Source organism: Pongo abelii, chromosome 1 (assembly GCF_028885655.2).
Source record: "Pongo abelii isolate AG06213 chromosome 1, NHGRI_mPonAbe1-v2.0_pri, whole genome shotgun sequence".
Classification (NCBI taxonomy): domain Eukaryota; kingdom Metazoa; phylum Chordata; class Mammalia; order Primates; family Hominidae; genus Pongo; species Pongo abelii.
Genome location: NC_071985.2, coordinates 115,526,611 through 115,648,506, shown reverse-complemented (window position 1 = coordinate 115,648,506; position 121,896 = coordinate 115,526,611). Strand labels below are relative to the sequence as shown.

General features: G+C 41.7%; 4 protein-coding genes and 2 long non-coding RNA genes across 12 annotated transcripts; 3 read left to right on the top strand and 3 right to left on the bottom strand.

Annotated features, from left to right (window-relative positions):
* Window positions 1-2,985: 2,985 nt before the first annotated feature.
* LOC103891728 (uncharacterized) lies at window positions 2,986-7,526 on the bottom strand. Its single transcript, XR_655967.3, has 3 exons — window positions 7,452-7,526; window positions 6,008-6,058; window positions 2,986-4,353 (listed from the first exon to the last, which is right to left on the bottom strand). It is a non-coding gene; the product is annotated as an uncharacterized LOC103891728 (long non-coding RNA).
* Window positions 7,527-7,726: 200 nt separating this feature from the next.
* TTF2 (transcription termination factor 2) lies at window positions 7,727-49,859 on the top strand. Of its 4 annotated transcripts, none has more exons than XM_063728056.1 (24): window positions 7,727-7,830; window positions 7,911-8,013; window positions 9,843-9,929; window positions 20,845-20,911; window positions 22,053-23,042; window positions 23,363-23,477; window positions 23,823-24,005; window positions 25,110-25,237; window positions 26,765-26,846; window positions 29,019-29,138; window positions 31,216-31,366; window positions 33,569-33,674; window positions 35,956-36,137; window positions 37,155-37,308; window positions 37,603-37,694; window positions 38,396-38,478; window positions 38,879-39,012; window positions 39,792-39,962; window positions 42,370-42,428; window positions 43,208-43,358; window positions 44,404-44,486; window positions 45,901-45,975; window positions 48,455-48,637; window positions 49,275-49,859. In XM_063728056.1, the coding sequence occupies exons 1-23, from the start codon at window positions 7,803-7,805 to the stop codon at window positions 48,597-48,599; spliced, it is 3,489 nt and encodes a 1,162-aa protein (XP_063584126.1). In that variant the 5' UTR covers window positions 7,727-7,802; the 3' UTR covers window positions 48,600-48,637; window positions 49,275-49,859. The 4 variants fall into 4 exon arrangements, with proteins under 4 accessions (XP_063584126.1, XP_024090234.2, XP_024090241.2 ...); XM_024234466.3 differs by having other exon boundaries at window positions 25,089-25,237; XM_024234473.3 differs by having other exon boundaries at window positions 48,455-49,859.
* An 8,140-nt stretch (window positions 49,860-57,999) lies between these two features.
* Window positions 58,000-70,011, bottom strand: TRIM45 (tripartite motif containing 45). 4 transcript variants are annotated; one of them, XR_010141679.1, is made up of 7 exons: window positions 67,643-68,662; window positions 64,959-65,692; window positions 63,536-63,665; window positions 62,500-62,614; window positions 60,289-60,415; window positions 59,025-59,383; window positions 58,000-58,161 (listed from the first exon to the last, which is right to left on the bottom strand). XR_010141679.1 is itself a non-coding variant. In XM_054528966.2 (7 exons), the coding sequence occupies exons 1-7, from the start codon at window positions 69,083-69,085 to the stop codon at window positions 59,235-59,237; spliced, it is 1,755 nt and encodes a 584-aa protein (XP_054384941.1). In that variant the 5' UTR covers window positions 69,086-70,011; the 3' UTR covers window positions 58,000-59,234. The 4 variants fall into 4 exon arrangements, 3 of the variants coding, with proteins under 3 accessions (XP_054384941.1, XP_054384951.1, XP_002810431.3); XM_054528966.2 differs by adding an exon at window positions 68,837-70,011 and having other exon boundaries at window positions 58,000-59,383; window positions 67,643-67,893; XM_054528976.2 differs by adding an exon at window positions 68,728-69,060 and having other exon boundaries at window positions 58,000-59,383; window positions 67,643-67,893.
* Window positions 68,658-87,466, top strand: LOC129049518 (uncharacterized). Its single transcript, XR_008512655.1, has 3 exons — window positions 68,658-68,806; window positions 79,529-79,858; window positions 87,078-87,466. It is a non-coding gene; the product is annotated as an uncharacterized LOC129049518 (long non-coding RNA).
* On the top strand, window positions 85,356-86,785 carry LOC129049514 (small ribosomal subunit protein uS8-like). Its single transcript, XM_054528984.2, has one exon. The coding sequence runs from the start codon at window positions 85,473-85,475 to the stop codon at window positions 85,788-85,790; it is 318 nt and encodes a 105-aa protein (XP_054384959.1). The 5' UTR covers window positions 85,356-85,472; the 3' UTR covers window positions 85,791-86,785.
* Window positions 87,467-94,924: 7,458 nt separating the features above from the next.
* Window positions 94,925-119,674, bottom strand: VTCN1 (V-set domain containing T cell activation inhibitor 1). The gene is made up of 5 exons (XM_054548844.1): window positions 119,502-119,674; window positions 117,731-117,795; window positions 104,150-104,497; window positions 100,722-101,000; window positions 94,925-95,049 (listed from the first exon to the last, which is right to left on the bottom strand). Exons 1-5 carry the CDS (start codon window positions 119,672-119,674, stop codon window positions 94,925-94,927), a joined length of 990 nt encoding a protein of 329 aa, XP_054404819.1.
* Window positions 119,675-121,896: the final 2,222 nt, after the last annotated feature.

Sequence of the window (121,896 nt, the reverse complement as noted above, 5' to 3'; positions counted from 1 at the left end):
CTGGTATAGGGTTAGGGGGAAGAGGGAAAAAACAGCTTGGTATAAAACTTGAATTAGATACCAAAAAAATGGGTAGGAGGACATGAATAAAATAAAAGAAAGAAAGGATTAATTAGAAGAAGGTTAGGATTGAACAGCTAGGATGAGAACTAGGCAAGTTTAAGAGGTGTTCTGATGAAGGTATAGAGACGTGGCGCCTATGACCGCTCTACTGCTGATGGTATAATAACATTATATGCCATAAAAAACAATGGGAGAAAAAGAAGAAAAAAACACCAATAATCCTACCATCTTAAATAAGCATTGTTATTATTATTTTGGTACATCCTCTTCGTTATTGTTTTCTATGTGTCTGCTTTTAATATCTTTATTGGATTTTAAAATCATAACAGAGCAATACATGCTAGTTGTAGAAAATAAAAACTGCACCAATCTCCCAACCCAACCTCCCAGAGGTATATAAATGGAATCATACAGTATATAGTCTTGAAAGTTAATAGTTTGTTGTGACTAAAAATATTTTTGATGCCAGGTGTGATGGTGTACACATGATCCCAGCCCTTTGGGAGGCCAACGCGGCAGATTGCTTGAGCTCAGGAGTTTGAGACCAGCCTGGGCAACATGGTGAAACCCTGTCTCTACAAAAAAATACAAAAATTAGCCAGCTGTGGTGGTGTGCTCTGGTAGTCCCAGTTACTCGGGAGGCTGGAGTGGGAAGATCATTGGAGCCCGGGAGATCAAGGCTGCAGTGAGCTGAGATGGCACCACTTCCAGCCTGAGGGGCTGAGTGAGGCCCTGTCTCAAAAAAAAAAAAAAAAAAAAAAAAACTGACATGACTATAGTCATAGTATATAGTACATTGTACAATATTTGTTACTTAACATTATACAAATGATTACTATGTCTTTTTATCTCTTTGTATTAATAACAATTAATGTCATTTTAACTTAGGTTTAAGTTCCATACAAACGTTAAAGGAAAAAGACTTTCAAGACCATTTAAAAAGAGGAAGATGACGGCTAAAAAGCACATGAAAAAGAGTGCCACATCAATAGAAAAATCAAAATTAAAACAAAAGTCAGATACCATTTCACACCCACTAAAAAAGTCACGCAATAACAAGCATTGTTGAGGATGTGAAGAACTGGGAACCCTCATACGCTGCTGGTGGAAATATAAAATGGTATAGCCACTTTGGAAAGTGGTTTGGCAATTTCTTAAAAAGTTAAACTAACCATATGACCTAGCAATTCCACTCATAGGTTATCTGCCCAAGAGAAATGAGAACAAATGTTCATATAAAGACTTTAACGTTAGGCCGGGTGCGGTGGCTCATGCCCGTAATCCCAGTACTTAAGGAGGCTGAGGCAGATAGATTACCTGAGGTCAGGAGTTTGAGACCAGCTTGGCCAACATGGTGAAACCCCGTCCCTACTAAAAATATAAAAATTAGCTGGACGTGGTGGCTCGAGCCTATAATCCCAGCTACTCGGGAGGCTGAGGCCAGAGAATCATTTGAACCCAGGAGGCAGAGGTTGCAATGAGCCAAGATCGTGCCACTGCACTCCAGCCTGGGCGACAGAGCAAGACTCCATCACAAAAACAACAACAACAAAAAACAACAAAAAAAAAAAACAAAAAAACAGACTTTAACATTAATGTTCATAGCAATATTATTCCTAATAACTCCAAAGGGAAAATGATCCAAATGTCCACCAACTGGTGAATGAACACAATGGAATACTATTCAGCAATAAAAAGGAGTGAAATACCGATACATGTGCAACATGGATAAACCTCACAAGTATTATGTAAGTGAAAGAAGACAGAGGCAAGAGACTACATTTTACATGACTCCATTATATGAAATGTCCAGAAAAGGCAAACTTATAAAGACAGAAAGCATATCAGTGGTTGCCTTGGGACTAGCTGGGGGTGTCAGTTGGGATTGACTACACACAGCTTTGAGGAAAGTTTTTGAGTGACAGAAATGTTTTAAAACTGGATTCTGGTGGTGATGGCACAACTTTATAAATTTACTTAAAAAATGAATTGTGGGCCAGGTGTGATGGCTCAGGCCTGTAATCTCAGCACTTTGGGAGGCCGAGGCGGGTGGATCACCTGAGTTCAGGAGTTCGAGACCAGCCTGGCCAACAGAGTGAAACCCCATCTCTACTAAAAATACAAAAATTAGCCAGGCGTGGTGGCGGGCACCTGTAATCCCAGCTACTCAGGAGGCTGAGGCAGGAGAATCACTTGAACCCAGGAGGCAGAGGTTACAGGGAGCCAAGATCATGCCACTGCACTCCAGCCTGGCAACAGAGCAAGACTCTGTCTCAAAAAAAAAAGAATTGTGGCCGGGCGCGGTGGCTCAAGCCTATAATCCCAGCACTTTGAGGGGCCAAGGTGAGTGGATCACCTGAGTTCAGGAGTTCAAGACCAGCCTGGCCAACATGGTGAAACCCCATCTCTACTAAAAATACAAAAATTAGCTGAGCGTGGTGGCACATGCCTATAATCCCAGCTACTCGGGGGGCTGAGGCAGGAGAATCACTTGGACCCAGGAGGCAGAGGTTGCACTGAGCCAAGATCCCACCATTGCACTCCACTCCAGCCTGGGGCAGAGCAAGACTCCATCTGAAAAAAAAAAAAAAATTGTACATTTACAAAAAAAAAAAAAAAAAGAAGAAGAAGATAAAGAGCCTGCTTTGAACCACTTTTGGAATAATATTTTAAGAACAGTGAAATTTGGAATCTAGTACTGAAAAAATATTGGTATAACAAAATAATTTGTAAAGTCTCTTGGCTTTACAAATTATAACCACATTTGTTCTCACTGCAGTATCATCCTGATTGAGCCTATGTCAAAGGACAAGTTGAAAACAGTCATATGTTTGAAAGGCACAAAATGAAATGAAATGAAATTGAATTACCATTACATATCTTCAAACAAAAAGAATGAAACAGAAGAGGGTGCGCCTCAGTTTGGTTTTTATGTTACTATGCTGCTACCTAGTGGTCATTTATAAAATGGCAGGACTTGGGTTTTTGGTTTTTGTCTTGGATTTGTTGAGCCATGTCTGTACACCACAGCAAATACCTAAACACTTACCGATGTGTGGGTTAAATATCTGAATGCATTGCTGAATAATTTATGCTTTATAAAAATACTATAGGCTGGGCACAGTGGCTCAGGCCTGTAATCCTAGCACTTTGGGAGGCTGAGGCAGGTAGATCACCTGAGGTCTCAGGAGTTCGAGACGAGCCTGGCCAACATGGCGAAACCCCATCTCTACTAAAAATACACAAAATTAGCTGGATGTGGTGGTTGGCGCCTGTAATCCCAGCTACTTGGAAGGCTGAGGCAGGATAATTGCTTGAACCTGGGAGGTGGAGGTTGCAGTGAGCCGAGATCACGCCACTGCACTCGAGCCTGGGTGACAGAGCGAGACTCCGTCACAGAAAAAAAAAAAAAAAAAGAAGAAAAAGAAAAAATACTATAGTGGCAAGAACTGGATTGAAAGTTCTGAAAAATGGCTTTTAGTCCCTGATTGGCTGGTGTCAGCTTTGTGACTTTGAGCCAGGTCAAAATTAATCCATGGGTACTATCCAGTTCCAAAGTTTTAGGAGCAGCTCTGTAAGGTAAGTTGGCCTTGGGGCCAGCTCCTTAACTGCTCTGAACTTTAGTATCTTCATCTTAAAAATGGGGATAAAAAATCCCATCCCTAGGCTAGCTGTGACAATTAAATGTGACAATGCTTATAAAAGTACTATCTCAGAACACACCTCAGGAAAAGTTAGAATATGACTTTCCCTCTCAGAATGTGCCTAATAGGGAACAATCTTTTATCTGACAATTAAAATTAGTTACTCCTTCCCTCCTATCCCAAAGCAACAAGCAAAAACACCAGAAGTTCAGAAAAGTAAATATGATTCTTAGAATGATCCGCTCATTTGAAAAATAAACTTGAACAATTTAATTTTAAAAATAATCAATAAAGCATAGCAGCTGGAATTTTACAAATCACTTGAAACTTGGAATTGCTGATTATTTTAAAACAATAAGGTAGTGACCGAGATGTCAAAAGGTGAATGTTCTAGCTCGTCCTCTCACCACCGGTATCTTACGGAGGTCTGACATGTTTAATGTATGCCAGCCAGCACAATGCTGACCACAGAAAGCATAATTCTTTCATTTTCTTAGGAATTAAGCCCCACTTTTGTGGGGTTGGCCTTGTTTCTGGGTGTGGTGGCTCACACCTGTAATCTCAGCACTTTGGGAGGCTGAGGCAGGAAGACTGCTTGGGCCTAGTAGTTCGACACCAGCCTGGGAAACACAGCAAGACCTCCTCTCTACAAAAAAAAAAAAAAATCAAAAAATTAGTTAGGTGTGGTGGCACATACCTGTGGTCCCAGCTACTCCAGAGGCTGAGGTGGGAGGATTGCTTGCGCTCAAAAGGTTGAGGCTACAGTGAGCTATGATTACACCACTGTACTCCAGTCTGGGTGACAGAGCACGACACTATCTCAAAAAAGAAAAGAAAAATAAATAAAAATGAAATGAGTGTCTGTGCTACCCTGGAATTATATTTTATTTTTGAGACAGGGGCTCACTCTGTCATCCAGGCGGGAGCACAGTGGTTCAATCATGGCTCACAGAAGCCTCGACCTCCCTGGGCTCAGGTGATCCTCCCAACTCAGCCTCCCAAGTAGCTGGGACCACAGGCATGCTCCACCAAGCCCGGATAATTTTTGTATTTTTTGTATAGATGGAGTTTCACCATGTTGCCCAGGCTGTCCCAAACTCCTGGATTCAAGCGATCCACCCACCTCAGCCTCCCAAACTGCTGGGATTACAGGCATGAGCCACCTTGCCTGGCCCACCCTGGATTTTATTCAATATTTCACAGGTCAGAGAACCAGTCTGCTTCTGTAACTGAAGGGTTTCTACTACCACTTTATTTCTTCACCCATTAGGATATTTCCTTAGGATGTCAAAATATCTAGATGACTAATTTTAGTTATTACTTTCCATGCAGCAGATAGATGTTTTGGCATTGCTTAGTTTTTAAAACAGCCTTATTAAGGTATAATTTAGATGTCATAGAATTCACCTATTTAAAATGTAAAATTCAATGAGTCTAGTAAATTTAATCAATTGTACACCCATCACCACAATCCAGTTTTAGAACAATTCCAACATATACTTTGCATTTGACCAGCTCCATACTGAAAAAATTTATTGGATAATTAACCTGTGCATTTTAAACCATCTAAATCTAGGACCCAGCCTAGACATTATTTTGAATAAATCAAGCTTTAAGGAAAAACAAACTCTAAACTTTACTCAAAATAGAGATTCATAAAGCACATTCTCCCAAAGTCTCTCCAGGGGTCTGTAGGCTAATTAAGAATATAAATTTAAAATATAAATTAAGAATAAAAAATAATACACATACACCAATACATGTATATATTTTGAAAAGTGTATGTTGCATAATTCATTATCGTTTATTTCAATAGGCATAAGTTTTTTTTAAGAGACAAAGTCTCACTCTGTCACCAAGGCTAGAGTGCAGTGGCACAATCACAGCTCACTGCAGCCTCGAACTTGTGGGCTCAAGCCATCCTCCCACTTCAGCCTCGTGAGTAGCTAGGACCCCAGGTGCTCACCACCATACTCAACGGGCAGAAAAATTAATTTTAAAAATGTTTCCAGTTATGACCATCTTTCATCCAATCTCAAACTTATTTTTTTCAGTCTTGTAAATATGATGAGGTGGAATAAGTTGTCCAGGGACTTAACATTTTGATCTAGTATATTTTAAATTTATGGAAGAAATATTCCTCCTGTCTGTGATTTGGCTGTGCACACTTTTGTGAGGTTGGACTGGAGATACTGACTTGGGTACTTGCAGAGGAGGAGCTTCTTCCTCAACTGGATATTTAAGAGACCCCGATTTTGCCTTGTTTTAAAAATTATTCAAGAAATAATTAATTACCATACCCCTCTTTCTGCAAATCCTGTATTCATGGTGTACTACCTCCAACACAGCATCTATTAAACACGTACAAATACATCAGTTGCAAGAATAACAATCTTATACCTATTTGTTGTTCCTGTCTTATCTCTAAGTTCATCTAAGTTTCAGAAGGGTAGTTATGTATAAATGAACTCCACTTTGGAAATTCCATTTTTCTCTAGTCCTAGAGTTACTGCTAACTCCATTCATTTTGATATTTAAATACTATTTTATATTGTTATTTAAGTGTTCAACATGTACTAGTTCAGTCTCCTCAAAATACTAAGTTCCTTGTCGTTAGAATAGTTGTTTCAAACTTGTGGGTGTAAATGAATGAATTTTACATTTCTCAAGCACCTAGCCCACATCGGGCACAAAAAAGCTATTTATTAAGTACGGTTTAATTAATAAATGATACCTCAGGTTTGTCTCCCTTCCTCCGGATCCCCATAACATGTACATTTATCACATCGCCCAGATTTCCTAGACATTACAGATTTTCTGTTCTACGGCCCCCATAAGAACAGTGCAGGTGCCACACCATATGTCTGGGACATATGGTCCTCAATAGCTTCAATACGAAACTATTTCTATTGCAATAAATCTAGTATCCATTCCTCTCTTTTTGTTTACTAATAGTTTTGATTACAACTTCAAATTTTAAAAATCGAGGATGAAGTTAAATAGAAGAGAACCGTCCCCTTTCTTCTATTTAACCTCATCTTCGATTTTTAAAATTACAAAAGCATATTAGTAAAAAAAAAAACTGACAATACAAAATGATAAAGCAAAATTCGCCTTCACCAAAGGTCATCTATTTCCCCTTCTGTGGTGTCCACGTTGCGGCTGGTAACTCGTGGCTTCCACGCTGGGAGAGCCTAGAGAACATCCAGTACACACAGGAAGCAGCAGCGCGGGCCAAATGGCGCTGAGACCTGCGCACCTGTCCACGGACAGCCCACTCGCCAATTCTTTGACCTCGGGTGAGTCTCTCAAACTTGAGTCTCGGGATCTTCCATAAAATGCTACCTATCTCACCAGGTTGAGTGAGGAGAGCCGTGTATGTGTAAGCACTTTGTGAAATCTAAAGCACGAGGCAAACTTAAAGCATTGTAGGGGCTCCTAAAGAAGTCTTTGTGCTTGCCTATGAGAGCCGTTTTAGTTCCCCGCAGCAGCTTCCAAGGACCTCCCACCATCCCCGCCGCTCCGTCTCCTGCACCGCAAATCTCGCGGCTCGGCCTGCAGCGGCGGCTTCCCTTGGCCTCCCACCCCAGCGACTGAGCGCGGAGCCCAGCGCGCACAAGCGCCAGCCTCGCTCAGAGACGCCCGCGAAGCCAGGGCCTTTCAGCGCCTGCTAACTGGCGCTACCCCTAGGGCCGCCTCTCGGTTTTAAACGTAAACAAGAGTTGCCCTTCCCTCTTCCAAGACCTGCAAATCGAAGCTTCTTTTCCTCCGGAAGCCCCGCCACCTTCTAAGCCTCTCCCCAGCCTCAGCCACGCCCCAGCCGGCAAATGCCGGGTCCTCTACGCCCCCTGGCTTCATATTTGATTTCGGCGCGCGCCATACCTGAGGGAGGCTGTGATTGGTTGGAGGTGAGCGAAGTTCCTATATGATTGGCTGATAGCGGCTAGGATGGGTACAGGCCAAGGGCGGAGAATTATGGGAGGGATTAAGGTTGCAAGAGCTGAGTGATGGTTGGTTCCTGAACAAAGAGGGCGGAGTAAAAAGCGGAAGCCGAGTTGGGGGCGGGGCTTTGTGGAAGTTGGGGGACCCAGCGAAATGGAAGTAGTTAGGTGTCCAGAGCACGGTAAGGGGCTAGGGTCTCAGCGTCCCGCGGCCTGTTGATTTAGCGTGGCGTAATCGTTGTTCACTTTCTTCTCTCTTCAGGGACTTTCTGCTTTCTTAAGACCGGCGTCCGCGATGGCCCTAATAAAGGAAAGAGCTTCTACGTGTGCCGGGCAGACACGTGCAGCTTCGTGCGGCCCACTGAGTAGGTCTTGAGCTGGGCCCCACTCCCTGTGGCTGCCCGGGGCCTCCCGAGAGGAGCTGCCGGCTCCCCGCTGTCGGGCGCCACAGGGCCGAGGAGTGGTGGGGCCCTAGTCTGCGGTGTCAGGACCCTTTAAGCAATTTGTGATCCCGGGGCAGCCTGGCGTGTTCGGAAGACGCCCAGCTAATTCTGGCTGTGTGACCCGAGGCTGGTTACTCTCCCTCTCTGGGCCGATGGTTCCCCTACCTGTAAAATTGAGGATCCGGTGTTTTCCAGCTCTGGGTTTCTATTCACTTGACAGGCCTTAACCACTCCCTTCTCCTGCCCAGACAGTCCCTCCCCCTTTAAAGGAGTAAGGACACACAACAGACATAGTGGAAAATAATTTGTCCCTGTTTTGCACTAGTTTTAGGCTCGACTGTTTTTTTAAATGTTTGAGCTTAAAACACTCTAGTGATTAGTTGTTAGCCTTCTTATTTTTAAATAGGATTCTCTGCATCTAAATGGTGAAATTGATAATTCAAAGAAATTAGCGCTGGAAGAAACAACGGAGGGCCTGGCGTGGTGTGTGATGCCTGTAATCCCAGCACTTTGGGAGGCCAAGGCGAGCGAATCGCTTGAGCCCAGGAGTTCGAAACCAGCCTGGGCAACATGTTGAAACCCCGTCTCTACGAAAAATTAAAAAAAATTGTTTGGGCATGGTATCACACGCCTGTAGTCCCAGCTACTCGTGAGGCTGAGGTGGGAGGAGAGAGTCAGAAATGTTATGCATCTTCTCTAAAGTGAAAAAGGTTAATAGTTTGTCAAGTGTTAATGTTTTCACAATACTAAATGTCTACATTTTCTATGTGAATTTTAAAACTATCATCACATCATTAAACATCTCCTGCTCTCTATTCAGCAGAACTTGGTAGAGAAAAGTTATTTTTCTCCGTGTCAGATGTAAAGTACATAATGGATATCAGTATTAGAAAAGTGCTCTTTCAACATGTATACTAACTTCCCATGTTTCTGTTTCATGAGTTAGATGATTTACACTGAGCCTCTCAGATATAGTACCCAGGTCAAGTTTTGTGAGATAGAAGCATTTTTACCTTTGCAGGAATTCAGCATTAATGGTGGCATAAGATTTGGTTTTATATTAAGAGAAACACTCTTATTTAGGATCCCATCTACACAAATGCTTTGCTATACAAACTAGTATAGTGGTATTTGAAGACAATTATTTGATAAACTTGATTTATTTGGAATATATCTGATCACCAAAATACAGGCCAAAAAAAGTGCCACAGATTTAGGAGAGTACTTTAAACCTTCACTCAAACCTGTTTACTCTCAAATGTTGTATATATTTAAATTTTTTCATAATAAGTTGGAAGAGAGTGATTTAAAAACTTACACAAAACGAGAAGCATACAGGGCATACTGTTAGAGGTAGGCGTGTCAATAACACTAAGTGACAGCTCTCAGCTTATTAGAGGGAAAGGATGAAGGAAGAGTGTGGGGAAAATTCATACAGGGCCTCACAGCCAGCCCTAATTATGTCATTCATAAGGGGATCCCAGTGTAGAGGTTACACAGTGCAGTGTGGTTTTAAACTTTTGAGTCAACAAGAAACAGTTATGCTTTATTTGAGGAAGTGGGTAAAGATGAAAGCTAAGGACTTCTTCCCCAAAGGAATGCCCATAGCTGTGATAATGTGTGGGAATTACAAACCCAGTAGAGGTTATACATAGATTCTTGGTGTAAAAACCCATAGTTTTGATTTGACTTTAGGATATTGAGCTCTGTCCCTGACCTAAAAATGTTTTCAACTTTTTTCTTTTTTCTAGCATTCCTGTTTCCCATTGCTTATTGCATGAGGACTTTGTGGTAGAGCTTCAGGGTTTGCTTCTGCCACAGGACAAGAAAGAATACAGGTAAGGGTCCAAAAGGAACATCTAAGTATATTTGCTTTTTTTTTTTTTCCCTGAAAGAGTTGTAGCCAGGTATGTATTAGGATTGTTCTTTAAAAGTCATTTTAAAAAACAAAATTTGTATATGTATTAAGTGTCTTTTGGGCTGTCACTACCTAACTGCCAAGCAACTAGTTAATCTGAGAAGTCTAGTAATTTTCACGTAAATGGCTCCACAATCATCCCTCTCCAACTGTCAGGTAGCCTATAATGACAGCTGACCGTTGGCCACTAACTTGCACTTAACTTGTCAACCTTCTAATTCTGGTAATAGAACAAGTTAATGGGTAAAAATGGCTAACATATATTTAGTCCTCAATAAATGTTAGTTTCCTTTCCTTTATATGGGAATTTGGGAAGGGCAGAGAAGTCTATAGAGATGGGAGATATTTGTCATGAGTATTCAAAGATAAAGTAGGAATTCCCTAAGTGTTAGAGAGAGGTCATATTTAATAGATTAATATATTGCATTAGAGTACTGAGGCATGAATTAACATGGCGTTTTCAGGGAAAATTTGATTAGTTAATAGTTTAACGTATCTTTAAACAGAGACTTTAGGCGATAAGGCTGGCCAGGAAGGTAGGGGTCAGGATGTGATAGATAGTCTTTGTGTGATATTCTATGCACTTCATAATTTATATATTCTAGATCCCCCCACCCATTTAAAGGCATTTGAGTACCACCTACAATTTTTATATACCTGAGTACTGTTCATACTTCTATTTTTCTTAATTTAGTTATATGTACAGTAAGATACACAAGTCTTAAGATGTCAACCAGTTGAGTTTTGAGAATGCATGTACCTGCTCATAAAACCAAGATCCGAGTCAAAATATTACCCCAATAAGTGCCATCAGTCCCCTTCAAGTTAATTTCACCCCTCCCATCTCCACCCCCATCAGCAATCACTGTTGTGATTTTTATCTCTTTAGATGTGTTTTGATTGTTCTTGAACGTTATATAAATGAAATCCTACTGCATGTACTCTTCTGTGTCTGACTTCTTTTACTTAACAATGTGTGAAATGTATATAATACGTATCAGTAATTCATTCATTTTTATTGTGGAGTTGAATTTCATTTATAAATGCACCACTTTGTTTGGTGTGCCTATTTGCCATCAGAAAATCTCGACGTTATCTGTTTAAATATTTTTATCTGTTTAAATATTTTGTCCTTTTTTTTGCATTGAAATTTTTATCAAATAGTTTTAGATTCACATACAGTTGTAAGGAATAATACAGAGTTATCCCCTGTAGACTTTATCCAGTTTCCCCCAATGGTGACATTTGCAAGGCTTAGAAATATATCACAAACAGGATATTAATATTGGTACAACCCACCAGTTTTATTGGTAAAGGTAGTTTTACTTGAACTAATTTATGTGTGTGTGTATATTCTATAAAATTTTATCCTGTCGAGCCATGTATCTACCACTACAGTCAAGGTACTGAAGAGTTCCATCACAGGATCTCTCTGTTGCCCTTTCCATAACCATACCCCCTTCCCTCCCTCCTGCCCTCTTCACCCCGGCAATCAGGAATTTGCTCTTCATTTCTAAAATTTTGTCATTGCACAATTGTTACATAAGTGGAATCACAAAGTATAACTTTGGAGATCTTTGCCTGTTTTAAAATTTTTGTCTTTTTTAAAAACTGTTGGAAGAGTTCTTCATAAAATCTCTATACAAGTTAGGCCAGGCATGGTGGCTCACGCCTGTAATCCCAGCACTTTGGGAGGCTGAAGTGGGCAGATCACTTGAGATTAGGAGCTTGAGACCAGCCTGGCCAGCCAACATGGTGAAACCCCATCTCTACTAAATAAAAAAAAGTGAAAAAGCAAAAAAAAATTAGCCGGGCATGGTGGCACACTCAAGTCTCAGCTACTCGGGAGGCTCATCATTTTTGTATGGTTTGTGCTTTTTGTCTGATCTCCAAGAAATCTTTGCCTACCCCAATATCACAAATATTTCCAAGAATTGTCTGGAAGCTTTATAGTTTTATTTTTGTTTGTTTATTTGGATTACAGGCGTGAGCTACTGCACCTGGCCTGTTTTTTGTTTTTGTTTTTGTTTTTTTTTTAGTAGCTTTTTCATATAGGTCTATTATCTATATCTTAAATTACTTTTGTATAGTATATAAGGTAGGGTAGAGGTTCATTTATTTTTGCATATGTTACCAATTGTTTTAGCATCATGTTTTGAAGATTTTCCTTTTCCCATTGAAATGCTTGGCGTCTTTGTAAAAAATCAATTGATCCAATATATGTAAGTCTATATCTGGGGTTGCTGATCTGTTCCGTTGATCCATTTGCCTATCTTTACATAATTAATCAGATAAAATAGTGTGAGTCTTCTGACTTTATTCTTTTTCAAGATTGTGTTGGCTGCTCTAGGATCTTTGTATTTCCATATAAAATGTAGAATCAGCTTTTAAAAATTTCCACAGAAAACCCGTTGGGATTGCATTGAATCTATATAGATCAATTTGGAGAGAATTGTTGTCAATATTGAGGCTTCCAATCCATGAATATAGTGCATTTATTTATGACTTTAAAAATGTCGGCCGGGCGCGGTAATCCCAGCACTTTGGGAGGCCAAGGCGGGCGGATCACGAGATCAGAAGATCGAGACCATCATGGCTAACACGGTGAAACCCCATCTCTACTAGAAATACTAAAAATTAGCCGGGCGTTGTGGAAGGCGCCTGTAGTCCCAGCTACTCGGGAGGCTGAGGCAGGAGAATGGCGTGAACCCGGAGGCAGAGCTTACAGTGAGCCGGGATCGCGCCACCGCACTCCAGCCTGAGCGACAGAGCGAGACTGTCTCAAAAAAAAAAAAAAGTCTCTGAGCAATGTTTAATACTTTTCATTACAGAGTTCCTATGCATCTTTTGTTAAATTTATTTCTCAGTGTTTATGTTTTTTGGTGCTGTTGTAAATGGAATTTTTTTTTTATTTTGTTTTTGGATTGTTTGCTGCTGGTACAGTAGGGCTGGTAAGCCTTTATTGCATGAAGTTATTATATTCTACTGATACTTAAAACCATTTACATACTACTGGAGGACCTTTACCATACAGACACACTGTGGTAGTTGTTAGGAAGCCACTGAAGGATTTTTGATCCAATTTGCATTAAAAGAAGAACTATGGAGGACAGATTAGAAAGTGAAAATAGGGCAAAGAGACCACTGAAATAATAGCTACCATTGAAAGCCCACTATATACTTTTTTTTTTTTTTTTTTTTTTTGTAGAGACAAGGTCTCACAATATTACCCAGCCTGGTCTCAATCTCCTGGGCTCAAGCAATCCTCCTACCTCAGCCTCCCAGAGTACTAGGATTACAGATGTGAGCCACTGCACCCAGCCTGTTCATTATCTTTTACCTTCATATAATTTGTTGTGATAGATTTCAATATCCCTGTTTACCAGACAGATGAAGAAGCTACCATTGAGACAGGTCAGAAAGGGAATCTGAGGACCCGTGGTTATGAAGTGGCATTGCTGGGATTTAAACCCAGGTCCAACTGATTCCAGACACACCAACTTTCTCTTAAGTGAGAGGTGATGGGCCTGAATTGAGGTAGCAGCAGTGGAATTGGGTGCAATTAGAATGAAGAAAACTTGCTGAAAGAGCACTGATGAGATGTATTTCCTGGTAGGGCATATAAGCGTGTACCTTCCTCAATTTTTTCATCTGGAATATTGCTCATGGTGGCCCTAACTTCCCTGGGTTGGAGGACTCGGAGAGAGAACGTGTGTGATGGCCTCGGTCTGGTGTTTGGCACATTGTCAGTGCTCAGTAGGGAAATGGTTGCTAAGGTGGGGCTTCTGAGTAATGTGTTTACATTAAGCAGGACAAGGAAGAAAGGTAATGTTGGTCGAGTATTGGGATGTGTGGCCAACACATACAGCTTTGGACTAATCATGTCTTTTTTTTTTTTTTTTTTAAAGACAGAGTCTTGCTCTGTCAACCAGGCTGGAGTACAGTGGCACAATCTCAGCTCACTGCAACCTCTGCCTCCCAGGTTCAGGTGATTCTCGTGTCTCAGCCTCCTGAGTAGCTGGGATTACAGGTGTGTGTCACGACGCCCAGCTAATTTTTGTATTTTTAGTAGAGACGGGCTTTTGCCATGTTGGCCAGGCTGGTCTCGAACTCCTAGCCTCAAGTGGTCCGCCTGCCTCAGCTATCAGAGTACCGGGATTACAGGCGTGAGCCACCTCACCTGGCCAAATCGTGTCTTATTTTCATGTGAAACCAGCTAGAAAAATGAGTGTGCAGTTCTGAAGAAAGGCCTGACTGAGGTCAGAATTTTGAGAACTTGCTGTTAACATTCTTTGTACTAGATGGATGAGACTGAGAGGGGTTTATTATTTTAAAATAGAATAAAAAAGTATGTTACATGTATTTCTCTTAGCCTAAATTCAGAGCACCATTACTAGGAGGTAATAGTACTTACTGGAGCTTTAAAAATGTTGTCTTAGGGCCAGGCGTGGTGGTTCACACCTGTAATCCCAGTATTTTGGGAGGCCAAGGCGGGCGGATCACTTGAGGTCAGGAGTTCAAGACCAGCCTGGCCAACATGGTGAAACTCTCTCTACTAAAAATACAAAAAATAGCCGGGCATGGTGGCGTGTGCCTGTAATCCCAGCTACTCAGGAGGCAGGAGAATCACTTTGAGCCTGGGAAGCGGAGGTTGCAGTGAGCCAAGATCACATCATTACACTCCAACCTGGATGACAGAGCAAGACTCAGTCTCAAAAAAAAAAAAAGTTGTCTTAGGACAAATGAAAGTAAAAGGCAGTTCTCAACACACAACAAATTAAAAAACAATAACAACAGAAAACCAGGTACTCTGACAGGTAGCATGGACTGGGAATTTAAACAGAAATAGATAAGTCTATATATGGATGATGGCTTCCTTAGTGAACATTAAGGATGTTCAGCCAGAACCCCGGGAGAGTGACCTATGGGAGTACAGCCTTTCCCTCACATAGTCTGGGTTTTCTTTTTAATAACTTAAATATTTTACATCCTCTAATTAATACTATTATGTTTGGCTTAATGTAGTCAGGAGACAGGTGCAACAGAGTAATAGAAGGGAGGTGTAAACTGAGGCGAAGATGCCCATTTTTCATCCCTTGCAGTGTAGCTGCATTTATGTGCAGCTCTCTAACTGAAACACCAGATGGCACCACTGACCAGCATTTGACTGGCCGTTCGGCCATGGCCCTCTGTGTACATGCAGTAAAGGAAACTGATAATCTCAGTAGAACCAGGGGGAAGAAATCTTGCCTTGACATGAACGATGTGGTACACCCTGGTATACAAATTTTGGGCATTGTCACTGAGCTCCTGAGTTCATATTTTCCTTTCTCTCTGTTTATCACAGAACTTTCCCTCTCAAGGATACAGGGTCAAAATAAATGGAAATATTTCTTTGCTTAGACGTGGGTATAACAAGTTTTAGTTCTTTAAATAATTGGTTGTGGTATCATTCTGAGCAAACTGTCGCAAGGACAGAAAACCAAACACCGCGTGTTTTCACTCACAGGTGGGAATTGAACTATGAGAACACTTGGACACAGGGCACAGAACATCACACACTGGGGCCTGTCGTGGGGTTGGGGGAGTGGGGAGGGATAGCATTAGGAGATATACCTAATGTAAATGACGAGTTAATGGGTGCAACACACCAACATGGCACATGTATACATATGTAACAAACCTTCACGTTGTGCACATGTACCCTAGAACTTAGAGTATAATAAAAAAAAGAAAAAGAAAAATATTCACCTCCAAAAAAAAATTAATTGGTTGTGGTGAGATGTTCAAAATATTTTACTTTTAATAACCTTTGAAACTTCACATGTCTAGAAAACTCCTCGTGTTGTTGCCTATTGCGTGAAATTGACCTGCGGATTATCTAGCCCTAGCATAGTGAGCAGGCTGATGATAGAGAGGCAACCAGGCATGCACCAGACCCAGCCAGAATCTCAGGCCCCACCAGCTGTGAAGGACCACTGAATAAAGCCATACTTATGAGGCGGTGTACAGTACCATGCACTGCACTGTGCAATGGGAGCAATCCCTGTATATAATGGATAGTAACCCTTTGTAATATGTGTGGCAGTTACGTTTTCCCAGTTTGCTTTTTGTCTTATAATTTTGCCTATAGTATTTTCATCATATGGAAGTGTAAACTTTTAAAAATTACTAAATTCTTTATTTCTCAGCTTCAGAGTTTTATCCCAGGCTTAGAAAAGCCTTCTTCACTTTAGGACTACAAGAATATTCATATCTGTTTTTTTTCTAGAACATTTACAATTTTGTTTTTTACTTTTACATTTTTTTTCCATCTTGAAAGTTCATGTAAAAGAATGAGGTAGAAATTCGGCTTTTTGTTTTTCCAGAGCTGGACCAGTAAAGATGTGAACTCATAATCCCTAAGGAGGCTTTGACACAACTGGAATAAGAGTTAGATGTACTGAGATTGGGGTGCAGTCTCCTCTGCACAATAGAGTGCTAAATTGAAGACGTTCAGATGCGAGATAGTTCTGTGACTCTAAGACATACAGTTCAGGGCTAGGAAGGTTACAGAGAAAGTGGAGGAGTTGAGACTTGAAGTTGTCCTTGAATGACCTTGACAATTTTGATGGAGGAAGGGACAAGGAAGTGTTGAGGCAGAACAGCTTCAGCAGAAGTGTGGATGTAGGAATAAGAAGAGTGATCAGCCAGTGTGAGCTTGGCATTGCTGTTGTCTATTAAGACCTTGGTATGTATCAGGCTTTGCTCTGATTGTATTTTGTCTTCATCATGACCGTATCAGGTATGGACTATGTCATTTTGCCATTTTACAGAATAGGAAACTGCCACAGGGGGCAGTCAGTTAAGGCGTCTGATGTTTCAGAACTAACTAGGTGGTAGGGCTGGGATTCGAACCAAGGGAGAATAGTTCTGGAGCCTGAGAGAACTGTAGCCTTGCTAACGTGAATGCACTTGGCAATGTGATGTTGAGTTGGACAGTTACCTTTAGGAAGATGGGAGGATTTGTGTTTTGGTGAAGAAGTCAGGATTGAAGAGGTCTGGCTTCCTCTAGCTGGTTCCTTCATCGTTATTGCCCCTGTCCTGGAAAACAATTAATAAACATACTGCAGAAATTAATGCTTTTCTTTATAGTGGAATTGATATTTGCTTTCTCTGCGAAAATATATTTCCGCTGCATTCTACGTTGATTTACAATATAATAAAACATAACAACAACATAAAAACAAACTTTTTATCCTAAAATCAGAAAAGCTCATCCAGATTGATTTTAATTAAAAATGTAAGGGAAAGCATTTTTAGCACTGTGCCTAGCACATAGCAGATGTTCAGTGTGTTTCCTTCCTTCTTTCTCCAAATCTTGCCCTTCTCCTGAAAGTCTACATGGCATGAGTTTTAAAGTAGACACTACAGTCATGAGTCACTTAACAATGGGGACATATTCTGAGAAATGCGTCATTAGGAGATTTCATTTTTGTGCGAACGTCACCGTGTGAACTTACACAAACCTACTTGGTATAGCCTAATACATACCTAGGTTACAGACCTGTACAGTGTATTACTATACTGAATACTGCAGACATTTGTAACACAGTGCTAAGTATTTGTATATCTAAACAAAGAAAATGTACAGTAAAAATACAGTATTATCTCATGGGACCACAGTTGTACGTGCCATCCACTGTTGACTGAAACATCATCATGTAGCACGTGACTGTACTTATGAAATATTCTTTCAGTAAAGATTTCAAGTACTTGATATGCTTTAAACAACAGCAGGGGTTTGTTCTTGATTTATTTCTGTAAGTAGTAGCACCCACTGATGGCAGCTGGTACTTTGAATTTTATGCATTCAAAGCATTTCAGAAATTGTATTACATATGTTTAATATAATATCCTATTGCAATGAGAAAAATTAAAGAAACCAGTAAGGTTTTAAAAATTGTGAACTTGGATGGGAAAATTGTGTTTGTACAAGAGGGAGGGGCTGGACTTATTTTCTTTTTAGCTTAACTTTTATGGACTACTTGTCCATTTGGGCTTGTTCATCTTTGTTTATGTGTCCTGGTGAAGTAGTAGCATCAAGGGACCAGGACCTGCTCAGGACCCCTGAATTAGGATGCAGACTGTTGTGATTCATGTTGTACATCATGGGACTAATTTAGGAAGTTAGAAAAAGAACAATAAATTAAACTGAAGGAAAGCAGAAGGAAGGAATTAACGTTGGTAAAAATTGCATTTAATGAGTTAGAAAGCAGCATATAGATAACTAATAAAGAAAATCAGAGGCTAACCTGGTCAAGAAGAACAGCACAAATACATAACGTGAGAAATAAGGAGCTGCACCACAGATGTATTGAAATGTACATGAAATGACATATGCACAGTTTCACTCCTTGTGCCGCTGCTTTTAATAGTAAAGAATAAGAGACAGCTGAACTGCCCACCAAGAGGGTTCTGTTAAAAATAATGCAACACCCCATACAGTGGAAAACCGCAACTGGAAAAAAAATAATAAAAACAAGGATCTTCCTTATATATATGTTATTATAGAAAAATTTTCAAGGTATTAGGTAAAAAAAGAAAGGCAAGGTATTTAGCAGTATGTATGTTATGCTACCCATTTGTGTAGAGGAGGAAGAAAGAATGTATATTGACTTGAATATGCATTTAAAAATCTCTGGAAAGGTAAACAAAAAACTAATGAGTAGTTACATGTTGGGGGAGAAGTGAACTGGGCAGATAGGGTATGAGGGGGCTTCTCACTGTGTTTTTAATACTTATTGATTGAATACTTTACCTGTTTCAACAAACAAAATATATATTTTTAAAGCTCTTATTTAATCAATTAAAAGTTTTTGAGGAGTTATTTTAGGTAATTACATAAATCAGTTCTATTTTATGCAGCAATACTTAATTATGTACAACAGGCAAGTCATAGTTGGGAATAAAGAGATCATATATGGTTTTTGCCCTCTAGTAGCTGAAAATATACCTGGACAGTCAGCTATATTTTATAGCTGGACAGTCAGCTTTATTAGGTTGGTGTAAATGTAATTGTGTTTTTTGCCATTAAAAGTAATGGCACAGAGGCAGTTCATGGATTAAACAGGGAAGGGAATGTGGGGAAACCTTGCCAAGCAGGTACGACTTAAGATGGGCCTTGAGGGAGCAGTAGGACTTCCGTAGCTGGAGATGGGGGAGATGGTAGACAGATCGGGATGATGAGGACATCCTTTGGATGGAGAGTAGTACCCATGCAAAGTCTAGTAGACTGGAGGGTGCATGGCTTAGTTCGGCAGTGGAACAGCTTAGACACCTCTGGATAGCTGGAGTATGGGCTGTGTTTGTGTGTGCAGGAACTTTCTTGCACTGGGATGTTAAATCTGTATTCAGCCTTCTTTTTTTGGTGGAAGAGTGTAAATATATACAGAAGTAAGATAGGGTACTGTAGCACGAGCTTCAATAATTGCCAGCTCATGGCTACTCTTGTTCTATATGTAGCCTATCCACTTCACCCCATAACTCCTGCCCTATTTTGAAAGAAATCCCAGATAACATTATTTCATCTGTCAATATTTTAGTATGTAGCTTTAAAAGATACGGACTTTTTTTTTTTTTTTGAGACAGAGTCTCACTCTGTTGCCAGGCTGGAGTGCCGTGGCGCAATCTCGGCTCACTGCAACCTACCCCTCCCGGGTTCAAGCGATTCTCCTGCCTCAGCCTCCTGAGTAGCTGGGGCTACAGGCATGTGCCACCACGCCGGGCTAATTTTTGTATTTTTAGTAGAGATGGGATTTCACCATGTTGACCAGGATGGTCTCGATCTCTTGATCTTGTGATCCGCCCACCTCGGCTTCCCAAAGTGCTGGGATTACAGGCGTGAGCCACCGCACCCGACCAAGATATGATCTATTTTTTAAAAAAATATTTTTATGTTTTAGAGAAGGGAGTCTTGCTGTGTTGCCCAGGTTTGAGTGCAGTGGCTATTCACAGGCACAATCTTAGCACATTGCAGCCTCTGGCCTCAAATGATCCTCCTGTCTCAGGCTCCTGAGTAGAGGGGACTACAGGTGTGTGCCACTGCATCCAGCTGGACTCTTTTAACGTACCAGTTGGTGTACATATTTTCAGTGGACTCATAAATATCATAGTTTTTTTTTTTTAGTAGTTTTAATTTGTTTAAATCAGGATCCAAATAAGGTTCACAAATTGGAATTGATTAATATGTCTTTTAAGTCTCTGAAGTTTTCCCTTCATCTTTTTTTCTCCCTTGTAACTTATTTGTTGAAGGGATCAGGTTGTTTGTCCTATAGCGTTTCCCACTGCCAAGATTTTGAAGGTTATATTCTCAACGGTCTAGTTTTACACATTCTTCTATTGTTTCTATTTCCTATAAATTGGTAATTGGATCTAGAGGTTAGTATTTTGTTTGTTTTGGCTTCGTTGTTTTGGGGTTTTTTTTGGGCAACATTGCTTTATAGCTAGTGTTGTGGCCCCCCTTCAGGGCACACAGCTGTCTCTCATTTCTCTGATTTTAGTAGCCATTGCTGATCAATGTTTCTATTTCAGTCATTCGTTACAGACTAAAAAGAATAAACCTGTGTGCGTTCTCTGGCTACCATGCCATATTTGTTCTTTGACTTCCTAGCCCTTATAAATGTTCTGTGCAGTAAATAATTTTTAAATGTGTATATAAAAGTAATTGGTTTCAAGTGACCTCCCAAAGCCAGGTTCAAATAGTTGCAAGATGTTTTCTTGGATTAAAAATAAGCTTATCTCTTGTTCTAATGGATTTTCATAGGCTTGATTATTTGTGTTTTATACTTCATTAGATTGTTCTTCCGATGCATTAGAAGTAAGGCAGAGGGGAAACGCTGGTGTGGAAGTATTCCATGGCAGGTAGGAATTATTCATCTGTTTTCAAACCTGCTGTGTTAAGACTTTTAATATGCAGCATCACCTGAAAATACCTTGAAGTTCACGTAAACGAGTTGGTCTTCATCATACTGTCTCCGAAAGATAGTTTTCTTTAAGCAAGGTAGGCCCTGTTGGGACTTTAATTCAAAGGATCATTTGGTTGTAATCAAGATTAATTATTTGCATCCTATTTCACTTAGTAAATATTTTTTGAGGTCTTAAATGCAGTCAGTATTCTTTTACTTAAGGAAAAAAATAGATTTCCTTCACTAACTCTTGTATCTTTTTATAGAGGAATTTCTACTTGATACTGGTATAAGCTAAGTATAAGTATAAGCTCCTAGAATGTTAGAACTAGGAGGAGCGTCTCCTAATAGGAGAAGCCCTACAGATATTCAGTACATGAGGAACTAGAAGTAGGGAGGTGATAAGATTTGTTTTGGCAGAGGTGTGGCTTGAACTTATGATTCTAGATTACCACAGTAAAATCTTCCTAAAGCCAAAATCAAAGCAAGTGTTTTAAGACAATGTTTAGGTTTGGGGAAAAGTTCATCTTAAGAGAATAGTTTTTTTCCTGAAAAATACACACTGTGGCCATAGTGATTGTAAAAGCACTTTGGTTTGTCACTACTTTTCCTTGAGGCCTGGAAAAGAGTGATCATGGACAGAGAAGGAACCAAGCTTCGAAAATATCGTGAAGAAATGAGTCCTTTGTGGGTTTGGCATGTCGTCTTTTCTAGACATGGAAATGGTACCAAGAATGTTCAGGAAATATTGGACTGTTTTTACTGTGTTTCCATTTCTTCTGCAGAATAATCCTAAGTGAATTAACGCAGGAACAGAAAACCAAATATCATATGTTCTCACTTATGAGCAGGAACTAAACATTGAGCTAAACATGGGAACAATAGATACTGTGAACTACTGGAGAGGGGAGGAGGGCGTGGGTTAAGAAACTATCTATTGGGCACTATGCTCACTGCCTGAGGGCAATATACTCATATAACAAAGCTGCATATGTACCCCCTGTATATAAAATAAAAGTTGAGATGAAAAGGAAAGGCATTCTAGATACAAAGTTTGCATTAATATTTTATATGAAGATTAATTATTTTGTCTTTAGGATCCTGATTCCAAAGAACATTCTGTACCCAATAAGTCTCAGCATGCATCTGTGACATTTCATCATTCTTCCAACTGGCTGAGAAATCCATTCAAGGTACTTGACAAGAATCAAGAACCAGCTCTCCGGAAACAGCTCATCAAAGGTGAAGGTGAGGAAAAGACGGCTGATAAGAAGCAAAGAGAAAAGGGAGATCAGCTTTTTGATCAAAAGAAGGAACAGAAGCCTGAAACGATGGAGAAAGATCTCTCATCTGGCCTGGTACCAAAGAAAAAACAATCTGTAGTTCAAGAGAAGAAGCAAGAAGAGAGAGCAGAGATTCAGTGTGAGGCAGAGACTGGAGGCACACACAAAAGAGACTTTTCTGAAATTAAATCTCAACAGTGCCAAGGTAATGAGCTTACAAGACCATCTGCATCTTCTCAGGAGAAATCAAGTGGTAAGAGTCAAGATGTCCAAAGAGAATCAGAACCTCTGAGAGAAAAGGTTACCCAGCTTTTGCCTCAAAATGTTCACAGTCCCAACTCAATAAGCAAGCCCCAGAAAGGGGGACCCCTCAACAAGGAGTACACGAACTGGGAGGCTAAAGAAACAAAGGCAAAGGATGGCCCTAGCACACAGGCCACCCAGAAAAGCCTGCCTCGGGGGCATTTCCAAGAGCAGCTGGAGACCCACGGTGTGCCTGCTCCTGGAGGACCAGCGGCTCAGGCTGCACCAGCAGCACCAGGGCTTTCCCTGGGTGAGGGCCGTGAAGCTGCCACAAGCAGTGATGACGAGGAGGAAGATGATGTTGTTTTTGTTTCCTCTAAGCCTGGGAGCCCCCTACTCTTTGACTCGACTCCGGACTTAGAGATGAAGGAAAACCTCCAATTCCCTGATCGAAGTGTGCAAAGAAAGGTGTCTCCTGCCTCAGGTGTTTCCAAGAAGGTAGAACCCTCAGACCCAGTAGCCCGGCGTGTCTACCTTACGACACAATTGAAACAAAAGAAGGTAACTATTGATTCGTGTTTTGTTTTTGAGGTCAGAGCATTGCTTGTTATGGGCAGATATGAGATCTCATTGCTACAGAAGGGTTAAATATGTTCATGTGAAGGTTTTATAGGTGCATGTTTAGTTTCTGCCTTTTCCCCTATTTATATTTTCAAGATTGCTAAGCCAGCTGGGTTAAAATTTAAAAAAGGTTCTGGTTTTTGCACACATATTTAAAAGACCATAATTTCAGAGTTTGGGCGTTTCAGGCTATTTTAATCTGAAACTATTCATCTAACAGTGTGAGAGGAGAGATCCATTTGATAGAATCTGTTTTTCAGAGCACACTGGCATCAGTGAACATCCAGGCTCTTCCAGACAAGGGTCAAAAGTTGATCAAACAAATCCAGGAGCTGGAGGAAGTACTCAGTGGTCTTGCCCTTTCCCCAGAGCAAGGTAAAGTGGCTTATGCCTCAGAACTCCGGGTTTGCATGGACTTTACAAGAGACATTCGGGAAGCCCTTTTAATAAAGAATGTGTTGATTCATTCACTTTTCCATTTTATTATCTGCTTCTGAGCCTTCTTTCACATTACACCTATGGTTCATAAAAAACTTCCTCCTATTTCCTGTGGACTCTACTTTCTTCCCCATTGTTTAAGCAACTGTTAAAATGCTACATTCTCTAGGAATCCTTCATCGGAATGGTGATGATCCCTCTCTCTTGACCTCACCTCCACACATATGATCCCTTCACTTAGTTTGCTGAACTTTAATCTGCTCTTCCCTTGTTTCTGAGCAGGAACTAATGAGAAGGGTAACAGTCAAGTACCACAGCAGAGTCACTTCACCAAAACTACCACTGGCCCTCCCCACCTGGTGCCTCCCCAACCCCTTCCTCATCGTGGTACCCAACCTGTGGGTTCTCTAGAACTAAAGTCTGCCTGCCAGGTGACTGCTGGAGGATCCAGTCAGTGCTATCAAGGTAAGACCCAAGGGCCTGACCCTGCTGTGAATAGCCACCCCTGTGAGTTACGTGCCACCTGGTACAGTAGTCACCTCTTATCCACACTTTCAGTTACCCTTGGTCACCTGTGGTCCAAAAAAAGGTAAGTACAGTACAATAAGATATTTTGAGAGAGAAAGAGACAGAAACCACATTCACATAACTTTTATTACAGTATATTCTTATAATTCTTCTATTTTATTGTTATTATTGTTAAATGCTTTCTGTCCCTAATGTATTAATTAAAGTTTAAAATAGGTATGTATGTATAGGGAAAAAAAAACCAAAACAAAACATAGTATGTATAGGGTTCAGTACCATCCACAGTTTCAAGCATCCACTGGGGGCCTTGCAACATATGCCCTGTGGATAAGGAGGGACTACCGTAGACGTCTTTGTGCCCACATGAGGGGAGAAGCCATTCTTAAGTCAGAAGTTGCCCGTAGAATAAAGATTGTGCAGCTCAGTAGAGCTTTGCATCATGTTACTTAGCTTTCTGTGAGGGCACAGACTATGTCTACCTTGTTCACCACTGTATGCTGATTAGTCAGCTCAGTGGCTGGCACATAGGAGTCATCCAGTCAGCATTTGTGGATGAAAACTCTAGCTTGCATCATTTTGAGGTAGGCAGACCTGCAGATATGCTCTTATTCTTTCGTGTGTGTGTAAGTGTGTGTAAGACCGGGGAGAGACATGAGTCAAGACTGATGACTAATAGATCCACAGAGAGCAATAACACCCTATTAGCTAAGTGTTTCCTTCCTGAACTTTCTAGGCAACTTTTAATTCAGAGGTAACTGCAGAATGAAGATTCCAAGTGGAGCCTGAAATGTGTAATAGGATCAGTTGACAGGAGACTGATCAGGAGATAGGAGCTTGGAGGTTGGGTTGGCTGGCAGTGACCAGAAAAGCAAAAGCCAGTTGTCTCCCAACTGAGACCTGCTAGAGACATGGAAAGATGAGGAGAGTAGTTAACAAGGAGGGTAAGAAATAGATACAGGGCCATTTGTAGCTAAGTTCACTCTAAAGGGATAAAGAAAACATACTTGTGACATCTTTTAGGTAACATCTATTTGAATGCAGGCCATACAAACCAAGATCACGTTCATGCAGTGTGGAAAATCACAAGTGAAGCCATCGGTCAACTGCATCGCTCACTTGAGTCATGTCCTGGTGAAATGGCTGTGGCAGAAGATCCCGCCGGGCTGAAGGTGAGCCAGGGAAGACTCCTGGTGTAGTCCTCTATAACAGTGCTCCAGCAACCCCATGAAACTGCTGGCAGAGAGACTTTCTAAGATACGTTTCCTACAGATAGATGCTTGAATGGCTTCCCTTGCAGAATCCTCTCCTTTTATGCTTAATAGTGCAATAACAACAAAACCCCTTTTTTAAAAAGTCATAAAGTTACTTATTTCTATAGCAGTAAAGGATCCATTTGTTGAGTTGGTAGGTGCCACAAGAGTGTGAAAGAATTGCTGCTTGTAATGAACTAGTTGGGGTGAAAATACATATACAATGTATATAAAACAGTTAGCAAAGGCTTTAAGGCAGAAATAAGGGGTGCCTTGTAATATACTATAAAGTACAAAAGGGATTCAGTATAAAGGAAACATCACTCTAGGTCAGTGATTATTTGTTGTCTGCCTACTTTGTGCCTTAAAGGAATTGAAAGCCTTTAGATAGTAGAGAGGAAAGGAATAAAACGGTGCAATTAGAGGGAGTGGTGACTAGTGGGAAGATAAAGAGATTGGTATTCAGAAGTGGTGATCAGGTGTCATCAGTACCTGAGCCAGCAGTAGCAGGTGATGTTACTGAGTAGGAGCCTGGCGTTGATGAAGGATTAGATCTGAATAGCTCAAGAGATAGTATGGAATCGCTGTAGCATTTAAGCAGGGATGGCTGATGAAGATTAGTTTTTCTAACAGAGTACAAGATAAACTGGAGTACAGAAGGACTAGAAGGGGGACTCTGGTCAAAGGGCTATTGAAATTTATGACCAGTAGTGCAGACTGGGACATTGGCTGCAGAAAGGAGAGGCAAATTTAAGAGATAATGAGGAAATAATGAAAAGCCAACGTAATGGCTGCTGAAAATAGGGTCAGAGGTCTTTGTTAAAAGCGGAGAGCTGGGTGCAGTGGCTCACACCTATAATCCCAGCACTTTCGGAGGCCGAGGCAGGCAGATCACTTGAGGCCAGGAGTTCAAGACTAGCCTGGGCTAGTATTTTCTACTAAAAATACGAAAATTAGCTGGGCATGGTGGCATGCGCATGTAATTCCAGCTACTCGGGAGGCTAAGGCAGGAGAATTGCTTGAACCTGGGAGGCAGAGGCTGCAGTGGGCTGAGATCACGCCACTGCACTCTAGCCTGGGCAACAGAGCAAGGCTGTCTCAAAAAATAAAAATAAAAAAAAAAAGCTGTAGAGACTGATTTTGACTGATTAAGCAGACAAATCAGGACTCTCACTTGGGGTGTAGGGGGGACTCTTAATAGAAATGCTGAACATTAGATGCAACCCAAAACAAATAGGGGCAGACCAGGACAGTATGGTTACCCTTGAAGAGAGGGTGGTGTTAAGGACTTCAAGGTGAAATGAACAGTCTACATGAGGACAGTTGGAATACTGAGGGAATCATTTGTAGAAAATAAAAGAGGAGAGTGTAGAGTTCGTGTAGCCGGGCTCAGCATAGCCTCTCATTAGGAATTTATGCTTAGCATTTGGTTATTACCTTTGTCAGGTCCCTTTGCTACTACACCAGAAGCAGGCATTGGCTTGGTTACTATGGCGGGAAAGTCAGAAGCCACAAGGAGGAATTCTGGGTAAGTGTGGTATTATAAGAGTCAGCCTTTATTGAATGCTTAGGCATTGTGCTAAACACATAGTGTTGTTTCATTTATTCCTCTCAAGAACTCTATGAGGCAGGTACTATTATTCCTCATTTTACAGATGATGAAAGTGAAGCATGGAAGTGTTAAGCAACTTGCTCAAGAGTACACAGTTTAGGATCAGAGATGTTGGTTGCCAGCAGTAGAAGCTGACTCTGGCTGATTAAACAGAGGAGGAGTTTATTTTTTGGTGGCTCCCACAATCTCTAGGAGATACGGAGTGCCAGGCTCGAGGCCAATTTCAGCAGCCATGGCTAGAGCCAACACACGAACAGCAGTCTATTGCCTCCCTCTTTTTTTTTTTTTTGAGATGGAGTTTCGCTCTTGTCACCCAGGCTGGAGTGCTGTGGTGCGATCTCAGCTCACTGCAACCTCCGCTTCCCAAGTTCAAGTGATTCTCCTGCCTCAGCCTCCCCAGTAGCTGGGATTACAGGTACATGCCACCATGCCTGGCAAATTTTTTGTATTTTTAGTAGAGATGGGGTTTCGCCATGTTGGACAGGCTGGTCTCTAACTCCTGACCTCAGGTGCTCCACCTGCCTTGGCCTCCCAAAGTGCTGGGATTACAGGCATGAGCCACTACGCCTGGCCTAAAAGTAGTCTATAAAAAGCATCACAGCTACTTTGCTTCACCAAGTGCTAGAGGCAACCAGTGCCACCCCAAAGTCAGTTGTTTCTATAGCCACTCTTTCCTGCAGGAAGGATTTCATAGGGAGTCTCTTTCTAAAGCTGCTTATACCTGAATTAAAGATGTTTATGAGTAGATCTGATATATAGAGCCAGGTCATATTGCCAGTGCCTTAGCTGCAACAGAAACCAGAAAGCAAGTTTTCCACTCTGCTTTGGGGACTTGTCGGGCTAAAATTTTCTAAGGTGTTCAATTTTCAGAAACCATGATAGATGTCCACTATGGCTAGTAAGTGATTGTGTCAGTGGTCCTCAAAACCACCCCCGGGTTCGATGATTTGCTAGTAAGACACAGCATGTGGTCATACTCACAGCTGTGATTTATTACAGTGAAAGGATATAAATCAAAATCAACAAAGGAAAAGTCACAGGGGCAGAATCCAGGGGAAACCAGGTACAAGCTTCCAGTGTCCTCCCAGTGGAGTCACATGGGATATGCTTAATTCTCCCAGCAGGGAGTTGTGACAACAGGCGTCAAAGGTTCCCTAGGAAGCTCATTAGAGATTTAATGCCCAAGGTTTTTATCGGGGGCTGGTTACTTCAGCTGGTTACACAGGTGGCTTCAGCCTGGTATATACCAAGTTTTCCTACTCCTAGAAGGAAAGCAGGTGTTCAACATAAACCATATTGTTTGTACAAAACAATTTAGGCAGAGTGAGCAACTCTTACCTTACATCCGAGTTTCCAAAGGCAACCTTGTAAGCAGACCTTTCAAAGGATAGCAGGCAGGCCTATGGGCCTGCTATGTTAATTATTTTTCTGGACAGTAGCAGAGCCAGAATTTAAATCAGAGCCCATGCTCTGACATTCTACTTCTGTTATGGCAGAATGATTATTTTGAATGGGTTATAGTAGCCTCAGTGTTGCAGTCTGTTAAACTGAGGATAACCGTACTCTGGAGAGTATAAATAATAAATTAGATAAGCTCAGTGATTGGTACAATGACAGTACCCAAGAAATGTTCATTTATGTCCTCTTTTGATGAATAAGTTAAGGGAATGGAAGGCTATTTTAACTCCAGGAATGTTCTGGTACCGGTAAAGTAAGTAGTAGGATATATCTGCTGGACATTTTTTGCTTTTGGAGGTAACAGATCATCAAACTGTAATAGATATCAGTCAGCACATTGTGCAGGTAACAGCATAACATAGGGACTAGAATAACATTCAGATTGTAAGTTTTAAATTTTACAGGAGTCATAGTAAATGTCTTGGACCTAGGTCTGAAAGTAAAGAGCAAGTGCTAGGGTTCCGCTGAAGAAGGAAGATAAAGGAGCCATTAGGCTAGGCACAGAGTGGTGATGGAGTGGCACTGACAGAGGATAATGGGTAAATGTCTGCCAGTGGTTTCTCCTCTTGAAGTATGGTTGATTCTTTGCCCTAAGCAATTAACTCTCTTAATTTTGCTTTTATTTTCTAGCGGATGATATGGGCTTAGGAAAAACCCTGACAATGATTGCGCTCATCCTGACCCAGAAGAATCAAGAGAAAAAGAAAGAAAAGGAGAAAAGCACAGCTTTGACATGGCTCTCCAAAGATGGTAGACAGAAGTGCCTTAATAGCCTGCCATTCCCTACGTCATTTGAGCCACCCAAGAGGGGAATGTTTTCAGCTAAAAAAGGACACATTTGGTCATATTTAATTACTCTACTGGAAAATCAGTATTAGATTACTCACCTATCATATCATTTCTGATGCTGAGTATGCTAATTATAAGTGATCATTTTTTCCCTATAAATTTGCCTATAAACTAGGCAGAATTTTATGGAAAAAGCTGAGGCTCTAGAACACTTAATTTGAGTATAATAATAATTCTTATTTTTTGAGACAGGGTCTCACTCTGTTGCTCAGGCTGGAGTGCAGTGCATGAACACAGCTTACTGCAGCTTCAACCTCCTGGGCTCAAGTGATCCTCCCACCTTAGCCTCCCAAGTAGCTGGGACCACAAGTTTGCACCACCACACCCAGCTAATTTTTAAATTTTTTTGTAGAGACAGGATCTCACCATGTTGTCTGGCTGGTCTCAAACAACTGGGCTCAAGCAATCATCCTGCCTCAGCCTTCCAAAGTGCTGGGATTATAGGTATGAGCCCCCATGCCTGGCCAATAATTATTGTTTTTGTAAATATTGGGGAAATAACTATCGGGTAGATTCAAATTAATTTTTTTAAAGGAAGATCTGTCACAAATTCACATTTTAGTCACTATAGTGGAAGCTATTTTCCATGTTTCTGAAATTCTAGAACTTCCTAGATTATAGACACTTTCTATCTTAACATGTTTTTAAAATGTAGTAACTTTAGCCAGGCACAGTGGTATGCACCTGTAGTCCCAATTGAGGGAGGAGAGGCAGGAGAATCGCTTGAGCCTGGGAGCTTGAGGCCAACCTGGGCAAGAAAGCAAGACACTGTCTCTTAAAAAAAATTAAATAAAAAGTAATAACTTTATAAGTACTTTAAAGATTGAATATGTTATGTATAGACAACACTGCATGTAAGTTGCCATGTATTCAAGTACAGTTCTCAGTTGCTTAGATAGATTAAAAATCTGGGCCGGGCACGGTGGCTCATGCCTGTAATCCCAGCACTTTGGGAGGCTGAGGTGGGCAGATAACGAGGTCAGGAGATCGAGACCATCCTGACTAACGCGGTGAAACCCTGTCTCTACTAAAAATACAAAAAATTAGCCGAGCATGGTGGCAGGCGCCTGTAGTCCCAGCTACTCAGGAGGCTGAGGCAGGAGAATGGCGTGAACCTGGGAGGCGGAGCTTGCAGTGAGCCGAGATCACGCCACTGCACTCCAGCCCGGGCGACAGAGCGAAACTCCGTCTCCAAAAAAAAAAAAAAAAAAAAAAAATTCTGTGGCATCTGGTCTCAGGGCCTCTAATAAGCACTGTTGCAGCTGAGTCCTGTATCCCTCTGTGTGCAGTAGCAGCATGTGTGAGTAGCACAGGCACACACACGCAGAGATGAGGGGCCATGGTATAAACAAACCATCACTACTTGGTTCCAAACCAATGTTTGCTTATTTTTTAAAAAAGGTTTCTGTACTTAATTTTAAGGTAGAAGTACATTAAGTTATGCTTTTCAGAAAATATAACAATACTCCATATGCCTCTATAATGAATCAACTCAAGAGGAGTTAGGAAATGATCTAGCTTTCACCTCCAGCCACTCTGTGAAAGCACTCTGCTTTTTCACACTGAGGTCATGTGCCACCCGCTTTCCTCCCCCTATGTAGCCTCTCTTTCTGCCTGTACTTTTAGCGGAGAAAATAAGTAATCAAGTGTTTCAGTTTAAAAGACCATTTCTTCCATTTCCTATTTCACTATAGGCTCTGTATAGAAATAAGAGCAATGGTTAAACATATTAATTGAAGGAGTAAAGTCAGTCAAGAGGAAGAGGTAATGCCTTTAAGTTAAAGGCCAGTCAAACACGATAACTCACGCCTGTAATTTCACTGTGGGAGGCTAAGGCAGGAGGATCACTTGAGTCTAGGAGTTCGAGACAGCCTGGGTAACACAGCAAGACCGTGTCTCCATATATTTAAAAAAAAAAAAAAAAGTTAAAAGCCATTTGGTGAATGTAACCAGGCACTGATTTTTTTCCCTTCTCAAGACTCTTCTGACTTTACTTCCCATGGAACATTAATCATCTGTCCTGCCTCCCTGATCCATCATTGGAAAAATGAGGTGGAGAAACGGGTGAACAGCAACAAACTAAGAGTCTATCTCTACCATGGGCCAAACCGGGATTCACGTGCCAGAGTGTAAGTGCAGGAATATGCAGTTGTGGGGGCGTTCAGCACCTCTGCTCAAGGGCCCATGGGCCTTTGCTCCCGTCCCTGAGATTTCACTTAATCAGGATGCGTATTTGTGAAGGCCAAAGACAGATCTTCAGTCTCGTCACCATACAGCCTTTGCCTTGTATCCTGAGGTCTACTGGTGATCTTTTGCTGTGTCCTTGTCATTGTCCTCAACGAAAGCTGCCCTGTGAGGAGGCCTGAGATGCCTGAGCTGCCAGTCAGGTGGCAGCAGCATTCCCCTAGTCAAGGAGATGTGTTGCAAGGCCCTCATGGCTGCTGGAGTTCTGATTCCAGGTGTACATAGTGTGAATGGAACCAGCCCAGTTCTACAGAGCATCTTGATAGAATGCTAATGATTAGTTGCTATAGATTGATTATACTTTTATGACTTTTTTATATATGAACCATCTAAGATGCCTTAGACTCAATAATTTAGGATGATTAGAGCTAAGTATAAATTCTTGAAGAGGGATGCTCAGGAAGGAGGAAAGAAAATGCCTCCCCACATGGCAATCTTAGTCCTAGTCTTTGTCTTTTAGTTTTAAAGGAATTGTTTTCTGTTCTTAATTGCGAAGTGAAGGTCTAGGTTGAATACTGGCTGCTGTAGTCAAGGATGAACAGAGTTATTTCTGCTTCTAAGTAATTTCTCTCCCCAGCCTCTAATTTGGATATTTTATCTCCTAAAGAACAGGGCAGCAGTCTTTCAGGAGTAAGTTGTTAGATTGGTGCCCCTCTGTCTTATGACAGGCCAGTTCTCATGACTGAGAGTCGCTTCTGCAGGCAAAAGGCATCAGGGCGGCAGTGGCAGGCCTGCAGGCCTTCCCTGGCGTAGATTACTGTGAGTTGTCTGCCCTTGTTCTAAAGTTTTATTTAGAAATAAATTGAATCTCACTTGATTTGTACTTTGAGCATAACTTGTTTGGTATTTAGAATGTATTAGTTGACCGATTAGAATCATTCTCAATTATACTTCTTTATATGAAGCTAGGTTAACTTATAGACACTGCTGCCTCTCTGAATTAGGCATATCATTTTTATCAAAAGTATTTATTGAGGTTCTCTTGGGACCAGGCATGGTGGCTCATGCCTGTAATCCAAGCACTTTGGGAAGCCGAGGCAGGCAGACCAGTTGAGCTCAGGAGTTCGAGAAAAAGCCTAGGCAACATGGTGAAACCCATCTCTACCAAAAATACAAAAATTAGCTGGGTGTGGTGGTGTGCACTTGTAGTCCCATTTACTTGGGAGGCTGAGGTGGGAGAATCGCTTGAGCCTGGAAGGTGGAGGTTGCAGTGAGCCAAGATCACACCCCTACACTCCAGTCTGGGTGACCAGGGTAGGTTACTCACCTATTATATCATTTCTGATGCTGAGTATGCTAATTATAAGTGATAATTTTTCCCTTTTAATGTAAACTTGGCTTGATCTATGATTAGCAGAATTTTACTTTATTTCAATAAATACTTTATTTTATTTTATTTTATTATTTTATTTACTTTTGAGACAGGGTAGAGTGAGACCCTACTTTGTCTCAAAAAATAAAGTATTTATTGAAGTTCTCACAATATTAAGCTTCACTGGAAAAAGATTTGTGTTTCTCATTAAGAATCTTTATATCTAACGAGTATAAGCAAGATACACTGAAAGCTTACAGCATGTATTTTTATATCCTAATGTCAAACTAGATCAGTGAATTTTCACAAATCCATTATAGAGTGGTGGGAAGAAAGCACCATTGACACAAGCTGAACAGTGTTTTGAGGGTATCTTTCTCCCCTGGGACTTTGGTGTCATCCATCTCAAATCATTATTAAATGTTAATTCCCAACTCTATCCTACTTTCTGTTCTGGCCAGATCATATCAAGCATTATATTATCCCAGCCAGAAAATTTTCTTTCTGACTCACTGGATGGTAAGAGGGAGGCTGTGGTAGCTATAGTGAACAGACGGTAAATGATCAGAGGTAAGAGATAAGGAAACCAAGTGGGTAAAATTTACCTCCAAAAGTGTGTGTGTGTGTGTGTGTGTGTGTTAAGGACACAAGTTAATGAGTTCTGCTGTTTGTCCTTCCATTTGTGTAGGCATTTTTATTGGAAGATCAACTCTGCCTCTCTCATTGTCCCTCTATAGTGGGACCATTTATTGATTTCTTTGTTATGTCTACGCAGCCTCTCTACATATGACATCGTGATCACTACCTATAGCCTCGTGGCCAAGGAGATTCCCACAAGCAAGCAAAAGGCAGAGATCCCAGGTGCAAACCTCAATGTGGAGGTGAGGCTGGGGGCAGCCAGGGAAGTGGAGTTGGAGCTACAGATGGTTTAATGGGAGTCTTTCTCAGCCTCCACGGTAGCAAGAGGACCTCCCTGGAGGTCAGGAATGCTGTAAATGATCCGCATGTGGAAAGGAATTGTTCTTTCCTCTATCCCGTCACCCTTATTCCAGACAACCACCTCAGTGATAAAGATCAACCTATGCCACAGGATTCAGCTGCCTTTTAGAACGAAAGATGACTACATTGTATTTGTGGGGGTAATAAATAATCACCTGAATATATAAAAGCCTTACTTGTTGCTATTTTTATTTTAGAGTATTTGGGGTATATACTCATGATATTTTTAATATTTATTGTGCAGACTAGTATTTTACTACTAGTATTTTGATTTTAAGCCATCATTCCCTGCCTCCCTTTACTTCCCAGAAAAAAAGGGTTGCAAATAATAAGGCCAGAGGCTAAGTGACAATTGTGAAGACCTGATGGTCTTCTAGGGGGTCCAGGGCAGCCTCAGTTATGTGATGTAGAGGCCTTATCATGTAATTATACTCTGAAAATACAGTATCATCCCAAGAACTCATTTTTCCATACGTTATCCTTTTAGCCCAACAGGATATTCACAGGTTTCTGTATTTGGGGAGATCTCTAGAACATTTCTCCAGCTTATAACCAACTCTGACTTACAGATGATGAAATTTTCAGATTCCTCACTGGTTTTCCATTGCTTTTGGGATAAACCCTAAATTTCTTTTCATGATGTATTAGGCTTTATTTATTTATTTATTTGAGGCAGAGTCTCACTCTGTCGCCCAGGATGGAGCGCATGGTGCGATCTTGGCTCACTGCAACCTCTGCCTCCCAGGTTCAAGCGATTCTCCTGCCTCAGCTTCCCAAGTAGCTGGGATAACAGGTGCCCGCCACTATGCTTGGCTAATTTTTTGTATTTTTAGTAGAGATGGGGTTTCGCCATGTTGGCCAGGCTGGTCTCGAATTCCTGACCTCAAGTGATCCACCCGCCTTGGCCTCCCAAAGTGCTGGGATTATAAGCATGAGCCACCATGCCCGGCCATATTAGGCTGTTTATGATCTTGCCCTACCTGTATGTCGCTCATCTCTCTGACACCCTGCCCCTCCCTGGGGCACCTCGTGCTCAGTCATAACAAGGGATCTGTAGTTCCCGCCATGCTCTGTCACAGTGTTGTGTCTGTTCTCCCTCCGAATGAAACGCTTTGCCTCCACTCCTTCTCCCAGGTTGATTTTTTAAAACCTGCTCCAAGAATCTTTTCTGGACCACTCCCTTCCCACCTTCCCCCCGTTTGGTTGAATGCCTCTGCCAGCACCTTGTGCTTACGTAAGTTGTAGCACTGTTTTTCTTCAGCAGACGTTGAGAATCCGCTATGGGCCAGGTGCTGTTTCATCAAGAGCAGCCAGATTCCCACTTCAGGTATTGAACTAGCCAGTGGGACTTACTATATCTATATTGTATTGTAATTATCTTTACACTTGTTTTTCTCCCCTGCTAGATTTTGAGCTTTTGCAGGTAGGAACTGTTTTTTATATCTGGTTTAGCATCACATCTAAAAGTAGACTTTGGAAAATTGTTAGTAAATTTAGTAAAATTTAGTAAATGTTTTATTGAGTGAGTGAATTTGCAGGTTTGATGCCTGGTGTAGTCATGGTCTACAGCCATTGCTTAAGTGTGTATTTAAAGAATAAAAGAAAACTCGGCTGGGCGCGGTGGCTCATGCCTGTAATCCCAGCACTTTGGGAGGCCGAGGCGGGAGGATCACGAGGTCAGGAGATCGAGACCATCCTGGCTAACACGATGAAACCCCATCTCTACTAAAAATACAAAAAATTAGCCAGGCGTGGTGGCGGGCGCCTGTGGTCCCGGCTGCTCGGGAGGCTGAGGCAGGAGAATGGTGTGAAGCCGGGAGGCGGAGCTTGCAGTGAGCCGAGATCGCTCACTGCAACAGAGCGAGACTGGGCAACAGAGCGAGACTCCATCTCAAAAAAAAAAAAAGAAAAACTCAAATTTGAAAACATTTTACTCTTAGACATCTTATGTTCAAAGACTGAGACTCTCAAATAACTTATTTATTTGAACCAGTTGAGATGTTTTACTCTTGGGTTTCTTAATTCTTATTTCAGTGTACCTGAGCTAAGCAAATTTAAAGGTAAATGTGGGTCCTCCATGCTTGCCTGCTATTTCTCCTTGTGTCCTTAAGGACAGGTACATTTTCCCATACTGTGGCTGGATTCCACTTGTGATTCTTCCAGGGCACCTCAACACCTTTGCTTCGAATAGCCTGGGCTCGAATCATACTGGATGAAGCTCACAATGTTAAGAATCCCCGAGTGCAGACGTCCATAGCTGTGTGTAAGCTACAAGCCTGTGCCCGTTGGGCTGTCACTGGAACCCCCATTCAAAACAACTTATTGGATATGTATTCACTGCTGAAGTGAGTAACTTCTTGTGACTGTGTAAATATGAACCCTGTCTGTATCCCTTCATCATTATTTCATGTCTCATAATAAAGCCTTAGTATGAGCCAGATTATCTTGTTTAGGAGATGGCAAGCCTGTCAACCTTTAAAGGACAAAAGAATAAATATTTATGAGAAAATAGCTGTTGATTTGTTGATATAGGACTTTGATTACATTCAGCCCTTATATATATGCAAAAATATAGGACAGCTTGAATTAAATTATTCTTAAATCCAGTGAATGTTTTCAGCTACTTCTGCTTTGAAACATATGGTCTAGGGCTAGCACTACAATTTATTTGAAGCAAACAAAAAAGAATGCTGATTTTAAAATATTTCCATTTGGCTGAGTGCAGTGGGTCATACCTGTAATCTCCACACTTTGGAAGGCTGATGTGGGAGGATTGCTTGAAGCCAGGAGTTCAAGATTAGCCAGGGGAGTAAAATGAGACCCCACCTCTAGAAAAAATTTAAAAATTAGCCAGGCACAGGGGTGTGCACCTGTGGTCCCAGCTGCTCGAGAGGCTGAGGCAGGAGGATCGCTTGAGCCCAGGAGTTCAAGGCTGTAGTGAGCTATGATTATGCCACTGCACTCCAGCCTGGGTGACAGAGCGAGACCTCAGTCTCTAAAGAAAAAAATTAAAAATAAAATACTTATTTTTATTCGAGTCAGCCATAAGAGGATGTGAAATTTCTTTCTTAGCTCCTGAAGCTTTAGGAACAAATTCTAGCTGTTGGTTATATGTCTTGTGACAGCATAGGCATTGTTAATAGGAAAACTCACATTTTTATAATGTGGTTTTGTTATTGACTTACATCCTTTTGATCTGTCCAGCAAAGGTTTGCTATGAAATTCACTTTTAAAAGTGATTGGATGACAGGTGTAACAGAAAATCTGATTTGTTTTTCATCGTATATCTTACTTTGAACCTTTATTCCATTCTGCCTGATTTTTCCTTCCCTACTCTGTGCCCTTCTTCCTCAACAAAAAAGGTTTCTCCGTTGCTCTCCATTTGATGAGTTCAGTCTGTGGAGGAGTCAGGTTGACAATGGCTCAAAGAAAGGAGGAGAACGGTTAAGTATTTTAACCAAGAGCCTTTTGCTGAGGAGAACAAAAGACCAGCTGGACTCTACTGGCAGACCTTTGGTAATCAAGTTTGTACCTGTCCCTGGGGGAGGCCCGGGAAGGAACACGACTGTGTCCTTGTCTTGGGTTGAACAGCCATCTGCTTTGCTTCAGGAGGCCCCAAGGTTGCAGTTCCATGCCTAGTGTCATAGCAATCCAGTTGTACTGTATGTTGAAGCAGTCCTGTGTTGAAGAAAGGGTGGAAGCTGCATTCCAGGGGTTGACTAGGTCTGCAGTGTCAGTGTGGGGAATTTGTTCTGTAATAGGCAGTTAATTTGTATAGCTTCATGCCAGCTTTTCCTTTTATTCTTCCAGGTGATACTGCCCCAGCGTAAATTTCAGTTGCACCATTTAAAGCTTTCTGAAGATGAAGAGACTGTTTACAATGTGTTTTTTGCAAGATCAAGGTGTGTGTATTAAGCACCTTCTCACACACATTGTTTTATTCCTGTCTTTTCTTGGGAGTGAGTTGAAGGTCAAATTTCCACAAACTTTATGGCATTATTGATTAGTTGGATGTCTGTATTCCCTTTTTTTTACCCCGTTTTTCTCCTTCTCCCCTCCCCAGCTTACCTCTGTCTCATACACACATGGAAGGCAAAATTTTGAACCTACTCTTCATTGGCTTCCTTGCATAGAAGTCATAGGGTGTGGTCACCATATACTGGATCTGTCTGGTTCTCATGGGGCTGTACTGAATAATGATATCTCTTTGACGTTTGACCTGTCATCCAGCATCTCACTGGAACTTTAAAAAGACGACTTTGTAATCCTTTGTGTCATCTGTTCTTTGCACTGTCTCTTGAACTCTTATCTTTCCCTGAATTCCAGATTTACTGTCTCCTATTTGGTACCTCTCATTTACATTTCTAATGTAAATATGTTTTTTCTTCTGTTACACCTTATATTTATTAGCTTATTTTAAAAAAAGATTTTTTTTTTTAAATAACTATTTCATTTGCATTACCTTTGGCCATTGCTTCTTATGAGCTTGGCATCATTTAAAAAGTCCACTTCTATAATTTGTCAAGATCCCACTGCAGGCACAGTTAAGCAGGTCTTAGTGACCATTATACATGCATTTTTTTTTCTTTTTAATCTGAGGCAGGTCAGCTCTGCAATCCTATCTAAAAAGACATGAAAGTAGAGGCAACCAATCTGGAAGAAGCCCTAATAATCCATTCAGTAGAGGTAAGCTGTAGGACTCTCATAAATACATATGACTGATGAAAATGGGGATTTGGATTCAGTAAAACACAGAAACGTGAGGTTATGAATCCTTGGTATCAGAGATTTGACCTTAACTAAGACCCTCAAACCAGAGTAAAATCTACTGATCTGCGAACACGAGATCTGGTGTTTATTTAACTTCTTTTTAATTGTTTCCTAAATCTGCTTTATTAAAATGCAGGTAGTTCTATAAGGAAAAACCGATATTTCACTTGGCCTAATTGGCATAGAAGTGAGTTATAACTATATCATTGAGTCTGAGATCAAACATGGTTAAAGTAGCCCCATGTAGTTCCCAGCTCTCTCCATATTTCTCTTTTAAATCCTGTACCATCCTGTGGCTTGTCTTCCCTCTTGGAAGTGGCACTGGAGTTTGGGTCCGAGGAGCCTAGACACTCGGAGGCAGCCGACTCACCGAGATCCAGCACCGTCCACATACTGTCCCAGTTGCTGAGACTCCGCCAGTGTTGCTGTCATCTTTCTTTACTAAAGTCGGTAAGAAAAGCCCTCAGCCTGCTGTCATATAGTGCTCCAGAGGGGCCACCCGAGAAGTCAATTTCACTCTCCTCCAACTGGGATCCAGTCTGCTTGATCAAAGGAAATGCTGTTTTGGTTTTTCTATTTTTGTTTTTTGGTGGGTTGGAGAAAAGGGGGCTTGTTTATTTTGCTTTATTTCATATTAATCTTGATAATTCCTATGGCATCAAGAATAGTGTATTTCTGTTGTTTATTTTGTTTTAGATTAACTGTTTAAGAAAAGAAAATGATATTTTGTTTAAAAAGAAGCCATTTTTGAATGCTCTGGTACTTCAGAATGTCATAAAGCTAATTTAGTTATTGGGGTTTTCTGCTTTCAGGCAGTATTGGGGTTTTGGTTTCCAGTTATAAAAACTCAGATAGTTATATAGACTGGAAAGTTGCCGCTACATTGGATAGAGGCACATCCAAAATTAAGAGGAGTATTTTATTAATTTCAGGAGCTGTAATAATGTATTCTGATTGTCAATATCTCAATTATATTCTAGCTTGGAAAAATAGAATGATTATGTCATCTGCCTGGCAAGTCTTTAAAAAGTTCCGTCATTTGGTTTATCTTTAATCTGCTGAAAAAACTTGCAAGATCACACTTTAATCAAGGTGTCTTGAGGAGTTACTGATGACAAATTACAAGACATTTTGCTCTGTGAAGTGTTAAACAATCAGAACATCATCAACAAGTAACAAGGTTTGCTGCCTTGACTCCCAGCTGCTCCTGTCCTTTTTTATCTGTTCAGGCCCTGGATCCAATGGAACTGAAGGGTGAAGGTCTTGTCCTTTCCCTGGAAGAACAGCTCAGTGCTTTGACCTTGTCAGAACTCCGTGACTCAGAGCCATCTTCTACTGTTTCCCTTAACGGCACCTTCTTCAAGATGGAGCTTTTTGAAGACACGCGAGAGAGCACCAAGGTACTTTTTGTCTCCTCTGTAGTAGTAGAGAGACTTTGATTCCTCACACATTTTCCAGTGTGACAGCACCTCATTTGTCCAAGTGGGAACAGCCAATTGCCAGCAGAGCTAGAGCCATTAAATTCTAGCTGATCAGATTCTCCCTCCAGTCTTAAAGCTTCATTTATTTCACAGATAACACTAAAGCCTTACTACATAGGGGGCTTTCAGAGAGTAATCTGGGACAACCCCAGCATTGCACTGAAGTGGGTTTTCTGTCATGGGTCACTGGGGAGCTTGCCAGGTTTGTGCTAGGGACGGGGCCCATGCAAGTGAGCAATTTGTTTAGAGAAAGCTTAAAAGGAAAACAAAGGCTTGACTCTAGAGACTGTGTCATACATGCGAGCGCCAATTGCTCTGACTTTGAAAGGCTTCCACATGTGAGTAGTGTTTCCTACATAGCCTTCTGTCTTCATTAGTCATTCTGCTCTGTTTTTGTCAGAGCTTTTTAAGGCAGAAACATTCTGCTGGAGGAAGGCTGAGATATGCCGTAACCTGAGTCCTGCCTGTCTGCTGGCTCGGAATGTGCTTCATCATCCTGCCTGTCATGATAGTGGGGCTTGTTTCTCTCTTAGCATCTCAAGCTGCCATTCTTGGGCTCAACCTCTCTTCAAAGGCTTTTTTTTAAAAAGTGTATTAATAACTAGAAAGGAGGTCACTTCCAGGGGAAAGGCATTATTTTTTAAAAGGAATGCTGCCTTTTAATTAAAATTTTAAAACATTTACCTAGGTCTTTACCACTGATAGCTGAGAGAAACATAAGAAGAGCATCCCATGTGGCCAGAACATACATGCTAGTGCCTTCAGAGTGAGCTATTGGACTAAAACTTAAATTCCTAATCATTTGTGTTCCTTGTTTAATTAAATGCAGGTAATATTTATTCACAAGTTTTCTTAACGTATGTCCATTAATAGTTCAAACCACGTACGGTTGTTTCAAGTAGGGAAGGAGGCTTCTTACTGGAATTTGACCCCAGCTCGTGGGCCATAAATCCAGGCCTCCCGCTGCAGTTTTCTCAAAACACCATGGCCAGCTTTCTCATGTGGGAGTCACAGCGCCTTCCACAATCTCAAGTTGCCAAGACACCAGGCACATCAGTGTCTCTGTTCTATTGTTAACTAAATAACAGATGTACCTGCTTTTCTGTCTGCTAATTTGAATGGTACAGTTCTGTGACTCACTTCCTGCCTAGGCACCAGAATGTTTGTTAAGATTGGAAAGCAGCCCCATGTGGTGACCACTGTAATGACATCCTAGAATGTGGGAGCTCAGGGCACCTCAGAATTTATCTGGCCTAAGTCCTTCTTTTTACTGATGAGGAATCTGAGTCCCAAAGTGGTCCAGCCATATGAGGACAGAAGAAGAACTTCTGTATATTTGTCTCCTGATTGACTTACAGCCCAGTTTTCTTCCTCCAGCATTCTGGGGGTGAACTCTGGGGCCCTTAGAGGCTCTTGAAAGGTTTTTCACATGAGCAGCTGGGAAGAATGAGCCCAGCTGCACTCCAAAGTCATGTCCCACGTGTTCTTACTGACAGCTCCCCTGTGGACTCAAGTGCACCCTAAGGGTTCTTGGGGAATACCCAGGGAGCCTGTTCGGAAGCTTTAACAATTGTTCCTCCATCTGGACAGGTCCTTATCAACAACATTTGGAGCAGGCCATAAAGTGGGTAAAGCTCTTTCACTTTCTTCTTCAGCAAACATTAGGAGAGTACCTTCTCTGTTTTGGCCATGGGTGTACTCACAGCCCCTCACACATGGCCGAAACAGAGAAGTTACTTTCCTAATATTTGCCTCCTTGGAGTGTCTCAAGTCCTGGAAGCAAGAGATAATAAGCAATTAATATATAGTATGACAAGGACCGTGATAATAGAAACAAAAGGTGCTATGATAGTACCTGGGCAGTAGGCACCTAACCCGTACTTTGGGGGTTGGGAGGACCTCCAAGAAGAAGTGACATTAAGCTGACACAAAAGGGTGTTGTAGGCAGAGGGAACAGAATGGACAAGATAGCCAAAGTGTGATTTATGGGAAGAATTTTGGTGTGATTGCTGTGTCGTTTGAGGAGGGCATAGTGAGAAACGAACCCAGAGAAGCAGAGGCTGGAGCAGCAAGGATCCGGCAAGCTGCCTTGAGGAGCTTGGCCTTTATTCTCAGTGGGAAGCTATGGAAGGGCTTTAGCCAGAGGGGTGAAGTGACAAACTCACATTTTAGAAAGAGCTTTCTGGCTGCAGAGAGGAGGTTAGAATAGAGACAGGTGAGGCCAGAGCACAGACGCCATCTAGGAGACTGCTTTGCACGGCAGGTGAGAGGAGATGGAGAAAAGTGAATTGCTTAAACTTACAATGTTGATGTAACCTTTTCCCAGATTTCATCTCTGTTGGCAGAATTGGAAGCAATTCAAAGAAATTCAGCATCCCAAAAGAGGTAACTGCATTTTCTCATTATCCAAGTATTGGTCATAATTATATGAGAAAATTTGATATTGCCAAGAGTTATAAATCAAGGACTGTGAGTCATGCTCAGCAGAAAGCACTGAGGTTATAGCACACATTCCCTGTGATTTCTAATTAAAATATTTGTGGTACAAATTGAAAAGGACATCCCTAGAGGATCAGGGTAAGCTAAGCATCTGAAAAAGTGTTTAAAAGTAGAGAAGCACGTAAAGAAAAGCAAGGGAGTGAGGAGGCTCCAGCAGTGCTGATAATGTTCTTCTTAAGCTGAGTACTTGGATACAAGGACTCATTTGTTATACCTGACATATGTGCTATACACCTGCATTTGTATATATTAAATAATATAAAAATTTAGAACTCTAATTAAGACAGCGTGGGGGCAGGGAGGAGCCTTTTGTTCTGGCTGGCACAGGAAGAGTGGTCAGTGTCCCTTTTGTGCAGGACCACAGATTTCTGGATGAGCGCTAGGCCCCCAAATAAAAGAAGGTTGGAGTCATCACTTTACTCTAGCTACCACTTTTTTCTGACTTCATTTAGCACTAAATAAATTGTAGAAAGGATCTAGAAATAACTGGAAGCATTATAATCTTCAGACATGACCTAAATGTGTGCCTTCTCCCTTAGGTAGCAGAAGGCCTTTCCTTGTCAACATTTGATAGCTAATCTTAAGAATAATGGGGGCATTAAAGCCCTGCAGATGAGTCTGTTTAATCCATGTTAGGGTATTTTTTATTTTATTCTTCTTTCCAGTGTCATTGTCTCTCAGTGGACCAACATGCTGAAAGTTGTAGCATTGCACCTTAAGAAGCATGGACTGACTTATGCCACCATCGATGGCTCTGTCAACCCCAAGCAGAGAATGGACTTGGTAGAGGCATTTAACCACTCCAGAGGCCCTCAGGTACAAGCTGGTCACATCAGAGCTGTATAATTAACTGTTCCGAGTTATGTAAAGAGAATTCTTTTTGTTTCTTTGGTTTTTGTTTTTGTTTTTTTGAGATGGAGTTTTGCTCTTGTTGCCCAGGCTGGACTGCAATAGTGCTATCTCGGCTCACCGCAACCTCCGCCTCCCGGGTTCAAGCGATTCTCCTGCCTCAGCCTCTCAAGTAGCTGGGATTACAGGCTTCTGCCACCAAGCCAGGCTAATTTTTGTATTTTTAGTAGAGACGAGGTTTCACCATGTTGGCCAGGCTGGTCTTGAACTCCTGACCTCAGGTGATCCACCTGCCTTGGCCTCCCAAAGTGCTGGGATTACAGGCGTAAGCCACTGTGCCCAGCCATACAAAGAGAATTCTGATATGGCAACTTAAAAATATTTACAGCCTTGATTCCTCCAAGTGTTTAGAATTTATTAGACATGTATTGGGACATTTTTAAAGAGCACGAATATTCTAAAAAGAATAAAATATGAGGACTAAAAGGAGATTAAGAGCAGAGCTGGTTAGGTTGAGGGGAATCTTTGTAGAGGAGGCAAGCTTTGAAGGATAGGTGGGGTTTTGGTATGAGGAAATATGGAAGGAAATGAAAGAACACAGGCATCTAATTATAGATAATAAGGATTTGGAAAGCATTAGTAGAATGATAGGCAGGGGAATTATTGTAGCAATGGAGGGGTAGGGACTGATGAAATAAACATAATCTGGTTAATTGAAAGTTTATTGACCTGACCATCCCCAGGGTTCTAAATTACAGTATTTATATGTTTTGGCAAGCACTCAGTTAATTTTTTGAGGTTGACTCACACACACACAAAATGTGATGTGAGAATTTTCTCAAAAGTGAGACGTGGGAGATAGCATTATAATGTTAAAAAAAAACATTTATAACAGCAGAAGGAAATTTGATAGGAACACAGTGCTTATCTGTATTGATCGTGGAAAACCTGAGACCGAGATGTGTTACGAGACCAAGTCTGTTTAAAGTTAATGTTGTGTTTCCTTTTGAAGGTAATGCTAATCTCTCTCTTGGCTGGAGGTGTTGGTCTAAACCTGACTGGAGGAAATCACCTCTTTCTTTTGGACATGCACTGGTAATGATTCCGGATTTGTCTTGGGTTGTCACAGCACAGCAAGGAGGCCAGTGGGCTACAGGGGCAGCAAGAACTGACTTCTTATGTTGATCACTGTGCTCGTATTGCGGAGATGCCTTGCTTTGTATTTGTCTATAGATACAGATCTAAGCAGGGTATAGGGCTAGCTGACTCCCCTGAATTCCTGAGCTAGCAAGCCTAATGACTACTCAAAATAGTTCATTCACATTATTGTTAATCTAACATCTGTTTCCATGGAAACAGAGAGCATAGCTTTTCCTCATGGCTAAGAGTTAACCTTGCTCAGTTTTACCACTTCTCCAGAATACTGTATTCCAGACATACTTGTGGGGGTCCAAGGAAATTTCAACCTTTGAAAAGAGGGAGAAGCATTACTCCAAAAAGAAAAGGAATAGGGATTTTCTAATTATGTTAGAAATACACTTAATACCTCACCCTTGGATTCATTGTATGTAGTGTTAATACCAGGAGTACAACCACATCTTTCGTGGCTACAGAATGAATGAGTTAGTGTGTTGCTAACAGAAAATCTCATAATGAGTACCAGTTTCTGGTTTTCCAGTTATGCCAATCAAGGATTGCTGCACCAGGCACTGTTGCTGGGGATTGTCATTGATCCAATTCTCCAGACAGCCCAGATTGGTACAAATAGGTCAACCTGTTATCATCTTCCAGGAGAATGAGTTTAGTTCTTACTTGGGACTCCTCTATACACGTGAGTGAGGAAAGCATACTAGGAATCATGCTTTTTTTTTTTTTTTTTTCTGAGATAGAGAAATGTTATCCAAGATTTTAAAGTGGTAAGATGAGAAACTAATTTGGAGTTACAATGGGAATCAATAAAGAAGGAAACAAATTAAGTCTTCTTAATCGAATCACAGAATATTAAAGTTGAAAAAGGTAGCTAGTCAAGATCATTAGCTGGCCCTTCAATTTCCAAGTAGCAATCTGAAGCCTAGAGGACTGAGGTTAAATAACTTGCCCAAGGACATCTAGCTACCTAGAGACCAGACCTGAGTTTTGGTTTCACCTCTGTTACTTAGAGTTGTCAACTGATGATAGTGCTAAGAGCTATTATTAACACTCTGACCCTAGTTTCTCACTAGAAACTAGGCAAGAAGGTATCTGGCACCAGCTTGTCTTAGGCCAGTATAGCCTAGGACAGGGGTTGACAGATGTTTTTTCTTTGAGGCTTCTCAGGCCACATAGTTCTCTGTCACATGATGTGTGTGTTTTGTTTTGCTTTGCTTTCTTTTCTTAAATCCCTTTAAAACTGTAACAATAATTTTTAGCTACAAAAACAAGCTGTGGGCTGGATTTGGCCCATGGTCCATAGTTTGCCATTTCTGATCTAGTATGTCAGTTCCTTTGAGCTTTAGCTGTCTTCTAACAGGAATCCATCACTTGAAGATCAAGCTTGTGACCGAATTTACCGAGTAGGGCAGCAGAAAGATGTTGTCATACACAAGTAAGTAATGGTCCCCAGGACCCAGGACCCTTCTCAACTTGTACTTTGTGAAAGTCTTTCTTTCTTAGGTCGTGTTTTCATAGAATTTAAAGTATTTGGTGATGACTTTACTGATGATGCCCCTGAGGCATACCCTCAGGCAAACCACAGTCAGGAAAAAAACGAGCAATTTGGGGTAAGCTTGAAGTTGGTCACTGCAAAAGAAGAGCAAGTTTGTGTATATGGTGAGGGCAGTCCATGAAAGGAACTCCTCTCTTTTATTTTTCTTTTTAACTTTTATTTTGACATAATTTCAGACATACAGAAAAGGTATAAGAATAGTACCAAAAAGTTCCCATATATTGTGTGTGCATGTGGGTAGAAACATTTTTCTGGACCACTTGAGAACAAGCTGTAGACCTGATGCTCCTTTGTCCCTGAGTACTTAAGTGTACATTTCTTAAAATTAAGGGAATTCTCTTACATAACCCCAATAAAATTATCAAAATCAGGTTATTAAAATTAATAAAACACTATTATCTGATCTAGAGATCTTTTCAATCTCACTTGTCCCAGTGATGTCCTTCACGGCAAGAAAGAATCCCAGATCCTGGTAGCATGCAGTTTTCATAAGTTTGTCTCCTTTGATCTGGAACAGTACCCAGTCTTTGTGTTTTATGACATTGACATTTTGATGGGCATGAGCCAGTTATTTTGCAAAATGTCCTCTGTTTTGGACCCCCTCGTCTTTAAAAACAAAACCTGCCTTAATGCTGCCAATCCCCTCTCACAATGGCCCTGTTTTTCGCCTTCCTTTTCATGACCAGGTTTCCTGAAGAATTAGGAATCACTGCCTATCTTTACTTGATTACTTCCCATTCATTCCTCAACCTTTACAAACTGGCTTTTACTCCTGTTGCTGCACTGAAATTGCTCTTGTTAAGGGGCACCAATGACTTCCAGACTTTGCTAAATATAGTGATTATGATAGTCTTCCTATGCTGTCTTCTCTGCTCATTCTGTACATTCTTTCCTTTACAAATTCTATGCACTCCAGTAAGTCCAAAATCTGTATCTTTAGTTCCAAGGTCTCCTAAACTTCAGACCTGACTATGGCAGTCCCTGCTAAATATCTGAATCCGAGTGTCCACGTACTCATCTGTTATTCCTTCTTTTATTCATTGTTCATTTGAGCATTCAGCCCATAAAACATACCTTTTCAGCACCCACTATGTAGCAAGTATAATTACATGTTTCAGGTACTCAAATGTTACAAATCGAAATTGATTTTCTCTTCCTATTACCTCAAATCTGCTATTCTTCTGTAGTCAGTCTTTGTGAATAGTATCACTCTTTATCTAATTATCTAGCCAGAACTAGACTCCTACCTTTCTCACTTTTCCAGGTACCAAGTCCTTTAGTTACATTTTCTAAATGTTTCTGATAACCATTTCTTCCTTCCCATGCCCACTGCCAGGTCCCCCCTTCCCACTCTGCTGAATCCTGTTCTCTCCATCACCACCGAAGGGCTCTTCCTAGCTAATCCATCTGATTGTGTCATCCACTTCTCATATTCTTCAGTAGCTCTCACCTCCTATAGGATCAAATCAAAATGTCTTAGCATGACATGCACCACCACCCATGATCTGGCCCTGCCAGCCTCTTGAGCTTTTGCCATTGTGGACAACATGTTCAATGTGAACTTCCTCCAATACACCATGCTCTGAAACTCAGCCATGGTTTTGCACGTGTTCCCATTCCCTGGGGTGCTCTTCTCACTGCTCTCTCTGGCAAACCCTTGCCCAACATACAAGTACCATATTAAGAGTTAACTGTTTAATGGAGCCCTCCCTGACTACCCTGGACACATTTCTTTTTCCTCCTTTTGCACACGGCACATATTTCCATTATAGCACTTACCAGGTCATATTATTATTGTTGTTTATTTGCATGTTTGTCTCGCTTTTGTTCTGCTTCAGAGCAAGACCATATTCATCTCTCCATCCCCACACCTACCATAGTGTAGTGAGTGCTTAATCAGTACTTTTGAATGAGTGAATGCATGACAACAGTGCCATTTATTTGGTTTGAAAACCCTGTTTTTAGTGTGAATTCACTAAGAAATAGATACTCTACTTAAACTAGCAGAAATTTGATAACCTTTGAGGCCTTATGGACTTACCAAGGTAGAACTTTTTGGGTAAAAGCTGGATCTCTGTACTTTTTTGGATTGGGATATCTTTTGCTTATTTTGAGTTTTTTTCAATTACCTTAGCTTCAGAAAGTATTAAAATGTCAATGTGGGTCACATCCTTTCAAAGGGACATATATCTAGTCAAGGTTGTTTGGATTCCTTAAACAGGGTTCTTAACTGGACCTAAGAAGACTTAAAGGAAGAAATCTCATTAAAAACAAAAGCATAATAAAAGTTTGAATGTATTATTAGATGTGCTGCTTTGGGTTTTTGATAGTTTGCTTATTTTTTGTTTTTGTTTTTTAGATTTGTTTGTGAGGGAACAGTAGAAGAAAAGATCTTACAGCTCCAAGAAAAAAAGAAAGATTTGGCCAAACAAGTTCTATCAGGGTCTGGAGAATCTGTCACCAAGCTCACCTTGGCTGACCTCAGAGTCCTTTTTGGCATCTAACCTCCTGTGGATTAGGGTTCAGAATAGCACCATTGCTGGTTTGTATTAAGGTCTGGGAATAACAACCTAACCATGAGCCTTGAACTCTGTTCTTTGCATTTCAATTTCACCGTCAAGCCTTTCACCTTCCTCAAAATGAGGCATAATCTTATCCCCAGAATTGAGGAGGGGTTATGTTAACCAATTAGTTAACCAATTATGTTAATAATTTATTTAATGAGTGGTATGGAAACCAATTGATTTTTTTAGATAAAAGAATATGTTTTAGAGTTGGATGATTTTGGAAAACAACTCTGGCAGAATTGTATATAAGGTTCAGTAAAGTTCAAAAAGTGGGCCAGGTGTGGTGGCTCATGCCTGTAATCCCGACACTTTGGCAGGCCGAGGCAGGAGGATGGCTTGAAGCCAGTAGTTCAAGACCAGCCTGTGCAACATAGTAAGACTCCATCTCTATGAAGAATAAAAAAAATGAGCTAGGCATGGTAGTGCACACCTGTAGTCCTAGCTACTTGGGAGGCTGAGGCAGGAGGATCCCTTGAGCCCAGGAGGTTGAGGCTGCAGTGAGCTGTGATTGTGCCACCGTTTTCCAGCCTGGGCAATATAGTGAGACCCTGTCTCAAGAAAAGGAAATAAGCTCAAAACTCAAAAAGTTCTGTGTTGCCTTTCTATTCTTAGCTGGTGATGTTGCTCCTGTAACCATCTTTTTGTGGGTGGAGCAGAGAGTCGATCCCTGCAGCCACCCTGCAGCCAGCCATCTGCAGTTCTCTCAGTGCAGGCAGTTCTTCCTCTCAGGCTGAAGATCAAGGAGAAGCTTTGTACATGAACAGATGCTGAGTATCTGCATCATTGTATTGTTTAGTGTCAGTGTATCATTTAGTATTTGCATCACTGTACCATTTAGTGTTGTATTGTTGTATATCACTCAGTCATTTAATATTGGTTATCACCATACCGTTTAATATTTGTATCATTTGGTTCATTGTATCATTTAGTATTTCTATTATATCATTTCTATTTGTAGTATTTGTATAATATTTGTGTCATTTTTAATAGTATTTGTATTTTTACAAATTTATATTTGTAGCATTTAGTATCATTGTTTCATTTAGTATTTGGTACAATCTAATAAGTACTAATCCAGTCCAATGCTAATCCAATCCAATACTAATAATACTATTGGTACAATCCAATACTAATAATACTAACAGTAGTACTGATACAATCTAATAAATAATGTGTTTGACAGTGTAGCAGAAATAATGCTATGTGTTCACGAAACCCATTTCCTTTTCCTCCCGGGCACCCAGAGAGACTGTATTTCCCAGTCTTTGCTGCAGTTTGACGGGGTCCGTATCAATGGACTGTGGAGAGAAGCAATTGATGTAAGTCACTTCTAGGCTGCCCTCTACCACTTTCCAAAAGATCATTCATGCTGTTTCTTCCCTCCTCAGCCTATGGGATGCAAAGGAACTGATGGAAGATTACAAGGCCCTAGGGAAGGTGAAGCCACTAGCTCAGCAGTTCTTAGCCTAGTTTTTGGCCATCAGCCCTTCTATTAGACTAGTGAAGCCTCAGTCCCAGGATGGCTCCCCATGTGCACTTCCCTCCTCGCCCCAGCTCACCTACACTGGACTATGACATGATCAAGGAATCTTTTTTTTTTAAGCTACTGAGATTTTTGTGTTGTTTACATAGCAGTTTGTACCCTAAACAAACACTTGAGATTTTATACTTCAGGAAACTATTCAGATTTCCTTCTTCTCATTAGCAATTGTTCCAAAAACACTTACTCTGCTAATTTCTGCTAGAAAGAATCACAGTTCTTCTCACACAGAAACATTTCTGTCCCTTGAGTTGGGAAATAAGACCCTATGTTAACCCAGTCACAGTGTGGACTGAGGCATTCGGAGCCTATTTAAGCAGAGGTTTTCTATAAGGACAAGATCTAAAGGCTTACAAAGGTAAAGACAATGGCCTGGTGGGAAGAATTCTAGTCTAGAATGTTTGAGACTTGACTCTAGTTCTAGGTTCATCTTAGCTGGGTGTGTAACGTTGAAAAAAATTGGCCGGGTGCAGTGGCTCATGCCTGTCATCCCAGCACTTTGGGAGGCCGAGGCAGATGGATCATGAGGTCAAGAGATCAAGACCATCCTGGCCAACATGGTGAAACCCCATCTCTACTAAAAATACAAAAATTAGCTGAGCATGGTGGCGTGTGCCTGTAGTCCCAGCTACTGGGGAGGATGAGGCAGGAGAATCGCTTGAACCTGGGAGGCGGAGGTTGCAGTGAGCTGAGATCGCGCCACTGCACTCCAGCCTGGCGACAGAGCGAGACTCCGTCTCGAATAAAAAAAAAAGAGAAAAAAATCCTTACTTTCTCTACACTCTGATTTCCTCATTTGTAAGGTAAGGTGGGCAGTTTTCAGAACTTAGCAGCAATAAGGTTTCTGATAAAATCAAGAAGCAAAGGAAGTAATATTGCCTTTTTGAAGTTTTGCTATAAGATTGACACACCAAGGTAAAGATTGAGTCACCTGAGAAGCAGTGGCTCCCAGGCCAGCAAGAATGTACAAACCTGGCTCTGCCATTTGCTGATTGATATTAGGCAAGTTGCAGATTCCTTGGACAGCTCAATCCTTTCATCTGTAAAATGTGTGGATTAGCATGTGTCTCATGCTCCACTGGGAATTTCATAGCAAATATATATACTATAACATGTTTGACCAGATAGATCAGTAATGTCAACTAGAAAGTATTAGATGAACATTGTCAGTCTCCAGTCAAGCACTGTTTAGGGGAGAGGAATTCTTTCAGGTTCAAGCATTCTGGCTTTTAGTTTGGAGAGGGATGCAGGGATTGTAACTTAAAATCTTCAGATATTGAGGCCATTGACAAGTAATCTACTGTAAGGTAGATGCCTCCTGGTATTTTAAAACAGCTTTTCTAATTTCCCTTGTTATTGTACGCAAGCAAAGCAACCTAGTTATGTCTTGGGTAGGTGTTCTCATAGCCGTGAGATGCTACTGACTTGATGTGGATGCAGAAAAAAATGGAACCACTGCCTTAATAGGATGGAATATACCAAACATGCATTCTTAAATCCTAGTGCTGGGATGGATTACATGAATTACATTGTGGAGCTGCATATCTGTCTCCCCTCTTCCCTCCCTGGGGGTTAGGCTGGGTTTGTTTGGTTTTTTTTCAGTTTGATCCTCATGAGGCTTAGCATCTAAGGGAGACAGGCATGAATTAACAGAAGTAGCATTCTGGTATATCTATCTCAGGCTCATACTCATTTTAGTGTATATCAGTTTCTTAAAGTCTAGGTATGACAGGGTGGGTCTTTGCACCTTCTAGCGATGGGCAGCATCCCACAACTGAGGTGCTGCACTATGAGTCCTGCCTGTGTCAACCAGCCTTCCTTCATGTCACATTACTGCTGCTGGATTTGCTTTTTACATCTGCCTATTGCACCTGACTTGGGCATGGATGATATGAGGTAATAAATGCTTTGAAAACCATGAAGGGCCACACAAGTGCTAGTGTTATTGCTGTGGGACAAGGTCTGGGAATATGAGAACCAGCAGCAGCATGGGTGCAGCTGAGAGCCAGATGGTGAACATCTGTCTCCAAAGTGCAACATTCCTGAGCACCGGATTTATAAGGTATTTCTTACTTGACAGAGTTGACTTCATGGAAGGTTTGTAGTTTGACTTTGCCTTAGCCATGTTGATCAAATAGAAGTATTGTGCATGCCGCAGCTAGGTAAAGTCCTGGGCCCTTTAAAAACCTTGTCAGTGACTCCCATTGCAGGCCCAGCGCAGTGGTTCACACCTGTAATCCCGGCATTTGGGAAGCTGAGGCAGGCAGATCACTTGAGGCCAAGAGTTCGAGACCAGCCTGGCCAACATGGCAAAACCTCCTCTCTACTAAAAATACAAAAGTTAGCCAGGCGTGATGTTGGGTGCCTGTAATTGCAGCTACTCGGGAGGCTGAGGCAGGAGAATCACTTGAATCCAGGAGGCGGAGGTTGCAGTGAGCTGAGATCATACCACTGCACTCCAGCCTGGGCCACAGAGGGAGGCTCTGTCTCAAAAAAAAAAAAAAAAAAAAAAATTCTGTTTATGGGAGGTGACTTATTTCTCTAGCAATCCTGTGAGTGATTTAGCATGGCAATTCATGAACACTGAGTTGTTTCCTTGCTCTGATTGTTGCTCAATGAAATGGCTTTTAGCAGGGCTCAAAGGTGAAGCCAGATTCTCCTGCACTAATAGGATAAGCATGGACACACCAGTGTTCAGTGTGGCCTCTGGTTGTCTGAAATTTTGCTATCAACTATAATACCTTGAAAGAATTAGGTTTCCAAAGTGAGATATTGTACTGCTGTTTGTTATATAGCATCTAGCCTTAGGAAAGGGCAGGAAAAATTTAAAAGCACATCTGTAGGCACAAAGAGAATTATAATAGAAATTCAGAATTCCTAGGCATATGACCTAGACGAAAATGTTTTCACAACTAAAAATGAAATCAGGGTCATTTATAGTACAAACTACCACAGAAGTCAGTAGTTAGGGGATGGAGATAGATATGAAAAAAAAAAAAAAAAGCAAAACCCAGCTTAACTCCCAGGGAGGGAAGAGGGGCAACAGATATGCAGCTCCACAATGTTTTTACTATCTTGAGTTCTTTTTACCAAGATTCCATAGCTAAATCCAGATGTATTAATAGGTGGAGACTACTTAGAAAGGATGAGACTATTTTCTTGCTTAATTATCCACACAGTAATTCAGAAATGTATATTGAACACTTTTTATATGCCAGGCACTGCTGGGCACTGGAAATATAAAAGTAAGCAAAACTGAAAAACTATCCTGTCCTCCTGAGGCTTAGCATCTAAGGGAGACAAGCATTAGTCAACCCCGTGTGGCTGTGAATCAGCCATGATGTTGAGTGAGTGCTACAAGAGAGGACTGTGCGGCTGGGAGGGCTTATAACAGGATTTGACCTAGTTAGGGAAGATCTGAGGAAGTGATGAAAGAATGGAAATCAATATGTAAGAGCTCACAAGGTAGAGTGAGATGTTTCTTCCTATACTGCCTGCTTCTAATAAGCATCCACTTCATTGAACCACCTCTTCATTGAGCCAAACCTACCACACAAGGATACATTCTCTGGAGGAAAGTTGAGCAACTATTGCATTTTGGACATTAATTAGAGTATGGGTGGGCTGACAGGTATGTGTATGTTTATTATCCAAGACAGCCCAGGTGTTTATCCTGTTACAACATCCCAGAGGACAGAGGCTCTTATTTGTGACTCTTTTTTCTTACCTGTAACACCAGAGGCATAACTTACATCATAATGCTGCATCTTGTTAACACTTCAATGCTCACAATTCAAAGGTGATTTCTGAAGCACTTTGTTACACTGGGGACAGCTCCTAAATCCTCCCACTCTTTTTTTGCCTCACCTTGGAGTCTTGGGCTCTGTTGATCACTGACTCTGCCAGGTCTTTCAGCAGGCAAGACAGCTCAGTTAAATTGGGTTTGGACTCCACTGTAGTGCATGCATGAGACAGCACCCCCCAATCCCCAACACCCACACACAAACTTTAAATATTTGTAACAGAATTGTTACCATTAATATTGCTTAAAGGCTAACACATTAGCCAGAACCTAGATGTCTTATGGAAATTTTTTATTGCAATGTTACTTCATCTACATAAAGTTGTCCAATCACTGAAACCTTCTCCAACTGAAATAAATAGTAAGCTTTTTGTTCTCAATTCTGAAATCGGATTCATTAAAAGGCACATGGGGAAAGATGATATAATACAACAGGCTTCTTCATGGCAAGCAGTTCCCTAGATGTATGAGGTAATTGGAAAAATTCAAGGCTGGTCTCAGGTGCATGTAATTTATCCAACAGACTCGAGATAAGGCTGATGTTTTTCCAAGTGGTATTTGTTTAAATGACAAATACTGAGGTTCGGGAAAAGGGAAGTCTGGCTTATAAAAACAGATACCAAGGAGATCCAAACTAAAAATTCTACCAATTAGATCTTTATTCACTGATCATAATATTAAGTCTCTACTATGTGCCAGGAACTGTCCTACATGGGGACAGTATGGTAGTTTAAAAATGTCAAATCCCTGCCCTCATAGAGCTTACAATCTAGTATGAGAGGACAGACAACAAACAGAATATATATACGTTGGCCTGTAATCCCAGCACTTCGGGAGGCTGAGATGGCCAGGAGTTTGAGACCAGCCTGGGCAACATGGCAAAACCCCATCTCTACAAAAAATGCAAAAAAATCACCGGGCATGGGGGGGTGTGCCTATGGTTCCACCTACAGCGGCTGAGGTAGGAGAATCACTTGTACCTTGGGAGGCAGAGGCTGCAGTGAGCCGAGATTGTGCCACTGCACTCCAGCCTGGGCGAGAGAGAGAGAGAGAGAGAGAGAGAGAGAGAGAGACCCTGTCTCCAAAAAAAAAAAATCACAAAACAAAACATATACATATATATGTGAGATGGCGATGAAACTGGGCAACTCTGGGGTGGGAAGTTGCTATTTTATACAGGGTAGTTAGCTAATAGGGTGATTTTTGACACTGGAGGGGGAGCTTGAGAGGAACATGAATCATGAAGGTATCTGTGAAAAAAGCATTTCAGATGGAGGGGCAGTGATTCTAAAGGCCCCAAGACAGTGCTTGGAGTTTGAGGAGCACCAGGCAGACCAGTTTGGCTGGAATAGGGTGATGGAGGCGGATGGGTGGGCAGTAAGAGCAGGGATCCAGATCATGCGGGGTCTTACATGCTGATGTAAAGACTCGCTTTTCTGAGATGTGAGGCCAATGGACAGTGGTGAGCAGAACAGTGACATGAGCTGACATATTTTAAAAGATTTCTCTGATATTGGGTGGTCAAAAAAGATAAAGATTGGTAATTGGCCATTGGATTCTGTAACCTGGAGTTTACTGGTAACCTTGACAAGAGCTATTCAGTGGAGTCTTGAGGATGACAGACTGACTGGATTAGATCTTATAGAGAATGGGAGGGAAACTAGAGATACCAAACAACAATTCTTTTGAGGTCCTTTTAAAGAGGAGCAGAAAAGGGGAGAGGTTGCTAAAGGGGGATGTGAAATTCTTCTTGAAAACTCAGCCCTAACACCCAATGCGACTATATTTGGAGAAAGGGCCCTTAAGGAGGTGATTAAGGTTAAATGACATCATGTGGGTGGGGTCCTAATCCAATAGGACTGGTGTCCTTATATGAAGAGACACTAGGAGCACATACACACAGGAGAAAGGCCATGTGAAAACAAGGTTGCCATCTGCAAGCCAAGGACAGAGTCCTCACCAAAAAACAACCCTGCCAGCACCTAGATTTTGAACTTCCAGACTCCAGAACTGTGAGAAAACTAATTTCTGTTGTTTAATCCACCCAGTCCATGGTATTGTTATGGCAGCCCTAGCCAACTAATACAAAAGGGAAATTCATATTTTAAGAGGGAGTATTGTACCATGTTTATTTTCTGAAGTAAGCAATCCAGCAGAGGGGGAAATTACTGAAGCAATGTTTTTGGGCAGTGGCTATAGAATGGGATTTAGTACACAGGATAGAAGTTGGCTCTTGATAGGAATTTAGGTAGATGTGTACATGTGGTAGGGATGCTAGGGAAATTCTCCTCTGAATCCATTTATATTCTTGGTGAAATAGGAAGCAAGGTCATAAGTGCAGAGTAGAGGTGGGGTAGAAATTGGAGTTTGAGGGGAAGAAATTATGAATTGTCTAGAAGCATGGGAGAATAAATGGACTGGGGAGATGTTTCAGGTTATTGGGCAATGCTAAGACCCCACTGAAATTAGTGGTCATAAATTTTAAGAGACTAGTCATCACACTTTTTTTTTTTTTTTTTGCAGTATCATTCAGTTGGGTTAGATGGAAGGTTGGATCTAACCTGGGTTGGAGTTTTGCCAGGCAAGAATGAGAGGGAGACTATGCAATAGAGTGATTATAGTGATCATCTATAGAATCTAAGCTGGGAAGGATAAAGGAAAGGACCTGAGGTGGGTGAGAGAAACAACAGGAAGGTGGCAGAATCACTGCATTGTGGGTTCCAAAGAGGTAGAATTAGTAGTCAGGTTATTACAGTGGGTGAGCTGGAAAGGTGGGAGGTTGTGGTTGCAGGATGCCTGAAATTGAGACTATGCAGAGGGTGCGGTTGGAATCAAGATCTAGGGTATGTAAGGCTAAGTAGGGAAAAAAATAATACTGGGGAAATGATCACAGAACTAAGAAGTCTGTGTAGACAATGAGTTATCCCAAGATTGATAAGGAGTTGTACCAGAGTCACAGCAAGCTCAATGCTATAATCTTCAAGGAATGAAGGGGAACGATTTGGGGCTCAGTAGATGGCTGAACCATGCAGGAATAGCAAGCTGTATAGCTGAAAGGCATGAGCTCCAAGGCTGGCCATTTTTAGAAAAAAAAAGTAGGGCTAATGCTCTAGAACAGGGTTTCTCAACAGCAGAACCACTGACATTTTGGATTGGATACTTCTTTGTTTCAGGAAGCTGTCCTGAGCATTGTAAAATGACTAGCAGCATCTCTGACCTTTACCCACAAGATGCTAGTAGCACCTTGCCCCAGTAGTGGCAACTAAAAATGTCTCTGAGACTTTGCCAGATGTCCTCTTAGGGGCAAAGTCACTCCTGGTTAAGAACCACTCATCTCGGCCAGGCACGGTGGCTCACACCTGTAATCACAGAACTTTGGCAGGCCAAGGTGGGCAGATCATGAGGTCAGGAGTTCGAGACCAGCCTGGCCAACCGGTGAAACCCCGTCTCTACTAAAAATACAAAAATTTGCCGGGTGTAGTGGCACGTGCCTGTAATCTCAGCTTACTCTCGGGAGGCTGAGGCAGGAGAATCGCTTGAACCTGGGAGGCGGAGGTTGCAGTGAGCTGAGATTCATGCCACTGCACAGCCTACATAACAGAGCAAGACTGTCTCAAAAAAAAAAAAAAAAAAAAAACCACTCATCTCAAAGCAGCAGTAATAAGCTAAAAGGACATATACTTCTGGGCTGAGTGACAGAAGGAGTGAGGAAGAGCAAATAGCTAATAATTTGAGAGGGTGACAGGTAGGAATGTGTTTTGGGAAGATCAGATTTGGGTTACAGAAAGAGGCTGAAGGGAATGTTTCCAGAAAAGGGTGAGAACGCAGAGAACATCTTAGTATTTATGGCTATAATGTAGCCCATGTCTGTCAGCCTCAAGGAGGAAATGTATTCCACAATGATCTGACAGTCATCATCTAATTATTTCACTTCCTTTGCCTGACCCAATTCGCCAAATGAGTCATCCACTTCTTAAGGGATCTTACAATGCAGATTTCAATAATTATATTTAATACATGCTGAGTTTATTGCTATATAAGAAATCAAGAGTTTCAGAAGAACACACAAAATATATACAGTGAAGACCTTGGCAGGGCTGAGGCACCAGTGCTGTGTACATCCTCTCCCCAAATTCTCCAGCAGCTAAGAAGGCACACTATGAGTGAAGGCACAGTAAGGGTCAAAGCTCCCAGTTAACTTTCTAGGTATATAGATAACAGTGAAGACTACTCTAAAGACTACTCTACTAAAAAACAGAGCTGTGAGAAGGATGAAGGTGTCTAGATTTTCTGTATAAGTAGAACTGTAATAAATGTATGAGGTTCTATTTCAACACCATTCCCCTTTATTAACTTTCTATTTGTATGCCCTTGACCAAAGAGTAATCTTCCAGGCTTTGGGGCAGAAGGCTGACATGGCATAGAGACAGAGGAGGGGGACACCACCAAAACAAGATCACATTATCATGATCACAAAACATGTACCAATAAATCCACTGAAAGTATGCTAACAAAAAGTGGACAAGATGAAAGGAGGTTTCTAATCTCTAGGGGAAATATCTAAATAATGTGTAGCTCAGAGAAAAATTAAAAAGGTCATAATAGGCCAGGTGTGGTGGCTCACGCCTGTAATCCCAGCACTTTGGGAGGCCGAGGCGGGTGGATCACGAGGTCAGGAGTTCGAGACCAGCCTGACCAACATGGTGAAACCCTGTCTTTACTAAAAACACAAAACTTAGCTGGGCGTGGGGGCGGGCACCTGTAATCCCAGCTACTCAGGACGCCAAGGCAGGAGAATCATTTGAACCGGGAGGCGGAGGCTGCAGTGAGCCGAGATCATGCCACTGCACTCCAGCCTGGGTGACAGAATGAGACTCTTGTCTTCAAAAAAAAAAAAAAGGGTTATATCAGAAAGGAACTAAACTACCTAGACCCTTCAGTTCCAGTGGAATAGATACCTCCATACTATACAAAATGAAAAGGAGTCTCCTGTGGTAGAAAAAGAACATTGCCAACCTACCTTTAAGAGAAATGTAGAGGTGGTTTTCTGTGCTCAACCATCCACAAGTACAATAAGCGAGTAACTAACAAAAGAGCACTTGAACTCCAGTGCAAGATAAGGCACTTTGTTTTTAATTCTATCAGTCTCTTTAGAATGAACGAAGGTCTGGGTCCTCTGGAAATCTCAAGTGGTGCTGCCTGCAGCTTTAAAAGGCTGAGCACAAACCCATCAGAGAGCCACAGTCCTAAGCAGACTCCTTGGTGCGCTCTGCCCACCTGTCCATGTGCATTCAGATTTCTCATTAAATTTTCCACAGCATGACCAGTGGGGACGACCTGGGTGGCCTTTGTATCCATGGCCACAGCCTAGGTACCCACCTACATGGGACAAAGAGGAAAGGACAAAAATCAACCATTAGAGTGGAGTCCAGCAGTTACCATTATCATGGAAATTAGACCTCCTGGCAACATGCAGATTCATGGGAGTGAAAATATCTAAGAAAATCTTGGCAAGAGGAACAAGCTATCTGACTGCTGTGCAGTCAGGAGGACCCTGAAAATTGATCACAGAAAATCAACTCATGTTAGCCAGAGTTCTAAGAATGCTGTAGTGATAAAACTTACCACCTGAAGGAGGCGAACTAGTTTGCACATTAACTGTAAAATAAATTGGTTTGGATTTTAACTGTAAAATCATTGAAATAAAAAAGGATAGGTTGGTGGACATAAAAAAAATAGAGGTAGATCCTCAAGTGTTTATACAGAAGGATGCAAAAGCCCATTTTATGGCCCATTATTAGAGTAAGGACACAATAATTTTTTTTAAAAAGTAATTAGATCCCTTACCTAAACTGACTCCCTATCCTTTCTGTCCCCCTGAAAGACCCAGACCTTGTTCAATTGGTTTAATCATCCACTCCCCCAACCATGCCTCATTTGGAATTTATTTAAGGTTCTAAAAGGAATAAGATGGGTCCATAGTTTTCACACTGCTCAGGCCGCTGGAAAGGGACAGACAAACTGAGAATCCTACATAGAAGCACAGGGCTCATAGGAGCTGTACCAAAACTAACAGAACTGAGAGTTTTTAAGTCTGCTATTTCAATTCAGAACAAGGTAGCTTTAAGTGACACTTTTAGAACAGTGGTGTCTCTACAGTCAGACTGTGCTTCCTAGAAACAGAGCCTAAGTCCAAATGTCTAGTGGCTGTGTTGTAGGGAAGGGCCCGTCGCTTGATTCCCACTGCTGGCAGAAAGGCCCAGAGGGTAGTGTTTTCCCCTTACCTGGCATGGTGCCTCCACAGGCGCAGCGAGCGGTTTTCTGGCCCCCGCTGGAGCAGAAGGTGCAGCAGTGAAACACACCTGGGTGTGGGCGGTGCTTTCTCCTCACAGTCACAGTGAATGGCGAGCCCTTCAGTGTTCAGACCAAAAGCAAAGAACAGCATCTTATGAGTTAACAGGATGTGCTGAGCATCACTATGTGCTAAACAGAGTCTGAGGCATAGGGCCTGTCCTCGGACGGACAAGGACAACAGGAAAGAAACAGATTAGAGGACAAGAACCCTGCTCAGCTGAGAGGGGGCAGATACAGATGCAGTGGAAGCATCACAGGGTCTGTGCAGCCCTACCATGCTTTTCACCGCAGATGCTAAGTACTAGATGTAGGTACTGATTTATTCCATGTAGCCAAACCTGCTGGACACTGACAGGAGTCACACAGTTAGCTCCATTTTCAGTGACATCTGTATTAGCTGGGGATTGTTCTGGCAAGATGGCAGCAAAAGCAGAAGCCCATGCCACAATAAACTTAAGCTTTTCTTAATGGATTCTGCCTCACTCTATCCTTACATGAAGTATAAGTACCTAGGTCATTCAATACATTAGTAATCTCAGACTGACTTTTCTCTGGGATTCTCAATCTCAATTCTTAAGGAACCTCAGGTATAACAAGTAGAATGTTGCAACCACAAAGATAGGACATTCTGTGGTCCCTTCTCCAATTTCTCAGCCAGGTGCCTCTTCTCACATACCAAGCTAGCCTCCTTCCTTCCATCCTGGACATGACTTATCTGTTTACTCACCCACTTATTCTGGGACTGTGAAGACATATGGAAGGGAGAAAAGTTAAAATGTGTACAGCTAATAATTCTCAAATTAGTAACTCTCCCATCTGCCCCCTTTCCTTTAAGGATAACTTTCATTCTCTAATTTATATCCCATGTTAAACAAAAAATATTTATTTATTTTTTTTAAAGATGGGATATCACTCTGTCACCAGGCTGGAGTGCACTGGCACAACCATAGCTCACTGCAGCCTTGAGCTCCTAGGCTCAGGCAATCCTCCCAAGCAGCTGGGACTACAGGTGCACACCATCATGCCCAATTTAAATATTTAATAAGTTGCAACGTGCCAATCCTTATGTAAGAGCCACATTGTTTGCGAAAACGCAAAACAGAGAACCTAGCACCTTAGAAGGCTTTCAGATGTTAAATTTCCCATCTTAAAGAGTTTACAATCCAGTTAAAAAACAACTTGGTATTCAAAGAAATGGGTTCAAATTCCTATTTTGCTACATTTGCTGTGTATTTTAATGCAAGTTTGGTCTCTCAGTCTAATTGGACACTGATCCCTGTGCCTGAAGGGTTTTGAGGAAAATTGAAATAATGTATATAAAAACACCTAACCTGTTTCTGACATACCATAATTAGGTAAACAATAAATGGCTATTAAATATGAGTGTTCCTTAGTGCACAAATCATAAGTCTAATACATCACGATGCTATATGGTATTTTACTGTCCCTGTCAGTGTTGATTTCTGTGGAGGGAAACCTCTGACTACTCCAATGTCAGCAGAGAGATTCTGCTGGACCTGTTAGTATCACCCAATTTTTAAAAACTCATACTCTCTAAAGCAGAAAGTGCTCTACTTGTTTGTGTTATAATTGTTTGTAGAAACCATGGTAACATAGCTTGTTTGGTATATTTGTTTGTTTATAGGAACCATAGTAACAGAAAAACCTATATGTAAAACAGAGTAGAAAATTACATGAGCAGATGGTTAGGCAGATAGATGACTAGTCAATTGTGAGGAGGGGGCATAATCCTCTCAACTGTGTTCATGTCCAGACACAGTCTGGACAAAACTGGAAAATCCTGAGCTAGATTATATTTTTTGAATATGCATGGTTGTCTGCTGGCAGATTACCCCCTGTGATCAAGACATCTTCTCCATATTAAGAATCCTAAGAAACCGACTGGGAGAATGATAAACTATAAGCATAACTGCCTGGAGGTGACACAGGGATACAGGGTTCTTATGGTCAACAGCATCCTCCAGGAGAATAAGAGTAGCAAAATCTGGGCTGTTTCTAAAGTGAAGAAGACATGGGAATTCTGTTCAGTCTCTCTGTATAGCTGATCCCATGTGAAATGTCTCCAGATCCTAAGACAGTAGAACCCAGGGAGCTCAGGGAAGCACGTGCACCAGTCTTACCTGCACATGCTGTTCTTTGATGCAGACCCACACAGTATAGACGCCAGGTTCCTTGGGGGTATAGGAAATGTAGTATGTCCCATCCTTGTTATCCTGGACCATTGTTCTGACTGGGCTGAATGGAGATAAGAGTCAAAACACCACTCCCACAAGCCGGCTTCAGTTGCTACTATTTCAGAATGTAAACTACACCATCCCATTCAGTATTAATGTTAAATATTCCCAAACAGGATGCTTCTTCCATTTGCTTCAGAAGTTAATTTTACAACAGAAGGTAAACAGCATAAATTCCAATTTAGTCTGATATTCAGACAAATTCCTTGAATATATTATTGTGTCCTTTTCAACAGGCTTCTATTGAACCCTCTTGCTCTGTTGTCCCTCCTCCATTCTCCAATTCCAGAGAAATATAAACATGCTCCAGGCATAATTTAGTGCCAAAGGGAGACTGAATTTTAAAAAGGGTACCATTCAGTCTAACACAGAATATTTTTCAACTTATTCTAAAGCTTGAGATGAAAACAATCCGAGGGGCAGACCATAGCTTTGAGACAGAATTGAATACAAAACCCACACAAGAAAACACATTTGGTCACATAACGTTTCATAGTATTAGGGGGAAGTAAGATGTAACTACTGAGTTACACTCCAATATCTTTTTTTTTTTTTTTGGACCTGGGGTCTTGCTCTGTTGCCCAGGCTGCAGTGCACTGGCACAATCACAGCTCACTGCAACCTCGACCTCCTGGGCTCAAGGGATCCTCCCATCTCAGCCTCCTGAACAGCTGGGATTATAGGCATATGCCTCCACTCCCAGCTAATTTTTTTTTTTTTTAATTTGGAAAGACAAGGTGTCCCTATGTTGCCCAGGCTGGTCTTGAACTCTTGGGCTTAAGTGATCCTCCTGCCTCCACTTCCCAAAGTGCTGGGATTACAGGCGTGAGCCACCATGCCCAACTCCAATATCTTAAAGGACCTCATGTTTCCAGTTTTCTCACTGCCTGTTATCCATGACACCTAATTGTATCATACAAACCTGTCTCTCTTATCTTTAGGGACAATGGCAACTTGAATGTTGTCTCCTCCCCTGCCCATGATTTCTCCTGCGGCATCCTTACAAAGCAGGGTGAAAGAGGCTGTCTGTTTCTCCCGAGCTCTGTGGAGGTCTGAAAAAGATAAACACTTGGTCCTCACCTCAAATGTAAACTGCAGTGACTACATCTCCATCTTGCTTTTTCTCTTCAGAACAAAGGGTTGTACTTTCCTGTTTACTGTAACCACCCTGGCTGGCTCCCTTTCTTTTCTCTTCCCCTTCTGCCTCCCAGAGTACGCCTCTTGGGAGTCCTTCCTGGTTAGCCTGGTTCTCTAAGCTAGCAGCTGCTTTGGATCACACAGGATCCTGGAACTTACCTTCAGTCCTAGGAGGCTTTAAAAATACTCAAGACTGACCAAGGTATTTAAAGAAAACCTCTAGACCCTGTGAGAGAGGATAGTAACCCCAAAACCACCCTCCCTAAGCTCCAGATCCTGCTGGGCTAGGCAGGGAGTACATCTGACCAGCCTCACGACCCTCCATGTTTTGAGATCCTCTGCAACTTGGTAGCTCATGCCAAGGTATTGGGGGGATATCCAGTAGCTACAGCCCCTACTCCAGCATTCAGATGAAACAGGGTTTCTTAACCTGGGGTTCATGAACTACTATGAGGTCTATGGAAAGGCTTATGAAGAGTCTAAAAATCTGGAATTGTATGCACAAGTTACTGGGTGTTTCTGTAGGAGAGAACATTCTCAAAGAGATCTATGGCTTCCAAACAGTTAAGAATGCCTGTGTCAGAGTCTGATGACTCTTAAGATGCAATCTTCCTATCAGGACTGACCTGTGAAATATATGTTTTAATAACATGCTTCCATTAGAAAGGGAACATTCGTTAAAAGCAACTATTTTTTCCCCCAATTAAATGAAACACCCACCATATCCTTCTAAATGCCAGTAAGGTTGATGTGAACCAAAAAGGGCCTAAAGGAAAGGAAACCGTAATCTCGTTTTCCTCATTCCTCTGAAACCCCCTTCAGAACTTGATCTAGGAATCCAGGGCCTGCCATGCTCCTCTCTGAGCAGGCAGAATTTCACCTGGCCCTAGTCATTGCTGTTACCTCCAACGGGCACTGTCTCTGTTCTGCCATCTGGTAGAAACGAAACATGATCTGTGTGTTTCTCAGCCATTACTACTTCTCTGAACTGGAAAAGGGTCAAGCCTCACTCCTGTATTAACTGTAGCCTAACCAGAACAAACCAGAAAGGGCAAAGGTGGGGGTCACTGTCTTTCAGATCGGTTTATCTCCCCACCTCTGGTAACCTGGTCAGTAGGGCGTGCTTCCTAGCAGAACAAGCCACCAATCTTCACACACCATCTCCCTGTCCACTGCCCTCTCAATGTTAATGGGAAATGCCTTCCTACCTTCTCCTTGTAGGACACATTTGGCTGGATCAACCTCTTTGGTATTAATGGTACCATAAATTTCATAGCCATGGCACTGGCCTGCTTTCTCCTGAGGACAGAAGCGTATCTTATCATTTACTCCAGGACGGGCGCTATATTGAACTTTGTTCAGCTTCCTGAGCCGTTCTACTGCCACCCCCTTGGTGATGAGGATCTCCAAGTCTGAGCCGCTGGTCAGCAAGTGCTCGGTGAACTCCACTCCAGTCCGCATGTCTGCCAGTAACTGTTCCAGCTGGGCCTTCTGCAGCTGCAGGGAATTTTCCTTCTGGGCCCGTATGTCTTCCAGCTGCTTCAGCAGCTTGTCTTGATGCTCCTCAATGGCCTTAATGTAGCCCTCCGAGAATGTCCGGACATCAGCTGCCACTGCCTCCACTCGCTTCTGGAGGGCACTGTTCATTATGTTGATCTGAGCCAGGGCTTCCTCCAGGGCCTCCACGTGGGGCTGAGTACCTTTGAGGAGCTCCCACACACAGTCCCCATGCTTCTGGATGACATTGCCGGTAAAGTCACAGGGGTGTTCCCGATGCTCCCCCACCACGCAATCCCGGCACACGGGCCGGTCACAGAACTCACAGAACAGCCTCAGTTCCTCTGCAGGGTGAACAGGACACAGGATGGGCTTCCCAATCCGGCTGCAGCCTTTCAAGTCTTTTAGGTCCACCATGGTGTGGTAAGTCGTCTTCTTCTGCCGCCTAGGGGCAAACAGAGTCAATAACAGGAAATAAGGGGATAATTCTGTTGGGAATAGTTGGGCAGAGAGATTTTAGGAGCACAGGCTCTTAAGTTAAACAAACCTGATTTCAATTCCTTGCTCTAATCTCTAATTGCATGATCCTCTCTGATTCCAGTTTCTCGTCTGTACATTGGGGACAATACCTACCTGAAAGAGCTGTTGTATAGAATAACGTGTGAACAGACTAGGGCTCTGGCTGGCTACATGCCTATGCAGAAGGTTGCAAGACTATGATTGCATGCTAGAACTTTCCCAAAGAGTTTAGACAAGAGTCACAGTCGGCTTCCTAAGATAAGCTAGCAGTGAGGGCATGGCAGAAAACTAGCACCAAGAAACAGAAACCATGCCAGATAACACAGCAATAAAGTCCAAGCAATTAAAAAGCAGACACCAAGTCTCATCTAGCTTGCATCTAAGATTTTGGTGAAGCATTTCTGTTGACCTGTATCACCGAAATCAGCAGGCTAGAATTTTTTTCAAGAGACATCGTCAACATTATTAGAAAGCGTGAAACCGGCCGGGTGCGGTGGCTCACGCCTGTAATCTCAGCATTTTGGGAGGCTGAGGTGGGCAGATCAACTGAGGTCAGGAGTTTAACACCAGCCTGGCCCCAACATGGTGAAACCCCGTCTCTACTAAACATACAAAAAATTAGCCAGGCATGGTGGCATGTGCCTGTAATCCCAGCTACTGGGGAGGCTGAGGCAGGAGAATCGTTTGAACCCAGGAGGTGGAGGTTGCAGTGAGCGGAGATTGCGTTATTGCACTCCAGCCTGGGTGACTAGAGCCAGACTCCATCTCAAAAAAAAAAAAGAGAAAAGAAAGTGTGAAACCAATAGTTAGTGGAATCAAAGCTCTCTTTCTAATTCCTTTCCTATAGTAGCCCTCTAGAGATGTAGGGAAATCCTTAGGAAAACATGGTGACTGTTCAGAGTTCCTCCATTAGCATTATATCAATTTGAAGCTTATATGCCTATTCTGGCACCAGAAGAGTGGCTGCAGAGAAAATAGGGTCAGCTGGTTTGGCTGGCAGCAAGACAGTCGCAGGGACTATCACATAATTACAAGTTAAAAATAGAGTGAAGTCTACAAACTTGTTCTGTTAGTGTAGCCAGAAAACAAATGGAAGTAGAACCCAAAATCTGTTTTAGGCTAATCCTAAAACTGTCGTCATTTTATATTCTGGTGTCCTAGGATGGGGTAAGGTAGAGTAAGAAGGGACAAAAGTGATCCATCTGACAAACTATTCACCAAAAGCCATAAGAGACATAGTCTGCACCCAAATTAACACCTACCAGCCCACCTCACCAAGCTCCAGAGTAAACTCTAAGGTACAAAGCAAAAGCTGAGGTCCAGCCAATCATCATCACCTATTCTAGGAGCGAAGCATGGGTTAGTGGAATGTAGTCAAAATGATCTGGATTTAATACTCAGTTCTGTTACACATTTACTAACTGTAGGACCCTGGCAAATCACATAATATTGCTGAGCTTGTTTCCCCAATTAATAAATGGGGTGAAAACAGGGCCTGCTTTTCTGTAAGAGTTGCAAGATCGAAGGAGATCAAGAACAGGATCTATGCTATTATATTCATTCTCCTGTTTCTCCAGCACCCAGTACAATTATTCACTACACGAATGATTGATGATTGAAGGAAACTGTAGCTGCACTTTGTAAATTGAAAGGGATTATGCAAACCTCTATTGCTATTGCTGCAGGTATTATATATATTAGGCTGACCGGGTTAACTGTTGTACTAGAGTATTTGCTATTGCATTGTTATATTGCTCTTTGACCTTCCACGGTATTTGAGAAGGCTTTCCTTTTCATCTGCTCACCGAGGGATTTGTCTTGACACCTCTTTGTAATCTGCTCTTAAGCTACACCTGGTGGAGTGTCCCATCTTTACCTATGAGCCTGGCAGCAGAAGTGGCAGAGGTTGGCTTTGCAGGTCTGACACCTCTTCTCTACTTCCCTGTCGTTGCACAGGTCACACACCAGGCCCTGGCTTTCCCCACGTAGGCTTTCCAGCATCACATCATTCACGGCCAGGTGGTCTATGGTTAAAGCCTTCACTCCACCCATGGGCAGGTCCACCTCAGCATCACATACCGGACAAAGGATGCCGATCTGCGACTGCAGACTTCGTGGCTTGAGTTCCTGGAATATTGACCCCTCAGAGCTTGTGTCAGAGTCTCCCCCTCGGCTGTCCACTACTGAGAAGGGCTCCAGCTGCTCCAGACACGTGGTGCAAACTGTATGCAAACAAGGCAAGAGCCTGGGGGCTTTGAAAAGCCCCAAGCACAAGGGGCAGTGAGTCTTGCCTGAGTTCCCAAGTGCAGTCCCACTAGGGAGTTTGCTTACAAAGCCCAGCAGGGGCTTTCTGTTTTCTGACATACTCCCCACGTTTGTGACCAATATTAGAAAGTGCCCTGGGCAGTTCTACGATGTAGTAGTAGGTGATTAAGCCCACCCAAAAAGAAAGTTTCCAGAACTTGAACAGAGACCATGGGGGCTCCCTCGCTGACAAATAAAAGGGCAGACGGGAAGACGAGGCTTCCTCGAAGGAATCACCCACAGATCTACTCAGGAGGGCCCCCTCCTTTCCACTGCATCCCATACCAGACACGCCCACGCCCTCCTCTGCCTCGCAAGTCCTCCCTGGATGCGCTTCCAGGTCTAGCTCTCCAGCTAGTCCTGCTGCCAACAAAGTCACCCCTGCACCCCTCGCTCCCTCCACTGCCACCCCCCTCCCGCCACCCGCCCCACTGCGCCCCACACGCGACAAGCGCCGACCCCGCCCGCGCACGATGAGGTAGGGGCCCTCTTGCTCCTTCCCTCTGCGAAAGGCGCGCGCCGGGCGAGGGAATTGCAAGCCGCCGGCGGGCTTCTCGGTGGCCACCGCCTCCCCCGCGCCTCGGTCCGAGACGCCCGCGGGCTCTGGCCCTTCCTCACACCAATCCCAGCCCGGTCTACTCCGGCGAGTCCAATCACCGTCCGAGAGGGGCGGCCCTCGCCGCTCCGGGCCCCGCCGCCCTCCAGAGTGACGCCACTAAGCATCCAATAAGCTTTGGTAATTCCACATCTTCGCCAGTCCACTCACGTGGGAGGCGGGACCTGACAAGGCCGTGGGCGGGGCGGCCGAAGGACTTAGAGTGCGGCGGGAGGAAAAGGCCAAGGCTCGGAGCGAGCGGCATAGTGTAGTCAGCGTCACCGTTTCACAGGGACTGTCCCTCTCTGTGGTGACCAGAGAGGCCTCAGGACCTCTTAAAAAGCCACGCTGATTTGGCGCCGGGACGGCCTTCTTTCTGCCCTCGGACTGGTCCCACGAACGCAGACTGGGCTCTCCCATTGGTGGATGGCACTGTCAGTTGGCTCTGCGCTGGGAGTGGGAGACGTTTTTCGGGCTCCCGAGGCCTCGACCGCTCGGGGGCGCCAGACGTTTCTCGTCCACGCGGGTGTGAGGCTACAAGGCTCCCCTCTGGCCTCAGGCGCTTATTGTAGCTCACAGGTCCCTCAGGCCTAGCGTGGTGGGTACAAGCACTTCCGCGGCTCCCCGGCTTTGGGAATTTTTCGGGGGTGAGGGCATCTCAGGCTCGTGTTCCGGGGACCGGTTCGGGAGACCGTGGAGCCGAGGTCTCGAATGGAGGGCTTACTTCGGCCGGGCCAGGGAGCGCCACCCTCCTTGTCGGGCTCGGGAAGGCTTTGTTTCCCCGTCCGGGGAGAGTGCAGATGACCTAAGGAGTTGAATGTCACCCAGGATTCCACAGTCCTGTGTAACAGAAACGAGCTGAGCGAGTTGGACCCGCTGTTTTTATCAGTCAATCACGGAGGGCTCCTGCCTGGTCACAATGGGACAATGGACGGTGGCAATGAGGGACAAGCCCTTTGTGGGCTCAGAACTAATTGGGAAGATGAACACGTCCGATCCCTTTAACTTTATAATTACACGGCCGCCTTCTCTGGCCTTACCAGGCGTCTCCTGATTCTCCAAAATTCCGAAAATGGAAACAGCTGCTCCCTTCCCCTCCACCTGTTGTTATCTCCAGTTGCGTCAGCCTGTCTACTGGGCCCTCACTGCTTTCTTTGTTCATGACCTTCCCTACTTAATTTGGACCCAGTGGGCGGCTGTTTCACTGATTCCTTCATTATCCGTTTCATGCTATAGGCATAAGTGTCTGGAGCCTAAGCTTTTAAAAGTATGGAATCTGAAAAAAAGTTGACCCCAAAATATGAAAAAAAAAACCACTGTAAAATATAAAAATGAAATGTTTGGCCATTTCCAAAATATAACACGCCAGTGAGTCAAATGCCACCTTTATATAAAATGTGCAAGTAATTTCCCAATGTTAAGCATATCTCCAAAGATTTTTAAATAGTCCTTACCTAGATTTTTTTCAGCCTCTTGTCCTTCTTGCATCTACTCTCAAAATCTGCATTCGCCTCTCCAGTAGGCTGGAGGAAGTCACAAAAACTGTGTGGACTTGGGTTTGCTATATATTCTTGCTTTGAACTTCACCTTTACCCTCCCTGCTGCTTGGCTGTGCTTTACTTCATCTCTTGTTCGTGCTGTATCACATTTCTTGTGGTAGTAGTTTCAAGCTTCTCTTGTTTCAGAAGTGCTTTATAATTTACACGTGCAATATCTCATTTAGCAGTATCTCATTTAACCTTTAACAATATTGTAAGGAAATGGCCTCAAAGAGGTCTTGCCAGCTCTTGGATGGCCAGACCAAGTTAACATATCTGGAACTTGAACACGACCTTATGATGCCATGTCTAAGATTATATCCGGGCTACCTCTACCTTTCCCTTTTTTTTTTTTTTTTGAGATTGAGTTTTGCTCTTGTTGCCTAGGCTGGAATGCAATGGCAGGATCTCGGCACACTGCAACCTCCACCTCCAGGGTTCAAGCGATTCTCCTGCATCAGCCTCCCAGGTAGCTGGAATTACAGGCGTGCACCACCACACCTGCTAATTTTTTGTATTTTTAGTAGAGACTGGATTTCACCATGTTGGGCAGGCTCCTCTCGAACTCCTGACCTCAGGTGATCCACCCGCCTCAGCCTCCCAAAGTGCTGGGATTACAGGCATGAGCCACCGTGCCTGGCCACCTCTACCTTTCCTTTCTAAGTTTCTTAAGCATCAAATCTCTCACACATGCTGCAGCTAATTCCCTTCCATTGATGAGAAAAACAAGGCTGTCTGAAGAACTGCCTCGCCTTTCTACTTAAAAAATCCATGATTCCTCACACCTCCTCTCGTACCTCTCCTGACTGCCATTCTTTAGTGCCAAGATTAGATCCTCAAGATCTTGTTTTTTATCCCAACCTCTCCTGCTTCCTCAAAACCTTATTCCTATGTTTCAGTCAGTCAGTATTTCTGCCAAGAGTCCTGATGAAGTCCTGAAAGGGGAAGCAAATCGTCTTTTGATCTAGCTCCCCTTCAACGTATTAATGGTGGTGGTTCTTGCCGCTATATTTCTCAAAAGAGTGGTCTCACTGTCTGCTTTTATCTTTTTATAACCATCACCACCCATTTATTCCTCCCCTCTTTCCTATTGAGACTTTCTTGTAGATCATGAGTGACCATATTGCTGGCCTTTTCTCAATAGGCAATCTCTTTAGTATTTATCATTTTTTGTACTTCCTCGTCCTTAAAACTTGCCTCCTCCTTGACTTCTGAAATACTCTACTCTCCTAACCTTCTATCTCTTGGGCTGCTTCTCACACCCTCCATCCTCACTAGTTCCCCTTCCTCCACTTTATTTCCTACCTTTGCGTCTACATTTCCTCTTACGTGGATGATTCCCAGACCAACGCTTCCAGTACTGATGTCTCCCCTGAGCTTTTGACATAGATTTCTAAATCTGCACTCAAATGTGTTCCTATCACCAAGTCCCACATAGCTTAAACTTCACTGAACTTCTTTGCTCACTGAACTGCACTCTCTGAATTTTCCTATTTGATTCTTTCCAGAGTATCATCACTCTCCTTTCCCTCCTGCATGAAACCTTATAGTGCTGCTGGCCTCCTTTCTCTTGTTCCATATCCAGGCAGACACCAATTTCTTTCCATCCCCACTGCCAACACCTCACTGCATACACTTTTTAAGATGCTATAGCTCTTTATCACCCTCACCTTAAGTATCACAATAGTGTCTGAATTATCCCTGCCCTTTATTTTTTTTGATCTACACAGTTCTTCCAAATTAATTGTAAAAACATATAAAAACATGATACAAGTCAGTCTTCATTCTGAAACTTTCAGTAGCTCCCCATTTTTGTAGGATAATATCTGGATTCCTCAATAGATTCATAAAACTGCTTGTTTAGTTATTCCCTAAACGTTGCCAAGCATGTTTCTTGGTGTTTGCCAAGTTGTTGGCAACATTCTCCTTCCTTTATTATTTAAATCTACCCTTCCTTCTACGAAAGACCTACTTCACACTACCCCCTTGAAGCTTTCTCTTATTTCAGGGCTCCAGATTCAAGCCTAATAGCTGTTTTGCCTGTATTATTCACTTTGCAGTTTGTGCTACCTTGTGGTATTGTTTTTATTTATTATGTGTGTATATATATGCATGTGTATATATTTACATATGTGTATATATTTACACACTATATATATCACATACATACACATATACTCTCTCTCTGTTAAGATGTAAAATCTTGGCAACCTAGATAGTAGTCATTTAATAAAGACCTGTTACTGATGAAGGAGAGAATGGTGATCTCAAGTAATGGGAGGACAAACAGGACCACCTTCAACCAAGAATTTTATGGATAGTGCAGACCATAAGTGATATGGGGTGACATCACAGGACGAGAGAGGATTTGTTAAGGATGCTCCTTTCTCAGAATTAGTTCGGTGTCTTCTTCCATGCTCACACATTGCTTCATCTGTCTGGGCAAGCAATAGTCATGGGATTAGAGGAACAGGACTGATGAAAGTGACCAGGGTTCATGAAAGTGTCTACAGGAGTTTCAGCCCACCCCTGTTTGCCCAAGACAGGGAAGATACTGAAGGCAAGAAAGCCGGGAAGGGAGAATGACCCATCAGGAAATCAGGCAAGCCTGGTTTGGGCACTTTGCTTGATCAATACCATCAGACATTGAGTGGATATATGGAAAGGGACCAGAGAGCTCTGTCAGACTTATCTTTCACCATTCCATCTGTCTCTGTCGCCATCCTTCCTTCTTTCCTTCAAAGGAAGGAGACTCCTTTCTCCCGAGACCTGTGCTCTGAAGTTCAGCCCTGCCTGCCTCCTCTCTCTCTCCTGTCTTTATCTTCTTTCTGGTGGATCTTTCTTTCCGCTCATGTCCATGCTTCAGTCTCTCCTTCTACCCTATGCCCCTCTCTAGCTCCCAATCTCTCTCTACTTCTTTATAGCCACGCTGCTTGACAAGAATAGTCTACATTTGTATCTCTTCTTCTCCTTGCATTTTACTCCTAAACAGCGCAATCTGGCATTTGCTCTCACCATTCCTCTGAACTTGCCTTTGCCAAAGTTACCAATAACTTCATATTTGCTAAACCCATTGGATCCTTTTCAGTTCTTAACTAACTGAATTCACTATAGCTTTTAACACTGACAGTTTTTTGTTTCTGTTTATTTTTCTTGTTTGAGACAGGTTCTCACTCTCTTGCCCAGGCTGCAGTGCAGTGGTGTGATCACAGCTCACTGAAGCCTCAATCTCCTGGACTCAAGCAATCCTCCCACCTTAGCTTCCCAAGTAGCTAGGATTATATGTGGGTGCCACTATGCCCAGCTAATATTTTTATTTTTGTAGCAATGAGGTCTCACCATGTTGCCCAGGCTAGTCTTGAACTCCTGGGCTCAAGTGATCCTCCAGCCTTAGCCTTCCAAAGTGCTCGGATTATAGGCATTAGCCACTGCGCCTGGTCTGACACTGACAACTTTCTTCTTGAAACTTTCTTCTTCCTCAGTTGCCATATGCTATTCTTGATTTTTCTTCTACCTCCTGCTGCTGTGACCACTTCTCTTTTTCTCTACAGGACACTGCTTCTTCCACTTGGCTCTGAAATGCTGCTCGTTCCCAAGGTCCTTAGTCCTCCCTCTTTTTTTTTTTTTTTTTTTTGAGACGGAATTTTGCTCTTGTTGCCCAGGCTGGAGTGCAATGGCACAATTTCAGCTCACTGCAACCTCTGCCTCCCAGGTTCTAGCGATTCTCCTGCCTCAGCCTCCCAAATAGCTGGGATTACAGGCATGTGCCACCGCCTCCCAAATAGCTGGGATTACAGGCACGTGCCACCATGCCTAGTTAATTTTGTAATTTTAGTAGAGATGAGATTTCACTATGTTGGTCAGGGTGGTCTTGAACTCCCAACCTCTGGTGATCCACCCACCTTGGCCTCCCAAAGTGCTGGGATTACAGGCATGAGCCACCGAGCTGGTGGCTTCTTCTTCCTCTTTCTCATCTTCCTCCTCCTCCTCTTCCTCTTCTTCTTTTCTTCTTTTTTAACCTTTTCATCCTCCCTGGATTGATGTGGGATTTGGAGGTGATTTATAAAGCATGAGCCCACTTGTTACATGGGGGCTCTTTTTACTGTATTATTACCTCCATCATATCTCTGAATTCACTCCCTGTTTTCAATTCATTCTCTATAATCCTGTTAGTGATCTTTCTGCAATTCCAGTTTGATCATGCTCTTTGGTAGCTCTTCCCTACTAAAATAATAAGATCCTTGACAGCAAGGACTTTTGACTATGTGCCAGACACCAGAGATGTATTGTTAAAACAAGCAAAAATTCCTGCTCGCATGGAACTTACCTTCTGGCAGGGGAAAGCAGCCAATAAACAATAAATATGCCGGGCACGGTGGCTCATGCCTGTAATCCCAGCACTTTGGGAGACTGAGGTGGGCGAATTACTTGAGATCATTGGCCAACATGGCGAAACCCCGTCTCTACTAAAAATACAAAAATTGGCTGGGCATGGTGGTGCACATTTTTAATCCCAGCTACTCGGGATGCTGAGGCATGAGAATCACTTGAGCCTGGGAGACGGAGGCTGCAGTGAGCGGAGATCATACCACTGTACTCCAGCTTGGGTGACAGAGCGAGACTCTGTCTCAAAAAAAAAAAAACAATAAATATAATAACTGCAGAAACTATATAGTATGTTAGAATGTGAGAATGCTATGGAGAAAAATCAAGCAGAGTGAGGAGCATCCAGGGCAGGATGAGGGTGTTGCAATATAACTGGAGTGGTCAGGATAAGTGTCATTGAGAAGGTGATATTTGAGCAAATACTTGAAGGTGAAGGAGGGACCCATGGGGAAAAGTTGGTTCAGATGAGGGAAGAGTTAGTGCTTGCTGAGAGAGGAATGTGCCTACTCATGTTTGAGCAGCAGTGAGGAGGCCAGTGTGACAAAATCAGAATGAACTAGGGGGAGAGGAGTAGGAGGTGCCTTCAGGATAAAACTCCATATGTCTTAGAGTGATATATATAATCTCATATGTATATATGGTTTCCCGTGACCCTGCCTCTGCCAGTCCAGTCAACCTCATTTCTTGTGCTGCCCCATCCAAACCCAAGCATGCACACTGGGCTTCAGCCTTCTTTTATGATTATACAAGCTACTACTTATTCTGCTTCGGACACCTGCCCACTCTTCTTTGCCTAATGAATTCCAACCCATTCTTCAAAGCTCAGTTTAGACATCAACTTCTTTAGGAATCCTCCATTCACCAAGTCTTCATTAGGTGTCCCTCTGTGTGTTACCCATGGTACTCTGTGATGATCTCTATCAAGTCCTTAACATTCTGCATTTCAATTTTCTACTCACTTGTCTGATTCAGCCCTCTATTCTCACTGTTCCCCTCCTCTTCCACACTGAGAATTCTTAAGGGGCATATTATTAAATTATATGAAAATATTAGATACTTAATTTATAAAGGTTTTGATGTAAAGATGGAAAATATTTTGAATTTTCCATGAAGACCTCTTACTTTAAAAAATGCCACGTAAGATTATATATGCCATATAACATTTTACCAACTCTTAAGGACAAGGGACCTTGTCCTGTTTCTGCATCCTTAATACTGGGCACAGTGTCTGAAACTTAATATGGTTTAATAAATGTTTGATAGTGAATAAATGGCCACGATTCATGTTTCATTTCTAAGAAACTGATCATTAGGACAGATGACTGGAGAAATTTATTGTTTATTTCAGACAGATCATTTTTGTCTTCTGATTTTCTTTTTTAAAAGGGCCTGATTCCTAAAACACAGAATCTTTAGTGCCATCTAGTGGAAACAGCTTAATAAAAACGCTATACTGTGAATAAAACTCAGTTTCCTTCATTCTATTTTATTTATTTTGAACCAAGACGGACAGAGAAGGGAGGGCTAGGTTGCATAGATTCCAGGGCACACTGCATGCTGGGCGTTTTACTTTTTATCTAAAAGTTCACTGTACCCGAGAGGACTCTAGTTGTGAGATCTAACAAGTATAAATAGTCCCTTATCCCCGACATTTTGTGAAAATGGGCAGCTCTTCAACTTTGAGAAGGTAAGAAGGAAACAGCTAGAATAATGTGAGCTTTGGAACTCTCCTTGTGTAACTGCTTTTAGGTCAAACTAGAAGTACACAAGATACCAGTGCCATTATTAACGACTATCCTTTTAGAAAAAAATTCTGTACTGTTTTATCCAAGACAGACTCCTTAGCTCTTCTCAATTGACTCCTGGTTGTCTGATCGATTGTTTTTCATGACCCCAAACAATCTGTAGTTGATGTAGTCAGGACAGGAAGCTGCACCCAATCTTAGTTGGTCTAGTATAAATATAAGCGGTTCTTAGACTATTTACACTTTATTTATCTGTTTCTCTGAACTCCCTTGTTTATGTTTATTACATAATAGAGCTCAATATTAATGTTGTTTGAAATACATGTTTTAAAAATTACCTGCTACATTCTGTTAATGTATTTTATTTTTTAAATATGGATAAATGTGTTGTGATTATATTATTTTTCCATAAATTTATCTTCCATATAAAATATTCATAAGTAAAATGAGTAACAATAGTAAGAAAATGGCACATTTTAGAGATTGAATTTCGTGCTGCATTTGGCAATAATGCTTGTGATTAAAACTAGTACAGTGCTCATGCTGCTGTGTTAGAGAATTGATCATAAAAAGCTCTTGATAATATTGCATTATAACACTTTTTTCCTTTTAGGATTCTTTCACTACTTGTACTTATTAAACATGACAACTTTAAAGATTGATTTTGAATGGAAAGTTTTGGTTTAGAAGGGGCCCTTTGTTTGGAATATGTTTGCCCCAGTTATCTTGCTCTCTGTCAGAATGCTAAGTCAATGAGGGCAATCTGTTGAGTTTTCTGTATATCCTCAGTGTCTAGTTGCATGTCTGGCTCATAGTTGGAGCTCAATAAATATTTATTAAATGAATATGTGAGAAAATTGAGGTGCAGCAAGGTAAAGACACTGATTTAAGGTCACATATGACATTACTGGCAGAATTAGCGCAAGAATCCATGTCTTCTGACTCCCACTCCATTGAGTGGTTCAATATAATACTTTGTCTTGAATCAGTACTGCTTTTAGATTCAGATGCCTGTGGCACTTGCCCTGGACCCTTTGCTTTGAAAGAACCCACCCGGGCCCTTCTCCAGCCACACCTCTTCCCATGAGCCAAGGAATTCCAAGAGTACATCTCTCCCCTCACCACCCCACCCTCACCTCCTTCAGACTAGGTTCCAGCCACCTACAAGCCCAAAATTCTTTGACAAATAGCCAGAAGCCCACTCCCAGGCCCATGCAGTTGTAGACTACAGGGTAAGTATGCACACACTTAGGCCTCAGGAGTGGTCAAAGGACAGCTTTTGGGGATGGTGGAACTTGATCAAGACTGTTGGAGTGTCCACATATATATGCAAGGGCCTCTGGTAGGATGGAGAAAGATAAGAACAGGCCATGAGCTGGGTGCCCCTGTTTGTCCTCTTGCTCATGGCCACTCAAATATTAGGGGTAGGCCTGCCTCCTATATTAAATCTAGTTTCTCCACATATTTAATATCATTTAAACCAGCACTAAGTGAATGCCAGTATTATGCCAGACACTGTGCTGGATATTTTCAAATGCATTACCTCATTTAAATGTTATTCTTCCATAAGAATGCTCAGAAGTAACTTACCCAGCTTACCCAAGGGCAAGCAACTGAGAAGTTAAATGCATAACCCGTATCCTCAGGAAGTAAGTGCAATACCAAAATACTGGTGTGTGTGTGTGTGTGTGTGTGTGTATGGTATGTCTGTGTATATATACATATATATACACATACTTTTTCTTGAGTAAATAACGTATCTGATAAAAACATGCAAACAATTTACAAGAATATAAGTAAATAGTAAATCTCCCATGCCAGGCCTCGAGTCAGAGACAATCAGTTAATAATTTTTTTCAATTAAAAATACCCACATATTTTAAAATTTATCATCAATAATTTTTAAACATTTTTATTCGGGAAACTTCAGATATATGATATATACAAGCATAGGGAAAAGTATAAATAACCCTTAAGTACCCCTCACTCAACTTCACCAGTTACAGCATTCTGTCACTCTTGTTTAATATACTTCCCCAACTTTTATGATGTTTTCTCTGCTGGGGGTTTTTAAAGGAAATACCAGATATCATGTCATATTATTAAATTATATTAAAATGTTAGATACTTAATTTATAAAGGTTTTGATGTAAAGATGGAAAATATTTTGAATTTTCCATGAAGACCTCTTAATTTAAAAAATGCCACATAAGATTATATATGCCATATAACATTTTACCAATGTTATTTAAATTTATTTATTTATTTATTTAGAGATGGAGTCTCGCTCTGTTGCCCAGGCTGGAGTGCAGTGGTGCAATCTTGGCTCACTGCAACCTCTGCCGAGTTCAAGCAATTCTCCTGTCTCAGCCTCCCAAGTAGCTGGGACTACAGGTGCACACCACCACATCTGGCTAATTTTTGCGTTTTTAGTAGAGACAGGGTTTTGCCATGTTGGTCAGGCTGGTCTCGAATTCCTGACCTCAGGTGATCCACCTGCCTCAACCTCCCAAAGTGCTGGGATTACAGGCATGAGCCACCATGCCCAGCCCTAATTTTTAAACATTTAATATTTCCTCCTTTGTTCCAAAGGACTCAGGTGGGAGTTAGGCAATAAATAATAATTTTGTGACTGTACATTAAACTTAAACGTGTGCATTCCACCTCATGCCATGCACTTTTCTTTGCAGAATTCTGTGAGATTGTGTCTCTTTTTATTTTATAGTCCGTCCACTTTTTATCTTTCTTTCCCTTCTTTTGGAAGAGCTGTTGAAAATGGTAAGCAAATAAATGCCTTTTTTTCCCTCACTTCTCTGACTGATAAAACCTGAAAATGATGAATATATAGGGGCAGACTATGATTTAATGTAGTGCCTTTTCTAATTCAAATGACAACTAACTTTTCTGAGCTAAAGTGTGCCCACATCGTGATAATAATATTTAGAGGATGAGTAGGTTATAATATATCATGGCATATAGAGAAGTCTATACATTAGTTTCAGGAATGTTGCTAGGATATATAAAAAAATAATGTTCCTAGATGCAAGGAAATATAAATAATCGCCACCAACTAGGGCAAAGCCTAGGTATTTATTTCTATATTGACAGCAACTATTTTTTTCCTAAGTACCTATTTTCTAGATAGCATTTAAATCTGCACTGCATTTTAATAAATTTTTCACTTTTTTGCACAGTGTTCAGGACCTGAAAACTCCTTCTCCTATTATTAATGAGGAGTATATGATGTCTTCAGGAAATTCTGAAGTAATAAAGCCCTTCTATTCTTCAGTGTTCCGTGCCCCTCTTTTAGACAGAATCCCATCAAGAAAATCTTTGCAACAGTACTGTCTGGAGCACTGGACTGGGGAGGGCCGGGCGAATCTCTGTGTTTGAGGAGCTGAGAGGCAACACTCTGCATGGAAAGAAGGCTCAGAGACTTGTTTGGAAGCTGCCTTTGCAGAGTGAAGCACTTTTTCATATATGCGTCTAGTGTGGCCTGGAGCAATGCTGATAGAGATTGTGAGGTAGGAAGAGTTGAGGTGGGTAAAGTCCCTTCAAGCCACATTTGGTACTGCCGTTGCTCTAGACCTGTGTTGTCCAATATGAGGACTTGAAATGTAGTTGGTCCAAATTAAGATAATGCTGTAAGTGGAAAATGCACACTGGTTTTGGAAGATTCATTATGGAAAAAAAGAATGTAAAATATCTCGTTAATAATGTTTTATATTAATTGCATGTTGAAATGATAATATATGATATATTTTTATTTTTATAGTTTTTAAGGTATAGACTTTATTTTTAGAGCAGTTTTAGGTTCACAGCAAAATCAAGCAGTTTTTTGTTAGAAAATTTACAACTTATTTTACTTTACATTTATATGTGATTATTAATATTCTTTCTAAAAACTAATTGTAATAGGAGTTCATTCTATTATATTCTGATTTATTCCTTCTTTGTGTAAGATCTGTTTATCTCAGACATTCTAAATGGGAGCAATATTGCCCCTAAATGGACAGAACTTGGTTCTTGGATTGTTAAAAAAAATCCTACTTTAAAAAAAAAAATTTTATTTTAGATGGGGGGTTACTCTGTCACTCAGGCTGGAGAGCAGTGGCACAATTATAGCTCATTGCAGCCTTGAACTCCTGGGCTCAAGCAATTCTCCTGCCTCAGCCTCCCAAGTAGCTGGGACTACAGGTGCACACCACCATCCCCAGCTCTTTCTTTCAGTGTACAAAGCACAGATATATATGTAGTACAAAACCAGAGATAGATAGATAGATAGACAGACAGACAGACAGACAGATGATAGATAGATAGATAGACAGACAGACAGATAGATAGATAGATGATAGATAGATAGATAGATTAAAGTTTCCTGAGGGGTGATTAGGAAAAAAAAGTCTAAAATTGTTCCTTAGGGGGTTCGTCATGAAAGGCTGACTAACACTGGTTTATCTACACTAGATATTCTTAAGAGTGTGTGCACATAACAATGGAACTTTTTAATGAACTATCAATCTCCAAAGTTTCCTAAGGAGGGAGAAAAGTATAAAATAGATGAAAGATATAGAAAGATTTACATTTGTAGATTAGTGGGAAGGAAGTATCTGAGGAGTGTTAGAAATCTGTACCACTGGCCGGGTGCGGTGGCTCACACCTGTAATCCCAGCATTTTGGGAGGCTGAGGTGGGTGGATCACCTGAGGTCAGGAGTTTGAGATCAGCCTGGCCAACATGGTGAAACCCTATCTCTACTGATAACACAAAAATCAGCTGGGCGTGGTGGCATGCACCTGTAATCCCAGCTACTCGGGAGGCTGAGGCAGAGAAATCGCTTGAACCCAGGAGGTGGAGGTTGCAGTGAGCCAAGATCGTGCCATTGCACTCTAGCCTGGGCAACAAGAGTGAAACTCCTTCTCAAAAAAAAAAAAAGAAAAAGAAAAAAGAAAAAAAATCTCTACCACCAACTAATCACCAGATGTTAACCTTTTTGCCAATTCATTTCTCTCTCTCTCCCTCTCTCTGTGTGTGTACGTGTGTGCGTGTATGTGTGTGTATTATCTAGGTGAAGCAAACATAAATGTTCTTTGCATTTATTTTTTCAAACGTTTTCTAGGTGTGAAATTTTTCCAAATAATGGTTGGGGAAAGGCTGGGCACGGTGGCTCACGCCTGTAATCTCAGCACTTTGGGAGGCTGAGGCGGGTGGATCACAAGGTCAGGAGTTTGAGACCAGCCTGGCCAACATGGTGAAACCCTGTCTCTACTAAAAATACAAAAATTAGGTGAGTGTGGTAGCAGGCGCCTGTAATCCCAGCTACTTGGGAGGCTGAGGTGGGAGAATCACTTGAACCCAGGAAGTGGAGGTTGTAGTGAGCCGAGATCACATCACTGCACTCCAGCCTGGGCGACAGAGCGAGACTCTGTCTCAAAAAAAAAAAAAAAAAAAAAAAAAAAACGGAAAATGCCATACTTCCCCATACCCTCTCTCTACCCATTCCTGTACTCCAGTTCTATACTGGGGTCCTATGGAACCACAGTTTCTTGATAACATGTTTTCTCTCACTTCTAGATATTTGCATAGATTTCTCCCTCTGCAGGGAACATATTGTCTGGCCTCCCACTTCATCCTTCACACACAGCCTTTGCCTAGATAACTCCCAGGGGTCTTTTAAAGTTTCACTCCCTCCAGGAAGCCTTTCATGATCACCTAACCCCACTAAAGTCTACGTTAAGACTCTCATATATATTTCCTTTATTGTAATTGTTCTTATTATTGTCCTTGTCATACAATATTATACGTGTACATTAAGCTTGTCTGTTTTCACTGTATTATGAGTTCCTTAAAAGCAAGGATTATGATTTATTTTATTCATTCTTTGTCCTCTGAAACTATGACAGGGCATCTCACAATATTTATTAAAGTAGTAATTGATTTTTCAATAAAATGCATAGTTGCTTTATATAACCCCATTCAAAAGGAAGAAAAAAAAACAAGAAAAAGGGAGGAAAAAAGAAAACTTTGATGTTTTATTTGGTTTGTAAAGCTTTACTGATGACAACAGCATAATTTCAGGTTAGACTTTTATAAAATATTGAAAATAGCTCCTAGATTCCATTAGCCATGTAAAACTCTGTGTGAAATATCCCTGACAGTCCTAGAAAAAATTGGTTGTTTGTTTCTTTCAGCTCCAACAGAGCTGTTTCTGCCTCTATCTTACTCTGCAGGAGGTGCAGTGGGAGGTGGGAAGTCGGGGAGAGTGGGGATGATACAAAGATGAAAAGTAAGGGAATGGTTTTTCAGGAATTTGGAGTTTAGCAAGAGAAACAGACTCATGAGTGACACTAACAGTTCTACCTTACATTTGTATCATGTTTTTTGTTTGTTTTTGTTTGTTTGTTTGGTTTTTTTTTGCAGTTTACAGTGCAATTTCCCATCATTTATTCCTCAAAAAGCCCTTTAAAGTAGGCATTATTAGCCCCATTTTAAGGGTGATTTTAATATAAGCCAGGATGTGCCATGAAAGTAAGATGTTCTTTTTTTGTTTGTTTTCTAGAGTCCAGGCATTTCCCCTGTACTAGCGTCCATCATTTAAAACCTACCACTCCTTACCATATTCTGCACCTTTCCTTTTGTATAAAAGTGTGTAGGTATAACCCAGGCTGCAACTTCAGCCTTCAATAGCAGGAACTATTGTCTAATGAAAGATGTACTCCAGATGGAAAATTTCTCAAGTGAAATGGATGGGATTGGTAAATCCATTGTTTTCTAAATTATCAAATATTTGGGTATGTAATAATATACATTTATTCAAGACAAAGGCTATGATCACAGCTTTTCAAAATATGTGTGCAAATGGATGAGGACTAAAGCATACACATTCTGATCATTATTAGGGAGGTGGATTTAGGAGTAATTATTTTCTCCATAAATTAAAAATCGTCAATAATTTTTAGCTTATGTACATACCCAAGTTCTTTTGCACATTAATTAAAGAAAGCTGAGAATCACCTATTTGCAGTCCTAAAGGATTCTTGGCTTATTTAACCCACTAGGTGAGTGGCCATTTTCCCTCTGTCTTCCCAGCTCCAATCAAGACAATCTTCCCACCTTCTCTCAAGAACATGCATAGGACTTTGCCAGAATTATTGGATCAAACCACCGCACCATGACACATTGACCTGGGAAAGAATTGTTTGTCTGTTTCTCAACTTCATCACTCTTCTGTTTTGAACCTGCAGGCATAATGAATGCTTGCTCTCCCCTTCCTGAAGCAAATTGCTTGTATTTGTATTATCCCTTAAAGGGATGGTTCCCGGGTCGGGGTGGTGGCTCATGCCTGTAATCCCAGCACTTTGGGAGGCTGAGGCAGGCGGATCACCTGAGGTCAGGAGTTTGAAACCAGCCTGGCCAACATGGTGAAACCCCCGTCTCTACTAAAAATACAAAAAATTAGCCAGGCATGGCAGTGGACGCCTGTAATCTCAGCTACAGGCAGGAGAATCGCTTGAACCCGGGAGGTGGAGGTTGCAGTGAGCTGAGATCGCACCACTGCACTCCAGCCTGGGCAACAAGAGTGAAACTCCGTCTGAAAGGAAAAAAAGGGGGGGGGGGTAGGGGGTAGTTCTTGGATCACAAATTGAAAGTATGAAGGCAGGAAGACTAGTCGAGAGTCTGGGGCAATTGTTCACTTGAGCGATAATGCAAATCTGGGCAGAGTCCTGCAGGCCTCTTCTTCCCATGCCTGGCAGGGATCTGGCAACGTACACATGTGGCCACACCCATGTGGTCACCCTTTGTGCTGCAGTTTCAGTTGATCAATAGTTCAAAGACATTTGTTTGTAGGAAGGATTGCCTGACCCTCCCACAATGGCTGTTCGGGAGGTCTGATTATTTCTTTTCTTTATCTGAGCAGATATACATCTGAAAGGCCCTGGAAGTCCTTGGAAGAACAACCTAATAACAGCTCCTGAGCAATGGGGGTTCCAATTTCCAACAGGGCTATTTCTTCAACTGAGGGCTTGCATAGCATCACGGTTGCCTACTTTTCCTGCAAATATAATATAGACCATTACTGTGGGGGAGGATCACTCTCTACTGGAACACTTGAACCTGATGAGTCCAGTACAGCTATACCCAGCCTAAGTGCTGTAAGGGCCCAGAGGATTACCCTGCTCCTTGAAATCTGATTGTGTTTCCCTAGAAAAGCCCTCTTTTATGTTTACACTACATAGCTCTAGAAGTAAATGTGTCTGTATCCCTTTTGCCTGACTGGCCAGCACACAGGTGTTTTCAGTCTTCAAGGACTACAAAAAGTTAAGGATGAAGGAAAGAACACACACACACACACACACACACACACACACACACACACACACACACACACACACACACCGGTTTCTATCCTGAGAGCCCCAGGACAGAAAAGATTGTAATCTACCTCTAGCCTAAAAACATCCCTAGCACTCAGCAATTTAGTTTAGTCACATGGAGACAAACTGCCCCTTTATCACTCAATTCTCCTCCTTTGAAGATTGGACACACACTGGTTTATTTTTTATCTTTTCATGATCTGTGGTCTTTTGTAACATTTAAAATAGTAACCTGTGGTTTGGGGAGGCCATTAGCCAATTCTGTTCCCTTAACAGCGTCTACCTGCTGAGCCATTGTGCTCTAGTTTTTAAGTGTCCTCTGACCTGGTTTGCTATCAGTAGCTATTTGGACAAGACTTTCTGTTGTGCCCCAGCTGTTCAAGCATTAAACATCTATTCTTGGTCAAATGGAGGCAAAAAAGCAAAGTTCATGTCTTTCCTTTCGTGGTTCCTTGATATTCATTCGCTCTGACCACCACACGTACTTAATAATAGCTAATTTTTATTAGTTCCTTCATACATGCCCATGTTATGGACGGAACTGTGCCCCCCCCACCCTGCCCCAGATTTATATGTTAAATTCCTGACCTCCAGGATACCTCAGAACGTGACTCTATTTGAAGATACAGCCTTTAAAAAGGCAATTAGGGTCAAATGAGGTCATTTGGGTTGGCCCAAATCCAGTATAATGGGTGTCCTCATAAGAGGAACTCCATGTGCCCTGCCCTCCCATCCTCCTTCCGCCATCTCTCCATGCTGCCATAATGGAATGCATGAACGCCCTGGCTGATGCTCTCAAGAACATCAGCACTGGAAAAGGAGGCAAATGCCAGGTTCTTATTACGCTATGCTCCAAAGTCATCATCTGGTTTCTAACTGTGTTGATGAAGCATGGTTACATTGGTAAATTTGAAATCGCTGATGATCACAGAGCTGGGAAAATTGCTGTGAACCTCACAGGCAGGTTAAACAAGTGTGGAGTGATCAGGCCCAGATTTGATGTGCAACTCAAAAATCTAGAAAAATGGCAGACAAATCTGCTCCCATCTCACCAGTTTGGTGTCATTGTACTGACAATCTAAGCTGGCATCATGGACCACAAAGAAGTAAGACAAAAACATACAGGAGGGAAAATCCTGGGATTCTTTTTCTAAGGATGTGATACATACTTACAAATAAAATGCCTCAGTGGAAAAAAAGAAAAAGAAAAGGGAGTGACATCAGGAGTGCACACACACAGAGAAAATGCTGTGAGTACACAGCAAGAAGGCAGCAGTCTACAAGACAAAGAGAGAGGCCTCAGGAGAAGCCAAATCTGCTGACACCTGATCCTAGACTTCCAGGCTCCAGAACTGTGAGAAATAAATGTCTATTGTTTAAGCCACCCAATCTGTGATATTTTGTGATGGTAGCCCTAGCGGACTAATACAGGCAGGCAATATAATAACTGCTTTTTATGAATTATCTCATTTAATTGTCACAGTTACTAGATGAAGTAGGTACTATTTAGACAGGCACTGCTAATATAAATTTTGCCCACAGCAGGAGCTCTGTTTAGAGTATGCTCAGGCTTGACCCTGAAAGTAGGTAAGTAGAATACTCTGGCTCATAAATGGATGAGGTGGGGAGAGAAGTTAAATGGACACAAGAATTCCCTGACACTTGTGTATCTTTATCCAGATTGTATCTACCCGTTTGCTCCTTGTTCATTAAAGGAGAATGGTAATACCCTAATTTACACCAGCAAGACTTCTTACAAGGGTTTATTTATTAAATGGATAAGTCCTTTTTGATTATTCACTAATAATTTCTAATTTTTTCCTCTATTTTGTTCTTTCTTACCCATCTCCAGGGAATGGCTGGGTGAATGGATGTGCACATAACATTTTCCTTTCTGTATATGCTGGCTAAAACTATCGGTCTCAAAGGTTATCAAAAGTTCAGAAACAGACACAAGTATATGTAAGAAAAATACATATAATAAAATATTTTAAAAAGTCAGTGAGGGTAAGGATAAATTAACAAATAGTATTATAAAATCACTTGAAAAAATAATAGTTAATTCATCTCATAGAATATACAAAAAATTAATTTCAGATTGGATTAAATATTTAAATGTTAAAAATAAAACATGGAATGGAAGCATTAAAATGTAAAGATTTTTTTTGTATAATTGAGAGCTACAGAAGGCATAAGTACTAAAGGAAGTACTTAAATATAAAGAAAGAAACCAAAATAGAAATTATTGATAGATTTGACTATATAAAAGCAGTGTGGTGGGTCATGGCAAAGAGGCTAGAACCATATGTAATCTATTCTCAACATTAGTAGACTCAGGAGGATTTAATAATTAAATCTGTTCTTTCCAGGTATACTTGAGGCCAACAACAAGGAACACATAATCTGGTCTCAGGAAACATTTTGCATCATCTGGTAAAGATTTCTGCCTCATCAGATTACAGATTACATGTGAAGCCTTGAAGATAGCTCCAAGGAGCTGCGTGAGCACAAGGCAGTGTCCTCACAGTGAGCTAGGAAGAGGCTTGCACTGTCACTGCCAGTCCCTTTGTGCATCAGAGAAGGCCTGAGCATAATTGAACAGTCATTGCTGTCTCCTCCAGGGAAAGGAGCCATCCTCCTCACAGACGGCTGAAGATCTTATGAAGCTGAACCTCCCAACAAATCCTCATATTTTGATACAAATAAGAATATGATTGTCAATATTCATACAATGTTTTAAACCTTATGTTGCAATTTTGCACATTCTTGTACTCTTTCAGAAATAGTGTGGGTTGTGATGATAGATTTGGGTTTGAATTCTGGTTAACCTGTTGGCTATGTGATCCTGGGTGAGTTACGTAACCTCTCAGAACATATTTTCTCCTCTATAAAATGGTGATGGTGATGGTGCTAGGGTCAAAATGATACCACCTTATGGGATAAGGATTGGATGAGAGAAATACCTAGTTTGACCCATAGGAGGCACTCCATTTCCTTCCCTTTTATAAAGGTGGTTATTTGCATCAGTAGACCTCAGATTTCCACAATAGTTACATGTTTATATAGGTGATGTGTTCTCTTCAAACATGTCTCATGTTACATGGTGAATTTTTTTTTAAGAGATAGGGTCTCACCCTGTCACCTAGGCTGGAGTGCAGCAGCATGATCCTAGCTCACTGCAGCCTTGAACTCCTGGGTTTAAAATATCCTGCCACCTTAGCCTCCTGAGTAGCTTGGACTACAGGTGCATGCCACCACACTTGGTTAATTAAAAAAAATTTTTTTTTCATAAGGACAGGGTCTTGCTATGTTGCCCAGTTTGGTCTTGAACTCCTGGCCTCAAGTGATCCTCCTGGCTTGGCATCCCAAAGCACTGAGATTACAGGCATAAGCCACCACACCTGGCCTCACAGTGTCTTAACTCAGCAATGGGGCATGGAGGCGTTAATATCTGTATTGCTAAAAAGCACCCCTGAGCCTCCAGACTGAGAATTGTCAGTCTACAGTATGATACCCCAAGTATCTCTCACGAGTTTGATATTTTTGTGATACCTTATTCTTCACTCTTAGTAGCTTTATTTCAATAAAGTAAGGCTTTGCTTATATGGGAGGGCAGTGCATTAAGCTGATGCAAATTATAGTTGATAAACTACCTTCTCATGTATAGCTGAATGCCAGGGAGCATTTTTGTTGGGGGCAGGGCTGGCGGGAGTTTTGATGGAAATAATAGTAGAGAGATGGAGAGTACACAAGACCTAGAGGAGGGCTGATTGAACCATAAGGAAAAACAGATAAAAGGGAAGGTGAGAGGAATTGAAGACAATTATCATTTTTCTCATACAGCCTCATTTAGCAGGCTGAGACTTGGCTGTTTCGGGAGTACCTGCTGCCTCTCACTAGAAACTGCCATCTTTATGCTATCACCCTGTCTCCCATCCAGTCTTACCTACCCGAGGTATAAGACCTGGACTCATCACTTGAGTTATACATGGTTACCTGATCCATGTCATCAAAGTCATATTAAATACTGTAAGATTCTCGGATTTAATCTGTCAAAACCTAAATAGCTCTTCCTACAATGATACATGAATGGTTACAAATAAAGTTTGGAAACTGCAAATATAGAAAACTAGAGAGAAAGGAAGTGGTCCCAGTCTACCATGAGCAGCTCATAGGCTAGATGAACTGAACATAGCTTTTGGTTTGTTCTAAGGAAAGGATATAAGACCAAAGTGTCCATAAAGTTCTTATTTAAAGTAACTTTTAGAGTTTTGGGGTAAGAGATCTTTCGATTGAAACTACTAAGAATACTTCTTAGGCCAGGCAATTTGAACTGAAGAGATAAGATAAAGCTGAAGGTCAAAGTTATGACTTTGAGAAGAGTCAAGGCAATGTCATCATCAAGGGAGCCAATCTTCCAGTAGACAGGGGCTCCTGGAGTGATAACTACAGACCTGCTATTTCCAGGCTGCAAATTAATTGCATTGGACCAGCAGACACCATCAGTAAACAAGCCTGCCAGGGAATATCTACTTGATCCTCTTTCACAGAGCAAACTTCCAAGGGCTGCCTGGGTCCCATCCTTATTTTGTTATCATCTTCAAGTGAGTCCAAGTGCACAGCAATGAAAAAAATGCATGTGTAGACTAAAGAAAAGAGTAACATAACGACGCGTTGGACCATGAAGTGATAGATAGCTTCATGAAGAAAGAAGAATTTTGGAGGGAACTTGATGATGGGTAAAATTTAAAGAAAGATGGGAGACAGCAAATGTATCCATACTTCTGGAATGTTTTAGCTTTTGGCACTTAGGTTTGAGCATCTCCAGATGTCTGTGGTGTACCTCATAATCTGGTCCTTGCAGTTGAGCTGATGTGATAACATCTGTTATCTAAGGTATCTACTGTGTGCTCATGGACAAGGCATCTGTTTCTGTGACTCTGTTTATTTTCATTGATGACTCCCATATTGAAACTCCTGGGAATGATTCCATGAAAGATGAAATAAGCCAAGGTTTGAAGGAGCAAACAGTTCAAACACATAGCAATATAGTGGGAATTAGAGCAGCCTGATGGATGTGTGGAGACTTCACCAGCTGGAAGCAGACTGGGAATTACAAGTTTCATCAACAGAACCAAAGCACATGACATATGCCACAGAGCAGAATCCTTATTATGTAATAATGACCCCTGCACACTTCTCTCCCCCAGTTAACAATGCACAGATTGAGGTCATTGTGTATTTACAACCTGGAGATAGCTGACAGCCCATACTTCACCTTGAAGTTTGACTTGTCTGTTCCCTCAAATGTGTCAACACTTCTGAAATGTTTTCGCCTTTGGCACATCAGTTTGAACATCCCCAGATGTCTATGGTGTACCTCAAAATCTGGTCCTTGCAGTCGGGCTGATATGACACATCTGTTGTCTAATGTACCTACTGTGTGCTCACGGACAAAGCCAAATAATTAATCTGGGCCGGGATTGTTTATGCTTTCACAGTTTGCTCTCTCGGTTTGGTTTGGCCTTCTTGCAGAAGGCCTATATTGGGACCAAACTGGGAATGCAACAGGGGAAAGTTGGTCTAAAAATCTTCTGGGAATTTGCCATTTGGCAATTAAATTTTCTGTAGATTACATCTCTCTACCAATTACCAGTGTGGCTTTTAGAACGTTATAAAATCTGAGCATAGCCAGTTACATTTCTTTTACCCTGAGTCTCTGGGTCTTTATCTGAAAAATTAAAGGACTAGAAAAGATGACTTTGAGTTTTTTACAGTTCTAATATTTGAGAATTTAATAATTGCTCAGTAGTGAAAGTCAGATTTCTTGACGCTAGAGCAATTAGTTTGTCCACCTATATGTATTCTCCTACATGTATCTGCCTGAAGCCCATTGCTACTAGTATCTCCCGAGATGGAAATGTGCCAGGCTGGTATAAGCCCAGTGGAATTTCACTAAGAAACTAGACCCAGCCACCCAGCCCATACTCACAGTCTTATCTTTCCTCCCATTCATTTACCCATTCACTCAACAAGCATTTATTGAAGGCCTGTTAAGTGTTAGGTACTAATCTTTAGAACCTGCTCTATGGGTTTTTAGTCCATCTTCCCTTCACTCACTTTTTTTGACAAACCAGGCAGACAACGGTGTAGGAAATGTATATTTAATCATTCTCTTGAACGATCAGAACTCTAAAATCAGTTTTCTATAACAACATGTAATACAGTCACCGTGGCTCCAAGGTCCAGGAAGCCAGTGGTTAACACATGAAAAGTGTGGGAAGGGGGCTGGAAACAAAGTATTCTTTTCCATCAAAGCTTCATTCCTCAAGGCCTCAATTCAAGCAATCATTGTCCTTGCTTTCAAAAGTCTGTGTGTGCTTCATGGAAGGTATATGTTTGTTGCCTTAATTCGAATCGTGGCCAGGCAGGGTCTGGAGATCTAAATTCAGAGCAAGAAAACCTGAGCTAGAACTCAGGCATTTCTCTTACAGAACTTGGCTTGCAGGGCACAATGAAGGGAAAGAAACTTAGAAGCTCAACAAGCTGAAGATAATCCCATCAGGCATTTCCCACAGGCCTTGTCAACTCTGTTCACTGAGAGATGTTATCCTGGTGCCCGATAGAGTTCTGGCTCTCTGTGCTGAGGCAGCAGCCAAAGAAACAGAATGCTTATTTGCCAATGACTAATGTGAGGAAGCAGACAGATTTGTTGGCTCCCCTCTTTCCAGGCCCTTTTCTACGCGAAACCAGGGTGTCTTAGCCCTGACACAGTTGACGCTTCGGATTGGGTAATTGTAATGGGGAGACGTCCTGTACATGGTAGGAGGTTGAGCAGCATCCCTGGCCTGTATCCACTAGTTGGTATTAGCACTGTATCCTCCTCCACTCCCTCATTGTGGTAACCAAAATTGTCTTCAGACATTTCCCCGGGGATGGGGGGCGAAATCACTCCAGCTGAGTCCCACTGCTCTAGATGCTATTGAAAACTGAGATCATAGCTGTCCACGCAGGAGGGAAAGGAGAAGCCTCAGAGCTTGTGATGACATAATGCCATATAGTCAAGGTGAAAGGTCCTTCCCTGGACCATTCATGGATGAACATCATCTGAGAAATAAACCCGCATTTGTTTGTTTAAAAAGAAGGTGTTTAGTTTATTTATAAAATCGGTGTCGCCGACTGCTCTGTTTATGCTAAAATTATGATCATTTTTCTCAACTTTGGCATTTGTCAGTTGGGAAGAGAAGCCGAGGCACCTTCGGAAGCATCATAAAAAGTGAATCATTTGACCCATTACTAAAATGCAGCCGCCTCTGAGTTGCGAAGTGGCAGTCAATTAGCAGCATCTTAGGGTACATACTACAGCTTAATTTGTGGAATATAAGATGTGGATATATTGGGATAGACTTTCCAGGGGCTTCCTCAGAGCAACATTACAGCACATATAACTAAAAATTCAGAGACAAAGGACATGCACTATCCTATCCTCTCACTCCCCAGGTGATAGGCAGGGGGAGGTCCCTGAGATCTGGGGGATGCACTTGTCTCCACGTGCATTTTACTTATCACTCTTAACACACTTGTCTAGTTCACATGAATTATTTTCCCAACTTCTAATATGTCTTTGAAGATAGATTTATCTTGTTCATATTGGAGCCTTCTGCTTTTGGCTTCTTTTTGTTTCTTGCTCTTGTTTGTTCACTCCAGACTTCCAGATATGAATTCATTTCCTCCCAGAAATATAAAACTAGGTCATATCTGGTGGTGAAATAGTTCTGTAGTTCCCTGGGATTGTGGAAATAACAGCAATAACATACCATTATAGCCATTCACAAAACAATTATTGAGAACTGAGAGCTTCCCTGCCACTGCGTGGTGTATCTCTTGTTTAGAAAGGGGCTTATTTTTCAGTATTTTGATGTTGTTCTATTGAGGCCACATGGTCCCATGGGTTGCTGGGGAAAAAGAGATGGCTTGAACCTCTCCTCAAGGGGGTATCAACCCAGTGGCAGTCTCAAGGAAGAGAAGAGATGGGTCCTCATAGTAAATGAGAACTGAGAGGAGTCTGGGCAGGCTCCTGAATAGAGGTGGAAAGGTGGTTTCTGCCTCAATTCCTAACCAGGGAGTGTGTGTGGCCTAAAATGCCATTACCCATTATAATGTGTGTCTCAAATAATGTTCTATTCATTTACTTTTATCATTATTTTTTTGAGACAGGGTCTCACTCTGTTGCCCAGGTTGGAGTGCAGTGGTGCAAACATGGCTCACTGCAGCCTAAACCTCCTGGGCTCACGCAATCCTTCCACCTCAGCCTCCTGAGTAGCTGGGACCACAGGTGGACCTCCACGCCTGGCTAATTTTTAAATTTTTTTGTAGAGATGGGGGTCTCACCATATTGTCCAGGTTGGTCTTAAACTCCTGGGCTCAAGCAGTCCTCCCATCTTGGCCTCTCAAAGTGCTGGGGTTACAGGTGTGAGCCACCTTGCTCAGGCTTATTCATTTACTTTAAAAAATCTACTTGATTTATGGTTATTCCTCTGTGGTGCCAGGGAGAAAGAGGTGGACTGCAGCTAACTGGGTAATTGTATATAAGCCTACGTGTGCTGCATGTGAACATTATCCATTAGATGTATGTCGTGGATTTTTTTTTAAAGCTGTAAATTATTCCTCTAAGGGAATACAAGGTAAAGATGAGTCAGCTATGTTATATAGGACATACTATTTAGTTGCAGATTATTAAACACTCATTTGCAGTGTTGTGGGGAATCAAGGAAAGAAAAAAGTTCTTTTCCCTCTACTAGTGAGATTCCCAAGGGACAGTTTCCTTAGGGAAATCTCTGCTGACAACCGTGGAGGATTGGAAATGATGAAAACTGGCGGGTTTCCTTACAAAGAATCTCTCTTGTTCACTGCACTATAGTGAAATCTTGGAGAACAAGAGAAAGAATGAAAAGAAGCAGATTAACAGATCTTTACCTGCCTCTGAAGACTTAGCAATGTAGGCAAGGAATCCATGTGCCCTGGAGAGTGTAAGATATAAATCATACATGCATGCCAAGAGGATGTAAAATACAAAGACCCTTGGGAAGGTGGGATATAAGCTAGGAAGCCTTTTCCTAAAATGGATAAAGGAAGTAGTGGGTATAAATTGCCATAGAGTAGAGAAGATTTCCAGGAAAAGACAGTGAGGGAGGGAGCAAGACCAGAAAGTAATGGTAGGTAGCAGGTAGTGGTAGGCAGCAGTAGTGGTAGGTGGTAATGGTGGGTAGGTATGCGTCTGTGACTTTGACTTTGATATAGTTATGCCCAGAGAGTCACTTTAGGCTCTGGAGCAAAGGAAGGCAATGATGAAATCGTGTTTCAGAATACTTCAATTCTGGCACCGTGTTTCCTATCAGCTAAAACAGGGAAAGGAAGGAGCAGGTACAGTGTTTCAAAACCAGTCTGGGTGTGAGATGATGAAGGCTGGATTAGGGTCAATCTGAGAAGCAACACAGGGGAAAATGTGATAGGTAGGGGTTGATAAGAAATTGACATGAGTGACAGAGGGGAGACAAAAATAGCTCTGAGGCTGTAAACCTGGAGGCTTGGTGGGGATGCCACTGAGTAATATGGGATTATCGACTGGAACTTCATGATCTCAGCTTTATGCACATTTCATATGCAGAAGAATATTCGAAAGGAAATATCCTAACAATAATTGGAGCCAGAGGACTGAAGCGAGAAGGAAATCTCAGCAGGAGGGCTAGTTGGTGAGTCATCTGCCAACTGTCCACAGGGGCCAGCTGGAGGGGCAGGGAGGGGTTTTATGTGAATGATGATATGCTTTATAAATAACAACGGAATCCAGGGTAATTAGTCAGGGCTAAATATCTCTTTCTCTTCAATAAGTTATTTGGCCTTCATTGATGACTGAGTAACTTAAAAGCTATTTGAATTTACATAAATACTTGAATTGTATGTTATTTTTCCTATGGGTCTGTCAATGAAGTCTATGCTGTTTGCTGACCTAACAAATGATTACCTTTCCCAGTACTAGTGGAAATAATGTCACAGCCCTGGTGTCATTAAATGTTTCTTTCTGTGGCTGATGCTGAAGGCTATCCGACTCTCATTAGGAGCACCAGCACCCACAGAACCAATCTCCCACACTATTTGTGATTAATCTCACCTGTTGTAACAATGACTTTGCATGCTTTTTTGTGGCCGAGGCACATTATTTTAGCATCAGGTAAGGGGTGAGAGGCAGAAGTGCCCAGCTGATGGCAAAGAAAGAAGAGACACACAGAGAAGCCTTTGAGTTTAGCAGCTGTAGGTGACTCCGCCTTTTGATCTCAGATTCTGTGAAGTGAGAGAAAAAGTTTAGGGTCATACAGGAGAAGCTGGATGTCTTCTTCACATGACTGGTTAGCAAAGAAAAGTACCTGAAAAACAGAACAAGTTGTTTCTAATTTAGGCAATTTTTTACCCCTTTGCCCACCTCTCCGTAACTGGCTTAAAAGTAGAGCTTTCTCTTTCTTCAAAGAAAATTCGATTCTGTGGTCCACTCCAGTGAACACTCAGCCAAATCAAAAACTATACCAATAGAGAGATTGTCATTGGTTACCAAATAAAGAATAGGCTAAACAAACAGCCATGGCCAGTTCTTGGCTTGAAACGCATTTTCCCTCCAGGCAGTGATCTTTACAGGATCCATGTCATTACATTAGCTTTCATCATACCACTACAAAGTGTCTAGGAAGTATTATTCTCATTCTGAAGTAGAGAATGGTAGATGTAAAGAAATGAAATCATACTTCTTTTGCTCGATTTCCTCCCTAAACAATCCTATCTCTTTTATTTCATTTCAGCTCTGTCACTTACCAGCTGTGTGACTTTAGGCAAGTTACTCAATGTATGTGCTCCAGTTTCTTCATCTATAAATAGGGCTAAAATACTAATAACCTACTTCATAGGGTTCTTATGAGGATTAATGAGTTAATGCATGCAAAGCACTTAGAACAGTGTCTGGCCCACAATAAGCACTCCATAAGTATTGGTTGTAAAAAAGACAATAAAGCCAACATCACTCAAGCCTAATATATATCACTTTCATGCTGGTCATTTCCAAGTCTACCTCCTTAGTTTGAACTCTGTCCTGAGTTCCACATCTAGATTTCCAGTTGCTGCTAGATATGTCATTTAAAAACATAATTATTCAGTAAATATTTCTGAGTACCTACTACTGGGATTCAAAGGAGTCCAATAAATAACAGCCTCTTCCCCAGCCTAGCTCTGAACCAATTAAAGAGAAGGACAAAAAAATAAGGCAAATGGAAGATCAAAATATCACCTTTAGTGCTGAAAATCTGTTAATAGAGAATGAGGCTTTGTAGGTAGGCAAGTGGGCTACAGCCTAGATTCCCCACTGTCAGACAGAACCAGACTGGTGCAAGTCTCCTGCAGGAGCAGATTCTACCCCTGAACAACTGACGGCCTGCAGGAGCACAGCAGAATGTACATAGGCTTCCTGAGAGTTAGCAAAAACAAAGAGAAAAAGAAGGAGCTGAGCTACTTATGTCCAGCTGCTCCTAATATACTCATCAATCAGATAAATCAATTCCTTGTTCTCTGGGGAAGAGTGAAAGAGGGAGGAAGAGAGAGGCTAAAGAGATTACACTGGTGGGGATCCCTTCTCATCAAAGGAAATATATGGAGTAAGGGTGTAGTGTTCTCCACAAAACCTATCACATGCTGGGTATTGTGCTAAGCACTGGGCATCTCTACCTGGGTACACTATGGGCATTTAAAACTCAACATCTCTAAAACCCTTATCTACTCTCCACACATATTGCTCCTATGTTTTGGGGTGGTTTTTTTTTTTTTTTTCGGTAGCATCACCAACCTTCTAAGTATCCTGGGTAGAAATATCAAACCCATTTTGACTTGTGATTTCTCTTGACTTTCACATTTGCATCACCAAGGACTGTACATTATTTTGTTTATGCAACTTTTGATTCTTCCCCCTTTTCTTTCCCATTGCCCCTGCCCCAGTTAATACTCTCATATTTTCTCCCCCAGACCATTAGTGTAAGCTCCTGACTTCATGTCTTCCCATTTTATCCAAACCATTTTTTTTTCTTCTTCAAAACCCAGCCTGAACTCTGCCTTATCTATGGATCCACTTCAGTCATAATTAACAACTCTTTCCCATAGGTACTAAATCTACACTGTGATTAACTTCTCTTTCGATACTTACGCTATTCATTTCAGTATCTCAGGGGGCTTAAAAAAGTACTCTGAACATACTTGGCACACAACAGATATTTGTTAAATGAATGGCCTAAATTAGCAGTATAGGCAGAGAACACAGGATGTAAATCCCATGGCCCTACTTGTTTAAAAACATATATGGAGCACCTACTTTGTGTATAACGGTAAGAAATTCTGCTATTTTCTTAATTTTGAGCTACCAAAAGTTGTATTTCTTCTTAGCCTGACACTTCGAACACTTGTTTTGATGTATCCAACAAATATGTAAAGAAGACAGATCTGTTAATTGAATAAAAGGTGTGCTCAATGTCTATGTCTTGTTCAGTTATGGCCCTTGCTACTAGAAGACATTATTTACACAGCTTGGAGCTTTTTACTGGGAACTGGACTGAGATACTGTTGTCGGCACCCATTGTTTTAAATGACCAATACTTCAGTCCCTCCTTCTCTTCTGGGAAGGCCTTTCATCAGATACTGCCTCATTGGCCTAGTTATGGGCAGCTGACCCAAGTTGAGTCAAAGTCCTTCTTGGGAATGTAGAATGAGACTGATGAATTAAGGTTCAGTCGCACCACCCTCTTGAGTAAGAGATTTTTTAATATAGGAATGCTTGGCAATCACGTCTTGCCATATGGACTAAAACAAGAGAGTAAAGAGAGAATTAAGTAGAAATGAGAGACGAAGAATCTCAATGGGATTTAAGTTCCTGGTTCCAGTTGATCCTGAAGTCAACTGAACTTCCTGTCTTTGGTTCCACAACATTCTAGTACACTTCCTACATTTCCCTTTCAGCCTAGATTTATTTATATTGGTTTTCTGTTACAGGCAACTAATAATCCTAACCAGGATAGTTGCCCATTTGTTCCTCAAGATGGTGCAAGAGCTCTCGCTCTCACATATAATTTTTTAATTAGATACTTTTAAAAAATTGCAGTAAAAACACAACAAAATTTACCATCTTAACCATTTTTAAGTGTACAGTTCAGAACTGTTAAGTATATCCACATTGTTATAAAACAAATCATTAGAACTTTCTCATTTTGCAAATCTGAAACTCTATACTCATTAAACAAAAACCTTTCTCCTTCAACTCCTCCAACCTGCCCTCTGCTAACCATTCTAGTTTCTGTGAATTTGACTGCTTTAGATGCTTTGTTTAAATCATATAGTATTTGTCTTTTTGTAACTGGCTTATTTTATATACATAATGTCCTGAAAGTTAATTCATGTCGTAGCATATAATAGGCTTTCCTTCCTTTTTGAGGCTGAATGGTATTTTATTGTATGTATATACCATATTTTGTTTATCTAGTCATCTACTAATGGACATTTTGGGTTGATTTTATCTCTTGACTTTTGTGAATAGTGCTACTGTGACCATGGGTGTGCAAATACCTCATTCAGACTCTGAATTCTTTTGGAGGCATACCCAGAAGCAGGACTGTTAGATCATATGATAGTGTCCCCGGAATTGGTTCCTTCTGGTGGGTTCTTGGTCTCGCCGACTTCAAGAATAAAGCCGCAGACCCTCGCGGTGAGTGTTACAGTTTTTTGTTGTTTTTATTTTGAGGCAGAGGCTTGCTCTGTTGCCCAGGCTGGAGTGCAGTGGCGCAATCTTGGCTCACCACAAGCTCCGCCTCTAGATTCACACCATTCTCGTGCCTCAGCCTCCCGAGTAGCTGGGATTACAGGTGCCTGCCATCACATCCCGCTAATTTTTTGTATTTTTTTTTTTTTAAAGTTGAGAGGGGGTTTCACCATGTTAGCCAGGATGGTCTCAATCTCCTGACCTCGTGAGCCGCCCGCCTCAGCCTCCCAAAGTGCTGGGATTTCAAGTGTGAGCCACCGCGCCCGGCCTTAGTGTTACAGTTCTTAAAGATGGTGTGTCCAGAGTTTGTTCCTTCAGATGTTCAGATATGGCACATCTGGAGTTGTTTGTTCCTCCCAGTGGATTCATGGTCTTGCTCACTTCAGGAATGAAACTGCAGACCTTCGCAGTGAGTGTTACAGCTCTTAAAGCTAGTGGGGACCCAAAGAGTGAGCAGCAGCAAGATTTATTGTCAACAGCAAAAGAACAAACCTGCCATACCCTGGAAGCCAACCCCACCAGGTTGCGGCTGCTGGTTGGGTGGCCAGCTTTTATTGTCTTGTTTGGCCCCACCCATGTCCTGCTGATTGGTCCATTTTACAGAGCACTCATTGGTCCATTTTACAGAGTGCTGATTGGTTCATTTTTACAGAGTGCTGATTGGTGCATTTACAATCCTTTAGCTAGACACAGAGTGCTGATTGGTGCATTTGCAATCCTCTAGCTAGACAGAAAAGTTCTCCAAGTCCCCACTCCACCCACGAAGTCAGGCTGGCTTCATCTCTCAGTAGTTCTTTTTTTTTACTGTTTTGATGACACTTTATACTATTTTTTATAGAAGTTGCACCATTTTACAGTCCCACCAACAGTGCATGAGGGTTCCAATTTTTCTGCATCCTCACCAACATGTTATTTTCTGTTTTTGCCTTATTTTGTTTTGTTTTTAGAGTAGCCACCCTAATGGGCATTAGGTAATATCTCATTGTGGTTTTGACTTGCATTTCTCCAATGATTAGTGATGTTGAGCATCTTTTTATTTGCTTTTTAGCTATTTTTATATCATCTTGGGATGAATATAATAATGTCTCTTCAAGTACTTTGCCCATTTTAAAATGAGGTTATTTGATTTTTGTTGTTGTTGAGTTGTAGGAGTTCTTAATATATTCTGGATTGAAACCCCTTATTTAGATAAACAATTTACAAATATTTTCTCCCATTCCATAGTTTACTTTTGTGTGTGTGTGTGTGTGTGTAATTTATTTTTTAAATTGATATATCAGAGTTGTAGATAATTTTGGGTTCGTATGTATAATTTCAAATTAAAAAATCATAAGAATATGATTTATTCAGTTAGATTCAGCAAACATTTATAGGGTACTTATAATGTGTAAGGTATTTTGTGCCCAGTGCTAGGCTTGATTTAAATGGCAGCCTCCTGACATACTCCTTTCACTACAGTTTGAATCCAATTTAGCCCCAGGAAGGATAGTCTTAAAAGTCAGAATTCAGTCTATGCATTTTCTTGATACTAGCTCAACCTAAGGTTTTGTATGCACTAAAGCACTGCAGGGAGACTAGGGTGCTGGGGCTTCTCAGCCAGTTCTCAGCTAGGGTGCTGGGAGACCAGTTCCATCTAGGGGTTTCGGATTAATCTTGAGCCAATATTAGTGGGATCATGAGTCAGTCCCATGAGGGATGAATAAAACTAAGTCAGACTCCAGACTTTTAGTCTTCAGATTCACAGCCTTCTCAAAGGCAGGGTGGAACCAAACCTTGGTTTCTAGCCTAAGTTTTGGAGGGCTTGAAGTCCAGCTGAACATATCAAAGATGTCATGTAATTAATTATCACTTCCCCACTGCTGTAGCGAGGTAGTCCTACTGAGTTACACAGAGCCTCAGAATCCTAAACACTGTTCTCCAGACAACCAGTCAATGAGAAAGCATACAAGATGAAACCTAATTGCCATCTTTGACCTATATGCCATACATATTGTTTTGTGTTGGGCTTTCTCTTATGTAATACAATCTCAACTGGAATTGAGTGATCAAATTCTAAGTGAAGAGGACTCTAGAGATTTTTGTGCCTTGGTATGTATCTATTAATGAAATTAAATTTTAATTTAGATTTTACTCTTTCCCTAGTAAATCTGTACAAAAACATAGAGGAACCCACCTGTCACTTTGATATCCCCTGTTGCTTTGGCAATGTCATTTTCAATCATACAGGAGTATGTGTTGTTGATCGTAACATTGTATAGCACAGACACAACCTTCATGGTCACATTCTCAGAGTTCAGCTCAAAGCTGGTATTGGAGACTTCCGAGAAGTTGGCTCCCTGGTCAACTTGGGATGCCCAGACCACTGTGGGCTGGGGGAACCATCGGGGAGCCTCACACCGCAAGGTCTCTGAGCTGGCATTATAGTCCACATTCACTTCCGGCATGCTAAAGGCTGCGGGGTCAAAAGTCAAAAAGGGCAGATGCCAAAGTCAGACACATAAGACAATATAGGCTTTGAAGTGCTAGGTCTTAAAAATGCAGTTTTTTTTTGTTTTGTTTTTTTTTTTATCATTGAAGCTACTCAGTACTTCCTCAGAGGTCCATCTGTGTATAGCCCATTGTATTATAGGTGCAAATAATTATTTGCTCATAGCATTGCTATACATCACAACCCTTTGGCCAATCACAAACCCCAAGGACCTAAATTCTAGGTATATTATTGTTACAATAGATAATTTTCTCCAAGTAAGAGGAACTTCAGTGGTCATAAAAAAACTTATCCCTTAGGGAAATTAGGCATTTTCCTAGGGATCTGTGAAGCTTCTGGATTTTATGTATTTTTCTCCCTGGAGGATAAAGTTAGGGTGGGTAGGGAGAAGGAGAAAGAAGAAACAAACAGCATTCATCTAACACCCACAGAAATTCCATCCACAAGCTTTGTCATCACAGGGATTTGGAGTTTGCTTGGGTAGAGATTGTCCAGCTCTGGTATCCAGAGATAGAAACAGACATTTGTTTTCCTCCAAGGTAATTCTCCTCACAGGGGAGTTAACTGCATTTTGAAATTAAGACTTAGCTTCCCCCCATATCCAGGCAGATAGACAGTTGTGAAAAATGTTTAAGCCTGGACTTTTTATTGGGGTAAAATATAATTTATTTATTTACTTGGCGTCTTCCTTTACCTGGGACTGAGCTGGTGCTGAGTAAGCAGTAAAAGGAAAGCCCTTGCCTAACCCTTAAGGAGTCTGTTCTCTAGCAGGGGAGACAAGACTCATGCTCGGAGCAGGCCGGGAACACGCTCTTGGGCGATGATGTGGGAAACTACGTTTACATGACAATGAACCACCATTCATTGAGGGTATATTCTGTGCCAGTACTGTATTCCAGACCTTATTTCATTTGATCCTCACAACACTCCTGTGAATACTATCATCCCCATTAAAAAAAAAAAAATCAACTTTTAATTTTGAAATAATTTCACATGTACAGAAAAGTTGCATAGAAGGTATAGAGTTCTGGCACAGGCCTCACCCAGTTTCCTCTAATGTCAACATCTTAACCAATGTGCATTAGTCAAAACTGAGAAACTGGAGGCCAGGCGCGGTGGCTCATGCCTGTAATCCCAGCACTTTGGGAGGCTGAGGTGGGCAGATCACCTGAGGTCGGGAGTTTGAGACCAGCCTGACCAACATGAAGAAACCCAGTCTCTACTAAAAATACAAAATTAGCCGACTGTGGAGGTGCATGCCTGTAATCCCAGCTACTTGGGAGGCTGAGGCAGGAGAATCACTTGAACCGGGGAGGCGCAGGTTGCTGTGAGCTGAGATCGTGCCGTTGTACTCCAGCCTGGGCGACAAGAGTGAAACTCCATCTCAAAAAAAAAAAAAAAAAAAAAAGAAAAGAAAAAACAGAAAAAACGGAGAAACCGTCAACGGTACATTACTATCAACTAAATTCCAGATTTGATTTGTATTTCCACAGTTTTTCCAATAATGTTCTTTTTCTGTTCCAGGATTCCATCCAGAACACCATCATGCTTTTAGTCATCATGTTGCCTGAGTTTCTTCTAGTCTGTCATGTTTTCCCAGTTTTCTGTATATTCCATGACCTTGACAGTTCTGAGGAGTACTGGTTAGGTAATTTGTAGGTTGCCCCTCTGTTGGAATTCATCTGATGTTTTCTCCTGATTAGACTGAGGTTACAGGTTTTAGAGAGGAAGAGCACAGGAGGTAAAGTGCCCTTCTCATCACATTATATCAGAAGGTACATGCTGTTAACATGACTTATTAATGATGTTAACCTGGATCACCTGGCTAAAGCAGTGTTTTCCAGATTTCTTCGGAAGCTGGACTTCACTAGGTCCAATATACCCTGAGTGGGGTAGGGAGGGTTTCAAGCTCCACTTTTTGGAGGGAAGAGATCTAAATAAATTATTTGGAATTCATCTGTAAGGGGAATTTGTTTCATATCCCTCATTTATTTAAATAAGTATGAAGTCATATGTATTTATTCTATACCTTTGAGTAATAATTCAATACTATGTTATTTATTTTGTTGCTTAAATTGTTCCAGCTTTGCCATTGGAAGCTCTTTCAGTTGGCTCCAGTATCCCTTTGACATGACCCCATTTTAAGATGAAGAAACTGAGGCTCAGAGAGATTGCTTTGCCCCGACCACTGTACTTACACAGGTCTGATTCTAGATCTCAGCTTCGAATCATTGCATATACATGTTATGAGGTGTGCAAGAAAGACCTGTGCATACTAGTTCAGGCTGGAAAGGTCCGGTTTCTGCCCACCCTTCAAGGCTCCCCTCAAATGCCAGCTTCTCCAGGGGGCTTTCCTATCCCTTCCCTCCTATGCATTTGAGCGGGATCTCTCTCTTCCTCTCAATCACTCCATTTATATTTCTCTTAAAGCATTTGATACACTTTACTAATTATTATCATTTACAGACTTTTATTATCTCTGTCCTTACCCCTAACTCTGTGAGATCTATACTATGAGCTCTGCAAGGGGAGGGGGAATCTGTTTAATCATCTTTGTACTCCTCACAGTACCTGAGTCCCTTGTATATAAATTCAGAAAACATATGTTAAATTGGGTTGGCAACAAAGGGTGGATTTCATTGTTGCAGGGGAAGGGGAATTAATGAGTTTATAGGACAATGTTGTTTTCGTTTTGGTTAGTTCCCTTTGAACTTCTAAAATGCACCCACTGTCATGAGTCTCTGAAGATACTGATTTCAGGATTGGGCTTGGATCTACTTAGCATGGAAATGTCCCAGGCTAGGCTGCTCTTATTAGCTGTACCAGGGGCTACCACAAAAGAGACTACATTTATTTTGTTGAATAGAGAACACACCTGGAAATTCTGAAGCAGCAAGAACCCAGAACAAAAGATTTTTAAGGCCTCTCTTATAGTTGGCTACTTTTGGGGTTGGTGTGGGTCTTGGCCATAAAATGGCAAAAATAGCTGTTAGCAGAATTGGGAGCGTCATTGTCTGATATTGGTCACAACATGATATTTCATAAGCAACTCATAATCTTTAGCCTCAAATACTTCTGGTGCTTTAAAAAATCTCTCTCCAAAAGTAACTCACCTCCAGTTTTATACTCAAGGTTAGCATTCCCCTTGCCTTTAGAAGTGATGATATAACATTTGTAGGTGCCAGCATCTGTGAGTTGCACGTTTTTCAGCCGCAAAGAGGCATTGCCGACTATCACTTGATCAGCAAACACTGCTGTCCGGCCTCTGAACATTTCATCCTGCTCCGACAGCTCATCTTTGCCTTCTTTGAACTCATGGACCAAGCCTAAAACACCTTCCTTCAGCCATTGTATCACGATATCAGAAAGTTTGATGTCAGGTTCAAAAGTGCAGCTCAGGATTCCATCCTCCCCAATGTTCCCAGCTGAGGCGACAGTAGTGACTGTGATGGAGTGTCTCCCTGCAGTTCAGGAAGCAAAGATCAATGCTAAGGGAAGCCTTGGAACTTCTACAACCAAACCCTTCATTGCTGAAAGCCAGACAGAGACTTCTGTGATAAATTAAAAATATAGAAGAACATGAGAGGCAATAAGAAGACAAGAAGAGAAAGAGCAGGAAGACAATCATTTTGATATATATATATATATAGCAGATCTGTCATATATAACGGCTTATGTAAGACCAAGTAACCCAAACCTTGAGAACACATTGGATTTGGGGTTTGAAGATGAAAATTCAAGTCTTGGCTTTGTCACTCAATAGCCATGTAACCTTCAATAAGTCATGTAACCTCCTTGGATCTTAGAAAATTGGAGGTAACAATGTCTGTCTTACCTACTATATTAGTCCATTTTCATGCTGCTGATAAAGACACACCTGAGACTGGGAAGAAAGAGGTTTAATTGGACTTACAGTTCCACATGGCTGGGGAGGCCTCAGAATCATGGAGGGAGGCAAAAGGCGCTTGTTACATGGTGGTGGCAAGAGAAAAATGAGAAAGATGCAAAAGCGGAAACCCCTGATAAAACCATAAGATCGCATTAGACTTACTCACTACCACAAGAACAGTATAGGGAAACTGCCCCCATGATTCAAATTATCTCCCCCTGGGTCCCTCCCACAACACATGGGAATTATGAGAACACATGGGAATAATTCAAGATGAGATTTGGGTGGGGACACAGCCAAACCATATCATTCCATCCCTGGCCCCTCCAAATCTCATGTTCTCACATTTCAAAACCAATCATGCCTTCCCAACTGTCCCCCAAAGTCTTAACTCATTTCAGCATTAACTCAAAAGTCCACAGTCCAAAGTCACATCTGAGGCAAGGCAAGTCCCTTTCACCTATAATCCTGTAAAATCAAAATCAAGCTAGTTACTTCCTAGATACAATGGAGATACAGGTATTGGGTAAATACAGTCATTCCAAATGGGAGAAATTGGCCAAAACAAAGTAGTTACAGGACCTATGCAAGTCCAAAATTTTAAAGGTCCAAAATGATCTCCTTTGACTCCAGGTCTCACATCCAGGTCATGCTGATGCAAGAGGTGGGTTCCCATGGTCTAGGGCAGCTCCACCCGTGTGGCTTTGCAGGGTGCAGCCTCCCTCCCAGCTGCTTTCATAGGCTGGCATTGAGTGTCTGTTGCTTTTCCAGAAGAACAGTGCAAGCTGTCAGTGGATCTACCATTCTGTGTTCTGGAGGACGGTGGCTCTCTTCTCACAGGTCCACTAAGTGGTGTCCCAGGGGGGACTTTGTGTTGGGGCTCCGACCCCATATTTTCCTTCTGCACTGCCCTAGCAGAAGTTCTCCATGAGAGCCCCACTCCTGCAGCAATCTTCTGCCTGGGCATCCAGGCATTTCCAGACATCTTCTGAAATCTAGGTGGAGGTTTCCAAACCCCAATTCCTGACTTCTGTGCACTCACAAGCTCAACACCACATAGAAGCTGCCAAGACTTGGGGTTTGCACCCTCTGAAGCCATGGCCCAAGACCCTTTTGGGCACAGCTGGAGCAGCTGGGATACAGGGAACCAAGTCCCTAGGCTGCACACAGCAGGGGGACCCTGGGCCCGGCCCACAAAACTATTTTCTCCTAGGCCCCCAGGCCTGTGATGGGAGGGGCAGCCATGAAGACCTCTGACATACGCTGGAGACATTTTCCCCATTGTCTTGGGGATTAACATTCAGCTCCTCATTACTTACGCAAATTTCTGCAGCCAGCTTGAATTTCCCCTCAGAAAATGGGTTTTTCTTTTCTTTCACATTGTCAGGCTACAAATTTTCCAAACTTTTAGGCTCTGCTTCCCTTATAAAACTGAATACCTTTAACAGCACCCAAGTTACCTCTTGAATGCTTTGCTGCTTAGAAATTTCTTCCACCAGATACCCCAAATCATCTCTCTCAAGTTCAAAGTTCCACAAATCTCAAGGTCAGGGGCAAAACATAACAAGAGTCACCTTTGCTCCAGTTCTCAACAGGTTCCTCATCTCCATCTGAGACCACTTCAGTCTGGACCTTATTGTCCATATCACTATCAGGCTTTTGGTCAAAGCCATTCAACAAGTCTCTAGGAAGTTCCAAAATTTCCCACATTTTCCTGTCTTGTTCTGAGCTCTCCAAACTGTTTCAACCTCTGCCTGTTACCCAGTTCCAAAGTTGCTTCCATATTTTTGGGTATCTTTTCAGCAGTGCCCCACTCTACTGGTACCAATTTACTGTATTAGTCCATTTTCACGCTGCTGATAAAGAAATACCCAAGACTTGGAAGAAAAAGAGGTTTAATTGAACTTAACAGTTTCACATGGCTGGGGAGGCCTCAGAGTCATGGCGGGAGGTGAAAGGCACTTCTTACATGGCAGTGGCAAGAGAAAATGAGAAAGATGCAAAAGCGGAAACCCCTGATAAAACCATAAGATCTTGTGAGACTTATTTACTACCATGAGAACAGTATGGGGGTAACCACCCCCATGATTCAAATTATCTCCCACCAGGTCCCTCCCACAACACTGGGGAATTATGGGAGTATAATTTAAGATGAGATTTGGGTGGGGACACAGAGCCAAACTATATCACCTACTTTAAACGTTTTTTGTGAGGATCAAATCAAATGGATATTAACCTGATTTGCAAACTGTAATTACACATATAAGGTATTGTTTTTCTCAGTTAACCAGAAGTGGCAGAGAAGTGAAATCTCATGTTAACTAAATGTGGCTAGTCATTCTGAAGAATGCTGAACTCTAAAGTGCTGTAACTTTTATTTCTATTTGAATGATGAAGAAACTAAGGCATTGAGAAAATAAGTGATTTGATCAAGTTTACAGTGCTAGCTATAGCATAATGAAGAACTGTATTTAATTCCGTTGATTTTTGGTTTAAAATGAAAGCCACCCTCTCCTCTCCAGACATACCACCAGTAGAAATATTAATTATGTGCCAGCTGTATCCAACTGCTTCTTCCTCACATGGCCAGCCTACAACCTACCCAGTCAAGGAAGGATCAATCAGCTATTCATTGTACACGGGGGGCTGCTGACTGAGGACACCTATTGGGGTGATTTAATTAGCTGAATCTTCTTGAGAGGCTCTTTCTGTGGCTTGGATATGAAACTAAGGGCAGATGGCCTTGGAGCCCAAGAGGAGAGTGGAGGAGACACAAAGAAGTATGGGGGAGAGAGCGTGGGAGAGAAAAATGGAAAGAGTCTTCAATCCCCAGAGCTGTCTTGGATCCTGGGGTGTTCAGGTCTAGTTCCTGTCCTAATTTCTGCACATCCTTTAAACAACACCTGATATTAAAGGGGCCTGCACAAGTCTCTCTTTCTTACAGCCAAAAAAGCCCAACATAACGGGTCCTGAGCACTTCTTAACTGGACTTTTCAGCTTCTTTATTGGTATTTCTACCTTTCATCTTTGCCTCCATCCAATCCATTTTACATGCATTAATCCTACAGGTAGGCCTTCTTACAGTACAATTTGAACATGTCTCTTTCCTAATCACTCATCTTTAATGGTTCCTAAGAGCTGTGGAATGGATTTGAGATTTTCCAGCCTGGACTTCAAAGCCAAACATAGTAAATGCTCCATACATATTAGGCCTTATTGCTGTCTTTGCAGCCTTATCTCCAACTACATCCTTTCATAGTCCATTCTGTCTATCTGTATCAAATTATTTGTTGATTTTCTGCCTTAAATAAAAAACACAAAGCAGATGTGTTTGTTGTTGTTGTTGTTGTTGTTTTAATGTGAAAGGTAAACATTATCAACATAAGGATATCCTTGGCTCTTCTCCTCTTCTAGCCTATTAGGAGTTGGAATTATCTCATTGACTCCTAGACCTCTACAAAGTAAATGAGGGTAATGAATGAGGAAGAGAACTGGAGAAGCTAATCTAGATGGATTTGCAGCAGAAAGAACAGAAGGCTACTGATGGAAGAAAAATTATAGCTAGAAAAGGAGGAAGAGGAGACAAAAACAAGTACATAGCCTGGTTTGGAAGGATGTTTTGGAGGCTTGAGAGTGTGAGAAGAGAGACTTTGGAAGCAGCTGCCATGCATGGCCATTCCTGTGGGAGATCTGGGAGAGGAATTATGAAAGAGGACAAAATGAAGTTTTTGCTGTGTAATAAGAACACAACACACCTCCATTCCTTGCATTGGTATTTTCTTGAACATTGATTTAAAGATTCAGTTTGCTTTTCAAGTATTGTTACTTAAAGAATGATATCCAAGGCATTCCAGGCTAGCATGGGTTATACAATGGCACTATGCACCTTCACACCCCTGTTCATCTTATACCTATTAATTCATAGCTCACACTTCTTTATCACCAGTTATGCAAATTCTACTTATATTCAAAGTCTGTTCAGATGGCAGCCCTCCCATGAAACCTTCTTTTAATTCACCAAAGGAAAAATTAGTAGATTCTCTCTTTACTTTCCTGTAACTTTTTTTTTTTTGGCCTTTATTATAGCAGCTGTCTCCCTCTACCTGGTCTCTAGTCTATCTCTGGAACTAGTTTGTGAGCTTTTCAAGAGCAGAAACTGTCTTAATCCTATCTGTAAGTCCCGTAGTGCCTAGAGCTATGTTTCTGCAGAGAAAAATAATGTTTGCTGAGTTTATGAATAAATGAATAAATAAATGGAAATCAGTAGAAATCAAAGCATTGTTTGAGATAGGCTAAAATTATTGTAGGAGTAAGGGATGTTTGGCAGGATTACCACATCTAAATTTTGGGGATATGTGATCCAATGAAAAGGAAGGCAATAAAAATACTGAGAGGTTCACAATAAAATCATGAATCAAATACAACTATGTTAGAGCAAGGGTAAATTTGATGGTTGTTGATAAAGTGCCATTAAAGTTGAATTGAAAAATTACTTCTTAGAAAAAATACATGATTAGCACAGCTAATGGAGAGAATGAAATGGTAACAACATACCTTAGTTCAGTAATTGTATTACTGAATTAATTTTAATATGTTGGCCTTGAGCTCACAGGTAGGGAATCCATTGAAATATCTCCCAGAGAAGTTAATCATTAAAAGTAGGCAGCTGTGGAATGCCCCAGGGACCTGCTGCAGGTTCTAGTCATTTAAGGTTGCATTAATGATGTGGCAGATGGAATGAGTGTAATGTTGATTAAATCCCCTCCACCCCAATGTCAAATAAAGAAGAGAAATAAGAGCCAGTGAGAACTTAAAAAAACCTCCACCCCAATGTCAAATAAAGAAGAGAAATAAGAGCCAGTGAGAACTTAAAAAAACCACAGGGACCTGGCCATTGCTTTGCACCCAGAAAGCAGTCAATAAAATACTTGTTTGTTAAGTGAATAAATGATTGTTAAAAGTGATAAAATTTAATTTGCAAGCAACCACATGTAAATATTACTTCTCACAAGAAAAGAAACTATTCAGACTTGCAAACAAACATAGGCTCAAGGAGGATTATGCCGTTTGGCCTCGTATGACTCTCCAGGCCTATTGACCACCAGAGATTCTTTTTTTTTATTTTTTGGAGACAGAGACTCACTCCACCAGAGATTCTTGTGTGACTTGTTGAGTCAAAGGACAAAAGGGCCCCATGGAGATGGGCTAGAGGCAGGTACCTATTGATAGAGAATTCTATTAAATGGACACAGATTTTAAGCATTTCATTTACCTCTAAGATTTCATTAAACCCCTTTAAAATTGGAAGACTGAGCCACTTACTGAAAATTAATTATCCAGCTTGTGAGGGCTAATTACTACCACAGCTCCTGTCTGCATGAGGAAAGTGGGGCTGTTAAAGCAGGGGCAAGACGAAACCTGAGCAGCTCTGAGTTCACACGGAGGGAGTACTATTCAATCAGCGCTCCGTTGTAGGAGCAGGAATATCTTGAAGTGGGGGTATAGGTAACACAAGGCAAGGATTCTTTACAGAAACTATGATGCTGGGGCAGCCTACAGCACTGGATAAAACCTGGAAAATGAGCTGTCCTTTGAAATGACTCAGAAAGACAAGTTCGTACATTCCAGTAGCATAGCGAGCATGCTAGATGTCTTCAGCAGATGGTCATCAGCATCTGCTAAAACTCAGCTGTCCAGATGGGCACCACAGTACATGGCTTACAAGGTCGAAATGCAAAGTTTAACCTTGGGGTCAAACCTGTGAGTGTCACTCCTGCCAAAGAAGATGGTGGGGTTGGGAGAACAGTTCCTTCTGTGAGAAGAAATTTAAAAGGACACTGGGCCAGGCCAGATACGGGAAGAATGTAGGAAAGCAGCAGAACATGGTGTTTGAGAACATGGCACAGGTACAGGCTGCCTGGGTTGAAGTCCCAGCTCTGCCACTTATTGGATATGTGACCTTGGTCAAGTTTTCTAACCCTTTATTTCATCATTTTTTCAAATCTGTAAAATGGGGATGCTCCCTTAGAGGGTTCCTGAAAGGACTTAATGATACAATGCAGGTAAAGTGCTAAATATAGTACCTGAATTGCCACATGCTAAACCTTAAATCAGTATTGATATTGATAACTAACTACAATCATTTGGAAAGATTGCAGATGAGAGCCCCAGGAGGTAAGGAAAACATCATTTCACTAAATGTTTGCTTACAGTGACTCATTCTAAGCTGCGAGAGAGTAAGAATGACCATTATACCCATTTATGGATGAGGATAGAGACTCCATGAGGTTAAATGGCTTGCCGAATGCCTTGGATCTAGCTGTTAGTAGAGTCAGGGTCAAACACAACCTGGTCTGGCCCTGAACCTATGCCCTTTCTACCATATTTTGCTGATACCCAGGGCCAGATTGAGACATGTAGAGTGCCAATCCAATAAGAAGATATCCCTACTTCACTTAAAAATCAAAACAATTAAAAACCACAAAATAAGTGTAAGAAAGGCCCATAGCTGTTTATTTTCTCAGATGACTCGAAGTTTTTTTTGGACAGATCAAATATTTGCTAAATAAACTGTGCAATGTTTCCATTTTGGTGTCATCGGCATACACCTAGTTGGTTTATCAGTGTCTGAAGCTGGAGCATTATTGTAGTGTGATGGGTCACTCACCAGGTTATTTAAAGGTGTATGTCTGCTGCTTGAACCCCAACAGCTGGGTGGTGAGCCAAGGCCTTGGTGCCCAGCTGAGGAGCAGATGTCCCTGAGAACCTAAACATCCCAGGGAGTATCTGAGAACACACCAAGAGAAACAGTCTCATTGCAAACACACAGCAGGCAAAGAGCCAGAAAACCAGCTTAAAAGCAGCTTAGACATGGGCGATGGCACAGATCTCTAGGGCTGTCTTGCTGCCACCCAGAAGTGCCCTGTATGTAAGTGCTAATAAACTCATTTACTCACCAAACTGGACTTGTCTAAGTCATTCTTTGGTCTTTCAACAGCTTCCCAGTTCTGGCAGCGGGGTGGGGGTTGCGGGGGGCGATACAGGACACATGTTACAGTTTCAGGTTTTGCTTGTAACAATTATCAGGAGGCAGCATCCTGTGGTTTCAAAGGAAGCCTTTCCTGGTTGACCAGGAAATTGTGCAGTTCCTAGGAGGTGCTATATGAATGCGTTAATAATAGCAAATTTTTACTAAAAGCATTGATGGCATCAATATAAATAACAATGGCAGCTGTTTATCACACACAGGTGTGTGAGTGAACGCTCCTTTAATTCTCACAATGACCCTACCTATTTTACCAATGAGGAAACGTTTAAGTTGTATCCCAAAGGATATACAGTTAGTGTGAGCCCTGAGATTGGAATGGCTCTGATTCTGAGATTCTTCCATTATACAGAGCCGTTCAAAGTCAGAGAGTGCGTGATAGCACAGGGACTGGGCTGGGTATGGTTAGGGGCCTTTCCATCACGTCTTCTTCCTTCTCGGAGGCTTAGCCACAAGGGCTGTCCTTTAACCAGGGCCTGATTGGAACCCCTCAACCTCTCTTTCAAATGGTCCACCGCAAATGCATTTTATGTTTTATGGGGTTTTTATTTAGAATTTGTAAGGAGCAGGATGGCTATGAGAAGGTGGCATATACAGCATGAGGAGAGTTACAAAGAAATAGAATTTCTTTCTGTATTGGGGAAAAGTTTTACATTTTCAAAAGCTGTGGTCTCAGGAATCGTGCCTGCAAGGCAAACCATAAAACACCCTTCTCCACTACAACTCTGTGTGAACGTTGTCATTGGTATGGGGTAATGGGTAGGAGTGTAGGTTCGGGAAACAAATTCCCAAGGCTTGAAATACAGCCATGCTCACTTGCTGACTGTTGTGCGTCCTTCCACATATTTCTCATCTCATCATAGTAATAACACCTACCTCCTATTTGTTGTGTGTAGTAAGGCAAATCATGCATGCAAAGTTATTTAGTACAGCGAAGTGCATGAAGAAAGGATTCAAATGATATTATCATCATGATAAAGTTTAGATATTTGTCTTCACCCAAATCTCACGTTGAAATATAATCCCCAATGTTGGAGGAGGGGCCTGGTGGGAAGTGCGTGGGTCATGGGGGCAGATCCCTTATAAATGGCTTGGGCCATCCCCTTGGTGATAAGTGAGCTCTCAGGCCCTGAGTTCACATGAGATCTGGTCGTTTAAACTTATGTGGCACCTCCCCACCACTCTCTCTCCCTCTTGCTCCTGCTTTCGACATATGACATGTCTGTTTCCCCTCGCCGTCCATCATGACTGAAAGCTCCCTGAGGCTTCACCAGAAGCCGGGCAGATGCCAGCACCATACTTCCTGTAAAGCCTGCAGAATCGTGAGCCAGTTAAACTTCTTTTCTTTATAAATTACCCAGTCTCAGGAATTTCTTTATAGCAGTGCAAGAACAGCCTAATACATATCATCATCTGCTTAATGCTATTTGCTTAATTTCAATGTCTTATATATTAAACCAGCTAATATTTTATTGAATTCATTTAAAGTGTGATAATATGATCTCTGATAAAGGTTATAGTCCTTTTAATAGAGGCAACTGAAAAAATCCAACTAAACAGTATTAAACTAACAAACTGCCCATTTTATCCAAATAACCAGCTGTCACCCTGTGAAATGGGAAGGAGGCAGAACACCTTTTTATTGGCAGTAGTAGAGTTTTAAATTTTTGATGGTACATTACTGGATTGAGTAGACTATTACTTCCATCTATTCACACCTCCATGCATCCATCCAACTGTCCATTCAAAACGCACTTATGGAGCACCCTGTGCATTAAAGGAACTGAGTTCAGTTCTTGAGGTGGCTGTTGCTATGCAACAAGAAAAGACATAAGTAGCAAACCTGCTGACTAACACAGGGAAGTTATGATATTGTGAAAATTCTTGCTAGGGTAGTCAACACCACTAACAACCAAAAGATAAACAACTCTCTAAGAGTTCTGATGCAAAGCCAGTGAGCCTTAGGTCCAAGAAAGTTTAGTCATCAAGATTTAGAGTGACAAATAAATACTAGGGTTTTAATTGAAGGTGATGTATAAGATCAGGAATAGGGTAAATTATAATGAACAGTTAAGCCTTAGTGGCCTGGCACGGTGGCTCACACCTGTAATCCCAGCACTTTGGAAGGCCAAGGCAGGCGGATCACAAGGTCAGGAGATCTAGACCATCCTGGCTAAACATGGTGAAACCCTGTCTCTACTAAAAATACAAAAAATTAGCCAGGTGTGGTGGTGTGTGCCTGTAATCCCAGCTACTCTGTCTCAAAAAAAAAAAAAAGAAAAAAGAAAAAGAAAAAAAGAATTAAGCCTTAGTGAGGAAGGTACCAAAATGTACTTTAGCATTACTATCTTTAAAAGTTATTCCAAAATATTTGGTTTATCGGTCTATATTTTATTTCCTTATAAAGACTATATATGTAAATCAGAGAGCAGTGGCTCACACCTGTAATCCCAGCACTGTGGGAGGCCGAGGTGGGAGGATCACTTGAGGTCAGGAGTTCGAGACCAGCCTGGCTAACATGGCAAAATCCCATCTCTACTAAAAGTACAAAAAATTTGCCAGGTGTGGTGGTGCGCATCTGTAATCCCAGCTACTCAGGAGACTGAGGCAGAAGAATCACCTGAAGCTGGGAGGCAGAGGCTGCAGTGAGCCAAGATTATGCCACTGTACTCCAGCCTGAGCAACAGAGCAAGACTCTGTCTCAAAAAAAAAAGAATGTATATGTATATAAACATAAAATGTATATATACAGACATGACATTAAAACATAAAATGTATATATACATACATGACATTATACACATTTTATGTTTATATATATACATTTACAAATGTTTTTGTATGTCTGTATTGAAGTATACAAACATAAAAATCCACACATCATAACTGTACAGCTTGAAGAATGATTATAACTTTATTCCATGTAACCATTATCACAACAAGAAAGAGAACCTTACTGCCCTCCCAGCAGTGCCCTCATGCCCCTCCTCGCTGCTACCTGCTTACTTGTCCCCAAAGGTAATAAGAACCATTATTCTACCTTTGACCAGCAGAGATCCATTTGCCTGTTTTTGAACTTCATATGCATAGAATCATACAGAACTTACTCTTTTGTGCTCTTCTGTTGTTCCACATTATGTTTTGCATATGAAAATGTACTCAGTCTCTGTCACCAGGAAACAGAAATTAAAACCACAAAATTCCACAACACCCAGTATTGGTGAGGGTGTGGAGAGCTCGATCTCTCATGCATTGCTGGTGAAGAGTAGATTGGCTCATTACTTTGGAAACCTGAATGGCAGTATCTACTAAAAGCTATTTATTGGCCTTTTGGACATACTCCTTGTGAGCTGCTTTTTTAAGCACTCACACGCCTTGCGAGCTGCTTTATTTTGAGACATTGGAAAAAGAATTGAAAGATGGCCAAATAAAGCAGGAAGAGGAATATTAATAAAGATAAAAGCCAAAATTAGTAAAATAGGAATACAGATCAGAGAAAATATAAATAAGCTAAAAGCTGGTTCTTTCAAAACTATTATAAAGCTAACAACACCTTATAAATCTATTTTAGTATATGAGAGAGAGAGAAAGAGAGAGCAGAAGAAAGAAAAAGAGAAGGAGAGAAGAATAGAAAGAAACAAAGAGAGACAAAAAAACCGAGATTATGAACAGTAAAAGACATAAATTAACATAGGAAATCAATATTAGAATGAAACAGGCTAGTGAATTCAGAAACAGATCAGAAATAGAAACATAGGAAATCAATATTAGAATGAAATAGGCTAGTGAATTCAGAAACTTGGTTGAGAGAAAACAACCAAGATTATGAACAGGAAAAGAAATAAATTAACATAGAAAATCAATATTAGAATGAAACAGGCTAGTGAATTCAGAAACAGATCCCCACACATTTGGATACGTGATTTATAACCATGATGGTACTGAAGGGAAGTGGGGGAAGGACAGTGTGTTCAGTAACGGTGCTGGGTTTATTGGATACCATAAGGAAAAAACGAATCTTGACCCCTCTCTTGTACTGCATATAAAATTAACTTGAGATGGTTTGCAGATATAAATGTATAAATGTGAAAGACAAAACAATAAAGCTTCTACGAGATAATCTAGAAGAACATCTTCGTGACCTTGGAATAGGCAAAGATTTCTTAAACGGGTTACAAAAAGCTCCAAGTATAAAGAAAAGGATCAATAAAAATTAAAATTAAGAACTTTTGCTCATCATTAAGAGAGTAAACATCATCAAGAGAGTAAAAAAGCAAAGTGTAGAGTAGAAGAGATTTGGTGATACCTGTAACTAGTTTGCATCTATGATATGCAAGGAGTTACCTACAAATCAAAAAGAGAAAGACAAATACCCCAATAGAAAAAAATGAATGAAAGATAAAATATACATGTTATTTTTTTTTTTATTTTTAATGTAGAGACAGGGTCTCTTTTTGTTGCCCAGGCTGGTCTTGAACTCTGGCCTTAAGCAGTATTCCCACCTCAGCCTCCCATAGTGCTGGGATTATAGGCGTGAACCACCACAACTGGCCTAAAATATATATGATTGATGACAAAGAAAGTGGGGAAGGGATGAATGTCTTTTCTAGCAAACACAACTCTAGCAAGTTTTCTTAGCTTCGACTTTGTGACAGTATTGAGTGGCAGCATGTCTACACTGGAGAAGCATGGCAGAAATGCCACTGGAATATAGAAAATAAAGTTACGGAGCTTTGGTCACAGACTGAGTTAAAATGAATGTGTTGGACTGAGTCAGGTGGTTTACGAAAAAAAGAGCAGACAATTTGCCTCAGAGAAGAAAGCTGCCAGCCTTAACTCATTCAGTGTCAAAATTAAAGCAGCATCCATAAAAGATGCTTCAGAGGAGTGGCCTGTGCAGAAGAGGAAAGTGAAGACTCTTCTGCAACTGACATTGACTAGCTACGTTCAGAAACTAACCATCTTTGCTACAGTGGTATCTGTTTCCTACATGGTACAGTAGTCATGACCAGTTGTCTCTTTATCTAAGACCCCTGTGTACAAAGACTTGATATTCTTTAACACTTCAGCTGAAGCTTCGTTACAAAGAAACCATCTACCCAGGCCAACCACTGACAGAATGGCTCAGAGGCAGCACATTACCTATGATCCCAGAATGACATCTTCAGCACTGACTGATAGATAGACTACTGATAAACATCTCATTTGATTATCTCAACTAACTGGTGATGTTGACAGTATCTCCCCACTCAAAAATGAGGAAACTTGCCTGGGCACGGTGGTTCAGGCCTGTAATCCCAGCACTTTGGGAGGCCGAGGCAGGTGGATTGCTTGAGCTCAGGAGTTTGAGACCAGCCTGAGCAACATGGTGAAACCTCATCTCTACTAAAAATGAAAAAATTAGCCTGGCATGGTGGTGCACATGCCTGTAGTCCTAGCTACTTGGGAGGCTGAGGTGAGAGGATGGCTTGAACCCAGGAGGTGGAGGTTGCAGTAAGCTGAGATCATGCCACTGCACTCCAACCTGGGCAACAGAGCCAGACCCTGTCTCAAAATAAATAAATAAATAATAAAAAATGAGGACACTGAAGTCAAAGACTTAAATGGCTAATGTAGAGAGAGCACAAGAAGAAGAATGAATGCTATACTCTGAGGTTTTCTGGGTCCAAGCTCTGGGCTCTTTCCATGCTAACACACTGAGTGATTAGGAATTTAATGGTGAGGGGTGAATAGATTATAGTAATGCAAGAAATCACATACCTGAAATACCAAAGCCAATGATGAGTGCAATTGCTCCAGCCAGAATAATGATGATGCTAATTATGCTATGGGAAGAGAGAGAGAAACAGAAAATTACTTCTCCATTCCTCTTGATGTGCTGCTTTTCAACTGGGGTACAAATTTGTTGTGGATAAGATGAGTTACATAAAGCATCTCAACTTTTTCTTCCACATAAGCTTCTTCCTAGAAATGGGTACCTTAGAAAGGAATTTCAGCAATTCCATCTCCATCCCCCTGGGGCTCTGGAATCAATGAAAAGAGTGACACTTGCCTCTGACTGTGCCATTTACTGTCCTATTTCCAGATCAGGGAAGACCATATATGGAGACTGTTGGGGCAAGAATGATGAAAACACTTCTTTAATGCCAGGTGCCACTTGAGAAGGACTGGTCCTGTTCCCAGCCTACCCTGAGCATCACTGTCCACTCTCTTGTGTCATTTGTCTCCCTGTCTTATCTCCTTCCGTAGACTTTAAACTCCATTAACGACAATGGTCACATCTTCTTCACTTTGTACCCACTCACACCTCATCTACTGCACTCCGTAAGTCCTCAGTGGGAGTCTGTTTTCTCTTATTAAAAAAACAAAAACAAAAACATATTTACTACGGAAAGTTTAGAAAATATAAACAAGCAAAAATGAGACAAATAAATCACCTGTAATCCCATCATCTAAACACAACCACTGTGTTTTGATATAATCCTCACCAATTATTTTTTATTTTATTTTACCTTAAGTTCTGGGATACATGTGCAGAACGTGCAGGTTCGTTACATAGGTACACATGTGTCATGGTGGTTTGCTGCACCTATCAACCCGTCATCTAGGTTTTAAGACCTGCATGCATTATTTGTCCTAATGTTCTCCCTCCCCTTGCCCCCAACCCTCCTGACAGGCCTCAGTGTGTGATGTTCCCCTCCCTGTATCCATGTGTTCTCATTATTCAACTCCCATTTATGAGTGAGAACATGCGGTGTTTGGTTTTCTGTTCCTGTGTTAGTTTGCTGAGAATGATGGTTTCCAGCTTCATCCATGTTCCTGCAAAGGACATGAACTCATTCTTTTTTATGGCTGCATAGTATTCTATGGTGTATATGTGCCACATTTTCTTTATCCAGTCTATCATTGATGGACATTTGGGTTGGTTCCAAGTCTTTGCTATTGTAAATAGTGCTGCAATAACCACATGTGTGCATGTATCTCTATAGTAGAATGATTTATAATCCTTTGAGTATATGCCCAGTAATGAGATTGCTGGGTCAAATGGTACTTCTGGTTCTAGATCCTTGAGGAATCACCACACTGTCTTCCACAATGGTTGAACTAATTTACACTCCCACCAACAGTGTAAAAGCGTTCGTATTTCTCCACAGCCTCGCCTGCATCTGTTGTTTCCTGACTTTTTAATTATCACCATTCTAACTGGTGGATCCTCACCAATTTTTAATGAACAGATTAACAAATGACACCTGGGAAACTAAATAAACAAATAAGGAAGTATTGCTTACATGTACTAAGTGCTAGAATTATATGACAGACATGTTGTTCCAACCAAGCAGCATGTATAACTTATATCAATTATCCATTTAGTAACCTTAGGAGGAGAACAAATTTTATTGTCTCCATTTTATAGATGGGGAAGTGACACAGGGAGATTAAGCATCTTCCCTAAAGTCACACAGTTGGCAAGTGGCAGAGCACAGATTAGAATTTGTCTCTTAAATCTGTACTCAACTCCCTCCAAGTGCACCAAGGGTAGGAGCTCACCGATGGGGCGTGTCCCTTTTCCTTGCCAAGGGGAACAAGCACTCCATGAGGGGTCACCTGCTTTAGCTCGTGAGAGTGACTCAGGCAGAGCAGAAGGCACAGGTCAAAGTGGTTCCTGGGAAGCTCGCCCGTTGCTGCCTGTCCTGGCGCATACATCATCGGTCAGACGTCCTCAGCCGCCCTCTCACACAGCTGCCAATTCACACGCTCCCAACACCCACGCTGATGTTACTCAGTAGGCAGGACAAAAGAAAGGCACAGGGAGGCAAAGAACGATGCTATAGAGAGAAAAATGAAACGCGGGGCTTTGCACTTTCTGCCCTGAATAGGCTCATTGTACCCAGCCTCCTATGGCTCAGGAATGGGCCCACCAGACAGAAACAACAGTTCCCCTGCAGGCCAAACCCTCATAAGGTGCAGCCACAAGGCAGCAAGCGAAGCTTTAAATAATAGGGCATCTGCTAAATTGATTCCAAGGGGAGACCACATTTGGCCACTGCTCCTCTTTTTCCACAACTCAGTGTAGCCTCAGTTCTTACTGGTCCAAGAGAGTGAGAACAGCTAGACAAAGTCATAGCGAGAGGAACCATCTGCTGTCTTTGACTACTGACACAGGCAGCCGACTTGTGTGTGGCCTAGGGTTTTCGTTTACTTTGGGTAAAATACTTCATCTCTCTGAGGCTCATTTTCTTTTTTTGTAAAATGGGAAATAGAGTAATTCCTGCTTTACCTATTATAAAGGTTGCATGTGTCCCCCCCAAAATTCACATGTTGAAATCCTAACCCCAAGTACCTCAGAGTGTGCCTTTACTTACTAATAGGGTCATTGTGAGAGGTGAAGCCAGCTGGACTTCCTGGGTGGAGTGGGGACTTGGAGAACTTTTCTGTCTAAAGGATTGTAAATGCACCAATCAGCACTCTGTGAAAATGCACCGATCAGCGCTCTGTATTTAGCTAAAGGATTGTAAACACACGGATCAGCACTCTGTAAAATGGACCAATCAGCAGGATGTGGGTGGGGCCAAATAAGGGAATAAAAGCTGGGCACCCCAGCCAGCAGTGGCAAACTCCTCAGGTCCCCTTGCATGCTGTGGAAGCTTTGTTCTTTCGCTCTTCACAGTAAATCTAACTGTTGCTCCCTCTTTGGGTTTGCACTACCTTTATGAGCTGTAACACTTGCCGTGAAGGTCCACAGCTTCATTCCTGAAGTCAGAGAGACCACGAACCCACCAGGAGGAACAAACAACTCCGGAACAAACAACTCCGGACGTGCCACCTTTAAGAGCTGTAACACTCACCGCGAGGTCAGCGGCTTCATTCTTGAAGTCAGCAAGACCATGAACCCACCAGAAGGAATAAATACCGGACACAATTGCAGATGTAATTAGTTAAGGTCATACTAGAGTAGGGTAGTGGTTAATTCCTAATCCAATATGGCTGGTGTCCTTATAAAAAGGGGAAATTTGGACACAGATGAACACACACACACACACACACACACAACACCATGTAAAGATGAAAGTAGAGATCTACAACTGAAGGAACACCAAAGGTTGCCAGCAACACTCTAGAAGCTAGGAGAGAGATGCAATGGATTCTCTTTCACTGCTCTCACAGGTAACAAATCCTGCAGACATGTCCATCCTGGCCTCCAGCCTCTAGAGCTGTGAGACAATACATTTCCATTCCTAAGCCACCTGGTTTTCAGTACTTTGTTACAACAGCACTAGCAAACTAATACAAAAAGGTTGTTTCAGGATCAAATTAGACAATGATTGAGGCATTATTCAGAAAGGGCTATTCATACACTACTTTTTACTATAAATAAATTTTACGTATAAGCTATTGCTGTAAGTTTATTATTAAAAGCTGTGACTTTTACGGGAGGGGACCTGAACAGCGACACTGAACAGATACCTGGGCCCTTGCCAAGAAGAGGGGGACAATGGAAGTTGTTCATTTCAGCCAAAGCTCCTGAGCCCCTCCATCACACCAGGCCCACGTTTCTCTCACTGTGAAAACAGAACCCTGCCATCTGTCACCAAATTCCCTATCGGAGCAGGAATCACCTTGAGGTTTGTTCTGAACTAGTATTCCCTTGGGAAACAATTCAACTTCCAGAGCCTTGGAAAGAGAAGCAGGAACTACCAGAGCAGCAAATTAATTCTTGTCTATTGCTTATTAATTTTTTAGAAAGATGAAAAAAATATTTCACTTCAGGGGTTCTTACATTGCTTTCTGATCTTTGCTTTCCCCTCAATGGTTTCCAATAACTATGCTGCAGGAAATTTTTAATGCAAAACTATGTCTTCTAACCACTGCATTGGGATTCACAGTGTACTTTTGGTACCCACTCATTACAAAAGGGCCCAAATAAA

Excerpts from the sequence above, each read along its gene's own strand:
- TTF2 (XM_024234466.3), top strand. The coding sequence starts at position 7,803 with ATGGAAGTAGTTAGGTGTCCAGAGCACG. Across the intron at positions 24,006-25,088 it reads ATCCAGTCAGTGCTATCAAG|GTAACATCTATTTGAATGCA; the intron begins GTAAGACCCAAG and ends GACATCTTTTAG. Across the intron at positions 31,367-33,568 it reads CGGGATTCACGTGCCAGAGT|CCTCTCTACATATGACATCG; the intron begins GTAAGTGCAGGA and ends ATGTCTACGCAG.
- TRIM45 (XM_054528966.2), bottom strand. The coding sequence starts at position 69,085 with ATGGGAGAGCCCAGTCTGCGTTCGTGGGACCAGTCCGAGGGCAGAAAG. Across the intron at positions 67,894-68,836 it reads TGTCAGGTCCCGCCTCCCAC|GAACTCAAGCCACGAAGTCT; the intron begins GTGAGTGGACTG and ends TCAATATTCCAG. Across the intron at positions 63,666-64,958 it reads ATGTGTCCTACAAGGAGAAG|ACCTCCACAGAGCTCGGGAG; the intron begins GTAGGAAGGCAT and ends TATCTTTTTCAG.
- LOC129049514 (XM_054528984.2), top strand. The coding sequence starts at position 85,473 with ATGGAATGCATGAACGCCCTGGCTGATGCTCTCAAGAACATCAGCACT.
- VTCN1 (XM_054548844.1), bottom strand. The coding sequence starts at position 119,674 with ATGTATGCGCCAGGACAGGCAGCAACGGGCGAGCTTCCCAGGAACCAC. Across the intron at positions 117,796-119,501 it reads TCGGTGAGCTCCTACCCTTG|CATAATTAGCATCATCATTA; the intron begins GTGCACTTGGAG and ends CTCTTCCCATAG. Across the intron at positions 101,001-104,149 it reads CCTTGAGTATAAAACTGGAG|CCTTTAGCATGCCGGAAGTG; the intron begins GTGAGTTACTTT and ends TTGACCCCGCAG.